General features: G+C 44.2%; 1 protein-coding gene across 4 annotated transcripts; it reads right to left on the bottom strand.

The window, feature by feature from the left end:
- Positions 1-16,709: 16,709 nt before the first annotated feature.
- On the bottom strand, positions 16,710-68,511 carry SYNGR1 (synaptogyrin 1). 4 transcript variants are annotated; one of them, XM_040359498.1, is made up of 4 exons: positions 67,931-67,979; positions 32,004-32,241; positions 28,715-28,860; positions 16,710-17,109 (listed from the first exon to the last, which is right to left on the bottom strand). In XM_040359498.1, exons 1-4 carry the CDS (start codon positions 67,940-67,942, stop codon positions 16,897-16,899), a joined length of 609 nt encoding a protein of 202 aa, XP_040215432.1. In that variant the 5' UTR covers positions 67,943-67,979; the 3' UTR covers positions 16,710-16,896. The 4 variants fall into 4 exon arrangements, with proteins under 4 accessions (XP_040215432.1, XP_040215431.1, XP_040215435.1 ...); XM_040359497.1 differs by lacking the exon at positions 67,931-67,979 and adding an exon at positions 67,761-67,817; XM_040359501.1 differs by lacking the exons at positions 16,710-17,109; positions 67,931-67,979 and adding exons at positions 20,838-21,347; positions 68,079-68,511.
- Between the last annotated feature and the right edge of the window lie 38,900 nt (positions 68,512-107,411).

Here is a 107,411-nt window from a genome sequence, read left to right as displayed (position 1 = left end):
TGTCTTTGTGGTCCTTTTTCTAGAAACCAGGTAAAACGTTAAACTGGTTTGGATGGATACTGTTTGTTTTTTTTGCAGATCCTACAAGTGAGAGCAACAGTGGGCAAATTTAACAGAAAAGGGGTTGGGTTATTGTAAATGTATATTCGATTATCACATAGTACCATGAGCTCATTAATTAGTAATTGTTTGCAAACAATGAAAAAATATTAAACAATAGTTAGACATTGATGGGTTATAGAGTTACAAGTGAGGTTACAAATGATTGTGATGAAGTACAGATGTTTGTTTTTGTTTTTCCCATTAACTAATTCTCTTCCAGATAGAAATGAGCGCTTACTCTTCTCAGGAGCAAAAAGTTGAGTGTTTGTCATTGTTTGATGGTGGTTGTCTTGCCGTGTTATTGTTGTGTTGATGGCCAGATTTAAAAAAAAAAAATCCATAATTTGTAGTATAATTTTTTTAATTTTGTAATTTTTTTCAATGTTCATTTTTTTTAATTATTATTATTATTATTTTATTCATTTTAATTTTTTTCTAATTTTTCATTTTTTTTATCATTTTTCATTTTTTATTATTTTTTTATTATTATAATTTTAATATTTTTATTATTTTATTAATTTTCATTTTTCAATTTTTTATTATTTTAAATTTTCATTTTTTATTTTCAATTTTTTTTATTATTATAATTTTAATATTTTTTTTATTATTATTATTTTATTAATTTTAATATTTTTTTTTCTCCTTCATTTGTTTGTTACTAGTGTTTCATCTATTTTATGTTTGTTTCATTCAGGTGGAAAGAATTCCAATATTTTGTGATTTATCCACCTGAAAGGGGGAGTAGTGCATAGATCTTAAAATACAGATAATGCATTGTTTTTTTTAGTGCTTAAAATTTAGAATTTTTGGGTAGCAACGTTCACATTCAGTTTTTTTATTATTTTAGATTTTTGCTTGTACCATGGGGATCCATTTTAGAATGGGTCATCCGAGAGGAGTCATAGTTGTGATAATTTGTTCAGAAGTCAGGAACACTAAATTACTGTGTTATGAGATATTATCGATAAGAATTTGATTCTGATTTTGATTTTTATGAATAAAGATCGTTTATTCGATAGTGTCCAAAGTATGGTTAGGAATCTGTAATATCGAAATGAATCTTCCTGTACTGCATTGTGATGATATCCTTGATGTATGAAATCTATTGTACTGTTTATATTTTTAAAATAAACTTAAACTTGATTGAAAAAAAAAAAAAAAAAAATCAATGGGTACAAGTTGCCTACAAGTCGCCTAGAAGTCGGATTGAAGTAGTACAGGAACCTTTTTTGAAGTCGGAGCGACTGCAGTAGTGTACATTAAGACGGCTCCATTCACTTCCATTCATTTTCTCATGCAGCGCGACTTGAGGCAACTAGGGGCGACTTGAAGTCGGATCCAAAGTCGTCCCTGTGTGAATGGGCTCTTATGGTGGCCACACAAAATATTGACACTTTGGGCCCAATTTGGACATTTTCACTTAGGGGTGTGCCAATTTTTTTGCCAGCGGTTTAGACATTAATGGCTGTGTGTTGAATTATTTTGAGGGGACAGCAAATTTACACTGTTATACAAGCTGTACACTTACTACTTTACATTGTAGCAAAGTGTCATTTCTTCAGTGTTGTCATATGAACAGATATAATAAAATAATTACAAAAAAAAAGAATTTGATTCTGCCCTTGTGTTTAATTCCAGAATCTGGTGGAGCGAAATTGGAGAGGATTCTGGAACAGAGATGAAGAATGTTCATCTGGTTGGCAATTTGCCTGTGCCATACCACACCGAAAATTTGTTCTGATAAACGTTCAGGAGAGGAAAGATTCAGATTACCTAATACTTGAAATATAAGGTTTATTTTTCTTAAAGCGGAGGTTCACCCTATAATACAACTTTCTACCATGCCATCCAGCATACTAGCGTCAGCTACAGTATGCCTTTATTTTTTGCGCTGTACTTACAGTTTAATCCATTAGTTTCGTTTCAGACTCCCCGTGGGGAGTAGGCGTTCCTATGAAGAGGGGAACATGATTGACGGCTGGCTATGGCGCGTCACGCTTCCCGAAAATAGCCGGAGTAGGACTCGGCTCTTCACGGCGATATACGGCGGCTGCGCACAGACTAGGAGCTGACTGCGCAGGCGCCGTGAAGAGCCCTATCTCGGCTATTTTCGGGAAGCGTGACGCGCTATAGCCGGCCGTCAATCATGTTCCCCTCTTCATAGGAACGCCTACTCCCCGCGGGAGTCTGAAACGGATTAAACTGTGAGTACAGTGGAAAAAAATAAATAAAGGCATACTGTAGCTGACGCTAGTATGCTGGATGGTATGGTAGACACATTTTTTTTAGGGTGAACCCCCGCTTTAAGGACAATTTTTGCACGAATACTGAATCTGAAAGACTTTGCCCAACAACAAGACGCGTGAAACATTTTGCCAAAGTCTCTCCTGTCATTTATGGATGCAAACAGACTTGAATATAAATGCAATGGGTTGGAGGTTGGGGAAGGAATATAACGTATCCAATCCTTCAGAACAAGAGATGTAAAATATGTTTTTTTTATTAGGAAAGAAGGAAAGAACGTCCTCGTAGGGGCGGTGTCTCAATCTTAGCAGTCCTATAGAGAAGCTCTTGGTTACTGGACATGTGGGAGATACACCTAATTGATGTCGTACCTGAGAGGTTGAAACCCTGCATAGGTAATGCCAGTGCAATAAACGCTGGCTACCAGGGTACAGTATGCCGTCGTCACATGGTGCTTCAGCATCTCGCAGTGGTTGATATAATCCTAGTACCCTATATGTGCTGAATATACTCTGAATCAAATGCGATATATTTGTGGCTTGCTCTCAGAGATGTGCAGACAGTGTGAGGTTCAGGGCACTTATCTCAGAGGAGTAACCAGAAGAGGAGGGATGTATTCAGCATTATATTGGGGGGAATGGGACCCAGTGTAAAGTGGCTCAAGATTTTGTCAACCAGGGTGAGAGGTTGGTAGAGTATCTTGTTGCATGTGTGGCTAAGTGACCCACATGTGGTCATAGAGTACGGAAGCTGGGGGCAGGTTTATAATTCCCTCTGTCGAAAGCATGACCATGATGTCCTCTGCATACCAGGTCAATACACTGTACCCTGTATTCTGGATGGAGAGATCATTGCTGGGAAGGAAGCACCTGGGTATTATTTAGGACATAGACAAGTTTTTCCTTGTCCTAAAGGATACCAATGTAACGTCAGTCATGAAACAAGGGTATTTCTTGAACCTAACAATAGGTAGAGGTGCGGGATATACCCTGGGCATGGTCGCTGGAATCCAGTCACAGGGATAGAATTGTGTGGGTTTTTGTTTATCATTCTTTGAGATTTATATGTGTTGTTAGACTCAAAACTTATATAGGAAGCTCTCCTGCTTATCTATGCAAGTTGAGGGACGAATTGACGGTGGGGTCTCTTCGTACAAATTAGAGACTCTGCTGCTAATTTAGATCCCTGAGGTACCGCAGACAGGCCAAGTTGCAGTAGGAAAAACCACTGTGAGCAAGACTGCATAATCTCGACCCGTATTTACAGTAAAAAGTTATAGAAGGTTGGGAGCGGGATATGTAATTTGATGGGTCATATGCATATATATATATATATATATATATATATATATATATATATATATAGATGTAATGGGTTGATTTATGTCATGGTGTAGTGTGACAACGGTGTATTTTAGGCTAGTAAAATGGGCAAGAAAGGCCCTCTTTGAGACTCTGTATCTGAAAGCTGGTTAATATACTGTTCTGAGTGTGTGCTGGTGAATGATGAGTGAATGGACACCCCTTGCCTTGCCTGTACTACACCCCTTTCATGAAGATGGAAGAAAGAAGAAGATACAGAATGGTGACAGGGAAGCTGTCATGGAAGAATGATGTTGGTGTGTCACCCAGTAGCAAAGCGGCATGTGTTGAGAAGCACAGCTCGTTAGGACTGTTATGGACTGTTCCATGGGAGCTGGTTCTGAAGCTTATGTTGAGAGGCGCAATACAGTAAAACTATTAAGGGCTGTTCCATAGATACTGGTCCGAAAAAAAAACAGGTTGGGAAGCCACATGCGTTAAGACATTTATGGACTGTTCCATAGGAGCTGTTTCACATGTTGAAGAATGAAAGACTGTTCCAGAGGTACTGGTTCGGAATCACATGTTGAAAGTTAGTTAGGGACTGTGCCATAGGAGCTGTTTCTGAGGCGCATGTTGAAGAACGCTACACATTGAAACAGTTGAGGACTGTTCGGACCATATGGACTGTTCAATAGAAGCCGTGGCTGAAGAAGGGTAATATGCGCCTTTCAGGCGCAAAGCGGCATATGTTGGAGAATGATAAATGGGCCCCAGGCAGTTTGCATAGCTGTGCTATAGACTTCAAAGAGTTTGATGACAATGGACTGCAATTTGTCCTCCCCCCATGGAGGAGAGAATGACTTGGTGTTATCTGATCGGACAGGCTGGGGGGGGGGTGGTCTTGAGTGAGGGGGTGTGATAGAAGGGCACACACAAGAGTACGTTTCTCTTTCTCTCTCCGCTTGATGCCAGCCACATGTTCATAATGGGAGCTCTAGGCTCACTGCTGACCAGCTGATTTTACAGATGTGACAAGTATCTTTGAATTTCTCTTGTATATATATATATATATATATATATATATATATATATATATATATTGTGACGTTTTAATGTGTGACATCGGACTATTCCTATTTCCTTGGGAATAAACACAGATGCACATTTTACCAGCAGCAGTGCGCGCGCGCGCGCGTGTGTCTTAATAGGCGTAGACCAATGAATCCATTTATGCAGTAGATAGAGGGAACCTGTGAATATCTCTTAAGCTCATTAGTTTAGATTATATTGAATAGCCTTGTAAAGTACAGCATTTTCTACAAACAGTTACTAAATATTTTTTTTTCAAGAGAATGTAAATGGCTTATTTAAAAAAAATAAAAAAACACTTGGTACAAAAATGACTGCATGTCCATAACCATCACCCCCTAAAAATGAAGAAACAAGACAAATCACAACCAAGTCAACCTTTAATATCTTTATTGAGATTACACACCATTAGAGTAACCAATCTCACATTGCACATGTAAGTATAGGCAGAATATACTCATATAGACTTTATTTACGTAAACATTATTATACATTGTATTTTCTTTATAGGTGAATAGAAATTTGTACTTTTTAAAAGGCAGTGAAATTAGGAAAACTCTGGCTTATAATACAGAAACATTACTTGAAGCTCATGTTTCTTTTTTTCTAATATATAAGCATCTAATATATATATTTATATTATTTAATATAGTGATGTAACAAAAATGAAAGGGCTGTATAGTATCACTAAAATGTAGTTAAAAAAAAATGAAACATGGAAAAAAATATAACCAAACTAATTGTATGTGTAAAGCGCTGCATAAATTGATGGCGCCATACAAGTACCTAAAATAAATAATTGTGAACTGCAAGTAATACAATTTTTTGAAAATATGCATCTGTAGTTTACAAGGCTCAGTGAAGCCTATGTGTGTTATACTTGCCAGTGAGATAACCAAGTCCATGACCAAAATATGATTTTTTTTTAATAAGAATTCCATCTCTAATTCTTTGCAGCTTTATACACTTCTTAACCCAACCGGACATCAGCTTCAACTAGCCTTTAGAAAAGACTAATGAAACCGGTATCTGATGGCTATGGGTAATATCACTTTTACTATTAAGAATATTCCTGGACAGCTTTTGATTTGTTTTTACTCCCAATTTAGTTCTTGTAGAGCAGATGCAAAATATTTTACTGCTGAAGCATATTTTCTTATCAGTTTGTGACTGAATTTCTTACCTACCAAAGTAATTGGCAGCAGATTCAGAAATCTGAAAGTTCTGAGAATCAAACAGCAATATCCTCATTTTTTTATTCAGTCCACCTTAAAGATTACACACTTTTAACTACAAACTGCCTCAGATGAGAATATTGCTGAATAAATGTATAATTAGATACAAAATAAAAAATATGGGTGTTGCTGGTCTGATGAAATGGGTTATTCCAAAAACACCCTATAAAATGTCAGGATTTCTCAACGGTGATATTGTGTGAACCTACAACACATGCAACAGCTTAAAAGCACATCTTGATCAAGGGAACAGTAAAAATGTATAAAAATTGAAGCACAATAGCAACAATGAAAGCAGTTTTTCAATGCCATGGCTCAGAAAAATAAAAGGGTTCTTTTTAATTCCTTTAAAATAAAGTTTTTCCTTTTTTTTTTTTACCTAAATCGCAACAGAACACAAGACTAAAGTGAGAAAAAAAGTGTGCTAAAAAATACAAAAATGGTTGAGGACTGTTTGGGGGCAAATTTCATTTTCCTTCCTTGTGCTTTGACTGGAATATACACTGGCAATGAAAGGCATAAAAGGTAAGACAAGGTTAAAGTTTCTATACACTAGGCAAAACTGTAGGGATTTACTCCATTTGTATTTAGCTATATACAAAGCAGCATGGATGTAGAGTGAGGTACAGTTAGGAGTTTGGATCTTTAAAAGCGATGCTGTATTCCAGATGGAGGATTCTAGCAACAGGCTGGGCAATACCAGTTTGGCTATAGACTCAGGCTGGGTTAACACCAGTGCGAATTGGATGTCCAATTCGCATGTCAGGAGATGGTGTGAACCGGCTTTACATTGAGCCGGTCACATCTCCAGAGCGGCTCCAATGCAAATTGCACAGGAGTCCTGTGCATCTTCTGATCTGTTTCAGGTCTGAATTCAGGAAAAAAATACGAACTAAAATAGAACCTGAGAAACGGTGAATGGCAACGCACCGGACCCCTGCTGTGAGTTGCTGCATTCCTCAGTGTGAACCCAGCCTTAAAGTCCACCTTTACCAAAAATCTGCAGGTAAGGGGGGGGCTGTAGATAAAAAAAAAAAAAAAAAAAAAGTGTGCAGCTTTAACTAAATCTGGATAATGCCCTTACCAGCCCTAAAAATTTACACTCGCCTGCTCACATTTTGTGTGTGGGCTGCCTGGGAGCAGGGTGGGCGAGCAAGGAGAGGAGAGTCACGGCGCTGCTGATGTCGCCGCCTGGTTGTTCAAAGCGCAGGGAAAAAACAGCTTTCCATTCAATAGCCGTGTTTCCCGCCGCGAGCCTCATATACAGCCCCTCCCCCTTGTCCGGGCACTTTGATAGACAGATCACCCATCCCAGGATTGGACGGGTGATCTGTCTATCAAAGTTTCCCGGACAAGGGCGGAGGGGGTGTATATGACGCTCACGGCGGGGAACACAGCTATTGAATGGAAAGCTGTTCCCGCACTTTGAACAACCAGGCGGCGGCTCCTCTATCTTACCCAGCACAGGTAGGCTGCGATATGGGGACATCTGGCTGCAATGTGGGGACATCTGGCTGCAATGTGGGGACATGGGCAGGCTGCATTTTTGGGCACGGATAAAGTTGTTAATATTTATTTTTATAACTTAATTCTGCATAAAAAAATTGTCATGGTGTCATTTCATGAGATAATTTATGAGGGCGTGTCTAGGGGCGGGACATGGTAGGGTTGGGTGGGGCAACTGGTGGCGAGTACGCCTTGAGGCCTGGCTAGTAGCTCAGGACTTGAAATTTTGAGCCCTGCCCTTACTATAGGTGTAGAGACCATTTACATAACTTTCCGAAGCCTGGCCACAAAACACCAATAGATGACATCATCCTGGTTGGTTGCTAGGACGTTGCCAGCCATTACTGTTCACACCCCACTATCACAGCAAAGGAGCTTTCAAACCCCCACAAATGTGCGACTCACTATTTCCTCCTTGCTGAACTCGTGCTACTGTGACAGGTACATGAGAAGGTGTTTGAATTGGCTAGGAATGTCTCAGGCCTCGTACACACGACAGAGTTTCTCGGCAGAATTTGGCGAGAAACTCGGTCAGAGCCGGATTCTGCCGAGAAACTCTGTCATGTGTACACTTTCGGCCCAATGGAGCCGCCGAGGAACTCATCGAGAAAATAGAGAACATGTTCTCTATTTTCTCGTTGTTCTATGGGAGCTCTCGGCCCGCCGAGCTCCTCGGCGGCTTCAGGGCTGAACTCGCCGAGGAACTTGACGTGTTTGGCACGTCGAGTTCCTCGGCCGTGTGTACGAGGCCTTAGATATAGCAACAAAGTAGGAAAGGATGATGCAATCTCTGGGAGTTTCTCAGTTAGGCTTGGGAGGTACGTAAATGGCTTACACCTATCGTAAGGGGGGTCATTTAACTTTGGTCAAAGCTGCACAGTTTGTATTTATCTACAGGCACCAATTGCATAGGCAGTTTTTAGTAAAAAGGTGATCTCGCCCTTTAAACGCTCTCCAAGATTTTCCAAGTGTCAACAAGGAAATGCAATCCCATCAATATGGTTTTGTGCACTATGAGGTTTCCACCGTGTCCCAAGGTGGCCAAAATAAAAAAAAACAGGATCACCACAAGTCTTACATTTAGCAATATTTAATGACTATGTTGGTCAATATAGAATAGAAACATGGAAATGGAACGGACATTTTCGTTGTTAAAGCTCAACATCTATGCAAAAATAAGGTATCTTTTTGATGACCAGGATTCTATCAGCGCCTATCAACTGTGTCACTACTATTATTTTATTATAATGTGTAAAATGGACATCACTTACACAAGTTTCTTTTGTAAAGGATATAGCTCACATTTTCTTTTACAGAGGAGTACTGTAAACACAATAGAAGGTAAAATTTGCGCAATAAGTAAAGTAAACCAAATTAACTTAGAGGTTTTCTTTGGCTAGAGTAATGTTATATTTCTAATTCATTAGATCTGCAGTAACAAGTGCCACCTTTTGATTACAAGGGTAATAAAATCTTCAACATCGAAAACAAGTTAAAATTAGCAATCTTGAACAGTCAGTGCAGATTACATTAAAAACTGCATAAATATTTAGTTTCAGACCTGGAACACCCAATGTATAAAACATGGCTTGTATAAGAGCCTCATATAAAAAATGATATGATAGTGGAGGACAGAACAAGCCTTCATGGACCTTATTTTTCGTGGGAGAATAATTAAGTTACATTGGGTAAAACAGCTACAACAGGAAAATACCTCATTGTAAACATATTACGTTACATACGTTAACAGGCAGCCTGGCACATTTCATTGTAAGGCTGGGTTCACACTTGTCCGACAAACGGTCCTACATTGGGAGCCTCATGTAGCATGACGTGTGAAAATCAATGTTTCCCTATGAGAGCTGTCTTAACTGGTCCTACACAAGTCGGTCCGACTTTGAAAATGCTCCCTGTACTACTTTTGGTCCTACATTGATCCTACTTCAACCCATTGAATATCATTGAAGTCGGACCAAAGTAGTATCCTGTTCATGAAAGTAGAATGGATGTAGGACCAATGTAGAAGAGCAAAGTAGGATGAAAGTAGTGTAATAGTGTGAACCCAGCCTAAAGCTGGGAACACCCTACAGTGTTTTGTTTTTTTTGTGCTATCCAGCGGGTTGCACGGAAAAAAACTGACAGCTCTGGTCGGAGCTGCTGTACTAACCATGCAAGGTTAGTCCAGTGATCTCTCCCGCTGAGCTGTTGTGTTTTGATAGGGGGGACACCCCCCCTCCCCCCGCCAGAACACTACAAATCAGCGCCCTTTGCCATTGGCCGAGTGCTAATTGGGAGTCGGTCGGCTGCTAGTATTCCAGCATGCACGTCTGACAGAAGCCCGCCGAGCGGCAGGCTTCTGTTGGACAGACTAACATACACACATGCCAATTGTGTTTTTTTTCTTTTTTTAAATAGCCCCTTGTTCCATATTTAGGTAACATAACCAGACTATACGTTGGGTTGTGGATGGACACCTTGATAGAACTGCCTTGAACATATTTTTACAAACCTAAAACATATTTAATGCTTTAGGTATAATGGTGTTACATATCCATAAACCTTAATAGATCATCTGCAGTGAAGTCTAAAGCCCTGTACACACGCTCGGTTTTCCCACAGAGAAAACCAGAGGGGAAAGCCAAAAACCCGGCAGGAAAACTGCCATGGAGCTTTGGCCAGGAATCCCGGCCATGTGTATGCTCCATCGGCACTGCCTCGCAGCGTTTCCCATAGGAAAGTAGATCTGGCGAAAAATAAATAAAAAACCCAGGGAATCCCGATGGGAAAATAGGGAACAGCTTCTCCATTTTCCCGATGGGATTCCCGGCTGACATTTAGCCTTTGCAGTGCTGGGAGAGCCCACTGCATGGATAATTTCCTTTCTCCCAGAGTTTAGCTTTTAAGGGGCAGTTTATGCAATAATAAAAATAAAAAAATTTCTCTGTTGGCCGACAAACCTTATTTTGCATATTTAACTGCAGACTATTTTAAAAGGATACCAAAAATGAGTGAAAAAATAAAAAATTAAATAAAAAACACTGAAGAGCTTAAAAGGGGTTGCAAAGGTTTGTTTTTTATTTTCTAAATAGGTTACTTTAAGCTAGTGCATTGTTGGTTCACTTATCTTTTCCTTCAATTTCCCTTTTAAACGTTTTTTTTTTTCTTTGTCTGAATTTCTCACTTACTGTTCCTCCTCAGTAAGGTGTTCAGTAAGCTGTTCTAAATGACTTTTCACCGCTCGGATGATGGTGGAAAGCTTACTGAGGAGAAAACAGGAAGTGAGAAATTCAAACAAAGAAAAAAAACATTTTAGAAGGGAAATCGAAGGGAAAAGGTAAGTGAACCAACAATGCATTAGCTTTAAGAAACCAATTTAGAGAATAAAAGACGAACCTTTACAACCCCTTTAAGCGAATTAAAAGTCCAGCAAAGAAAAAAAAAAAAAAAAGTGTTACCCCCTACTTGTTCAATTCAGCACAATCTCTCATTCCATTCCACAAGCTCTCATTCCCCGGTTTTGGAAACAGATCGTTTGCCCTTCACTACCTGATTGGAAGAGAGAGATGGGTAAGATTATGGAAGCGGAACGCTCGTGCACTCTGGTAAAAATTAGCAGGACAAATTTAGGGATTCATGGGCTGGCAGGATGTATTATTCCACTGAGATACCCAATGCCTAAATATATAGTTGCCATTGTGCAATCCTATTCCTAGTATTCCAGAGGACCAGTATTGAGGATCATTTGAACAGCACACTTACCCGAATTTACTCTTAGTTTAGGTTTTAGGATAAGTTTGTTCTGCTGCTTTACCTCTCCTAACAGAGTCACATTGCATTTGACACATTTCAAAACGATTACTGCAAAGGTCGCATTGCTGGCTTTCTTAGAATAGTCTTTATCTTTCTTATGTTATAACGTCACTGATCATTCTTGTCTACAAGTTGAATGCTCAGATAGCCTGCGTGTTGTTTATATGTGTATTATGTGTTATTGCAGTTGCTCATAACCTACCTTACATGCATGTGACAATATTTTTTGTTTCCCTTTTTTTCACTCTGTATTGCAAAAAATTAAAAAATCTGATTATATATAAAAGAAAAAACAGAAAAAGGCATCTGTTAAAGGGCTGAGACAAAACCATTTCCCATGGACATGAGTTCTTACAATTGTAGGTTTTTATTAAAATTTACATAAAACCGTTATCCCAAAAAAGGAGAAAGCTCTAGCTGCCTAAAAGGCGTTACCTGCAGTTCAGTTTTAAATGTCTAATCAATTTTTAAAGAAGCACAGCAGCAGGGAGCACAAGTTACTAGGATCAGAGGAAACACTTTATTAAACATAGCGCACTTACAAACTATTGACCAGACAGCAGCACCGAGAGGGAGCCAGGACCATTGGGACAACTCACCGGCAGCATCTACGGCTGCTAGTGGAGCAGCTCACTGACAGGCTGTGGAGTGACATCAGATCGTGGGCATGCTTTTTCACATGTACCAATGAGGGGGATCCATCCCAGATCTTTCTTCAGGAGCTGTGGGGGATTTTTGGACCTTTATGCAAGTCCTCTCTTTTCCTATATTTCCCCTATTTTCTGTGGACCCACATACCACACTTAAGAGAGCCGAGAAAGCCAAGTACACTGAGTTTTTGTAAAATGTAGGCCAATCTAAACTCAGCCCTCTTCCCAGACTGACAAAGCTGCTGTCCAAAAACGGGTCTCTGTTGGTCCTCCATTCAAAAAGTAGACACACCCTCAGACAGGAAATGCATTACTACCCAAATCACCAAGTAAAAACAAAAATTATTAGAATTCATTTTTGTATTTTGGGCTTAATACTTCTTAATATTCAAACCTGTTCCTTGGTTGTGAATATCCATTTTGTGTCAATAAATTGTAATTTTTTTTATTTATTTTTTTACACACACTTTGCAATTGTTGGTTCAATTTTACACTGCATGTTGAACATTTTTTTTTATAGCGTGTTCAGTTATAGCTCAAGATTTACCAAGGTGTGTCCTTTAAGTGCAAACCACATATCCAAGAGTGTTAAAATACAGTACTCCTCTAATTGAATTCTAGGCATAAAAATCTTCTTTTAATTAGTTCTAAAGTTATATATTTTTTTTATCTTAACACATTCTTTTTTTTATGCATAGAAACACCCCTTCTTGCGCAGCACCCCCCCCCCCCCCCCAATATTTACCTTAACCCCCATCTGGATCCAGCGATGTTGCACCAGAGACTAATGGCTGGGTCTTGCTCTGCTCACTGGCTGAGAGAGCAGCGGGGCGCCCTTAGTTCCCACTGCAGTCAATTAAAGTCAGTGAGCCAGGGGAGCTAGGGGGCAGGGATCCGAATGGAGACACAAAGCAGCGGCTCGGCTGGGGAGCCCCCATAGCAAGCTGCTTACTGTGGGGGCAGGAGGGAGGGGCCAGGAGTGCCAGCGAGGAATCCAAGAAGAGGAGGATCTGGGCTGCTCTGTGCAAAACCATGGCACAGAGAAGGGAAGTAGAACTTTTTTTTTTAAATAGCAAAGAAGGACTTAAGCATTAGGTAACCTGGCCAATACTAAACGCAATACTAGACAACTGGTCACAAGATCTCCGCTTAAAGTGATTATAATGGCTTGTTTTTTTTCTCCTATCAAAACAAGCAGCATGTCATACTTGCCTGCTCTGCGCAGGGGTTTTGCACAAAGCAGTCCAGGAACACCTCTTCTCAGGTCCCTGGCTGGAGCTTCTGGCCCCTTCCTCCTTTTGATTGCCCCCACAACCAACAGCTTGCTATGGGGGGACCCAAGCTGGGGGTATCCATGCCGATAGGGAGCTTCAGTTCGGCCCCTCCCCCCTCTCTGATTGGCTGAGTTTGATTGAGACACAGCAGCGGGTGCTAGGGAGAGTCCTAGATGGCCGTTTCACTCGTGGACATTGCTGGATAGAGATGGGGCTCAGGTAAGCATGGGGGGGGGGGGGGGGGCTGCTGCACACAGGCTTTTTATCAATGTATAGAATGCATCAAGATAAAAACTGACTTTACAATCACTTTAAGGGACTTTGAAATACTTATGTTCAAAGCACAGCCTGTTAAATTTTCAGGCAGAGTTAATGAGCATTTTCTCCTTGCACAATAACCATGTGACCCAAGCCTCTGCATTTGGCACATGATGTGTTACCAGATGGGAGAGTTCCTAGGATTCAAATTAGAAAATAGTATTTGACCCCACTATTTACTGTTCTGAAAATGGGGGTTTATTATATGCCAACAGGCCATCCTGTAGATCAAGCTGAAAATCCAGGTTAGATGCAAAATCATAGGCCAACTGTTCTGTGAGAACAAGGATTTCCCTATCACTTGCTGGTTCTGTTCTTTGTACAAAGTGATGGCCGTGGCAAAACCACAGCAAGTCCTGGAAAAAAGGGGTCCATTTTCCATAGTAAACAGATAGTGGTATGCTAATTTTTATACAAGGCTCATCCATTTTTGAGTAACATGAAAGTCTTCTAGTCTTTAGTTGCAATGACCATTTTAGAGATATTTATTTTCTCACATTTGTCCATGATAATGGGGTGCTAATAATATTAGGCAAAAAAATATCGTGCTCAGGAGGTTGTATCCTCTAAATCATTAGATATCAGACTCTACTTAAGGGCATCAAGCTATAATACCAACTGCACACAAGTCATAGCAACATGTTCTACCGAAGAAGGCTTTTTCACTTTCAGGAGCTTCATTATGTAACTTAACAATATTTTAAATCGAGAATGAAAAGCAATGATCAGTAACACATCCTCGTCAAAGCAGCAAAAAGCACCAGATTTGAATAGAGATCACCATACAGCTTTTTTTCCCCATTTTTAGTCAAATCCATTCCGAGTTTATCTACATAACACAGGATTACTATACAAGACTTTTAATGATAACATCTTCCCCTTCAGGTCTCCGTTCAACGAAGGAAGTGCTTCAGCCAAAGAACGTTTTATTTAACACTTAGAAAGATGAACAATGTCTGCTGAGCTGAAGCAAATGTACATTTTGCAAATGGCATTTCCAAAATGGCTGTCACAATCTACAGTCCCCACCAGCTGATGTGTTGCTCCTCATCTTTTGCAAGGTCCCATTTGGCTTTAGATTTCTTTTCATCTAGAGATGGAGCAATTTTAGAAAGAACAGTTTTGCCAGATTTAATCCAGGCCACTATATAAATTCCTCTGCGTCAAGATCTGGGACAGGTTTTTGTGGAACTTGGTTGAAATATTCTGATTTAAAAATAAAAATAATATGCCTGAAAGACATTAAGACATTCTATTCCTGCCATTTTCATATAAACGTGTCTGTAATCAGATTTAAGATCTGTTGTATTGGCTTTGTAGAAGTCCAAAAAAGTCAAAGGTGTTATTTTAATGACAAATGGGAGTCCAGCAGAGCCTTTATAGCCCTTATAGATTCCAGCAATAAAACACCCCCTACACCCACCTCCGAAACTCCCCTCCTCTTCCTGCGTCAACTCCTGTTATGTATACACACACACCGAACATAATGCAACTAGGATTTTTAATATTTTTGTCATAATATTAGGTCAACTCTTGCTTTGCTAAAGAAAGGAAAAGCAATAGGTTCACTCAACTGGCACCCTCTCCATCTGAACATATATTTCTATCACTCCCCCAACTGCAGCAGAGAAGCTGCAAGTTGCAGCACTGGGTGCCTGGTCAAAACTCACCAGTACTGATTAATAAGAGGAAGGGTAGCAAATCACATCCCCCCCATCCATACTTTTATGTACCAGGTATTTTCAGTTTCTTACCTCTCACCATCACAAGGGAGTGGAGAGCAAAGATGGCGCAGCCCAGCATCTAGGTGAACCTGTGGTTTTGCGCTACATGAGCAAAGCACAGGTTTTCTTTAAAACTACAGAATGGACTTTGCTTGCATTGATGCTTAAAGTAACCATTTTAAAAGGTGCAAAGTTTGCTTGTTGCCATTTTTGTACATTTAGTTCATAAAAAGTAGGCAGCCCTGAAGAAGTAGGCTGTGAAATAAAATGGCCAGTCATTTGTAAGCAAGTAGTAACCTGCACACCAGGAACTAGGAAATCCAAAATCTTTTACTCAATTACTGGAATATACCCATCTACCTAGGTACTCAAGGTCAACCTGCCACAAGCCTGGGCAATTCAGACTGGGAATAGGATTTATAAATGCTTAATGGCCCATACACACGATCCGAATATCGTACGATAATCGGATAGTTAGTACAGGGCTTCTGTGAGCCGATCATGACAGTTCATCAGATATTATTTTATCGGACATGCACAAAAATATTCCTTGTACGATACCAGATCGTACGTTTTTCGTTTAGTCAGTACAATTGTCATCCAAATACACAACACATGACATCACTTCCAATTTGTTTTATCTGTCATACGAGAATTTGTGACTTTAGTAACCTATTGAGTTTCTGCTTGCGCCTAGTAAAACGAAAAAGGTCGGACGATCTGTCGTCCGATTTTCTGATTGTGTGTACGTGGCATTAGTGTATCAATAAGATATCTCTGTGTGGATTCAAAGTTTGGCTATGTCCTATCCCAAAGGATTATATTGGCCCTTTAATGCGATCAGTAGTCTCATTGATCAATTTGAAGTCTTAGACGGCTGGAGGGACAAGGCCCATCTTCACAGAAAGTCAAGATTTTGATAGAATGTAAACGGTTAATCTCTCTAGATCTACTGTTTTGACTAAAAGGTAACCTTGGCTTAAATCTGAACTAAACCAACCTATTTAACTGTTTCTCAAAACCGTTAGTAATCATTTATGGCATGCCTTGAATATATCACATTTGCTTGTGTTCCAACAAATCTGTCAAACCATGAAATAGCTGGTGTCATAACTGATCACATGTGCAGCACCATGGCAACTGCAGTTAAAACAGAGGCAAAATTAAAGATGGCAGGTTCCAGTGCTGTAAAGGAGCGTTTAGTTTTGCTTTCAGCTCTATTTTATCGTAGGCTCAGTAAGGAGTCTCAGGTTTGTGCTGGCTTACCTTATTCACCTCTCAAAATTTATAAGCCAGGTATTGGCAGAATACAATTTGCTTTTCAATTTACAAATGACTGGAGAGGTAGTCGTTGCCTACAACTGCCACACATCAAATCAACAAAATGTAGATTGCAAGAACCCTAAAAGTAGCGTGGTATTAAAACTGGCAAAACTGCAAACAGCACAGAAAGAAAAGAAAAAATGACAAGACTGTATTAACAAACAAATGTAAAAATAAGGAGCAGATCCTTTAACAGTGTTATAAAAAATAAGGACATACTGTTTTACCTCTCTTTCACTATCAGAAAGGCCGCAACAAGTTGCAAGGAAAGGAGTTGCTGGCCTATCGGGCAATGAAAGGTTCTTCATGGAGAAGTTTTAATAATCCTGGGACTGATATCCCTGTGATCCAGCCTCATAAGCATCCATAGGAGGCTGTTGATAGCCAGCAGAAGGGTCTAGATCCTCATTGCTGGCATAAGGGGGATAAGGAGGCCCTTGATCTTGACTTGGGTCCATGTAGTCCTGAGAGAACAATGCCGAATCTGAGCCCAGAGTGTAGCGTCGGTAGGCCAGCACAGCTTGTCCCACCTTGGATCAATGACGAAGGAAACGTAAAGGGTTATGGGGTTAAAGAAAGGGAATATCGTAAGGTTTGGCCCAATAAAAAAAAAAAAAAAAAAAAAAGAAGAGGGGAAAAAAAAAAAAAAAAAAAAAGAAAAGGAAGAGGGAAAGATGGAAGGGACATAAAAGAAGGGGGGAGGGGGAGAAAAAAAGACAGACACCCATCACCATGGTTAGTAAGTGTTAAAAGCAGCAGTTTTTAGGATCCTATACTTTTACTGACTAAACCCCATTGCATTTGACACCACAAAAAACTTTAGCTATCAATTTCTAATGTAAAGCTCAAGATTTACACAGAATAACTTGAAAAAATCAGGCTACATAAACACTAAAATATTAAATAATAATAAAAAAAAAATAAAAAAATTATATATATATATATATATATATATATATATATATATATATATATATATATATATATATATATATATATATATATATATATATATTTTTAACTGTACTAGTGTGCAGCAGTAAGGTCTAAAATGCCCAGTACTGGCAGCATGCTGAAGATCAGGGCTGCTACTCAACCGAGTGCAGCAGTCCAAGTCTCTAGCAGCCCTCTTGATTTCAATGTTGTGCAGGTTGCATGTCGGACCATTGGAAACGCAGTCCACGCTATCCTGCGTTGGGCAACAGCCTGGATCTATAGCATGCTGCCAGCATTGGACATTTTATCCTCCACTGCAGCACAATATTACAAGGAAAAAAAAAATATGCATATTTATTTCCGTTTTTGCAGCCTGACTGTATTGCAATATTTAAAAAAAAAAAAAACCCACACAAGACTTTAATACCTCAAATCACATCTTAGCAGTTTAACAGAGCATTAAAAAGGCCCACAAATGAGAAATCAGACCCTTTTATTCAATGGTTCAGTTTAAATCAATGTAATGTTCTCCTATATCCCTGCATGTTGTAGTTTGGGTGTGCATAACATAGGGTGCATTAATAGTCCTTCAAAAAACATCTCCTTATTGCACTTAAACTACTTTGAAAGCCATGGGTCTTTTTACCTGCTGTTTTTCTGCAGAGATGTAAATGAGCCCTAAAACTTAATTTCTGTAAAGTAAAGCCAGTCCTTAAATTACACCAGTATTATACAGGTTAGTAAAGTTGAAAAACGAAAATCAAAACAAAATAGAAATATCTAAAGATTTTCAAATAGTTGTTTTACTATTAACATTTTTATTACAGTGTACTGACTTTTGGGTATAAACTTGCACAAGTATAAATAAGCAATTCAAAAAACAGTCATACCAGTAAATGATAAAACTGAAATGCTATTAGTAGGACAGATTAGTAAACGATACTCTGCAAAGAACACACCTATCCATGTCATATTAGTGACCTTTAAAGGCTTTGGCAAGCAGCAGACAGAGTTTGACAATAGGATCAGACTACATAGAAAGGCACATTAAGTTTGGTAGTTTGGCAACAAAGAAACTGGCACTACAAGGAAAAGGCTTGTTTACACATGCGATTCAGGCAGCTCTCTTCCTTAAAAAGGTAATCTAAAAGCCCCCAAAATATTATGCATGTAAACAAAGGTCTATTACTAGCAATAACAAAATTATCTGGTCATTTTCAGAAAAACTCAAACCACAACTTTTTATTTTCTGGATAGTGGGGAGAGGGCAGGAAAGTGTCTTTTTTTGGGTTTGGGAGACCAGTGAGGAAGTGAAGAGATCCTTCTCAGTTCCTGTCCCTATGAACAGTGTCAACAGGACAAGAAAGAGGAAATCTCTCCAATAGGAACAAAAATGTCAGGAAATTGTAACACCCGACCTACTTAATCTCCCCCCCTCCCCAAAAAAAAATTGTCTAGAATTTAGCTTGATTAAGAACCTGATATGAGAAATTACTTTGAAAATACTAATTTCCTGACAGCCATGCTGATCCCTCCGACATCATTACACTTCACATTACTGACCTGAACAAGTATGCAGATCAGCTCCGTTAAAGTTACTCATGTGCGTGTTTACTCCTAGGTGGACTGCTGGGGTGTTCCTGTTTTTTTCTAAGCCGTTGAAATGGAACTAAAACAAGTTGTCACTGCCATTACAGTAGCCAATTAAAAATAAATGGCCCAAACTAAACAGTAGTCACAGCATTACATTATTGTATTGTTTGCATTAATGCATTTATTAAAGTCTGTCTTTGGTTCCAGAATAAAGGGGAGAATAGAATAGGGGAGGTCGGATATTGAACTCCTTCAGATTAATAAGAGGACATGCCAAGGAGGTTTACCAGTATTCTTCAAGAAGTGGGAAATCAGTTAGATATAGATTATGCCTGCTTTGGAATACAGCTTTTTAAACATTATGAAAGAAAACCTGTGCTGAGACAAATATGTATAGTGCCAATGCTGGCCTCCATGAGAATGTTCGTTGACTTGCTCTGTCGGGATTTAGCACTTTCTAAGTCACAGATTTTAAATAGACTCATGGAAGAAGGAAAGTTTGGAGTCAAATTAGAGCCAACAATCTGCATATTTGTTCCAGGACGTCAAGCAATGAGGTTTATTTGAAACATAGGAATGGCACTAGTAACATCATTAAGACATCATTTAAAAAGTATAGTGCAATCAGCACATTGTGCTGTAGGCCAGAGCAGCACATGCTCTAAAAAAAGGAGCAAATGCAAAATGCATACAATTAGTTAAAGTAGAACTAAAAAGGCAAACAAGTTGTTTTTTCCCCCAATTTGAAAAGAATAAAAGGGAGAATTAGGACCAGTTTTTTGTTTTTGCCATCTGTGTCCCACGGGGGAGGTTGATCCCCCTTCACTTTTTGTCCCATACCCAAAAAAGTAGGAAGCGTGATGAAATCCTTTGTTGTCACCAGGGCAACCAAAACAAGTGTACCCATCGTAAGAGTTACCATCTAATCCTGTTCTTGTGATCCTCAAAATTTGGGATTTTCTTTCATCATCACTCTCAGTGATAATAGGAAACAGGACCAATAGGAAGGGTAAATAGCCCTAAAGGGGACACAGACGAGAAAAAAAACCTGAAGAGTGTGCTAATCTCTCTCTCTAATCCACCCAAAAAAAAAAAAAAAAAAAAGGATTAGGACCTGTCAGTTTCTCAGGTGGACCCGATCAGACACTCTATGGAGTGGCGGATGTCAACGGACATGTGTCTATTGACACCTGCCAACATCCGATCCTATCTACTGAAAACAGAGGGATGGGGGACATGCAATAGACGATAGCAGGCCGTGTCCACATCAGTGGCGCAGACACAGACCCGTCATCCACTGAGCAGGCAGGTCCACCCATCTGAAAGGGGCCCAAGGTATTCGAGGTGTGTCTAAAAATGTTGGTGAATGGTCCGATATCTCAATGGCAACATGGGCCAGGTGCACGTGCATACACATGGCTATTCACGGACACGTCAAGAAGCACCACGGTACATGTGACCGCCAGGGTAAACCCGCTACGGGCAGTCGAACGTAGTCAGTGCAGACAATTTTCTGCTACAAATTGGGGAAAACGGCAACAGAGACGCATTAAACGCTGCACAGGACTGGATAGTGAATGTTGCTGCACAATAACGCACCTGCGCACTGTGCGACCTTTGCACGCCAATTCTTGGCTTAGCACGGCATACCTAGTTTCGATCATCCACCGTACTCCCCTGATCTAGTGTCAGGACGTCTTTTTCCCTGCATGAAGCAGCATTAAAAAAAAAAAAAAAAAAAAAAAAAAGTGCACGTTTTGCAGATGTGGCGGCAATTCAAGAATGTTGCTAAAGAGGCCTTTGCTGACAATTCCCAGAAGCTTTATGAACATTGCCAAAAGGATGGCGATAATTTTGAAACCCAATAAAGAAAGTGTTTGCATCTTCGGTTTTGTTTTCCGATACCATTCACCAAACTTTTTAGGCACATCTCGTACATCAAAAAAATCCAAAATATGCTGAATGTGCTCACTAAAAATCCCACAAGTTTTCTTGTCTTTAGCACCTACATGTGTGAACAAACCTTAAGGCACCAAGCACAATGATGTTGACACAAATGACCCCAACTGTCTGAAAATACTGAATTACATTTGGACGGAGCAGTTTAAGGCACAATGAGCTTTAGTAGGTTAATGAAATGTTAAGGAAAGGGCTGGGGGTTAGGAGGGAAAAGTCTGCTGTATTCTTCCTGGAATGTAATTTCCTTCAGTTGCTGGAGCCTCAACACTGCTAGGATGGCCTGTAGAAGGGATAAAGTTATCATAATGTGAGATTCCTCTGTTTACCACACTCTCACACAACAGGGTCCCAACACTAAGTGGGAAATATGAACCAATGATCAGTCTAAGCACAGAAAGTTATACTTCTGTTGGATCACATTAACTATGACACTCTACAGTAAAATAGTGAAAGAACCATGCTAAATTGTCATCTCTTACAGTGCAGTCTCTCCAATAAATGTTTAGCTTATGCAAATAAATGCATAAAATAAATTGAGCCTTCTAGGGTACATCTAGTGGATATGTATAGAGCAAGCAGGATGACAATGGTTTTCTTTGATGGACATCAGTCCCAAAGCTCTGAAAAAACGGGACAGAAATACTGTAGCTGCCCTTTCCAACTTGCTTTTGGAGAATGCTCGTTTCTGGGCTGTAATTTTTCCTCTACTGAGCAAGTAATTGACCTAGAGCAAAAAGCTACACATGCAAGTTCAGAGAACAATAGTTTGAGTTTTCTTCTGCTTCACTCAGTTGTGTTGCGAGAGGTTGCACATGATGGGTGTCAGTTGTTTCAACCATTTAGCGTGGGGTTTGGTCATAAGCAATGTGGTTTGTAGGAATGTACCCAGCATAAATTAATGATTAGGGGCCATGTAGTCGTTTATAAACTGCAGCCTATGGAGTCTTTCAGTGTGTCCTCTGCATAGCACTACAGAGAATATTCTATGATAGGAGAGCTCAGTCATGTAAATCAGGCTCTCCTTGCGCCCATTTTTTCACGTTGACAATAATGGCTGAAGTCTTGACTACATCTTGAAGAGACAGTCCATTCACATTTGTGCGAAATAAAAATTGTGTGATTTTCATTGCAACTTTGAGTTATGCGATTATTTTGTTTGAGCTCTACAAAAGGTCGTTTGACATGTGCAGGGTGGAAACATTTGTTTAAGTTAATTTGTTTTTATTTTCTAATGAATTTAGGTCGCAAATTGATCGACCGATTTGAATTCTGTGTGAAGAATAACTGGCTGTTAAGGAGCGGGCTTGGCAAAGCCACCTGCTGCTTAACAACCGATGACCCCATCAGCTGTCAGCAGATTTCCCCACTGCCAGCTGAATGTAAACAAAAGAACACTGGCCAAAAAAAAAAAACCTCAAAACACCACCACCACACAGAATGGGGTCCCCGCCTCATCCATACCAGGACCTTCGGGTCTGGCATAGATTTTAAAGGTGAACTCCACCCCAAAATTAAAAATAAATAAAAAACAGCATAGGGTCCCTTCCCAAAATCCATACCAGACCCTTATCCGAGCATGTAGCCCCAGAAAAGGGGGGTGTTGTGAATAAGCAAGAGCCCCCAATTTTAAAGCTCGACATGTTAGGTATCCATTTACTCGGCATAACATCATTGGCATTGTACAGAAAAAAAAATTGTGCCAACTTTAGTGTTATTTTTTTAATTTCTGAAAGCGTTTCTCTCCCCCCCCCCAAAGAAATTGCATTTGAAAAATTGCTGCGCAAATACTGTGCGACATAAAAATTGAAACAACCACAATTTTCGCTAGGGTCTCTGCTAAAAAAAAAAAAAAAAAAACACAAACACAACAACACTATAGTATGTTTGGGGGTTCTGGGTAATTTAACAAAAAAAAATGTGAATTTTACATGTCAGAGAAAAGTGCCAGAATCGGCTTGGGCTGCAAGTGGTTGAATAAAGAACTTGTCAAAAACTGCATACGGTCATTGTTTATACTTTTTTGGGTGAATGAGTAGGGTACTATGTACCCTCTGCTCATTTATGTACTGCGAGGGAAAAAAAGTATTTAATCCCCTGCTAATTTTGTACGTTTGCCCACTGACAAAGAAATGATCAGTCTAATTTTTATGGTAAGTTTATTTTAACAGTGAAAGACAATATAACAACAATATCCAGAAAAAAAACACATTTCAAAAAAGTTATAAATTGGCACAGTTTAATGAGTGAAATAAGTATTTGACCCCTTCGCAAAATGGTACCGATTGGCAAGCAGAGGTTTGCCAATCGGAAAGGTGAGACGTATCTTTTAGTTGGCCACCAGGTTTGCACACATCTCAGGAGGGAAATACTAGTGTATGCGAGAAATTAGGAGTGATGGAAATAGCCACTATAACAGTATTAAAGTGCAATGTGCCACATTGTTAAAATATATCTTTAATATATAATAAATATCTTCAAGTGAATGTGGAATATATAGAAAAACTGTGAATCAATTAAAGTCCTTTTACACAAACTTCTTCAGTGCATGTTTTCTTTAATGTAAAGAGTAAGTACCCGTCACCAACTGTAAATCATACACCCAAAGTGCTCCATAAGTTTACTCTGCGTACCAGATGGATGTGACCACTTTACTTAAAAAGAAGAAGGTCAAACAGCGCTTTTAGCAAAGTAAAAAACTTGCTCAATACTGGAGACTTTGGTTTGCGGAGGAGGGACTCATATCAAGAACATGAGTGAGGTATAGGAAAGGGGGAACCAATAGTGTAATCCCATTTATTAAAAACATCCATAAAATACAAAAGCAAAATGCCCGCTTTCGTGTATATGTGCCTTAGCCCAGCACTGAGGCTGCTCACGTGTCGGCTGAATCAATGGCGCCTCTTGGCTCACGCTGGCTATTCGGCGTGCGTTCCACCATCTAGCACGATCAACCGAAGACCCAGATGTAATGTGACCTTTGTCCATCCTTGCATGGTGCACAGGGCAGGGAGTAGTATGAATCTCCCAGTCACACGGTGTGTCCGGACTCCGAGTACAGGCCACAACGACACATAGACAGGGATCGGTGTACATGAAGCTCACTTTGAGCTGATGTCAAAGAGCTTGATTTTGGTCTTATGTGACCACAACACTTTCTCCCAGTTGTCCTCTGAATCATCCAGATGTTAATTAGCAGACTTCGACAGGCCAGTACATGTGCTTTCTTGAGCAAGGGGACCTTGCAGGCGCTTACAAGATGTGAGTCCTTCACAGCGTAGTGCGTTAGCATTTGGTTTCTTGGCGACTATGGTCCCAGCTGCATTGAAATCATGGACAAGGTTCTCCCGAGTAGTACTGGGCTGATACCTCACCATTTTTATGATCTCTGAAACTCCACAAGGAGAGATTTTGCATTGAACCCCAGACTGAGGGAGATTGACAGTAATTTGTTGTTTCTTCCATTTGCAAATAATCGCACCAACTGTTGTCACCCTCTCACCAAGCTGCTTGTCAATGGTCTTGTTGCCCCCATTCCAGCCAGTGTAGGTCTCCCTTTGAGAGTGCTCCTAATTGCAGATCATAACCTGTATAGAAGACACCTGGGAGCCAGAAATCTTGATGATGGATAGGAGCTCAATTACTTGGTTTACACATTATAAAAAGCAATTTATAAAAAACTTTTTTGAAATGTGTTTTTCTAGATATTTTTGTTATTCTGTCTCTCACTGTCAAAATAAATCTACCATCAAAATTATAGACTGATCATTTCTTTGCCAGTGGGCAAACGTACAAAATCAGCAGGGGGATCAAAAGCTTCCCCCCTCACTGTAGGAGGGGGGGCCCCTTGTTAAAGTACGCTTCCAGGATTCCAATAAGCCTTCAGCCCACAGATCCCCAAAACCACCGGCCAGGGTTGTGGGGAAGAGGCCCTTGTCCCCAACAACATGGGGACAAGGCGCTTTGGTGTCCCATAGCACCCCCCTATGTTGAGGGCATGTGGGGTTCCCCTCAAAATCCATACTACACCTGAAGGGCCTGGTATGCATCGGGCCATTCTTTTCACAAGTCGTACCCAAATTGCCTCTATATCGTGACTTTTGAGGGTTTACATCGACCAGTCAGACAAAAGTAGTGCAGGAACTACTTTGAAATCACACAGACATGAACTGTTATCATAGGGAAATAAGGGATGTGACTTTGGGGGGTTGAAAGTCACATGACAAGTCACACAAGTGTGAATGGAGAATGCATGATCCAGCCACCCTGAGGGACACAGTGAGCTCTTAAAAACACCTAGCTTGGCTTAAGCCAGCTACATATGGATTTAATTTTGGCCAGTTCTGCAGGGACCAGCCAAATTTCAATCCATGCATGGGCACCATGGTTGTAAAGATTTCAATCTACTGATCGACTTCTATACAACCACGCTGTCAGGTTTTTGTGTCCTCCGAAGGCTCCCTGTCATCGCAACTCAATAGGGCAGCGGGAGCAATTTCTATATCCCCCTTGAATGTGTGGATGGGGGAAACCGGCACAAAAAAGTATGGCCTGCCTTTGCCTTTGTGTTTTTAGTCATTGCTGGGTTGGAGGGGGGTATGGAGTGACACTGGCAGACAAATGCAGTATCAATTATCTCAGGGAACAGTCATGGTCAGGATAGGCTCTCCAACCTGTCCCATCAATTATCCACCACAAGAACAGCTGGGTGGCAGAGATCGGACTATTCCCATAGACATGGGTGTGGTAACTAGATTAATGAAGATCAGAATTTCCTACAATGGGACGGTCATATATGATCTGGCCTAAAACCATAAACCTTCACCTACAGGTAACTCAAGACCAATTGTGTACATTCCAACATTATTAGGATTGGTTGCTCCATTATATCTACTATTTTTCCCTCAAAAGGCATGTTGTGTCCTGCGAGAGACACAAGACTCTGGTCTGGAACAATGGATGTTTATTTCAGTACAGGCTGTACACTGCAACATGCATCTCAGGACAGTACAGGTTATCTCTTCCTACATGTGCTCTCTATAAGATGGCTACTATGCCCCTTGACCCTTGTCATCACTGCTGGGTGGAGCCAGCCTTAATGTGCCAGTGCATGTGGAACCATTCAGGTATAACAAGGCATGCCTATGAAAGTACAATAACTCCTAGTAACCAGATTGAATGTAATTTCTAATAGAACTATAGTAAACAGAGGTCTGGCAGGGCTCTATGGGTTAAGCTGTCCATTGACCGTAAAAGATGGTCAAGCTAGTAGACAACATGATAAACACAAGAGCTTGGGTTGCCTGGGTGTTGAAGTGTACAACTTAGTACAGCAGAGGGGGAAAGGATAACTCGGAAAGACTACAAATCTGTCTAATATGTTTTTGCTCCAGATCTAGGATGCCAGTGTCTGCAGGTGCCTCAAACCATGAAATCAATGACAGGCTAGTAGAAAATGTATAAATCAGGCGAAGATAGTCGCAAATCAGTTTTATACTTACACTTTTGAAACATTCTGTAAGTAATTTCATCTACCATCATCAAGATGGCATATTGTAAAATGTTCTGCTTTTGACCATTGATTCCTTGGCAACTCAACATACAACAGATGTCTGATGTTCAGAGAATGACATAAGGGTTTGTGCACATGACAGTCTTTTACTTTAGCCCCCCCCCCCCCCCAATTTTTAACCACATAAGTACTGAATGGTGTTTCAGAAAGGCCACCAGGATGACACTTTGAATTCTGGCATCAGTTTGTGCAACAAATGTTGCAATTAGCGTCATAGTCGTGTACATGTTGGAAACAAGTACAGTACATGGAGCCATATAGGAGGAAGGCACTGAGGCCACAGTGTAAATATTGGACACTTGTGTCCTCAGAAAAGTTCAGCTCTGGCCTGCACCACAAGCGGCACTGGTTGCTAGAATGCCGTCAGCTACACATCCAATGAAGTCATAGCAACCAGTGACACATACCTCCCCCATACAGCTGCTGGCCAGAAGATACCCTTTCCCGACAGGTAAATGTATACAAAAAAGGCAGGGTTGCTGGCCGATGATATTGACCAAACTTGGCCATTACCATCGTACTCTATTTTTTTCCCCCAAACTTTACTCTTGGTCGTCTTTTTGTCACAGCAGTAGGTTGCGATCAGTGTACTGAGCTTCAACATGCTGCGTTGAAAAAATTACAGCATTTCCCACTTTTTTTCCAGCACACACCACTGTGTCTGAACTGAACTAATAGTCCAAAACATATAGTGAAGGCAATATGCTTTGTTCTATGTGGGCAAAGCTACCCAGGGCAGCCCAATGAATATGGTGTGAATGGGCTCTCAAAACAAATTCGGCATGTACATGACAGGAATAAATGTGAGTTAGGAACTCCTTATTTACTTTATCAACGTATCGCAATGTAAATGAACTTTGGCTGAATGTCTGCATTTGTAGACAAATCAATACCCTGTTAACCCCTGAAGGAGATGAAAACCAGCTCTGAAACGCATCGGGTGAAGGATCTCATACTGTTTTGTCATGTATATTTGTTATGTTGCCGTTCCAGTTGTTTAGATCTTTCCCCCCCCATTTTTCTATCAATAAAATAAATTTTATAATTATAATTATTTCACTGTACTACCATTGAGCGCCCTCAAAGTCCTACACCTAGGGGTTTCCTTGTTTTTCAAGGATACCAAAAACAAAACACTTTAGACAGAAGGATGAAAATTTTTATTTTCTTGCAGGCTTTCCTACTTTTGAGTGAATGAACATGTCCATGTGCACATACCCTTAGACAGACTTGAACCACACACAGATCCCAATATCCCTAGAGCAGGGGTGTCAAACTCAATTTTATCATGGGCGCATCAGCATTATGATTGCCCTCAAAAGGGCACGTTGTATCTGTAAGATTAGATGTCCAGCGCATCCACTCCCCTTACATTATATCAGAAATGGAGTCCCCCACTCTCACTTACATCACTGCTGGGAAGAAGCTGGATGCATTGCTTGAAATCAGAAAGTAAGGGTCTGGAGTAGGACCAAAGGAGGGCTGGAGCTCTCCTGCAGCTGCAGGAGAGGTGTGAGGGCCACGTGAAATGGCCTGGAGGGCTGGATTCGGCCCGCGGGCCTTGCGTTTGACACCTGTGCCCTAAAGGATAATTCAGGGCAAAAAAAAAGGTGGGGGGGGTGATGTCAGGTTTCACATTTTAAATTTATGTAAAACCTTAAAAGAATTCTATTGGTTGCCACTGCAAAAACTCCATCTATGTGCTCATTGTCTTTCCTCCAGTTTTTATGAATCTCCTGTACATGGGGTGCTCAAAGACATAAATGTACAGTAGCTTTACTAAGCTCTTCCTGCACAAGGGGGCCTGAGAAAAGCCTATGTGTAAAGATTGAGGCGACACAAGCTGTGATTTGCATTAGGCTTGCCGTTACTAGATGCTGTAACCAATGACAGTAATAGTAATGTTCATGAGTTAATCAAACAAGGAGCGGCATGATCATATAAAAAGGCCAGCTTCTTGAAGAAAACTTTAAACTCTCTTTAGCCAAATTAAAATTTTCACAATATATAATCAAAGATCCGCTGCTCATTCAGTAGCAAAGGAAATTTAGGAAGACATATTTAACAGTACTACTCACCCAGGTGAAGATGGAGAAGAAAGAGAAAGCAATGGCTGCACGTGCCGCATCTGCACCTTCATTCATTGGATTGTGCTCTTGTTTGGACACCTGCCACTGGTTGGCTAAAAAGCAGAAACCAACAAACCAGAAGAAGGCCCACAGACCTACAAGCAAGGAGAACACAGTTTGGGGTTGACAAAACTTTCACTTGTCACAAAAATGAATAACGGCCATTTGTAACAAGGAATGCATTATGACTAGTTTTCCAGTTAGAATATGTATTTTACATGGTCAAAGGAAAGCCTAAGACCCCTTTCACACAGGGGTGTTTTTCAGACACTTTTGAGCTAAAAATAGCACCTGTAAAAGCGGCTCCCCTGCATCCCCAGTGTAAAAGCCTGAGTGCTCTCAAACTGAGGCGATGCGTTAGCAGGACGTTAAAAACAAACAAAAAAAAAAAAAAACTCCTGCAAGCAGCATCTTTAGAGCGGTGTGTACACGGTCCCTACCCATTGAAATGAATGGGAAGCGCGGCCGCCGGCAAAGCGCCGCTGCAGTACGATGTACTCCTACCCAAGGGTACAAAAACAAGAGCCAGTTTTTGACAAGTCCTTTAATAGCTCTGAGCTGTCTTCTCCCGCCGTCGTCTTCTTCCCACCGCTGTTTGCGACCGTCTTGCATAGGTTATATAGCCATGGGGCGTGGCCATCAGATGACATCACCCCGGGAGCCCGCCCCCTGTGACGTCAAATGTTGGGCTCTCTGGGTGACTTCATCCGATAGCCACGCCCCATGGCTATACAAGAGATGCCAGACAGCGAGCGATAACACAAAACGGAGGAAGACCGCTACAGAACAGCACCTTTTACCTGGTAACCGGCGGCACGAGAGAAGACTGAGCTGGGAAGAAAATGGCTCAGAGCCATTATTAAAGCAATTGTCAAAAACCGGCTCCCGCCCCCTTTTTATGTATTTTTGGTGAATAGTTAGGGGTACAATACCTATATCGTACCCCTACCTATTTTGTTCAAGGGGGCTTCCAGGTTCCGATAAGCCCCCCCACCTGCAGACCCCGACATTCACTAGGGCCAGGGTTGTCGGGAAGAGGTTCTTGTCCTCATCAACATGGGGGCAAGGTGTTTTGGGGTGAGGGGCGCAGAGCCCACCCAATGGTATGATTCAGGAGGGGGAAGCGCTCACTCTTCCCCTCCCTTTCCTGACCTGCATGCTCAGAAGGGTCTGGTATTGATTTTTGAGGGGGGGGGCCCACATTTTTTTTCCTCAAAATTCTGGCAAAAATCGTGAAAACAAATCGAAAAAACAGCTTGGGTTCTACACCCAAGCTGTTTTTTCGATTTGTTTTCACGATTTTTGTCAGCAATTTATTTACATTCAGCTGTCAGCAAAAAAGCATGCCGACAGTTGATGACTCATTGGTTGTTAAGGATGCGGAGGCCGGTTTTTCCATCCCCCTCCTTAGCAACCAGCTATATACCGTGTTTGAAGTTCAGTTTAGTCAGTTTTTTTACACGAAAAAAAAAAAAAACGTTATGTCAATGGAAATTGACATGCGTTTCCGTTTTTGATCAGTCTTTTTACAAAAAAAAAAAAGTACCTGAACTGAACTAAAAAACAGAACGCCCGTGTGAAACAAGCCTTATGCCGCGTACACACCATCACTTTATGTGATGGAAAAAAATGACGTTTTCAAAAACGTCACTTTAATTGACCGTGTGTGGGGGAAAACGTCATTTTATGTCTTTTAAAAAACGACCAAAAAAAATTCAAGCATGCTTCAATTTTATGTGTCGTTTTTCAAAAGTGCACTTTTTACTTCACAGAAATTGACCGTGTGTAGCAAAAAAACGTCGTTTTCTAAGACGTTTTTTCATCCACGCATGCCCAGAAGCTACTTATGAAGCAAGCTTCAATGGTAAAACGTGGTGGAACGTAACCTCACTTTGCAAGATCATTGTGAGAAAACGATGGTGTGTAGGCAACTTCGTCTTTGAAAATTGAAGTTTCAAAAACGTCATTTTTTACTTCACAGAAAGTGTCGTTTTTTTTCATCACATAAAGTGATGGTGTGTATGCGGCATTAAAGTGTATGTATCGTCAGCTTTTTCTAGTTAGAATGAAGCAGGGAAAGGTTAAAACCACTGTCATGTGTTTTTTTTTTTGCTGCCTGTGTCTCATTATGGAGATTTCCATTCACTTGCTGCCCACAGGACACATCCCCAAATGTGATAGCAAATCTAAAAAATTGAATATCTTGCTTTTGGAAGAATAGGTGTTCCCATTGGGAGATTTCACCTCACCTCTTGCTCTGGAGAAAACTTTAAAATTGTGTATTTTACATTACTTTCTATTCTGGTGAAAGCTGCCACCAAAACAACAAAGGTTTAATCTCTCCAATAGAGACAGTAATACAAACTTGAATGGGATAATGCTGCTTTTTTGCAGATTACATTTTTTTAAGATGATTTTATATGGCATAATGGAAGATCTTTTTTTTCCCCCAGTTTATTCATTTTTCACACATTTCACTTATGCACAGTCCTTCACTCTCATAATTCTCTTAATTTTCTTATAAAACATTTATTTTTTCCTCTTGTCTCGCTTTGTCCCTTAGGCTAGCCATACATGATACAATTTTCTTGTTCAATTTATTTTAGCGTTACCTTGAACCATGTAGTGTAAGGGCCTGCCTGATTGAATACAAATTGAAACAAGTGGTTAGGTTTGACCTCATATTTGGTTTTGATAAATCAAAAAAAATAAAAAATAAAATAAAAGAAGGGAAATATTATATATATATATATATCCAGCCTAACTTTTCATCGTAACTTTTTCCCCCCCATCCACTTTAGAGGCAGCTTCCCTTTATTTCTCACTGCAATCACATGCACGTGTGTCACTCTTCACATCTGCTGTATAAATTCTGTTACTGTGCTCTCAGGCTCATTTCACACAGGCTATCCCGATCAGGTCCGCCTGTCAGTTTTTCGGGCAGACCTGACCAGACCATCCATAGCTCTCTATAGAGCGGTGGATGTCAGCAGATATGTGTGCCGACAGCTGCCAGCTTTTGATCGGACAGAGGCTTTCACATGTATACATCCATACTAGGAATGGTTATGGTGAGCAGCAGTTTCAAGCTGAAATGCGTTCAGATTATTTTCTTTAAGACATAACAAAAAATTTAATAATATTAATACATTTATTAATAATAATTTAATAAATGATAATAAATAAATGTAATCAATTATTATTACTACATTTTATAGCCAAAAGATTTTCTGCTCACCAGACACAGCAATATCAGATATCACGGTTTTCTTTCGATCTTTGACACTGCTTATTTGTGGAAAGTGAACATCAACTGCCAGATACAGCGTGCAGGTAAGGAACGCCAGCACCCCTACGGACACTCCATAAGTGCAGGCACTTCGGTTTCGGTTGAAAATGCAATGTTCCTCCTCCTCAGTTGCAAGATTAATATATCCCTCATTAACTATGCAACCAAAGACCACTATGGAGAAAACCTGCAAACAAACACAAAAGAAAAAAAATGTTGAAATGTAGAATCAGTTACGTAAAGTATTCTCGACATGGCATTTAATAAATATTTGTAGCTTCATAAGAAATTGAAGTTTAAAGCACAATTCAAGTCTAAGTTTAAAAGCAGCTAAATATTGGTTTGGCCATATGAATGTCCTTAAAATGTACATGCTGCCCAAATTGCTATATACTTTTCAAAAGGTTACAGTAGCGCCCCACTTGGGATTCTTTACTTATGTCAACACACTTATACGTAATTATAATCACAAAAAACCCAGGGATTCATCGCTTTATGTTTTTTCTGCCTAAAGGTGGGGTGGCTTTACCATAAAGCATCTTGCTTTCTCAGAGTCCTTGATTGGTACCATAGCCGGGACTCAAAATTATGGACGGTCCTAGGGAGGAAAAAAAAAGGGGGACCTCACGGTTCTACTATGGACCAACCCAAAAGACAGACCACATATGGAGGTCTTACCCCTCCTGGTGGTTTCTACTCTCCGGGATTGGGATGGGTTTACTAGCGTTAAGACCTAGCCCATAGCACCCCTTTTTAAGACTCTTGCATTACCTCCTACTCTTTATCAATCTTGCTTTCTTATTTGAAATATAAAAAAAAAAAAAAGAAGGGCACACGTTCCCAATGTCACAACTGCTAGGGTCTGGTCATAACCAGGCCAGGGCTTGGATGAAATATTCTCAACTCCGCCATTACCTTTCCCTCAATATACCTATAACTGCTCTAACCAGACCACCAAGGCCGTGTACAGACGACCAAACATGTACGATGAAACCGTTTTCACCGTACATGTCTGCCCGGGGATTTCTGTATGGTGGCTGTACTCACCATCATACAGAAATCCGCGCGTAAACAATACGCGGGGCGTGGCGGCGACGATGACGCGGCAACGTGGGCGGCCCTGCCAGTTCAATGCTTCCACGCATGCGTCAAAGTCATTCGACGCATGCGAGGGATAGCGGGCGCTCGGACATGTACGGTAGGTAGGTCTGTACAGATGACCGAACATGTCCGAGCGGACAGGATTTCAGCGGGCTGTTTTAAAACAAGTCCAGAAATATTTGCCCGCTGGAAAAAGGCCCGGCGGGCAAATGTATGCTGGAATCCTGTCCGCTCGGGCCTACACACGACCGAACATGTCTGCTGAAACTGGTCCGCAGACCAGTTTCAGCAGACATGTTCGGTCGTGTGTACGGCCCATTACTGATTTCAAAAGCAGTCTGACACCCCTTATAAGTTTTGCTGAACAGCGCCTTACCACATGGCCCACAATTCATTGCTAAATGGGAACAGGAACTTAATATCCCAAGTATTTACTTATAGGACTTCCATATCTTCTAGGAGCACAAGAGTGCAATTATAAGATCCTCACCAGGTGGTATCGCTGCCCTATTACTTTACATAAAATAGACCCGTCCATTCCTCCACAAGACTGAGACTGCACAGGTGCAGAGGCAGCTTCGAAGCACAGCCACAGAGAGGAATAAAAAAAGGTTTCAAATTCAAACATTGGTTAATATTGCTTGGATGCATGCCTGGCGCCTCATATTTAACTCTTAACAACCGCAGCAGCAGCACCACGTGCTCTTGGATAGGCCGATAGCACTAAATTACCACAGCAGCCTGTGGTCCCAGCATAAAGGAATGGATGTTGGGGTTCAGTCCCCTTTTCAGTGGGCATACCCATTACTAGGGATGTCCCGATACCGATACTAGTATCGGTACCGATACTGAGCATTTCCCCGAGTACTTGTACTCGGGGGAAATGCTCCGATGCCTCACCCGATACTTGGGCAGGCAGGGAAATTGGTAGTCTTCATGCTGTCTTTTCCCCGTCCGTGCAGCTCTAAACCCCCCCTGTCCGTGCCGCTCTCCGCCCCTCCATTCGTGCAGCTCTCCCCCTCCTTGCCGTCTTCTCCGTCCATCCGTGCCGCTCTCCCCCGTCCATCCGTGCCGCTCTCCCCCGTCCATCCGTGCCGCTCTCCCCCGTCCATCCGTGCCGCTCTCCCCCGTCCATCCGTGCCGCTCTCCCCCCCCGATTATCCGTGCCGCTCTCCCCCCCGATTATCCGTGCCGCTCTCCCCCCGATTATCCATGCCGCTCTCCCCCGATTATCTGTGCCGCTCTCCCCCCGATTATCCGTGCCGCTCTCCCCCGGCCCCGTCCATCTGTGCCACTCTCCCCCCTGTCCGTCAATGCAGCTCTCACCCCTCCGTGCCATGTTCTCCATCCATCGGTGCAGCTCTCCCCCCGTCCGTCCGTGCCGCTCTCCCCCCCGTTTGTCCGTGCCGCTCTCCCCCCCGTTTGTCCATGCCGCTCTCCCCCCCGTTTGTCCATGCCGCTCTCCCCCCCGTTTGTCCATGCCGCTCTCCCCCCCGTTTGTCCATGCCGCTCTCCCCCCCGTTTGTCCGTGCCGCTCTCCGTCCTCCGTGCAGTCTTCTCCGTCTGTCCGTGCCGCTCTCCCCCCCGTCTGTCCGTGCAGCTCTCCGTCCTCCGTGCAGTCTTCTCCGTCTGTCCGTGCCGCTCTCCCCCCTCAATCTGTCAGGGGGGAGAGCGGAGGTAGGAGCCGCTAAACCTGGCTCCTACCTTTTTCCGAATGGACAGAGTCAGTGATCACTGACTCTGTCCATTCACATAACTGAGCATCGTAACCGGTGATTACGATGCTGCAGTTTATGAATGGAGAGGAGCTTCCCTCTATTCATTTCAGCTGATGCTGCCAAGAAAGGGACTGGGGAATTGTTTCCCTAGTCCCTTTCTCTGTCTTAAAGGGGAGATGTCAGAGGTCTGTTAAGACCCCTGATATCTCACCAAAGCCCCCCAACAGGGCTGATTAAACAAAAAAAAAAAATTGCAATAAATATTTTTTTTTGAAATAAATAAAAATAAAATGTAAATACAAAAAACACACTGACAATCCACCTTCCCCCCAAAAAACTAAAAAAAATCACTGTAAAAAAAAAAAAAAAAATTATAAAATACCGTCACATGACATTAAAAAAAGTATCGGTATTCGGTATCGGCGAGTACTTGAAAAAAAGTATCGGTACTTGTACTCGGTCTCAAAAAAGTGGTATCGGGACAACCCTACCCATTACGGAATGTTCAGGGACAGGGTTCCACTGGCACAAGGACCCCATCTTGCATCCTCTTCTTGGAAGCGTCTAAGTACAGCCCCCAAGGGAGTAAATTGATCTGGAAGGCTGTACAGTGGAAGTTGCAAATATATATATATATATATATATATATATATATATATATATATATATATATATATATATATATATATATATATATATATATCACACACACACACACACACACACACACACACACGCTTGCTGGGAGAGGGAGAGGTCATGCCAAGGCTGCCATTAAAGCTTGGTTTGCCAGTGTCCAATCACATGAAGGTAGCTGCTGGAGCTGCACGGTTCTGGGAAAAATGAGAATCACGATTCTTTTGCTTAGAATGAAGATCACGATTCTCAAAAACTTTGACTGTGGTAATATTCATAATATATATTATAAGGGACAGTGGTTGCCGGTATTTAAAGTCCACTCCTTACATGCCCCCCTTTAATAGCCTGATACTCCAGTTTCCTCTAACTCCAAGAGCATGCTGGCAGGTTAGCTTCTGTCTACATTGGACATATGTGTATGTGAGTTTGGGACTTAGAGTGTAAGCTCCATGAGATCAGGGACTGATGAGAAATGTACTGTATGCTAATTGTTGGTGCTGTATAAATAATAATAATAATAATAATAATAATAATAATAATAATAATATCTAGCAATTGGGGCACATGGAAATGACAATTGAAGGTTTTAAAGGGGGGGGGGGGCGGTGTATTCGACATATGGGAGTACATACCAGTGGGGATCAAAAGTTTGGGCACCCCAGGTAAAAATTTGTATTAATGTGCATAACAAAGCCAAGGAAAGATGGAAAAATCTCCAAAAGGCATCAAATTACAGATTAGACATTCTTATAATAGGTCAAAAAAAGTTATATTTTATTTCCATCATTTACACACTTTCAAAATTACAGAAAAAAATATGGCGTCTGCAAAAGTTTGGGCACCCTGCAGAATTTATAGCATGCACTGCCCCCTTTGCAAAGCTGAGACCTGCCAGTGTCATGGATTGTTCTCAACCAGAACCATGGGTTCTTCTAAGCAGTTGTCTAGAAAACTGAAACTGAAAATAGTTGGCCCTCACAAAGCTGGAGAAGGCTATAAGAAGATAGCAAAGCGTTTTCAGATGTCAATATCCTCTGTTCGGAATGCAATTAAGAAATAGCAGTCATCAGGAACAGTGGAAGTTAAAGCAAGATCTGGAAGACCAAGAAAAATATCAGACAGAACAGCTCGCAGGATTGTGAGAAAAGCAATTCAAAACCCACGTTTGACTGCACGATCCCTCCAGAAAGATCTGGCAGACACTGGAGTTGTGGTACACTATTGCACTATAAAGAGATACTTGTACAAATATGGTCTTCATGGAAGAGTCATCAGAAGAAAACCTCTTCTACGTCCTCACCAATGATGTTAAAATAGAACTTTTTGGCCGGAATGAGCAAAGGTACGTTTGGAGAAGAAAGGGCACAGAATTTAATGAAAATAACGTCTGTCCAACTGTTAAGCATGGGGGTGGATCAATCATGCTTTGGGGTTGTATTTCAGCCAATGGCACAGGGAACATTTCACGAGTAGAAGGAAAAATGGATTCAATACAATTTCAGCAAATTTTGGATGGTAACTTGATGCCATCTGTGAAAAAGCTGAAGTTAAAGAGAGGATGGCTTCTACAAATGGATAATGATCCTAAACACACCTCAAAATCCACGGGGGATTACATCAAGAGGCATAAACTGAAGGTTTTGCCATGGCCCTCACAATCTCCTGACCTCAACATAATTGAAAATCTATGGATAGACCTTAAAAGAGCAGTGCGTGACGGACAGCCCAGAAATCTCAAAGAACTGGAAGACTTTTGTAAGGAAGAATGGGCAAATATACCTAAAACAAGAATTGAAAGACTCTTGGCTGGCTACAAAACGTGTTTACAAGCTGTGATACTTGCCAAAGGGGGCAGTACAAGATATTAACTCGGCAGGGTGCCCAAACTTTTGCAGACGCCATTTTTTTGTTTTCTGTAATTTTAAAAAGTGTAAATGATGGAAATAAAATCTAAACTTTTTTTTGACATATTATAAGAATGTCTAATCTGTAATTTGATGCCTTTTGGAGATTTTTCCATCTTTCCTTGGCTTTGTTATGCACATTAATACAAATTTTTACCTGGTGTGCCCAAAGTTCCCCATGCAGGCTGTGTAATGAGGAATGGATATAGAAGGCTTGTATTTCCCATATACACTCAGCACTGCAGATTCGGGGACCAGAGTATGGGATTACAGATATGGGGGGGGGGGTCTCTCTATCAGTGGCTGGTGTGATGTGAAGTTTGGGGCCGGTGACACAGGAAGGGTTGTAACCCTCAGGGGGGGGGGGGGGGGGGGGGAGGATGACAGGGGTCACCTAGCTGGGGGGGGTCACAAGACATCCCGGGTGACATTGCAGGAGATGCGGACACCCAAAGGCAGTACACGGCTCTTACCATCCAGAGCAGCGCCTTCAGCACCTCCGACAGCAGATTTTTCCCACTGGTCGAGAAGTGTGGTGGTACCGCCCACGCCCAGGCATTACGCCGCATCTCTGATAACTGACGTCAGTTCCTTTATCTGCCATTTGCGTTCCACGCTGGTTACGTGGAACCGGCGGTGACGCAGAAGAATCGCGGGTCATCCCGCGGGGAGAATCGAGATCGCGATACTCTCCACGATTAATCGTGCAGCTCTAGTAGCTGCATAACTCATGGTCTAAGACTAAGATCCTGTAATATATGATTAATTGTATGTATACAATAGGATAGAACAAAGAATTCCACTAGTGCTAAAAGTCTGCCTATTATAAAGCACATGTAGGCTGCACAAGTCTAGCACCCAAAAGGGCTGGTATCAGATGATGCGAGAAAAAAAAAAAAAAAACCCCAGGCATTGAATGTCTTCAAACAACAGTGTAAAATATTAAATTCACTCGTATCTAATTTAAATACAGGATAGTGTACACAATGAAAAATATGCCCATTAGTAATGACCAATTAACATGTCACATACCTTCAACGCAAGATGGGCGGAGGCTGCGAGATAAAGAGAGCCTGGGACCGAGAGTAGCAGGGTGGCGGGGCGCGCACGTGACATCACGCCCTCTACTCGCGGCCCGTGAGTGCGAGCTAGTCAACTCCAAGACCTGTGGTGCGCTCGCAGCGTCACTGGTTGCTGGGGAAACCTGCAGCAAACCAACGCTGACATTTAAAATTATACTGACGGCATGGTGGTCTGGACAGAAGCGTCACTCGGGCCGGACTCGGACCGCAAGCAGCCATTTAGCGACGGCTGATATAGCAGATGTTCGAGACAGTATGACATCAGAGGCACTGCCATTTGGAAAAAATACATTGCATTCATACAGTCTCCCATCTCCTACTTTACTGTCAATGGCTGTGAGGAGGCGGGACAGGCGGGCAGAAAACGAATCAAGTTGGATGGGTGTGCCCTCATGCCTAGTGCGATCGGTTTTAAATAAAAAAAGCAGGGGGACTGGCAGGACCATCAGGTGTTCACAATAAGGAAAGCATACAAAAAGAGAACAGGATTGTTTTGAACACAAGCACATAGTACAACAGACACGTATCAGGAATATAAAAATGTTGGGATTACACATTGACGCCTTTCAAAGGCGCCTGAAAACTGCCTCCCAAGCCCCCTCAGAATGTGGAAGCCCAAGTGCCTTCACACTGGGGCAGTGGTGCGCTTGCGGGACGTTAGAAAAAGTCCGGCAGTCAGCATCTTTGGGGCGGTTTTGGAGCGCTGTAATGAATGCACTGCAACATGGGCGTTTTAACCCCCTTCTTTGGGTGCTAGCGGGAGGTTTAAAAGCACAATGCTAGTGGCCAAAAAGCACCGCTAAAACTAGCATCACTTTACTGCTAAAGCACGGGTAGCCCCAGTGTGAAAGGGGCCGTAAAGCACAGTTCCAGCCCTTGTTTAAAAAAAAAAAAAAAAAAAAGAAGAAGAGGGGGGGGGGGGGGGGGGGGGTTTAAAAGCGGTCAACCTTTAATAAAAAAAACACTTACCTGTCCAGGGTTCTGGCGATGTCAGCACCCCAAGCCTAACCGTTCATTGGCTTTAGGTGCAGGCACCGACATTGCTAGCAAGGGACACACATAGGACCCAGAAGGCAATGGGGGGGGGGGGGGGGGGTGACCCGATGCAATGGAAGGTTATGACAGAGTATGTAAAACAGAACTGCAATTTCTTTGAGTTGTGAAGGTGCTAGAGAGTCTATCAGGCAGGGAGCCCAGGCATGTTCATATAACTGATCAGAACTCATATTGATCTACTTAAACAGGAATTTACTCCCAAAATTTAGGATAAAAGTCGCCCTTCTAAAAACAAAGCAGTTAATAATCCTGAGTGATGCATACAGTATTAGCAGCTCTGCAGGTCAGGCCAAACTCACAATCCTCAGGCTAATTAGGAGTAAGACAAGAAATATTTGTCCCAGAAGTAAAGAACTCCTGAGTGTCACAAGGCACTGGTCACATTGACTGCCGTAATTTAATTGGGGGGGGGGGGGGGGGCTGCATTAGTTTGGCATGTGACCTTGCACACAGGAAATGATGGAACACGAGGCCTATCTCCAGCATAATATGACCGTTTTAAAATAACTTAAAAGATACCGGTAATCGTATCGATCCGTTTGCAATATCCTAGCATTTAAAGCGGTAGCAAACCACAGTCCTCCCCCCCCCCCTTTTTAATACTGCAAGGCAATGCATCACATACTAGCACATTATGTGAAACCTGCCTTAAGGTTAAGCCATTCAGCGACGCGCTGTCACCGCTGAAGGCACTTCCATCCTCGCCCAGTCTTCCTTCTGGGTTAGCGGACTATAGCTGTTAGTCGCTGGAGCCGCAATGACATCAGTGCACAGCAGTCTGAAGGAACACGCAAGCACCGTGACGTCAACGGCTGCATTAAAGAACTAAATATCTCCTTAACAATGTAAGTTTAGGAGATATTTACTGTGCCTATAGGTAAGCCTTACATATAGGTAAAAGTCATGCACGGGAGTTTGCTCCCACTTAGGCTCCTTTCACACTTATACGACATCAAAGTCATGAGATTTTGCCGCGATTTTGCGGCCGCGATTTGGGATCAGTACAACTTCAACTTTGCCATTAACCAATAAAAACATACATGGTGTGAGGCAATTCCTTTTCCTGCCACTGCAGTTGTCATTGCTGCTGCAGCAGTAGCAGTGCACGGGGAATAAGAGGAGGAGAAGTGGAAGGCGGAGAAGACGTTGATATTGGGAACATCCCATCATTGCCAATCGTGAAGATAGGGGTCAATTTTGGGTCCTCTATAATGAAGAATGAGAAGAATGCTCCTAACATTGGTGGTCAGTGGGAAGAATGTCCCCTTCATTGGTGGTCAGTGGGAAGAATGTCCCCTTCATTGGTGGTCAGTAGGATATTGTCTTTGTAGTTTGTCTTTGTAGTTATCTTGTCTTTGTAGTTTGGGTCACACAAATCATAAATAGCTGGGCACTGACAGATAAATCGAATAATTTGCTCATTATCGAGGACGTCTTTTTTTTTTTTACCTGTTTGGAGCACATTGTTCCTGAGGGAATAACCAGGAAGTGAATGTGTGGTGGAAAAATGTGCTTGAGAGGAGCTACAATGCTGAAAGGATTGGGTGGGACAAGGGTTAAAAAGCTGCTATAGCACCCCTTTAAATAATGGTTGGCAATAGTGTGTGTCCCTTTAACCACTTCAATACTGAGCACTTTTACGCATGCGCGGGAGTGACGTCATCATGGCTCTGGCCAATAACAGCGCCGGAGATGCGATACCCGGAAGTCCACATCATTCATTCACACAGCTGTGTGTGAGAATGAACTACAAGCCCAGACATCCTTTGCAGCTGACGGCTTGCAGTGTTCAATGAACTACCATAGCATCGTGGAGCGCCGTGGTGGTTCATTGATTCTTACTGTGGACAGGATTGGCTCAGATATCGGCGGATGTCGGCAGACTGAACGGACAGGTCCTGTGAAAGCACATGAACATATTAGCCAGCACACCACGGATCGTATACAACGTCCAAAAGTTTTAAATGCACAGAAAACATCACAACGTTTCAAGGCCACGCAGGACCTCTCCGTCAGGCAATAAGAACATGTGAAACAAATTGCATCATCCCTCCTCCTCCCCTCTCTCCCCGTGACGTCACATAGTGTCAGCACTCAGTCCAGATGATAAATGAGTAAATCACTAAACCTAGGAAAAACACTCACCTAGGGGAAATCAGCATGTCCACAGTGACAGAATGTGTCATCGTCTGTCCGCATGGACACCGTGCGGGTGCAGTGGCTAATAACCATTATACCATAACCCCCACCGTAGCGCTGTGTCAATATTACATTTCCAACACTCTGTCTTGTCCAATGGCCCAGCGCTGACCAATCACGGCATGCCACGTGTCCCGTGCATGTGCCCGGGACACTGTAGGGGATCGTGGAGGACGCCAACATGATTGCCGCCGCCGTCACAACAACCAGTGACGTACAGGCGCAGCATTAGGCGAATCAAAAGAATAAGGAAGTGTGGCAGCGAGGCTTGAACAGCAAGCTGCCAACCAGGAAGAGAGAGAGAGAAAAAAAGAAAGAAAAAAGGAAAGAAAAAAAGAAAGAAAAAAAAGAAAGAAAAAAAAGAAAGAAAAAAAAAAAAAAAGAAAAAAAAAAAAAAGAAAGAAAAAAAAAAAAAAAAAAGAAAAAGAAAAAGAAAGAAGAGAAAGAAAAAGAAAGAAAGAAAAAAGAGAAAGAAAAAAAAGAAAGAAAAAAAGAAAGAAAAAAAAAAAAGAAAAAAAAAAAAAAAGAAAGAAAAAAAGAAAGAAAAAAAGAAATAAAGAAAAAAAGAAAGAAAAAAAGAAAGAGAGAAAGAGAGAAAGAAAGAAAGAGAGAAAGAAAGAAAGAGAGAAAGAAAAAAAGAAAGAAAAAAAGAAAGAAAAAAAGAAAAAAAGAAAAAAGAAAAAAAGAAAAAAAAAGAAAGAAAAAAGAAAGAAAAAAGAAAGAAAAAAGAAAGAAAAAAGAAAGAAAAAAAAAAAAAAAAAAAAGAAATTCTGATCGTGTGTGTACGTGGCTTAAGACTAACCTATCTAGCCCTGTAAAGAAGAAATCGCTATACATACTTTTTTTTTTTTTTGGGCCACTCCAGTCTGGTCTCCATGAGCTCTGTGACGGAGACAGCCGATAATGCCTGGGAAATGACGTCACCATTAGAGTTACTGCAGGACAGGGATATGCAATTAGCAGACCTCCAGCTGTTGCCAAACTACAAGTCCCATGAGGCAAAGCAAGACTCTGACTGCATCAAGCATGACACCCAGAGGCATAGGCATGATGGGACTTGTAGTTTGGCAACAGCTGGAGGTCCGCTAATAGCATATCCCTGCTATAGGACTTCTGCTGCCTCCTCTGCAAAGCCGCAGCTGACAGCTCAGCGTGGGACCAGACCAGCTTCAGAAAAAAGGTATGTATAGCGATTTCTTTTTTACAATGCTAAATTAGTTAGTCTGTAGATTTACAGATTTTAGTGTTAGTGTGAACTTCTACTTTAAAACATATCATGACAAACACAGCGAAAGTACATAGTAAACACAAGCTTACAATAAAACTTTGTTGCCTTGGCATTTTTTTTTTTTTTTTTTTAAGTCCTTCTCTTTCTGTAAAGCATTCAGAATCCTTGAGAGTTCAGAAGTCTTTCATCATTTCATCCCTAACCAATTTCGTGCAAGCTGGACATAACACTTGTTGCATTGTGTAGCAACTGTTAGATCCCATTTTTACTGGTTCCATTAGTGCTGGTCTGCGCGAGGTCTGATTAATCAACTCCACATTCACATGGTTTGTACTTTGTCAGGCAATGGTTATTGACCATGGCACTTCCTTTGGTAAAGGAGGAGAGTGTCTAAACTGCATTTGTGGCCAGCAGTAAGTGGTCATTTTGGTGAGTCTTTGGTCTGTAATTAAGGTCAATTCCATTCTGACCTTTGGTATATAGTGAATATCATGGACATGCAGTCATATCACGATTAGTTTTAATTACATTTAGCCTTTCTACACTATAGGTTTGTGTAGCTAAATTGTAGGCACGCTAGGCGACATACTCACCAACAACAATTTTTCTATAGCACAAATGCTTGAAAAGTCCAGGATTTGACCAGGAGCCGTTACTGTGCTTGGCCAACCATATACTACATTAGGGGTCAAGTCCTGGGGAAAAAAGTGTGGGAACTCCCACCCAAGATCCACTCCCCCACCAAAAAAAAAAAGTCCTTTCTAAATCCCGCGATAACTTGCGGCAGACCTCCGCAATGTCTCCTGGGAACAATGACAAAAGCTCCCAGGAGACATTGCGGCATCGAGAAAGTGACGCAATACCCGATGAATCCATATAAAGGAAGCGGCCAGTAACATAAAGGATTACTAGGGTTCGCCTGCCCCTGACAGTGACTCGAGCTGGGCATCGCCGCTTTAAGGATTGGCTCGGGCGGCTCGGCTTCTCTAGTCCTGCAAAGGGAACTGCGTTCCTGCTGTGAAAAAAGTGCAGGAACTCCGTTCCCACGCGTTCCTGCAGGACTAGAGCCCTGTACATGCAGATGGCCTACTAATGACTGATAGGAGCGGTGGGGGGGGGGGGTCAACAATCCTGGCATCACAGGCAATCATCACTGCCCACATCCTACTACTACAGCAAGAGATACATATTGCATCTGTTCAAACAGTTTTGGTTTACCTTTGAGGATTACTTTGCTCAAGGGCATTGACTAGACAGATTACACTCCTATAAAAGGCCTTTCCTGGCCAGAGACCATCTATCTGGATTTCCTTAAAAAGTTACCATTACTACTACCATAGCCCTGCTGTAAAGAGGCTGCAAGAGACCAGCAGCACTGAGATACAACAAAGGAACAACAAAGGAATAACAAGGAGGTGAAAAATAGTGGGCATGTATATACAGTGGCAACAAAAAGTATGTGAACCCCTTGGAATTAACTGGTTTTCTGAAGTAATTTGCCATAAAATCTGATCCTCAGTCACAATAATAGACAAACAATGCGCCCAAGCTGGTAACAGATAGAATTTTTTAAACACACACCCAATAAACATTCACAGCGTTGGAGGAAAGAATTAACCCTATGAGTTCATAGCTGGTTGAACCTCCTTTGGCAGCAATTGCAAGCAAGGGCTTTCCGTAGCTCTGGACCAGACCTGCACAACATTCAATTTTAGATCATTCCTCCAAACAAAACTGCTTCAGCTCAGACACATGTCTATGTGTGGTGTGAGTGGCTCTCTTGAGGTCATGTCACAGCATCTCTATGGGGTTCAAGGCCTGGGCCACTCCAAAAAGCACATTTTTTTCGGAAGCCAGTTGTGGTGGATTACTTGGAAGTAGGGGTGCAACAGATCAAAAAACTCACGGTTCGGATCGTTCCTCAGATCAGGAGTCACGGATCGGATCATTTTTCGGATCGGCAAAAAAATAAATAAAAAAAAGATTCTCCCCCACTGTAATATCCACATCTCTCTCCCCCCCCCCCACTGTAATATCCACATACCCTCAGGCAAGACAGCCCCCCCCCTCAGGCAAGACAAAACCCCCCCCCTCAGGTAGTACAGAGTCACTTCCAGCGGTGTGTCCGATTGCGGGCTCCTCCTCATCTGTGGGTGTAAACAGAGGAGGAGGGCTGCTGCCGGGTGTACCAAGACAGAGCTAGGCCGAAGCCGTGGCCTTTCCTAACGTTATAGCCATGGCTCCGGAGGTAGGCCGAAGCCGTGGCCATAACGTTAGGAAAGGCCGCGGCTTCGGCCTAGCTCCGGAGCCGCGGACATAACATTAGGAAAGGCCGCGGCTTCGGCCTAGCTCCGGAGCCACGGCAATCCGCGGATCACAGTGTGTGCCGATCCGAAGGGGGTGACCCGTTCGGATCACCTGTGATCCGTTGCAGCCCTACTTGGAAGTAAACCCTGCTATCCTTTTCAGCCAAGGAAGCTGCTATCTTGGCCTCTGTGTAATCTACAACTTCAATAATTCTGCACATGTGATCAGTTATGACACCAGCCATTGGATGGTTTGACAGTTTGGTCAAGAGCACAACTAATGGGAACATTACATTTCCAGCAAATGCCGGAATTGGAACAGTTTTTGAAACTGTTAAATGGATGCGTTTACTTCCGCTTTAGGCTCGTACACACACTATAAGAAAGTCGGGCGAACATTTTCATCCAAAGAATTTTCGTACGACTTTCGTGTAGTGTGTACACAATTGTCGACAGCAGATTCCGAATTTTCAGAAGAAAATTCACGAAGGGACAAACTTCAAAATTATACTCGTACAGGAACAGAACGAACGATTTTCATTTGAGGTCTACAGTTTTCATACAAGAAAAATCAAAAAAGAACGAGCGGACCAACATTCACCCCATTTTCTTGTAGTGTGTACCCCACTTTAGGGTCATTGTCCTGTTGCATCACCCAACTTCTACTAGGCTTCAGTTGGGAAATTTTGTAAACGTGAGAGCTAACATTTTCCCCCTCGCTGATGGCACGTGGTCCAGGGCCAGAGGTAGCAAAGCAAGCCCAAATCATGATGTTCCATTCACCATACCTCACCCTTTTTTGTGCCATACTTTGGGCCGAGTATCCTTCCTGAACAGCCAAAATTTTGTTTCCACAAATTATTTTCCCAGTAGCATTGCCGTTTGCCAAGGTTGTGCTTTAGCAAACTTCAGGCATACAACTTTTTTTTTTTTTCTTTTGTGTGAGCAGCAGCTTCCACCATGGTATTCTGTCATGGACACCCTCTGTCTGCTCAAAGGCCGCTGGCCATAAACGTGTTCCAACAATATTTCATTCAACAATCGCAAGCTGCTTGCTGTGGAGGCAATCGGCAGGAAGAAGGGGCCAAGAGCGCCGGCGAGGGTCTCGAGAAAAGGAGAATCTGGGCTGCTCGGTGCAAGACCACTGCACAGAGCAGGCAAGTATAACACGTTTGTTATTTTTTAGAGAAAGACAAGACTTTAATATCACTTTAACCACCTCAATACAGGGAACTTTCTCCCCCTTCCTGCCCAAGCCGTTTCAGCGCTGTCGCAATTTGAATGACAATTGCGCGGTCATGCAACGCTGTACCCAAAAATGAAATTTTTATAAATCTCCCCCCCCCCCCCCCAAATAGAGCTTTCTTTTGGTGGCATTTGATCACCTCTGCGGTTTTTAATTTTTTGCGCTATAAACAAAAGAAGAGTAACAAGTTTGGGAAAACAAAAAAAAACACACACCACACAAACAATTAAGCAATAAGCATATATTGATTGGTTTTCGCAAAAGTTAAAGACCCAGATTCTCGTAGATGGGCGTAAAACTGCGGCGGCGTAACGTATGTCATTTACGTAACGCCACCGCAAGTTTTAGAGGCAAGTGCTTTACTCACAAAGCACTTGCCTGTAAAGTTGCGGCGGCGTAGCGTAAATCACCCGGCGCAAGCCCGCCTAATTCAAATTAGGCGGGTAGGGGGCGTATAGCATTTAAATTAAGCGCGTTCCCGTGCCGAACGTAATGCGCCGTCCCTAAAATTTCCCGACGTGCATTGCGCTAAATGATGTCGCAAGGGCATCATTGGTTTCGACGTGAACGTAAATGACGTTCAGCCCCATTCACGGACGCCTTGCGCAAACAACATACATTTTTAAATTTCGACGCGGGAACGACGCCCATACTTAACATTTGTTGCCCCTCATATAGCAGGGGCAACTTTACGCGTCGCAAATCTAACGTAAACGTCGTAACTTCACTGCTTCGATCGCGCGTATGTTCGGGAATTCGCGTATTTTGCTAATTTGCATACTCGACGGGGAAAAAACGACAGAGGCGACACCAAGCGGCAAAAAAAAAAAAAAAAATTGCATTTAAGATCTTGCGCCTTACGGATCTAATGGATATCTATGCGTAACTGATTCTAAGAATCAGTCGCATAGATACGACGGCCCAGATTAGGACTTACGACAGCGTACATTGCGTTGCGCCGTCGTAAGCCCTTCGAGAATCTGGGCCATAGTGTCTACAAAATAGGGGATAGGTTTATAGCATTTTTTTTTACGTAATGACGGCAATCTGCAATTTTTATTGTGACTGCGGTATTGCGGCGGACGTATCGGGCACTTTTGACACATTTTTGGGACCATTCACATTTATACAGCTAAAAAAAATAAATGCATAGATTACTGTATAAATTAGGGTTGTCCCGATACCGATACTAGTATCGGTATCGGGACCGATTCCGAGTATTTGCGGGAGTACTCGTACTCCCGCAAATACCCCCGATACCCAAATAGAATACTTCCCCCCCCCCCCCCCCCCGCCGCCGCGACGCCGCATCCCGCCGCCATTCGCCGCATCCCCGCTGCCGCCGACTGTGTCATACGCCGGGAACATTACAGCTTTGAATAGCTGTAATGATTGGCGCCGCGCATAGACACTCCCCCTCGCTCGGGTGAACTGTCCAATCCCGAGCGAGGGGGAGTGTCTATACGCAGCGCCAATCATTACAGCGATTCAAAGTTGTAATGTTCCCGGCGTATGACACAGTCGGCGGCAGCGGGGATGCAGGTAAGTGGGACATGGCTGCATGGGGGGAGACGCTGGATACATGGGGGGGGGAGACGCTGGATGGGGGGAGACGCTGGATACATGGGGGGGGAGACGCTGGATACATGGGGGGGGAGACGCTGGATGGGGGAGACGCTGGATACATGGGGGGGAGACGCTGGATACATGGGGGGGGAGAGGCTGGATACATGGGGGGAGACGTTGGATACATGGGGGGAGACGCTGGATACATGGGGGGGAGACGCTGGCTGCATGGGGGGAGACGCTGGATGGGGGGAGACGCTGGATGGGGGGAGACGCTGGATGGGGGGAGACGCTGGATGGGGGGAGACGCTGGATGGGGGGGGTGACAATGGCTGCATGGGGGGTGACAATGGCTGCATGGGGGGTGACAATGGCTGCATGGGGGGTGACAATGGCTGCATGGGGGGAGACAATGGCTGCATGGGGGGAGACAATGGCTGCATGGGGGGAGACAATGGCTGCATGGGGGGAGACAATGGCTGCATGGGGGGTGACAATGGCTGCATGGGGGGAGACAATGGCTGCATGGGGGGAGACAATGGCTGCATGGGGGGAGACAATGGCTGCATGGGGGGAGACAATGGCTGCATGGGGGGAGACAATGGCTGCATGGGGGGAGACAATGGCTGCATGGGGGGAGACAATGGCTGCATGGGGGGAGACAATGGCTGCATGGGGGGAGACAATGGCTGCATGGGGGGAGACAATGGCTGCATGGGGGGAGACAATGGCTGCATGGGGGGAGACATGGCTGCATGGGGGGAGACATGGCTGCATGGGGGGAGACATGGCTGCATGGGGGGAGACATGGCTGCATGGGGGGGTGACAATGGCTGCATGGGGGGTGACAATGGCTGCATGGGGGGTGACAATGGCTGCATGGGGGGTGACAATGGCTGCATGGGGGGTGACAATGGCTGCATGGGGGGTGACAATGGCTGCATGGGGGGTGACAATGGCTGCATGGGGGGTGACAATGGCTGCATGGGGGAATACAATGGCTGCATGGGGGAATACAATGGCTGCATGGGGGGTGACAATGGCTGCATGGGGGGTGACAATGGCTGCATGGGGGGTGACAATGGCTGCATGGGGGGTGACAATGGCTGCATGGGGGGTGACAATGGCTGCATGGGGGGTGACAATGGCTGCATGGGGGGGTGACAATGGCTGCATGGGGGGAGACAATGGCTGCATGGGGGGAGACAATGGCTGCATATGTGGGGGGACATGGCTGCATTTGGGGACACATTTAAAAAAAAAAGTATCGGTATTCGGTATCGGCGACTACTTGAAAAAAAGTATCGGTACTCGTACTCGGTCCTAAAAAAGTGGTATCGGGACAACCCTAGTATAAATGTGACTGGCAGGGAAGGGGTTAACACTAGGAGGCGATCAAGGGGTAAAGAATGTTACCTAGGGAGCGATTCGAACTGTAGGGGGGAGGGGACTCACAAGGGGAGGAGACCGATCGGTCTCCTCTCACCTAAAAGGACGTGGATCTGTGCACACACACACACACGGTCCTGCTCCGTTACTGGGCAATCGCAGATGCCCGGAGGTCCCCAGTGATGCGGCACGCACACGCCCCCTAGTGGCCCGGGAAAGCAAGGATATCATATGACGCCCGCCCATGACAATAGCCGCACCTACCAGCTGTCATTTGACGGGCAGCAAGTGGTTAAGAAAAAAAGCAATGCAAGCTAAAAATATGTATGTTCATATGCATGTATTCGCGTGTACCATTGCAAAATACCCACCAGGAAAGCACCCTTTTTTTTTTTAACTCAAGCGCTGCCCAAACTATTGGCGCTATATAAAACCTAAATAATAATAATGCAGCGCTTGTTTACACACCTGTGTGTACAGGCTCATTGTAAATTTTGGATACTCATTTTTTTCTTTACAGGGATAGAGAGGTTAGTGTCTATAGATGCAGGGATTTTAGTTTTTGCATGGATTTCCACTTTAATAACCCAGAGAACAGACTAACAAGACTCATGCATAGAAAACATTCTCCCATAACAGCATTTGACCAAGATGATTTGTGATCTTTTTTATGAAAACTACCATTTTTCTCAGAGTCCTTTCTTAAACACTTTATCCATGAAACGCTAGAATAAATCTAAGAGGATTCCTGGATGGTGAAGCCTCAAAAAACACACAGGCTTCCAAGAAAAGACTTCTAAACTAAAACCTTGCGTAGCCAAGAATCCTAGGAAATACCAACCCGCGTGTCGGCCGCAGGCTGGCGAGAGGGACAGATGGACTCCACTCTGCTGTGCTAATCCCTCCTTCTCATTACCCTTTTGTCTTAATCTCCATTCTGTTCTTCATCTGACATCTCTAGGATTCTCTGACCACGCTGTATTAGAAGATCAAAAGTCTAGCAATATATAAATATTGATGGCGAGGTCATAAAGCACATGTAATCCACACTGTGGAAGATTTATTTAAATATATAAAAATAAAGCCTACTGTGGAAAATTAAACTCCAGCCTAATCTAAATGTTGTTGTTTAGAAATGAGAAGCTGGTCAGGTCATTAAACCTTACCAATTAACATTTTAGCTACTTTTACTGCCATTTAGGCCTCATGCACACTGAATATTACAAGTGCTGCGCTTTGGCACATGGACTAATGAACCGTTACTGTTATTATAGACAGACATCGCCTGTTGAATTTATAAAGGTAGACTTTTGTTTTGCTGCGCTTTGGGGTGTCTGGGTTTTTTTTTTTTTGCCTCGAAAAACTAGGGTTGTCACGATACCACTTTTAACGCTTTTAATACACTCACCTGCTCCACGTTCCAGTGACGCGCCGGCCGGGGCTCGGCTCCTCTCCCCCACCCCCCCTCTCCGGCCGGCGTCTTCATTCTAAGTGTGGGCATCCGGCCGTGACAGCTTTCGGCTTCACGGCCGGGCATCCACTGCGCATGTGCGAGCGGCGCTGCGCCATACGATTGGACAGGCGATCGTCTGGGACCTGTCACGTGTCCCAGGCGATCGCCTACAGGGAGGGGCTGCCAAAAGGCGATATGACGTATCGCCTTAGCAGCCTCTCGGCGGAAGGAGGAAGTGGGACAGGAAGTCCCACTCCTCCTGAAGCCCCCACTCCCCCCCCCAAAAAAAATGACATGCCAAATGTGGCATGTAAGGGGAAGAGAAGTGGATCAAGTGGAAGTTTCACTTTTGGGTGGAACTCTGCTTTAATTAACAACCATGCAAGTTGCTAAATGTTGTATCTTCAGTAAATGCAACCATATTGCTACACTTAGAGGCTCCTCTCATTTTTATACTCTGTAGCTCCTGCTGGATTTTTCTTCTAATCCCATTGTGGTGGCAGCCATTTGTGAAAAGACATTTTATGGTTACACAACTTATCACATTGCTATAATCTTTTTATATGTACTATAAACTGAAGGACTTAGAAATGGTTGTGAAACGAATCATTTGAGCTTCCATTATTTCTTATGTGGAAACTTGCTTTGATATACAAAGTGCTTTGGAAGCATATTTCCGGAACAAAATTTGCTCGCAATCCAAGGTTTTACTGTACAAGGGATTAAAGGGTCACTATAGGAATTATTTATTTCCCCTTTAAAATAACAAACATGTTATACTTCACTCCACTGTGCAGTTCATTTTGCACAGAGTGCCCCCGAACCACGTCTTTGGGGGTCCCTCTGCGGCTGTCTCTGGTCCTCCCCGCAAGTACTCACCACATTCATGCGAGAGCTAGGCCCCGCCCCTCTGCACGCTGCGTCATTGGATGTGATTGACAGCAGCGCCAGCCAATGGATGTGATTGCTCTCAATCCATCCGCTCTAGCCAATCAGCGGCCAGGCTGAGCGGTGAAAATCAGGGCAAAATCATGGGTGCGCGGTACACGCCGATACCCGCGCCGAGTTTGAATACTGCGCCGACATATACCGAGCACAGTACACTCGGGTATAGTCGGGCAGTCTCGGCTCCTTCCGCGCTCACGTCCTGGGACGTACAGGACGTCAGCGCGAGAGTTGCCAAAGCCTGCCCGACAATACACGAGTGTACTGCGCTCTGTATATGTCGGCGCAGTATTCAAACTCGGCGCGGGAAACAAGCGGGGAGGACGCCGCAGAAGGACGCCGGACCCGACGAAGAGGACACCCGAAGCCGCAGACGGACGCCAGACCCGACGAGGCCGCCGATAGACACCGCGCAAGACACCAAAACTGTAAGTACAAAAAAAAAAACTTTTTTTCCACAGGATTCGGGGCAACTTTAGGGGCGCGCGGTAAACGCGGGAGCGCGTTATACCGCGATAAATACGGTAAGTTGAACATTTTTTTCGTTTACAACTCCTTTAACCACTTAAGCCCCGGACCAATATGCAGCCTAAAGACCCAAGGTGTTTTTACAGTTCGGGACTGCGTCGCTTTAACAGACAATTGCGCGGTCGTGCGACGTGGCTCCCAAACAAAATTGGCGTCCTTTTTTCCCCACAAATAGAGCTTTCTTTTGGTGGTATTTGATCACATCTGCGGTTTTTAGTTTTTGCGCTATAAACAAAAATAGAGCGACAATTTTGAAAAAAAAGCAATATTTTTTACTTTTTGCTGTAATAAATATCCCCCAAAAACATATATAAAAACATTTTTTTTCCTCAGTTTAGGCCGATACGTATTCTTCTACCTATTTTTAGTAAAAAAAAAAATCGCAATAAGCGTTTATCGATTGGTTTGCGCAAAATTTATAGTGTTTACAAAATAGGGGATAGTTTTATTGCATTTTTATTTTTATTTTATTTTTTACTACTAATGGCGGCGATCAGCAATTTTTTTCGTGACTGCGACATTATGGCGGACACTTCGGACAATTTTGACACATTTTTGGGACCATTGTCATTTTCACAGCAAAAAATGCATTTAAATTGCATTCTTTATTGTGAAAATGACAGTTGCAGTTTGGGAGTTAACCACAGGGGGCGCTGTAGGAGTTAGGGTGCACCTAGTATGTGTTTACAACTGTTTGGGGGTGTGGCTGTAGGAATGACGTCATCGATCGTGTCTTCCCTATAAAGGGAATGACGCGATCGATGCGCCGCCATAGTGAAGGACGGGGAAGCCGTGTTTACACACGGCTCTCCTCGTTCTTCAGCTCCGGGGAGCGATCGCGACGGAGCGGCTATAAACAAATAGCCGCGCCGTGGTCCCGGATCGCTCCCCGAGCGGACCCGACCTCCGCATGTAGCGGGGGGGGTCCCGATCGGACCCCCCACCCGCTAATAGGCGAGGACGTACGTGTACGCCCATGTGCCTGTACGTGCCATATTGTGGACGTATATGTACATGCGGGGGTCGGGAACTGGTTAAGGATGTTAGAAGTTTGGAGCTTTGAATGGAGCCCTAGAGATTTCCCCTGACTTCCTGTCCAGGCTATAGATACACTTTAGGGCCAGTTCACACCAGAATGTGATGCGTTCTGTGCACCGCCTTTGACATGGACTTCAGTTGCGATCTGCAGTGGGCGTCAACGTTAACTTGACATTAAGGCTCCATGCACACTGAAGCTGATAAACTGCAGTTTATTGGCATTTTGGCTTTTTTTTTAAAGCTCATAAACTGAACTCTATGTTAGCCTATGTGCCCATGCACACCTGGGCGTTTAGTGTTCATGAGCTTTGGAGTTTATTGGCTTTTTTCTGAACGCCTGAAATTTGCGTTCAAAGTGCCGTTTTTTGTCAGGAAAAAAAAAAAAAAAACGCAAAACGCTGAAAAACGTATAAAAACACTCAAAAACGCCAGTGCCAGCGTTTTTTAATCCATTGGAAAAAAAAAAAAAGCTACACTGAAAAACGCTGATTAAAGCTATTGCAAAAACGCTAAAAAAAACATTGAAAGGCTCCCTGCAAAGCTACTGGCGTTTTTGTATAGCTTTTATCAGCTTCAGTGTGCATGGAGCCTATTGGTGCAAGTCCGCACTTGCCTCCATCAGATCACACGGTATAGTAGCACCATGTGATCCGGTCCCTGTGAGAAGTAGTGTATGCACTACTTTTGGTGCAGTCCCGCTCAAATTCAGCCCATTCAAATGAATGGGCCAAAATTTCACTGCATGTTAATCACACGGAACGTTGCTGTGCAATTCATGTTGTGAACTTGCCCCTTTAAAGTATTACAATCAGTTATTTCCACAATAAAAAATAAAAAACACCCACAAATATACAGTCTTTTTCCACTCTGCTGTCATGTCATCAGAATTTGACAGTTTTTAAAGTCTTAGAAGAGACTGGACATGTAACCATTGCTGTGTACGGCATGTGCCGGCTGCAGGTGCTGCGTCACCAACCTCTTGAAGAAAATAAATCCTAGAAGTGCTGAAAACTTAAAAGCACTTCAGTGTCACTGGATGTACAGAACAGCCAAGGCCTGAAAGATATAAAAACACCTCTCTGTTCACTTCCGCACCATTGAGCTGCATTGGTCAGTGCTGCCCATCGCAGGTCCAATGCGAGAACAAGACAATTTCCCTCATGGCCATGGCGCCGGACATGGCTGGAATATGTGGGGGGGACATGGCTGGAATATGTGGGGGGGGACACATTTTAAAAAAGTATCGGTATTCGGTATCGGCGAGTACATAAAAAAAAAGTACCGGTACTCGTACTCAGTCCTAAAAAAGTGGTATCGGGACAACCCTAATTAGGACATGTTCAATTTTGCAGAGTGCGGACCGACATGCTCCAATTGCAGTGCAATGCATAGAAATACATGCAGTGCCTTGAAAAAGTATTTATACGCCTTAATTTTCCATATTTTGTCATGTTACAACCAAAAACGTAAATGAAGTGGAATAAAAACGATAAATGTTTTACAAATAAATATCTGAAAAGTGTGGCGAGCATTTGTATTCAGCATCAACCCCCCCAGTCAATACTTTGTAGAACCACCTTTCAATCCAAGTCTTTTTGGGGATGTCTTCACCAGCTTTGCACATCTAGGAGAAAGACATTTTTGCCAATTCTTCTTTGTAAAATAGCGCAAGCTCTGTCAAGATTGGATAGAGTGTCTGAACAGCAATTTTCAAGTCTTGCCCCAGATTCTCAATTGGATTTAGGTCTGGACTTTGACTGGGCCATTCCAACACATGAATAGGCTTTGATCTAAAGGATTCCATTGTAGCTCTGACTGTATGTTTAGGGGTCGGTGTCGTCCTGTCTCAAGTCTGCAGCCTTTAGCCTCATACACACAATTGGATTTTCCGACGGGAATTGCGTGCCGACAGCCTGTTGGCGGAAAATCCAACCGTTTGTATGCTCCATCGGACAATTGTTGTCGGATTTTCTGGAGAGAAATGTTGGATGGCAGGCTTTAAAATGTTCTGTGTACAACAGTTTGTTGTCAGATTTTCCCCATCATGTGTACGCAAGTCCGTCAGACAAAAGTCCAAAGTACAAAACACGAATGCTCGGAATCAATGCTCACTAAACACATTAGCAGAAGGTGCACCAAGGGTGGCGCTAAAGAACTGAAAAACCACGTAGTACATAACTGCGTTCGTGTTTATTGGCAGACAATTCTTTTCCATTTGTATGCAAGACATACAGTATTCCCGGGCAGCGCCCTTCAGACAAAAGTCCTACGCTTTGTCTGCGTAAAATCCGATCGTGTATTAGTATGAGGCTTAAAAAGGTTTTCTTCTAAGATTGCCTTGTATTTGGCTCCATCCATCAACCACAGCTCAAGGAACCCATAGCAAGCTCTGGCAGAACCTGAGGATTACACAGAACCCAGGTTGGGAATGGGCGCTTTAATGTAATGATTTTATAAATATTTTTCCATGGTTCTCATATGTGAGCAATCAGCATGCGCACCAACTTGTTTTGCATTCAAGGAATTCATCCATAAGAGTGCAAAAACAAGTTCCTGTGTTTATATCTATAGAGTAGTCTGCAATACAGGTCTATAGGAGTAGTCTGCAATACAGGTCTATAGGAGTAGTCTGCAATACAGGTCTATAGGAGTAGTCTGCAATACAGGTCTATAGGAGTAGTCTGCAATACAGGTCTATAGGAGTAGTCTGCAATACAGGTCTATAGGAGTAGTCTGCAATACAGGTCCATAGGAGTAGTCTGCAATACAGGTCCATAGGAGTAGTCTGCAATACAGGTCCATAGGAGTAGTCTGCAATACAGGTCCATAGGAGTAGTCTGCAATACAGGTCTATAGGAGTAGTCTGCAATACAGGTCTATAGGAGTAGTCTGCAATACAGGTCTATAGGAGTAGTCTGCAATACAGGTCTATAGGAGTAGTCTGCAATACAGGTCTATAGGAGTAGTCTGCAATACAGGTCTATAAGAGTAGTCTGCAATACAGGTCCATAGGAGTAGTCTGCAATACAGGTCCATAGGAGTAGTCTGCAATACAGGTTGTATAGATTGTACGCTCCAACGAGCAGGGCCCTCTGATCCTTCCTGTATTGTAACTGTAATGTCTTCCCTGATGTTGTATTTTGTATGGCCATGTAACTTTACATAATTTTTTTTTTTTAAATGATGTATGATGGGGTACACGCAAAAAAAAAAAAAGTGGGTGAATAAACCCCAAAAACATCCACTTCAATTTATAGGGGGGTCTACATATAACCAAGGAACAGGAACAAAAATGAATAAAAGTCTCAAATCTTAGTGCCAAAAAAAAAAGATGATAATGGCCCAGATTCTCAATGGCGTAACGACGGCGCAACACCATTTGCGCCATCGTAAGTCCTAATCTGGCCCCGGGTATCTATGCGACTGATTCTTAGAATCAGTTACGCATAGATACCCATTAGATCTGACAGGCGTAAGGCTCTTACGCTGTCCGATCTTAAATGCAATTTTTTTTCCCTCCGCTAGGTGTCGCATCGTCGTTTTCCCCGTCGTCTACGCAAATTAGGTAATTACGCGAGATTCCCGAAACATACGCGCGGTCGACGCTGAGAATTTACGACGTTTCCGTAGCTTAAGCGACGCGTAAAGTTGCCCCTGCTATTATGAGGGGCAACCAATGTTAAAGCGGGGGTTCACCCTATATATATAAAAAAAAAAAAAAAAAAAAAAAAATTTCCCTCTAGCATTAAATCCGGCATAGTAGCGCGAGCTACACTATGCCAGTCTTAATTTTTTTTTCCCCGTACTCACTGTTATAGCGTACATAGAAGATTCCGGGGAATGGGCGTTCCTATGGACAGGGAAGGTGATTGACGGCCGGCCGTGGCACGTCAGGCTTCTCCGGAAATAGCCGAAATAGGCTTAGCTCTTCACGGCGCCTGCGCATAGCCTGTGCGCAGGCGCCGTGAAGAGCCGAGACCTACTCCGGCTGTCTTCGGGGAGCGTGACGTGCCAGAGCCGGCCGTCAATCACCCTCCCTCTTGCTAGGAACGCCCATTCCCCGCGGCAGACGGAATCGTCAATGCACGATATAACCGTGAGTACCGGGATAAAAAAATTAAGACCGGCATAGTGTAGCTCGCGCTACTATGCCGGATTTTATGCTGCATTGTTCTTAAGGAGGGTGAACTACCGCTTTAAGTATGGCCGTCGTTCCCGCGTCGTTTGCGTAAGACGTCCGTGAATGGCGCTGAACGCTATTTACGTTAACGTCTAAGCAAATGACGTCGGGGGCGACGTCATTTAGCGCAATGCACGTCGGGCAATTTACCCGACGGAGCATGCGCAGTACGCTCGGCGCGGGAGCGCGCCCAATTTAAATGGTGCCCGCCCCATTTGAATTGGGCAGGCTTGCGCCGAGCGCTTTTACGATACCTGTAAACTTGCGGCGGGGTAAGTGTTCTGAGAATCAGGCACTAACGCTGTAAACCTGCGGCGGTGTAACGTAAATCACATACGTTACGCTGCCCAGGAGCAACGTAATTGTATGAGAAGCTGGGCCATTGTTGGTTAACAAAGGTGTAACTCAGGATACCGTGGTTGCTGGCAGTGCACTAGACATGCATAGGATATGAAGAGAAGAATGGATAGCTGCACTCCGATGACCATTAAGGTTGTCTTTTATTCAAACGAACAGCAGGTACATCACATCACAGGGGTACAGCAATGGGGTTGCTGTACCCATGTGATGTGATGTACCTGTTGTTCGTTTGAATAAAAGACAACCTTAATGGTCATCGGAGTGCAGCTATCCATTCTTCTCTTCATATCCTATGCATGTCTAGTGCACTGCCAGCAACCACGGTATCCTGAGTTAGTCTATTACTACATAGTTGACCAACCTGGAGCGGTGATCCCTCTCTTTATGCCAACCATGGTGCTGTAATGATTGAAGCGCCAACAGCAGAACACCAGCTATTGCCCCGATAAATTGACCGCGAAAAAACGCTAACCCCCTGCATGTGCAGACATCCCCCCCTCGCCGGGCCTTGGCACAATTTTCTTCCATGCAGCCGGTCCCCGGTGCCAAAAAGGTTGGGGACCACTGATCTAATTCACTCGCCAACATTAGCGGCTGGTAAAGGAAAACCAGCAAACACGCTTTTTCCTTAACAGGATGCAATATTCTGGGTTTTAAATCATAAGCGGTAGAGGATATTCTGGTGGCCAGCTTCTTGGCCCGCTCCTAGGCAACTGGCTAAAAATGCAAGTACTGTGATAGATAGATATAGATAAAAAAAAAATTTGCTGCAATTTGTGTTTATATGCAAAACACTACATGAAAAAAAAGTCCCTGACCCTTTCCAAAAACGCAGAAGTACAAAAATGATGTGCTGGTAAAGAGTTTGGTCATATGACAGCTGTAAATTAATTAGGAAAAAAAGGTTGATTTTTGTTATTATTAAAAAAATTACCGTGCCATCATCGACATACAGAAAGAGAAGAGACTATGTAAATTAAAAAGTGATACGCCGTCGTAAGTCCGAATCTGCGCCGTCGTATCTTTAAGCGTATGCTCAAATTGAGATACGCTTCTCTGTTGCCAAGTCTCCTACGCCGTCGTATCTTATTTACGCTGGCCGTTAGGGGCATGTACGGCGATTTACGCAGAGAATATGCAAATGAGCAAGATACGCCTATTCACAAACGTACGCGCGCCCGTCGCAGTAAGATATGCCTTTTACGTAAGGCGTTTTCAGGCGTAAAGATAAACCACCAAAAAGATGGCGCAGCCAATGTTAAGTATGGACGTCGGGACAGCCGTCGAATTTCACGTCATTTGCGTAATCCGATTCAGAATGGGGATGGGCGTAGGTTACGTTCACGTCGAAAGCATTGACTATTTGCAACGTGATTTTGAGCATGCGTACTGGAATATGTTCACGGACGGTGCATGCGCCGTTCGTTAGGCGCGTCATTTACGTGAGGTCACAATTCATTAGCATACAACACGCCCACTACAGCCTACTTTGAATTTCGCACGCTTACGCCGGCCCATTTACACTACGCCGCCGTAACTTAGGACGCAAGTTTTGTGAATACTGTACTTGCCGGGAGTTCACCCATAACAAAATTTTTTACCCTTAGATTGATGGTCATTTTGTCAAAGGGAATCGGCTAGTTGTTTTAAAATCGAAGCTGTACTTACCGTTTTAGAGAGCGATCTTCTCCGCCGCTTCCGGGTATGGGTCTTGGGGACTGGGCATTCCTATTTTGATTGACAGTCTTCCGACAGGCTTCCGACGGTCGCATCCATCACATCACGAGTAGCCGAAAGAAGTCGAACGTCGGTGCGGCTCTATACTGCGCACCGACGTTCGGCTACTTTCGGAAAATCGTGACGCGATGTATGCGACCGTCGGAAGCCTGTCAATCAAAATAGGAACGCCCAGTCCCGCAGCCCATACCCGGTAGTGGCGGAGAAGATCGCTCTCTAAAACGGTAAGTACTGCTTAGATTTAAAAAAAACTAGCCGATTCCCCTTCACAAAATGAGTATCAATCTAATGTTAACCACTTGAGATCCGCGCTATGGTCGAAAGACGTCCACAGCGCGGCTCTCAAGTGCCGGATGGACGTCCTGTTGTTGTTCCCTGTGTGTGGGAGCCGATGCGAGTGCCTGGCGGCCGTGATGTCCGCCAGACACACGCGATCGTTGGTGACACAGCAGGACGTGGAGCTCTGTGTGTAAACACAGAGCTCCACGTGCTGTCAGGGAGAGGAGACCGATCTGTGTCCCTTTACATAGGGACACAGCATCGGTCACCTCCCCCAGTCAGTCCCCTCCCCCCACACAGTAAGAACACAATGAGGGAATACATTTAACCCTTTCCTCACCCCCTAGTGTTAACCCCTTCACTGCCAGTCACATTTATACAGTAATTAGTGCATTTTTATAGCACTGATCGCTGTATAAATGTGAATGGTCCCAAAACTGTGTCGAAAGTGTCCGATACGTCCGCCGCAATATCGCAGCCCTGACAAAAGATAAAAAATAAATCGCAAATGGCCGCCATTACAAGTAAAAAAAAAAAAAAAAAAAAAATCATAAATCTATCCCCCATTTTGTAGGCGCTATAACTTTTGCGCAAACCAGTCGCTTATTGCGATTTTTTTTTTTTACAAAAATACGTCGAAAAATACGTATCGGCCTTAACTGAGAAAAAAAAAGTTTTTGTTTAAAAAAAAAAAAATGGGATATTTATTATAGCAACAAGTGAAAAATATATATACATTTTTTTAAATTGTCGCTCTTTTTTTGTTTATAGCGCAAAAAATAAAAACTGCAGAGGTGATCAAATACCACCAAAATAAAGCTCTATTTGTGGGGAAAAAAGGACACCAATTTTGTTTGGGAGCCACGTCGCACGACCGCGCAAATGTCAGTTAAAGCGACGCAGTGCCAGAAGCTGAAATTTCGCCTGGGCACGAAGGGGGTTTATGTGCCAAGTAAGCAAGTGGTTAAAAAATGTTAATGTAATTTGAATGCAATAATATAAATGGCTGCATAAATTGTCAGCACTATATGAAATAAAAAAATAAATAAAAAAAAAATGTTGAAAGGAGTGGAATTCGAAGCATCAGCAATATTTGATATAAAGAAGCACATCTCCTATCCAGTCTAATGCTTTTCTCATTGGACATGACCTTGACTTCTCACTACATGTCATTACAATAACGTTCTCTGCCGATATTCCTTCCAGCCATGTGCAAGAAGCAAGTCATCTCTCTTAACATCATCTCCTTTTCTGCCAGACAAATGCAGGCTGGTAAGGTCATCCACATTAGCTGGAACCTGAAAAGCAGGTAAGCAGCCAACAAAGCCGCTATGGATTCACAGATGAGACCTACATTTTTTACTAATGACTGTCATTTGCAGATGTAAAAAATACACGTGCTTGGCTGTACAACAGTAAAACCTAGCAAAATAAGAGAGTGTGTGTGTGATTTTTTTATATAATAAATAATAAAAAAAAAAAAAAAAAAAAAAAAAACACAAAACCAACACTTCCAATTTTGAATTAATGATGTACAATTTTCTGAGCCAATTAAATATTAATAAAGCATAGCTAATTAGATTTTTTTTTTTTTTATGAAAAAAAATAAAAAAAGCATGCTTCCTCAATCGGAGGGTTAACTCAAACATAAACGACCAATGTTTGAGTATTCTGTTCCAATAAAAACCAGTGCTATAGGAAATGGTAACCAGCAGTAATGCCAGCAGGAATTAGCGACATGGCATGCATTAGTGATTAGCGTCACAGCACACAGTCTATTGGTCATATGAGAATGTATTTTTGTTCCGCTGGAATAACAGGCTTCATTTAACAGATCACATGATTTGCCAATTACACATGGCTGCACAGGACCAAAACGAATTCCAAGATGTAGCTAACAAAGATGGAATCCAGCAATAGGGGGGGGGGGGGGGGGAGACAAACAAGCGTGGCATTTACACATACACTACAGGTATTTCCTTCTATAGGATAAGCAAGGGTTTGTTGCGTTATTGCTTGCTGGGAAAATCTGCCCCATTTGCCTTAAAGGAACACTAAAGGGTCGTTTTTTATTAGATCAATTGATTGCTGTAAGCTAGAGCATTTAAATATCACTTGCCTCGTTTTTCCTTTTGACCTCCAAAATACAGTAATCCAGGTTTGAAAATGCCATTTCCTGTCTCTCCTCTTCTTGCTTTCCACCAGCATCTGAGCCATTTTGCATGGTGGAAAGCAGAATGTGCTCACCCCCTCCCTATGACTACCACCCTGCGTGAAGATGCTCTCTTATCCCTCACAGGCATGGGGGCTAAGCCTAATGGGAACTGTAGTTCCCATTAGGCCGTGATGTAGCAAGAATGAATGCGCACCGCAAACCAGGAAATCAGTGAGAATAATGATTCAGGAGTGACGGAGGTGAATAAAACAGCTCGATTTCAACAGGTATCAAACTAGTTATAATGCAAAACATTACTTTTTGCTTTATCAGCTACTGTCAGACTTTAATTTAAGAGGAAAATATTTGTGTTCACAACCCCTTTAATGATCATTGTTGAAAATCTGACCTGTCACAGCAACAAAAATACTGTATAGAGGAAATAGTCCAATAGTGACAGATGTTCCAGTCACAACTGTCAAAGAGAAGTTTCAGCTTACTTTGTAGAGATTCCCTCTTGCCTCCTGTAATGTCTGGGGACAAGAACTTAAAGCGGAGGTTCACCCTTTAAAACATTTTTTGACACTACACAAAGTCGCGCCATCCTACCGACACAAGGCAGGTGTTTTTTGTTTTTTTTTGTCAGCACATACCTGTTAATCCCGATTTTCACCTCACGGCGATCCCGCGGGAGTGGGCGTTCCCAAGCACTGCCTGTGATTGACAGGCTTCCGAACGGCGCATACTGCGCGTCACAGGTTGCCGGAAAAACCCGAACGTCGGGATTAACAGGTATGTGCTGACAAAAAAAAAAAAAAAACGGCCTTGTGTCGGTAGGATGGCGCGACTTTGTGTAGTGTCAAAAAATGTTTTAAAGGGTGAACCTCCGCTTTAAGAAAAAATTTGATAAAAAAAATTTGATAAAAAAAAAAAATTTGATAAAAAAAAAAGCCGGCCTTGAATACATTTAAATTTCAATACTTTATTATTGCAATTGCATTCTACTTTGCCATATATTCCAAAACATAAATGTGTATTTTTAATACTACTTTTCTTTTAGACCACATGGCTCTGCCCCCTTCCAGGTATCTGAACACCTCATACACACATCCAGCTTTCCTGGGACCGGTTTTGGGCATCTCTGAGCACTATGTCTTCTCAATGACTTTAGGCTGAACACGGCCTTAAAGGGTTACTAAAGGAATTTTTTTATTTTTTTAAAACAACATGTCATACTTACCTCCACTGTGCAGTTCGTTTTGCACAGAGTGGCCCCGATCCAGGTCTTCTGGGGTCCCTCGGTGGCTGTCTCCGGTCCTCCCCGCAATTAGTCACCATAGTCATGCGAGAGCTCGCATAGTGGTCACTAAATGCAGGCGCGCTCCCGTGATACAGCGAGTGGCCATAGCCGCTCACTGTATCACTCGGCCCCGCCCCTCGGCGCGCCGCGTCACTGGATGTGATTGACAGCAGTGCCAGCCAATGGCTGCGCTGCTCTCAATCCATCCGCTCTAGCCAATCAGCGGCCAGGCTGAGCAGCGAAGAGGGGGGGGGGCGGCAGCAGCAGATGTTTTTTCACCTTAATGCATAGAAAAACATTTTTCTTTAAAGGAGTTGTAAATGAAAGAAAAATGTCACCTTAATGCAATCTATGCATTAAGGTGAAAAAACATCTGGTGTTGCCCCCCCCGAGCCCCCGTTTTACTTACCTGACCCGTCGAAAGTCCTGTGCAGTCCCGATATCCTTTTCGCCGCTCAGCCTGGCCGCCGATTGGCTAGAGCGGATGGATTGAGAGCAGCGCAGCCATTGGCTGGCGCTGCTGTCAATCACATCCAGTGACACGGCGCGCCGAGGGGCGGGGCCGAGTGATACAGTGAGCGGCTACAGCCGCTCCCTGTATCACGGGAGCGCTCCCACAATTGCTGACCATGCAAAATCTCGCATGACTGTGGTGAGTAATTGAGGGGAGGACCAGAGACAGCCGCAGAGGGACCCCAGAAGACCTGGATCGGGGGCACTCTGTGCAAAACGAACTGCACAGTGGAGGCAACTATAACATGTTTGTTATTTTAAAAGGAACATTTTTTTTTTCCTTTACAACCGCTTTAAAACACAAACCACATTACAAGTTACAGACAGGATCATTATTCCACTCACAATGTACAAAACAAATTAGGTTTACTGCATTATTCGTCACCCCAGAAGATGAACAACATATAAAAAAAAAAAAAAAAAAGAAAATAAATAAGATACCACCGAGTAGATAAATCCATACCTTCCACATGTATACTTAAAGCGGAGGTTCACCCTAAAAAACAACTTTGTACCATGCCATCCAGCATACTAGCGTCAGCTACAGTATGCCTTTATTTTTATTTTTTTCGCTGTCCTCACAGTTTAATCCATTAGTTTCGTTTCAGACTCCCCGCGGGGAAAGGCGTTCCTATGAAGAGGGGAACATGATTGACGGCCGGCTATGGCGCGTCACGCGTTCCGAAAATAGCCGGAGTAGGACTCGGCGCTATACGGCGCCTGCGCACAGACTAGGAGCTGACTGCGCAGGCGCCGTGAAGAGCCAAGTCCTATTTCGGCTATTTTCGGAACGCGTGACGCGCCATAGCCACCGTCAATCATGTTCCCCTCTTCATTGGAACGCCTACTCCCCGCGGGAGTCTGAAACTAATCTAATGGATTAAACTGTGAGTACAGCGATAAAAATAAAATAAAGGCATACTGTAGCTGACGCTAGTATGCTGGATAGCATGGTAGACAAAGAATTTTTTTTTTTAGGGTGAACCCCCGCTTTAAATAGAAAAGCCAAACCAGTTCAGGAACATACTTTACTAAAGGACTCGAAGGTAAACTCTGAAAGAACACATATGTACAGGATGTATATTTTTGGAGTATAGAAGAACCCTTACCAGTGTATGTTGCTGTCGCGTGTACAATTGGGGAAACTTTCCCTAACTTCCTGTCCCAGAGACATGACAGGAAGTTAGACAGAAATTCCTCTTGCTTAGGGAGATTGCCACCAAGGTCAAAGTCTCTGAAAAGCAATCCAAAGATTGTTTTTCAGAGTGCCGAACTACAATGTACAAAGCGACTAATGTGCCACGTGAATGACCGAGTTTGACAGGCCATGCCAACTGTCAACTTGACATGGCATATTAAATTTGCTGTGGCTGCCAGCCATTTTGTAGATTTTAAGTTGGCAGTTGGGAAGTGGGGGGGGGATTGTCTGTAAAACTCTGTGATGGGGACCCAAGAATTGTACCCAGCAATTTCCCCACAGCTTTGTTATGGGAAACTCTGAAATGTTAGATTTCCCCGGTTTCTTTTCTTGGTGATAAAAGACATAAATCTCACCAATAGGAACTCTGCCAGCAACAAAATCCTGACAGAGCGTCTAACCCTTCCCCACGCTATCCAAAACTAAAATGGAGGCACACTTTAGAAGGGACGACATAGGATGAGACTTGAAGGCTGGGGAAGTAATGCTAGCTATAGATGGATTGAAATTCAGCTGGTTCAGCAGGGACTGACTGGCTCGCTGGATTTCAGCCCATCTATGGCCATTGGAGAAGTGTTAATCTAATCCTCTAGAATGGGACCGCTGGTATATTTTCATATGATGAGCTGCAGCGCTTATTAGTGTATTCTGACAGCGGGAGGAGCCCTGCTGTCAGAATACAATAGTGGGGAGGATTCCCCCCATCCACCTTGATTGAGCGGATGGGGGAATCCATTTGTTGTTGTTTTTTTGATCAGCTGGCAATAAAAAAAAAATACAAATACAAAGTCTTCTATTTCCCCTTTCGTGTGTCCTGAAGAAGCGGATCAGCGAAACACGTTGACGCACAGGGGCTCACTCATTTGACATCATGTAACCTATCCAAAACATTAGGCCTTTGTTGGCCATATTTTGTATATATACGTATACACGTTTTTAAAGGCATGTTTCATAAATAAAATTAGAATTTTATTCAATCATTGTGGTCCCATCTGCCTCTAAGATCTGGCCCCTGGATTTCTCCATAAACAGGGAAGGGAAATCCATCTATAGACAGCTACCATTACAGTATGGGGATATAGCTCCGTATCCACCAAATCCTGAAATCATCGCACCCTGCACTCACATGGATCCAAGTCACTTCAAAGTTAAAAACAAAAAAAACAAAACACACCACACACACACTGAAATGGTACGGGTATTCAAAGTGTGAAGAGAGACCTATTCCTCCAAAACGTGAGCCGACAGCATTTTTATTAGTGATTTTAGATCTAAAAGAAACACTTTTAGCCTCTTTTTTTCCTTGATCTAGTAAATGTAAATGAATGAATGAATGAATGAATGAATGAATGAATGAATGGGAAATCACTGAGGGAGGATTTACCAAGTTGTGCATGGCAACCAATCAGATCTTAGCAGTCATTTTCAAAGCTTAACTGAACAAGCTGAAGCTTGATGGGTTACTATGCACAGCTGCTTTAAAGTTTTGGCATTTGATGGCAGAGGCACATCATCATTGACATGAGTGCCCGCTGTCAGCCATCCTGACTACACGCAGGACCATGGGGGGGTCAGCCATCCTGACTACACGCAGGACCATGGGGGGGGGGGGTCATGCAGGATGATAGGGGTCAGCCAACCTTCCTACGTGCAGGACGATGGGGGGGGGGGGGGGGGGGTCAGCCAACCTTCCTACATGCAGGACGATGGGGGGGGGGGGGGCTCAGCCAACCTTCCTACATGCAGGACGATGGGGGGGGGGGGGGTCAGCCAACCTTCCTACATGCAGGACGATTGGGGGGTCAGCCAACCTTCCTACATGCAGGACGATGGGGGGGGGGGGGGGGGTCAGCCAACCTTTCTACATGCAGGAGGATGGGGGGGGGGGGGTCAGCCAACCTTTCTACATGCAGGAAGATGGGGGGGGGGTCAGCCAACCTTCCTACATGCAGGACGATGGGGGGGGGGGGTCAGCCAACCTTTCTACATGCAGGACGATGGGGGGGGGGGTCAGCCAACCTTCCTACATGCAGGACGATGGGGGGGGGGGGGGGGGGTCAGCCAACCTTTCTACATGCAGGACGATGGGGGGGGGGGGTCAGCCAACCTTTCTACATGCAGGACGATGGGGGGGGGGTCAGCCAACCTTTCTACATGCAGGACGATGGGGGGGGGGGGTCAGCCAACCTTTCTACATGCAGGACGATGGGGGGGGGGGGGTCAGCCAACCTTCCTACATGCAGGACGATGGGGGGGGGGGGGGGGGGGGGGGAGGTCAGCCAACCTTCCTACATGCAGGGTGATGGGGGGAGGTCAGCCAACCTTCCTACATGCAGGATGATGGGGGGGGGTGGTCAGCCAACCTTCCTACATGCAGGATGATGGGGGGGGGGTGGTCAGCCAACCTTCCTACATGCAGGGAGATGGGGGGGGTCAGCCAACCTTCCTACATGCAGGGAGATGGGGGGGGGGGGGGTCAGCCAACCTTCCTACATACAAGACGATAGGGGGGAGGCACAGGGGTGACAGGAGGAGGATAGGAAGGAGCGAGTCCTGGAAGACTGATGAAGGATCGGTGGGACTTACCCAGGACACCATCCTCAGGACAGTGTGAGATTGTCTGATAAACGTCTGGGGGTCATGCAGGATGATGGGGGGGGCACAGGGATTATGGGGGGGGGGGGGCACAGGGGTGACAGGAGGAGGATAGGAAGGAGTGAGTCCTGGAAGACTGATGAGGGATCGGTAGGACTTACCCAGGACACCATCCTCAGGACAGTGTGAGGTTGTCTGATAAACGTCTGGGGGTCATGCAGGATGATGGGGGGGGGGGCACAGGGGTGACAGGAGGAGGATAGGAAGGAGTGAGTCCTGGAAGACTGATGAGGGATCGGTGGGACTTACCCAGGACACCATCCTCAGGACAGTGTGAGGTTGTCTGATAAACGTCTGGGGGTCAAAGGCTCCTCCAGCCTTACCGGCTCCATAAGCACCTCCCTCCATTCCGAAGCCGTTCTCTTCCCAGCACGAATGTCCTTGTAGTGATGCCGATGGAGGAGCAGAGATCAGATAATGGCTTCACCGCTCAAGGACAGTCTCTCTGCAGGTGAACAGTGACAGCGATGACCGATCACTACAACAGGCAATGACAGATCGGACGATGGAGATCCGAGGGTGACAGCCCGGGATGCTGTGGGATCAGCTGATGTGATAAGAAAATGCAGCCAAACCCTCCCTCGATCAGAGCCAGTGCGACAGCTACAGGCAAGTGCCGAGTCTGTAGCAGAGCCCCGCGCATGCGCCCTCCGCCCTCCTTCCCAGCTGCCTCAAATAGAAGCATGTGATCCCACTCCCATCCACCACTGCCATCTTGGTCAGAGTCGGCTACTTATCTCCATGGCAACAATAGGAGGAAAAAAGATGGTGGACCCATGTATATAACAACTAGAAAAACGTGTGCTACACTTGTTTTACGAAAGACATACATTTACAATCAATAAAATAACACATACTGTAAAGAGAGGAATCTGTATTCACATGAGAAATCTTCTCAGTTGTAGCTGAGGTGACTCCATGGATCAGTGTCAGGACAAGGTCATCTAGAGTCCAGGGCGAACATGCTAAACTGCGCCACCCCATATGTATTAGCATTATGTGTCAGCAAAACCCCCCCACAAAAACACAGCACTAATCTGCATGCTCACCCCCTAAGCATAAATTAGCCCTCTTCCCAGTACAATCCCCCCTCCCCCCAAATGAAACCCCCCATCTCAGCACAAATCTTTGACCCCCCATCCTCAAAATCCCCCCCAGCTGAAATGCCCCCACACCACCAAAAAAAAAAAAATTCACCCCTAGCATAAATCCACTACCCCTAAAATGTCCTCTCCTGGTACATATCTTCTTCCCCTCACTTCAAATTTCCCAGTCCCAGCACATGTTCCCCCAAATCCCCCCTCCAAGCACAAATCTTCTTCCCCCATCCCCCCTCCCAACACAAATCCATCTAAGAGCCCTTTCACGCTTCCAAAACTAGCGGCGCCTTACCAGCATTTTTTGGGCGCTAGCGGGTCATTTTTAACCCCTGCTAGCAGCTGAATAAAGGGTTAAAAGAGCAGAGGCGCTTCGGTGGCGCTGTCCATTGGTTTCAATGGGAAGGGCGCTTTAGGAGCAGTGTATACACCGCTCCTAAAGCGCCTCGAAGAAGCTGCTTGCATGACTCTTTTTTTTACGTCCTACCAGCGCAGTGCCCCAGTGTGAAAGCACTTGGTCAAAGCACTTGGGCTTTCACACTGGGATTGCAGATGAGGCTTTTTTCAGGCGCTATGTTTAGCGCTAAAAATGCATCCAATGTGAAAGGGGTCTAAATCACTACTCTTAGCACCCCCCCCCCCCCCAGAACAATACTTAACCCCTGTCACCCCCCCAAATTCCCCCCTTCCAACACAAATCCCCTCCCCTAATCTCCTTATGGCGCCACCCACTGTACAGTGCCTAGGGCAGCTTTTCCTCCTGCCCACCCCTTACTCTGGCCCTGCCATGGATTGTCCTTCCATCAGTGCCCTGTATGTAGTACCCTGCACAGTGGCCATGTACTGTGACTGGGAGAAACCTTCTCTGCTTGTTCTGTGAGCAGCAAAAAGGCTAAACTAGTCATTCTGGTCGTGAAGAGGGATTAGAGCCCATGTCAGGATTTTATTGCCGTCGGTAGGGACATTCACAATCTCTATTGGTTCTGTTTACCATTATCGTTGAAAGTAAAAGAAAATCCCAAATTTTCATTTTCCACCAGAACAGAAATAGAAGGGCAACACTCCATGGGCAACACTCCATGGGCAACACTAGATCTGGTGACACCCTGGGATTCCCTCACTCTGGAGGGATTTCCTCTCACTTCCTGTTTTGGCTATGGGATAGGAAGTGAAGAGAAATCTCCTTAAAGGGACACAGGCCGGGTTCACACTAGTGTGATGTCAGACATCGCATGCGATTCGCAAAGTATTGCTGTGTAGATCACATGCGATGTCTGTGCAATGCAAATTCAGCAAACTGTATGGCTGAAATCGTATCGCATTTGCACCAAAATGGGGGAGAACCCTTTTTTTTGGTCTGCACTGCAATCAAATCGCATGGGTGCACTACAATCTGAAAACCGTTTCGGGGGTGTCATTAACTTTACATTGACACCCGCAGCGGTTTTCGCAGAGAGCAGTGTGAACTGCCTGCGAGTGAGATGCGATGCGGGAACCCGCACTGGAATTGCGCTGGTTCCCGCATTGCACAAGTGTGAACCGAGACACAGATGAAAACAAATAAAGAAATTGACGGGATTATAACCCTCACTTATTCTAGAAAATGACAAAAAATCTGTCTTTAGTTTTAATTTAGCTGGGTACACAGGCCCAGATTCTCAAAGGGCTTACAACGGCGCAACGCAATGTACGCCGTCGTAAGTCCTAATCTGGGCCGTCGTATCTATGCGACTGATTCTTAGAATCAGTTACGCATAGATATCCATTAGATCCGACAGGCGTAAGGCTCTTACGCTGTTGGATCTTAAATGCAATTTTTTTTTTTGCCGCTAGATGTCGCCTCCGTCGTTTTCCCCGTCGAGTATGCAAATTAGCTAAATACGCGAATTCCCGAACGTACACGCGGTCGACGCAGTGAAGTAACAACGTTTACGTTAGTTTTGCGCGGCGTAAAGTTGCCCCTGCTATATGAGGGGCCACCAATGTTAAGTATGGCCGTCGTTCCCGCGTCAAAATTTAAAAATTTACGTTGTTTGCGTAAGTCGTCCGTGAATGGGGCTGGATGCCATTTACGTTCACGTCGAAACCAGTGACGTCCTTGCGACGTAATTTGGAGCAATGCACCCTGGGATATTTTCCGGACGGCGCATGCGCAGTACGTTCGGCGCGGGAACACGCTTAATTTAAATGCTCCACGCCCCCTACCCGGCTAATTTGAATTAGGCGGGCTTGCGCCAGGTGATTTACGCTACGCCGCCGCAACTTTACAGGCAAGTTCTTTGTGAATAAAGCACTTGCCTGTAAAACTTGCGGCAGCGTAATGTAAGTCAGATACGTTACGCCCACACAGTTTTACGCCCATATGCGAGAATCTGGGCCACACTATACAAGTTTGGCCTGTTTGTGAGGAACCAGAAATAGGTTCCTAGAGAATTTCACTGTCGGACAGAAAATTGTTGGTCAAACAGCGGCTGCATCCAATCAAATGACGCAGTCATTGTTTGGGTATTGCAAATACAATAACAGAAACAGGAGATTCCTCCAGTAATGCTTTATAACATGGATGGGGAAATCTATTAAGCTCTGTACACACGATCGGTTTGTCTGATAAAAACAGAACGATGGACCGTTTTCATCGGACAAACCGATCGTGTGTGGGCCCCATCGGTTTGTTTTCCATCGGTGAAAAAAAATAGAACATGTTTTAAATTTTTCCTATGGACAAAAAAACGATCGAAAAAAAAACGATCGTCTGTGTGGAAGTCCATCGGTCAAAAATCCACGCATGCTCAGAATCAAGTCGACGCATGCTCGGAAGCATTGAACTTAATTTTTCTCAGCACGTCGTTGTGTTTTACGTCACTGCGTTGGACACGATCGGATTTTTGACTGATGCTGTATAGGCAAGACTGATGAAAGTCAGCTTCATCGGATATCCATGGGATTAGATTCCATCAGATATCCAATCGTGTGTACAGGGCTTTAGTCTTCTTTCAGACTTACAGTACTGCCCTCTGAAAATGTATTACTTTGCAAAAGGTGGCATAGCAGCAGTTGACAGGAATCCAGGAGGCACTACTGCTACCTGTTTATTTGTTTTTCCCTTGTATTTAACTACTTGCTTACTGGGCACTTAAACCCCACTCCTGCCCAGACCAATGTTCAGCTTTCAGCGCTGATGCACTTTGAATGACAATTGCGCGGTCATAAAACACTGTACCCAAATTACATTTTTATAAAAAAAATTCACACAAATTGAGCCTTCTTTTGGTGGTATTTAATCAACACTGGTAGGCTGCACTGGTGGGCACTGATAAGGCGGCACTTATAGACACAGATAAGGCGGCACTGATGAGGACAGATAAGGCAGTACTGATTGGCACAGATAAGGTGGCACTGATGACCACTGATAAGATGGCACTGATGGGCCCTGAAGGGTGGCACTGATGAGCACTGATAGGTGTTACTGATAGGTACCACTGATGGGCACTGGTAGGTGACACTGATGGGCACTTGTAGGTGACACTGATGGGTAGCACTGTTGATGAGGGACTGATTGGTGACATTGATAGGTGGCACTGTGGGCACTGATGAGTGGCACTGTGGGCACTGATGGGTGGCACTGTGGGCACTGATAGATGGCACTATGGGCACTGATGGGTGGCACTGTTGTGCACTGGCAGGTGGCACTGAGAGGTGGCACAAGTGGGCACAGATGAGCTGGCGGCAGCTCTCCCTGGTCAGGACTGATGTCCCTCTGACAGCCACCGGTGATCAGCTTTTTTTTTTCTTCTCACGCTATCAGCGTGAGGAGAAAAAATAGCCAATTACCGACTCTGTTTACATCACATGATCAGCTGTCATTGGCTGACAGCTGATCACGTGGTATGGGGTCAGGATAGACCCCTTACTCCGATGTGTGATCCAGTGAGTCTCATAGACTCGCTGATCACAGAGCGAGACGCGCGCGCCTTGCAGGGGGCACGCGGGCCGCTTGAGCACGGGAGGATGTCTATTGACGCCCTCCTGACGCCCTCTAGGTCCGCGCTGTAGCCGTCATTCGTCTATAGCGTTGATCTGAATCGGTTAAATGGTCAAATGGCAATGTTACATTGAGGGACCGTGACGCATTTGTGAGCCAAGTGTTCGGCTTGCAGTTACTGTGCTGCACTTTTGGACGCAAAGGATAACTTTGACAGGCAGCACTGTCTGCACCTCAAGGTAAAAATGCTGCAGTCGTGAAACAAAGCATGTGTCCAACCTTGTCCAGCTGTACTGTTATAATTAGGGTGGGTGGCTGAGGGGCTGTATATCCACGGCGTAACTGCCTATTTTTACTGCCCCTTGGATGCCCATTTGAAAGAGCTCTTATGCCACATACACACGATAATTTTTCGGCATGAAAAAAATTTAGGGGCAGATCCAAAAAAAAATTACGCCGGCGCATCTATTGATACGCCGCGTAATTTAAAAATTTGCGCGTCGTATCTTTGTTTTGTATCCTCAAAACAAGATACGACGGCATCTCGGCTAGATCCGACAGGCGTACGTCTTAGTACGCCGTCGGATCTAAGCTGCAATTTTTTTGGTGGCCGCTAGGTGGCGTTTCCGTTGAATTCCGCGTCGAGTATGCAAATTAGCTCGTTACGGCGATCCACGAACATACGTCCGGCAGGCGCATTTTTTTACGTCGTTTGCGTTCGGCTTTTTCCGGCGTATAGTTAAAGCTGCTGTTATGAGGCGTACTCAATGTTAAGTATGGCCGGCGTTCCCGCCTACAATTTTGAATTTTTTACATCGTTTGCGTAAGTCGTTCGCGAATAGGGATTTGCGTAGAATGACGTCACCGTCGTGAGCATTGGCTTGTTCCGGGTTAATTTCGAGAATGCGCACTGGGATACCCCCACGGACGGCGCATGCGCAGTTAAAAAAAATTGTCGTTAACATCGGGTCACTACGTATTAGCATAAAACACGCCCCCATCAGAGAGATTTGAATGGCGCGCCCTTACGCCGCCAAAGATACACTACGCCGCCGTAACTTACGGCGCAAATTCTTTGAGGATTCGAAAAAAAAAAAAGTTGCGGCGGCGTAGTGTATCTTATATACGCTGCGCCCAGCGTATTAATGCGCTGAGGTACGTGAATCTACCACTTAGTTTTTAAAAAATGTCATTTAAAATGATCGTGTGTGTTCGGACTCTCCCAGTTCGGGTCCCCGCTTTTTATTTACGGTCGCTCCAGAACAGATTGCTCTCTTTTATCTGGGCATATAAACACCCTAGGGTTTCTCGTTCTACCCTATATGCTCATAGATTGCAGGGCGGGCTGGGCGTTCCAGACGTTGCAAAGTATTATCGGGCGGCTCAAATTTCCCAACTTACTATGCTCCATGCAACGTCCGATGTTCCCCTTTGGGTTCTGCTGGAGGTGCCCAATTGTGCACCGGTTCCTATTTCGGCTTTGTTATGGCTACCCCCTAAACTGCGTCCTCCTTCTGTTAGCCCGCTTATGCTTCACAGTCTGAAATTATGGGATTCGATTCGGTACTCGGGCAAACTTATGTCTCCATTCCTGCCTCTACTTCCCCTCCTGAATAATCCTATGTTCCCGCCTGGCTCAGAACAACCCCATGTTTTTTCTTGGTGGCCTGCTCATGGGTTCTCATTGGTTCACCACTTTCTTCGCACCCGAGCCTTTCCCCTGTGGTCATCGATTCATGAGACCCATGATGCTCCGTCTACCGAATGTTTCCGCTATATTCAGTTGCGACACTGGATAACTTCCCTTCGGCGCCTAGGCTCCTTCCCGTATCATATCACTGCCTTTGAACGCATCTGTCAGCGTTGCCCGGGTGCTCGCGGCACCATTTCTACGATTTATTCTTTACTTGCTTCCAGTAGCTCTTCTACTACCCTTTCTTATGTGCTTAAATGGGAGCGTGATCTATCCCCTATTGATCTCGCAGACTGGAGTAGGGCCTGGTCCAGCATAGCAAAATGCTCCTTCAACACTGCCACTTTGGAGGCGGCCTATAAGGTCCTTCTACGTTGGTACTGGGTCCCAGCTCGCATTGCCAAGTCGAACCCTGCGTGTACTGACGGGTGCTTTCGGGGTTGTGGTCAACGAGGGGATGAGCTGCATATATGGTGGTCCTGTCCCCGTTTAGTTAGATTCTGGTCAAGGGTCTTTGGCCTATTATCCTCCCTATTCCATGTCCCCTTCCGTAAGGACGCTAGATATGCATTACTCCATTGCCCAATTCCAGGCCTCTTCTCTCACCAACAGAAGTTAGCTACATACTTATTTATCGCTGCCAAGCGGACAATAGCGAGGGCCTGGAAAAAACCTTCTGTTCCATTCCCAGAGGTCAAGAATACCCTGACGACTCTTATGATCCAGGAAAAGATGTCTAGCGTCCTCCATGACTCTCATGCTAAATTTCTCAAGGTATGGGCCCCGTGGTGGTCCTATACATCCCCTAGTTTACACCTGTCTAGTCTGGGGCTCTAAATTTAACTTGTCCTTTTTTCCAGCCTGAGGCTTCTTTCTTTCTCTCTGTGTTTCCGAGCTTTTGCTCGCTGTTCTACCTTTTTCTTCCTTTCCTTTTTCCTCTACTGTGCAAGGGGTGTTTTTTTTTTTTTTTTTTTTTCTTTTTTTTTTTTTTTTTTTTTTTTGTTTTTTTTTTTTTTTTTTTTTTTTCTTTGTTTTTCTTTCTCCCCCGTTTTGCGGATAACTCCGTTCCCTCTCCCTTTTATCTGCCTTGGCCCCTGGGCCTTTTGGCTCAGGCATATCGCACTGCCCCCCGGCCCCGGCTGGGGTGACGGTGGTAACTTGTGATTAGTTTCTTTAATAGTATGTTTTCTATTATGTGCTTTATGTATACCTTTGTTTTTGCATCCCCTGCGTGGGAATTTGTCGATTTGTCTAAAATACTTTAATAAAAAATATTGTACCAGAAAATGATCGTGTGTGGGCTTCACATCATTTTCCGGGTTCTAAAAAACGACAAAAAAAATTCGAACATGCTGCATTTTTTAACAACGTTTTAAGCAATGTCGTTTTTCGGGTTGTAAAAAATGACCGTGTGTGGGCTAAAACGACGTTAAAAACCCGCGCATGCTCAGAAGCAAGTTATGAGACGGGAGCGCTCGTTCTGGTAAAACTACCATTCGTAATGGAGTAAGCACATTCATCACGCTGTAACAGACAGAAAAGCGCGAATCGTCTTTTACTAACACGGAATCAGCTAAAGCAGCCTAAGGGTGGCGTCATCCGAATGGAACTTCCCCTTTATAGTGCCGTCGTACGTGTTGTACGTCACCGCGCTTTGGTAGAGCGTTTTTAAAAAACAATGGTGTGTGGGCAACGTCGTTTTAATGATGAAGTTGGAAAAACTTCGTTTTTTCTACATGCCGAAAAACTTAGTTTTTTTTTCATGCTGGAAAATGATCGTGTGTACGCGGCATTAGATTCTTTTCATTCAGGCTACAGGTTGCACACAAATAATCTACAGTATGTTTGTACAGTATACTTAGCTTTGCCCTTCTCACCTGCTTCCCTGTGTGATATACAAATCTCCTGTGATTGCTCCATACATAGATGTAAGGGCTTGTTCACCCACATGGCTAAACTGGAAGCTATTTACAGCACAGCCTCAGGGCATTGACAAGGCTATGTGTCTTGTTTCCAGTGGTGTCAGTTCACTCTACAGCATTGCTGTGCTTGTAGGGTGGTTGCCTACTTTAAAGGGGTGTTCCAGTCATTTTTTATGTTTATTAAAAGTCAGCAGCTACAAAAAGTGTAGCTGCTGGCTTTTAATAAACATACACTCACCTGCTCCACGTTTCAGCGACTCGCCGGCCGGGGCTCAGCTCCCCTCCCCCCCTCTCCAGCCGGCGTCTTTATTCCAAGTGTGGGCACCTGGCCGTGACAGCTTTCGGCTTTACGGCCGGGCACCCACTGCGCATGCGCGAGCGTCACTGCGCATGCGCGAGCGGTGCTGCGCCATCCAATTGGACAGGCGATAGCTTGAGACCTTTCACGTGTCCCAGGCGATCGCCTACAGGGAGGGGCTGCAGAAAGGCGATTAGACTATTCACCTTAGCAGTCCCTCGGCGGAAGGAGGAAGTGGGGACGGGAAGTCCCACTCCTCCTGAAGCCCCCACTCACCCCCCCCCCCCCAAAAATGACATGCCAAATGTAGCATGTAAGGGGGCGAGGAGTGGATTAAGCGGAAGTTCTACTTTTGGGTGGAACTCCGCTTTAAATTAATACGTTTTGGCTGGTCGGTCGGTTCAGGAGGGCACAATACTGGGAACAGGACAAGTTCTGGGATGCTTCCCAGGACAAAGCCATCCCAGGACAGTTTAGTCAAAAAAACATGACTGTCCCGGCAAATCTGGGATGGCTGGTAAGTTTGATGCAATGAAAGATTATCATGGGCCCCCATGCACCTGGGGCCCCTGGGCTGTGTCCAGCGGTACCCATGCATCAAAGTGGTTGTATAGTCATTTTTTATAACTTTTACCTACAGGTAAGCCTATGATAAACCTGTATGGTTTAGGAGATATTCCCCCTGCAATGAGCCGCTGACTTCAGCGGCGCATTGGGAATTCTCGGCTCTTGACGGTGCATACTATCTCATTATGCCTTTTGCCTTACAGGTATACGAAAAAATAAGTGTCAGCCCGCCATAGGGTCCTCAAGGAATTTGGGAAAACGCTGCCAGTATGTTGGGAGGCTGCTGGGACTTGCAATCCACTCCAAGGAACCCCAACTTGTCAGGATACCATTGCTATGGAATACTGCCTTTCTTGACCTGCCATTGCGGAGTCTTCCTGTGTAGGTATACCGGGGCAGCCACAGTTAGGGTTAGTCAGGAGAGAGACTTTTATCTGTTATGCCGCGTACACACAACCATTTTAATGGTCTAGAAAAAACAACGTTTTTTTCAAGCCGATTATTGTTAAAACGGCCTTGCCTACACACGATCGTGAAAAAAAAAATGCTCTAGCAAAGCGCAGTGACGTACAACACGTACGACGGCACTATAAAGGGGAAGTTACATTCAGATGGCGCCACCCTTGGGGCTGATTTTGCTGATTTTGTGTTAGTAAAAGATGATTCGCGCTTTTCAGTCTGTTACAGCGTGATGAATGTGCTTACTCCATTACAAACGCTAGTTTTACCAGAACGAGCGCTCCCGTCTCATAACTTGCTTCTGAGCATGCGCGTTTTTTTCACGTCGTTAAAGCCCACACACAACCATTTTTTACAACGTTAAAAACAACGTGAAAATTTAGAGCATGTTCTAAATTTTTAATGCCCGTATTTTACGTCATTTTATACATCCCGAAAAACGGTTGTGTGTACGCGGCATTATTCTGTTATGAATGTGAAACTCTGGTTAAAGGTAGTATACGCGCCCCTTTACCTTCTCAAACCACCACTGCGCACAGGAAAAATAAATGCAAATATATAGGCCCAGATTCTCAAAGACTTACGACGTTGTATCTCCAGATACGCCGTCGTAAATCCAAATGGCCGCCGTCGTATCTATGCGCCTGATTCATAGTAAGTCTCCTACGCCGTCGTATCTTGGGGTGCATATTTACGCTGGGCGCTAGGTGGCACTTCCGTTGATTTCCGCGTTGAATATGTAAATGAGCAAGATACGCCGATTCACGAATGTACGTACGTCCGTCGCAATTAGTTACGCCGTTTACATAATACATACGCTGGCATAAAGATAAAGCTGGTCTCTAGGTGGCCAATGCAAGGTATGGACATCGGAACAAGCGCATCTTTTTGCGTCGTTTACGTAAGTCGGACGTGAATGGGGCTGTGCGTAGGTTATGTTCACGTCACAGGCATTGAGCCGGCGTATCTTTTGGCGTAAATACGACGTGATACTGAGCATGCGCGTGCATGCGCCGTTCGTTCGGCCATGCATCTACATGGGGTCACGCTTAATTTAAATTCAACACGCCCACGACCTGCCTACTTTGAATTACGCACGCTTACGCCGGCCGATTTACGCTCAGCCGCCGTAACTTAGGACGCAAGTGCTTTGTGAATACAGCACTTGCCTCTCTAAGTAGCGGCGGCGTAGCGTAAATAAGATACGCTACAACCGCACAACGTAAAGCCGCCCTATGTGAATCTAGGCCATATACTCAAAATATATATATGCCTACAGCTGCTACTTGAAAGGTATGAAATATATGCAAAAATGTCAATGAAAAATTTGTAGCACTGTGTTCATAAATCATATAAACATATTTAAAACATGTAAATAATATAAACTAAATCACCACGTGAAAAAGGGTCAAAAATGTATTAAACATGAGAATAAAAAGAAAATGTAGAAAATATATACTGAAAATTATATATTATCTCTAAACAAGTGGTCATCCAAAACCCACACCTAAAGTGTGGAAAGATTCAAAAAAATCTAAATTTTTCACATGGCTGCAGCTCCTGCCTGGTCCCAGGCATTGATGAGCATGCTCCACGTGAACATGTACCCCCACAGGCAGGGCGAGTAGACACTGCCAACGTGCTGTTCAGTGAAAAAAATAATACTACATGCAGTGAATAGAACTGAATTAAAATGTCAGTTATGACATTTCAATAATGTTCTGTGAAATCCTGCCGTTGTCATTCACACTGGCACTAGTAGCAAATGTAGCCTTCTAGACGCTATACAAGGGGACTGTCTTGCAGAAGACAGTACTCCTAAGGGCTTGTTCCCACCAGCGAGCCACACTGAATGCATGCCACTGGTGTGGATTGGGAGGCACAGTGTCAATGCGCCAAGCTCAGCACATCACATTGTTTACTTTTATTTTCACAGAACATTATTGAAATGTCATAACTGACATTTCAATTCAGTTCTATTCACTGCATGTAGTATTATTTTTTTCACTCATCAGCACATTGGCAGTGTCTACTCGCCCTGCCTGTGGGGGTACATGTTCAGAATCTTCAGACCTGGGAGTGACTAGCTGCGGCCACCGAGCCCTGTACACTTCAATGACAGGTCGGCTACTGCTTTCCAAGGATCTCTGCCTAGCAACTAATTACCAGCAGCGATCACGTACGTAATCGCTGAACAGGTATACAGCCATGGATAGGTGGCAGAAACAACAGGAATCAGTAAATTCCCCCAAACAAAAAATCCTTGCAGATAGCACCACACTAGAGTGCATATACTGTAGATGTGCAAATCACTCATTGAAGGTCATCATGGGCATAGGAGCAAGATAGTCCTCCTGTATGGTCTTTCTAGGGTGACTAAAAACACTCATCAAAACCTTCCATATGGCAGAATTCAACAGATGCAAAATCCCTCCACCACAAAAAAATGAAGGCTTACCAGATAACAAGCTTAATGCGCCTGCGACCAATTACCCAGCCAGGGCCTTATCCTCCAATTCAGACCAGGCAGCAACTCGCATCCAGAAATCCCAATTGAAGCCAAGCAGGATACTGAACTTATAGGCAGAACTCGGGAGAAGCAATCCTAGTCAGAGGTGATGGTCTCCATGTCCCAAGAAACCCAAGGAAAAAAGCAAACTCGCCAGAGTGTAAAAACCAATGGATCCAATTTATTATAAAAGTAGAGCACACTTACTCAAAGAGCTAAAAAAACAGCATGTATTATAAACCCGGCCAGCTAAGCACAAACACCCATCCCTGCGGGTTCACAACAGTACAGTGACGTCATCATGTCCCTCATTCCGACGCGTTTCGTCACAAGTTGATGTTGCCCTGGGGCACGGGCGGCGTGCTGAATCACTGCTTAAATGTACAAACAATTAGGACCAAGCCTCGGTTTGAACTTCAGGTGGACAAACACAGCCGTCCATCTTGGAAGCAGGAAAATGACAATCATCCATCATAAAGGCTGGAAAAAACTCATATAAACAAAAACAAATGGAAAGAAAGAAAAAAGGGGAGAAAAAACAACAAAACTATAAACCTAATTATATTTTAAAGGAACAGGCAAGGGAAATACACTTAAGGGATCAAATTTAAAGTGTTTGTTAAGCCTTTTTTTTTAAAGACTGCCACCTGCTCTATTAGAGGCTGGCACACAACACTGTGTAAATCCTATCTAAAAACGAGCCGTGTAAATAGCTATTTAGAGCTGTCTTCAGGCCGGTCACGTGACTTGGGGCCACTTTTCAGCTCCGATACACTGCTACTGCAGGGGGGACCGTGATCTCAATCTAACGTAAGCCAGGGAGATCACATTGCTGCTCCTCCCACAGAAGCCCTGCCTTGGAGCTGTAAAGCGTGCGCGAGTCATGTGACCGGCCTGAAGAGAGCTCTAAATAGCTATTTACACTGCTCGTTTTTAGAAAGGATTTACACAGTGTTGTGTGCCAGCCTCTAATACAGATAGGCAGGAAGGAGGGGGGTGAGGGGGGAGAGAGGAGAGCAGGGCAGCATATGATGGAGGGACACACTTTGACCATGGTGATCAAGACTGAGTAGCCCTGGTTATCGTGGTCAGTTTAGAGAGGGCATACAGGAAGTGGCAGATTCAGGGAGTTTTTTTTTTTACAGTTTAGAGGGGGGCACAAGCACTGTGCTGTTTAATCTGCTTTAAAGGACCAGGATCTGTATTTTTTTTTGGGGGGGGGATGGTGGGGGGTTAACAAACACTTTAAGGAGGCAAATGCACTAAACTGCATAGTTACTGCCACCTATGGTCAAACTAAGAATGATTGTTAGATACAAAAATTAGAAATAGACCGCCACTGGAGGAAACTAAAAAAAATATTAAAAATTGAAAATTAACTCATGAAAGGGCTGTCAGCACCAATCAAAAAAATGTAACTAATTAAATTTGGGGGCTCATGAGCCCACTCAAATTGTGGGTAATCCCTGCTTGAGGGAAGTAATAGCCCCAAAATCTGAAATATACAGTAAATTACTCAAACCCAGGGGAGATTTAATGAAAGTCCAAATACCCAACCAACTTTGCTGGGAATAATGAGTAACTGAACAGCCACCCAAGGTTCACACCAAGTTTTTTTTAGCTCTTTGACTAAGTGTGGTCTATTTTTATAATAAATTGGATCCATTGGTTTTTACACTATGGTGGGTCTGCTTTTTTCCTTGGGTTTCTTGGGACATGGAGACCACCACCTGTGAATAGGATTGCTTCTCCCGAGTTCCACCGATAAGTTCAGTATCGACCATACAGGACTTGCCCCTATGCTGATGACCTTCAATGAGTGATTTGCACATCTATATGCACTCTAGTGTGGTGCTATCTTCAAAGACTTTTGGTTTGGGGATTTTTTACTGTTTACTCTTAGTGAGTCACATTTATATTGTTTATTTTATAATATTTATATTGTTTCTTTTTTACAAACAATACATTTTTTGAGTCACTCAATCATTCACTTTCCCTTGAAAAACGATTTTTATGCTCTGAAGAGTGATTCACACATATCTTATCATCACATTTTTTTCTTTGAGGCTTAGGCCTTGTACACACGAGAGGATTTCCGCTGGAAACGGTCCGCTGTACACACCATCAGATCAAAATCCCCGCGGAATACATCGGCTGTGACGTGGCCGCGCCGTCGCCGCGACGATGACGCGGCGACGTGCGCGACCCTGGAAGGTAAATACTTCCACGCATGCGTGGAATCATTACGACGCATGCGAGGGATGGGATCGGACGGACTTATCCGGTGAGTCTGTACAGACGACCGGATAAGTCCGGCGGACAGGATTCCAGCGGATAGATTTCTTAGCATGCTAAGAAATTTTTATCCGCTGAAAATCCGTCGGCTGGATTTTTATCCGCCTGAAAATGTCCGCTAGGCCGTACACACGACCGGATCTATCTGCTGGAACTGATCCGCGGATCAATCCCAGCGGATCGATCCGGTCATGTGTATGGGGCCTTAAAGCGGGGGTTCACCCTATCGACAAAAAAAAAATTTTTTTTTTCTTTTACTATAAAATCAGGCATTGTAGCGCGAGCTACAGTATGCCTGTCCCGAATTTTTTACCCCCGTACTCACCTTGTACGCGTAGATCGAAGATACCGGGGAATGGGCGTGCCTATGGAGACGGAGGATGATTGACGGCCGGCTCTGGCGCGTCACGCTTCTCCGGAAATAGCCGAAATAGGCTTGGTCTTCACGACGCGTGCGCATAGCCTGTGCGCAGGCGCCGAGAAGAGCCGAGACCTACTCCGGCTGTCTTCGGGGAGAGTGACGTGCCAGGGCCGGCCGTCAATCATCCTCCCTCTCCATAGGCACGCCCATTCCCCGCGGGAGCCGAAAAATACGATCTCCGATTACAAGGTGAGTCCGGGGTTAAAAAAATCGGGACAGGCATACTGTAGCTCGCGCTACAATGCCTGTCTCGATGGTAAAATCGTGTCGGGGGGGGTTAACTACTGCTTTAAGGTTTAAAAGCCACTTATACTTTTACACATTCCTCTGAAGAGTGATTCCCACGCTCCATAGAGTGATTTTTACACACTTACAGTGCCTTTCGAAAGTATTCGGCCCCCTTGAACTTTGCGACCTTTTGCCACATTTCAGGCTTCAAACATAAAGATATAAAACTGTAATTTTTTTTGAAGAATCAACAACAAGTGGGACACAATCATGAAGTGGAACGAAATTTATTGGATATTTCAAACTTTTTTAACAAATAAAAAACTGAAAAATTGGGCAAAATTATTCAGCCCCCTTAAAGGATCACTAAAGGATTTTTTTTTTTAGCTAAATAGCTTCCTTTACCTTACTGCAGTACTGGTTTCATGTCCTTATTGTTCGTTTTTGCTTTGAAGTAGCTGTAATTCTGCTGTGATCTCCATACTTACTGCTTGTCTGGCTCCTTATGAAAAAACTCATGGGAGCTTCTCACTGTGGTCTAAGCTGTGTGTCTAAAACTCCTCAGAACCAATCAGATTCATTTTAAAAACAAAACACTGCCCTGGATTTGTTTGTTTTTGTTCTGTGTGTCTCTTTACTTCACATAAACATGAAACCAATTTAAAACTGAAAGTGAAACTAGAGGCACATTATATGATAGAATTTAATCTATTTTTAATCATTTTTAAAAGAAATCAGTTAACTTTTATGTCTCTATACCCTGTAAACAGTCATTTCAGCAAAAAAAAAAAATTTCCTTTAGTGATCCTTTAAGTTAATACTTTGTAGCGCCACTTTTTGCTGCGATTACAGCTGTAAGTCGCTTGGGGTATGTCTCTATCAGTTTTGCACATCGAGAGACTGAAATTTTTGCCCATTCCTCCTTGCAAAACAGCTCGAGCTCAGTGAGGTTGGATGGAGAGCGTTTGTGAACAGCAGTTTTCAGTTCTTTCCACAGATTCTCGATTGGATTCAGGTCTGGACTTTGACTTGGCCATTCTAACACCTGGATATGTTTATTTGTGAACCATTCCATTGTAGATTTTGCTTTATGTTGTGGATCATTGTCTTGTTGGAAGACAAATCTCTGTCCCAGTCTCAGGTCTTTTGCAGACTCCATCAGGTTTTCTTCAAGTGGGTTAATATAATCCATGTGTGAAAAAATCAACAATACGTTTTGGACGAAATACAAGATTTTTTATGAATTATTCTATATTAATTTATCTATAGTGAGACTTTCACTTTTTGTTTACTTTTCATCAGTGTTTATGCTTATACTTGTTATACTTGTAAATCAACATGTCTACACAGACTTTTATTTCAACACTCACATTTTCAATTGTTTTCATTATTTGCAATGGTTCCATTCCTCCTGACCATGCACGCATGTGGTCCAAATCATTAATTTTCTAATTGGATGTGATCTACCATTTGCTATTTTGATCACATGATTTTTAGGTAAAGGTATATATTTGAAGTGCATTTTTTATGAATGTACTAAGCATTAGTGTGAAACGCGTCAGCTGTGTGTCCTATTTTTGCTATGGCTTGTAGTGCTTTTTATCCTATTTTTACCAATAAAGGCAACTAAAAGTTTTTTTCGGAAGTGCGGCTGTCCAAATACTTCTTTCCATTTCAGGTGTCCTCCAGCAACCAGAAGATCCCAGTAATTAGGTTTCAGCCAAGGCTGTCTGCTTGAAAGGTATATAATCCCTCCCTTGATTTTGCTGCAGTGTTTTGCCTGTTAGCCATGTACTTGCTTGTGGATTTATCCCAAATTCCTGCTGTGATCCTGCTCCTGCCCCAAACCTGCTTCCTGTACCCTGTTACATCATATCTGCCACTGAACCCAGTCCTAGTTTCCCCTTCCCGACTGTTCCATGCACTTCTGGTCTTACAATGTTTAACTAGCTTCCCTTTTGTAAATATTATATTATAGTTAGTCTGCTAGTAAGGTTTTCTGTCACTGAGGAGCTGGTGTAGAAAGAAAGAGTTTGGGTTTCTGGAGAACTGAGACGATTTCTCAGTCGGTTACCATCTCTTTAGGGAAGAGCAGATCGGCTGGGAAAGAAAATGGCCGACAAGTTAGAGGGGCTTTTAAACTAGGGAGGGAGGGTCCAGAGGTAGGGATAGTCAGCGCGATTTTTTTTCCCAGAGGGTAGTATTGGAGGCAGGATAGTGGTAGGTTGACTAAAGCACCTATAGCCGAGGTAAGTACAGTTACACCGCCGCAAGTTTTCAGCGTAAGTGCCTGATTCTCAAAGCACTTACCTGTAAACTTGCGGCGGTGTAACGTAAACCCGTCCGGCGCAAGCCCGCCCAATTCAAATGGGGTGTGTACCATTTAAATTACGTTCTGCGCATGCTCCGTTCGCAAGTTTCCCAACGTGCTTTGCGCAAAATTACGGCGGCCCGACGTGTTTGTGAATCGCGACGTGCGTAACGTACTTACGCCGGGAAAAAAAAATTCAAAAGCGACGCGGGAACGACGGCCGTACTTTAACATGGCTGGTGTAAAGTTAAGCAATGAAAAACATTGCTTAACTTTGCGACGGGAAAAAAATACTTGCGACGAGGTAACGAACGCGAAAACCTTCGTGGATCACCGTAAACCCTCATTTGCATACCCGACGCTGGAATACGACGCAAACTCCCCCCAGCGGCGGCCGAAGTACTGCATCCTAAGATCCGACGGTGTAAGTGAATTACACCTGTCGGATCTTAGGGCTATCTATGCGGAACTGATTCTATGAATCAGTTGCATAGATACGACAAGAGATACGACGGTGTATCAGGAGATACGCCGTCGTATCTGTTCCGTGAATCTGGCCCATAGTATGTGTCCGGACTAAAACTACATGGCATGTTTACCAATGCCAGGAGTCTGTCTGACAAGATGCGAGAACTACATACCCAAGCCCACTTACCCCGGTCCTGAGAAATCCTAAGTTTCAGATAGGGCTTGCAGATCCATATTTTAACATTGTAAGACGACTAGGATGGAGTAGATTAATACACCTTGATGGTGATAACCATAGCACGAAGGGAGGAGAAAGGGAAGAGGTCCTGAGAAAAGAATTGGACCTAATGAGACAAATCCAACTAAAAGCTGCTATTAGAGCGATGAACCCAAAAGGGGGACCGTTTAGAGACCTTTCAGGATTTGAGGAAATATGTTTGAAGGGAGAAGAGATGAGACATGGTCTTTCTTTAACCACTTGCTTACTGGGCACATATACCCCCCTCCTGCCCAGGTGAAATTTCAGCTTTCGGCACTGCGTCGCTTTAACTAACAATTGCGCGGTCGTGCGACGTGGCTCCCAAACAAAATTGGCGTCCTTTTTTCCCCACAAATAGAGCTTTCTTTTGGTGGTATTTGATCGCCTCTGCGGTTTGAATTTTTTGCGCTATAAACAAAAAAGAGCGACAATTTTGAAAAAAATACAATATTTTTTACTTGTTGCTATAATAAATATCCCAATTTAAAAAAAAATAAAACACATTTTTTTTCTCAGTTTAGGCCGATACGTATTCTTCTACATATTTTTGTTTAAAAAAAAAATCGCAATAAGCGACTGGTTTGCGCAAAAGTTATAGCGCATACAAAATAGGGGACAGAATTATTATTTTTTATTATTTTTTTTTTTTTTACTAGAAATGGCGGCGATCTGCGATTTTTATTGGGACTGCGACGTTATGGCGGACACATCGGACACTTTTGACACATTTTTGGCGCCATTCACATTTATACTGCGATCAGTGCTATAAATATGCACTAATTACTGTATAAATGTGACTGGCATTGAAGGGGTTAACACTAGGGGGTGAGGAAGGGGTTAAATGTGTGTCCTATATAGTGTTCTAACTGTAGGTGGAGGGGGGGTGACTGGGGGGGGTGACCGATCTATGTCCCTATGTACAAGGGACACAGATCGGTCTCCTCTCCAGAGACAGCACCGCTGTCTCTGTGTAAAACGGCAATGAGAGATGATCTCATATGTTTACATATGAGATCATCTCTCATTGGCCGCACAGATCGCATCGCAAACGGCCACTCTGATTGGCCGTTCGCGGCGAACTGTAATTGGCTGTGTCCAAGGGACACGGCCAGCACAGAAGTTCCCCGCTGCGCGCTCTGGAGCGCGACCGGGGAACGCGCAAAGGGGCGGACGTCAATTGACGTCCACTTGGCTTTTCAGGTCCACGCTGTAGCCGTCATTCGACTATAGCGCGGACCCCTAGTGGTTAATGTACAGTCTATGGGTGGACTCGGAAGCCCCGAAGGAATTACCATTCATACAAGCTTGGGAAAGAGAGTTGGAGGTTGAATTCTCAGAGACTCAGAAAACAAACATGTTTAACTATACACATAAAGCCTCTTTAGCTACCAGATATCAGGAAGGAGGATATAAGATCTTAACTAGATGGTACAAAACCCCTGCCGCATTAAATCGGATATTTCCTGAAGTATCGGATCGGTGCTGGCGGTGTGGAGAAGAGGAGGGTACTATGCTACACGTATTCTGGACATGTCCAAAGCTAAATGAATTTTGGAAAATGGTCACGGACACGGTAAAAGAAATTATAGACGTGGAACTAGGAGGAAATCCCGCCACCTATTTACTACTTGATATCCCAATCTCCACGGCTAAGTTTAAATCCTTGCTCAGACACTTACTGACCGCTGCAAGGGCATGTATTCCAATTCTGTGGAAAAGCACAACTATCCCTACTAGACAACAATGGCTAGGCAGAATATCAGAAATCCAACAGATGGAGAAGCTGACCATGGGAATAAGAGAACAAGAGGAGAAGTATAGATTGACTTGGACCCCATACACAAGATATAGAGACGGGGATCTTTGAGGGGGGAGGAGGGAGGAGAGGAGAGGGGGACCCCGGGGAAGGGTTTTTTTTTTTGTTTTTTTGGGAGAAGGGGTGGGGGGAGGCTGGGGAGGATAGGGAGGGTACTGGAAATTGGAAGAAGAGGTATATTGTTTTTTAGATAATAAGACATCGTCAAGTTATGTAGTAGTATATAGAAGCCATATATATCTATAAATGTAGCAATTAAGTATGGATATAAATGAAAGGAAAAATTTATAAAATAAAGAATTAAAAAAAAAAAAGATGCGAGAACTAGAGCTACTGTTGTACGAGGAGGATTTAGATTTTGTCAGAAATTCAGAGACTTGGTTCAACGGCTCTCATGATTTCCTGGCGGCTATTCAAGGGTATTCCCTATGTCGCAGGGATAGAGAGGGTAAAAAAGAGGGAGAGCTATGCCTGTATATAAACAATGATGTACAAGTGAATGTGAGGGATGACAACACTAATGGGAGAAGGTGGAATCCTTATGGGTAGAGCTACAAAGGGGGGGGGGGTGAAGTAATACTGGGAGTATGCTATATGCCCCCTAATCAGAGGGAAGAAGGGAAGGCAGAGATTCTATCACAGTTTGGATTAGCGGCAAGGATGGGAAGTGTCAATTATAATGGGGGATTTTAATTATCCAGACATAGACTGGGCGGAAAGGAACCACACATTCATCTAAAGCTCGCCATTGCCTAGAGGGCAATACAGCAGGACTGACAGAAATATGATATACTAAAAAGGCTTGTTGTGTGTGGTTACAAGGGGGTCTAAATGCAGTGTAAAAGTGCACACAGAAGAGAAATTGGTCCCTTTTTGTCTCTCTGCTTGCTTGCCTGCCTGATGGTTCTCTGAGCCTCATGTCTCTCTGTTACCATCTTGAGCCCAGATGATGAGACAATATCTAGAGGACAGCCTTTGCAATAAGTATCTTTGATGTTCTTTTCTTATATGCTCTATAGTATTTTCATGTTAGAATTTTACTATTTTCTTGGGAAAAAAATAGGATGTTTTATTAAGCGTTGTGTTAGTTTTCATAGTTAACCTTATATTATTGTGCTATCAACAGTAACATCATCAGAGTTTTAATAGACTAGCTAACTATAGAAATATACAAATTAATACATATATGAAATAAATAGAGGGAATCCGTAACCACCCTCAGATAATATTTATTTTAGAATTTATTACAAAAGTAAAGGAGAAGGCCTTCAAAAAATACAAGGCTAAGAGGTCATCATCAGCATTCCAACTGATGTAAGGGTGCAATCACGGTGGCTAAGATAAAACACAAAAGGCACATAGCAGAGGAGAGTAGAAAAAATCCCCAGAAATTCTTTAAGTACATAAATAGTAAGAAAGGGAAGTCAGATCATATTGGTCCCATAAAGATTGATTAAGGGAATCTTGTTACATAGGTCGGAGAGATGGCAAAGGAATTGAATTCATTCTTCTCCTCAATCTTCATGGGAGAATCGGGGGGCTTCAGTAACAAAAGCTGCAATGTTTATCCTCATGACATGTCACAGGAAGCACCCACATGGCTAACAGAGAACGGCCGACAATAATAGAATGGTGTGCAATCTGCACACCGCTCTCTTTATAGATGAGAGGCAGGTGCAGGGAGAAACAGCCGTGATTCACGGCGCACCTCCGCGTTCCACGGTGGAACGCACGCAGCGCCGGGCGATAACGTCATCGTGCGAGCGCGTATGCGTTCCAGTGTGGAACGCAATACGGCGCTGAGAGCGCCCGTTACATAAACCTCATGTGCCATGTAGTTGCCCACCTCATTAATTTGTTCAGATCTTCTTGCAAGGTTTCAACATCCTGCTGAGAAGTTATTACCCTGCTTAGCTTAGCGTCGTCCGCAAATATAGAGATTGAGCTGTTACCCCATCCTCCAGGTCATTTATGAACAAATTAAACAGGATTGGTTCCAGCACAGAACCCTGGGGGACCCCACTTCCCACCCCTGTCCATTCCGAGTATTCCCTATTTATCACCACCCTCTGAACTCGCCCTTGTAGCCAGTTTTCAATCCATGTACTCACCCTATGGTCCATGTCAATGGACCTTACGTTGTACAGTAAACGTTTATGGGAAACTGTCAAATGCTTTTGAAAAATCCAGGTACATCACGTCTACGAGCCTTCCTTCATCTAGATGACAGCTCACCTCCTCATAGAGGGCTAATAGATTGGTTTGATAAGAACAATTCTTCATGAATCCATGCTGATTACTGCTAATGATACAGTTTTCATTACTAAAATCTTGTATATAGTCCCTTATCATCCCCTCCAAGAGCTTGCATACTATTGATGTTAGGCTAACTGGTCTGTAATTCCCAGGGATGTATTTTGTCCCTTTCTTAAATATTGGTGCTACATTGGCTTTTCTCCAATCAGTTGATTCCAGTCCAATCAGTAGACTGTCAGTTAAAATTAAGAACAATGGTCTGGCAATCACTTGACTGAGTTCCCTAAGTACCCTCGGGTGCAAGCCATCTGCTCCCGCTGATTTATGATTGTTACGTTTTCCAAGTCTATTTCTAATTCTGTCCTCTGTTAGCCATGAGGATGCTTTCTGTGATGTGTCATGAGGACAAACACTGCCATTTTGGTTACTGAAACCCCCTGATTCCCTTCTGAAGACTGAGGAAAATAATAAATTAAATACCTTTGCCATCTCCCCATCCTTTATAACCAGATGTCCTTCCTCATTCTTTATGGGGCCAATATGGCCTGTCCTCCCTTTTTTACTGTTTATATACTTAACACATTTTTGGGGATTTTTTTTGCTCTCCTCCACCCTAATTGCACCCTTACATATCTTGTTGCATTCTTTGAAAAAGTCTGAATGACGATGATGATCCCACAGTCTTGTATTTTTGAAGGCCTACTCCTTTTCTTTTATATGCATTTTTACATTGGGGTCAAGCCATCCAGGACTTTTGTTCGCTCTTTAAATTTAAATCTTTGCTGCTAATACAAATTGTGATAGGAGATGCCCCTCCCCCTTGCATTTGGTATGTTACATACTGCTGATCCCTGCACTGTTACACTAACCTCTGCATTTTATATTCCTATTTTTACAATACATTCATTGCCCCAATATTTGGTGGTTGCTATGAGTCGCTCCTTTTTTTTATATTTGTTCAATAATTGCAAAAAATACCATTTGATCTTGTCAGAAATTCAAAGCTGTCCTGTGTCCTATGCACAATTTCTGTGTCATCTCAAGAAGTCTTATCAACCCTGCCAGTTCTTATCTTGGATTACTTTGGCAAAAGACAACTTGGCAGGGTTTACATCATTTTCTTTGTAAATTACAGTCCATAAAATGCTGTATGCTGTTAGCCCTCAACAGGAAATTAAAAGCTATGTGCATTTTGGTAGAGCAATAGATGTTTTATGTACATGCAGAGTATTGACAAAACATGGACAAATGTTGCAAAGATGTACTGAATCTATTTATTTATTTAGTTAGTTAGTTATTTCGTTATGTATTTATTTATTTGCTCTGACATAAACTTTAAAACGGTTGTAAACCCTTGTGTGACCAACTGTGACCGCCCCCCCCCCCCCCGTTTTACTTACATGAGCCCTGAATTTCTGTCAGTGGAGACGCTCTTGTCCTCTCTCCACAGGCACCCAGCTCTTAATTTGATAGATTGATAGCGGCGCAGCCATTGGCTCCCGCTGCTGTCAATCAAATCCAATGACACGAATTCGGCATTCGTCTCTATAGACGCAAATGCTGGACTCGAAAGCCCGCCCCGCAAGGTAACCCCCCATGAGAGCACCTCTCCTAGGGGGGTTATCTGATAAGAGGAGGAGCCGCGAGAGCCGCCGAGGGACCCCAGAAGAGGAGGCTCGTGGCCACTCTGTGCAAAACGAGCTGCACAATGGAGGTAAGTATCATATGTTTGTTATTTTAAAAACAAAAAACCTAACCCTTACAATCACTTTAAAGTAGGCCCTGGCAAAATTTTAGCTCTATATTCTGTGTGCAGAAAAAATTGGAAGAGTTCCATTTAAAACAAAAAATATTGTGCTGAGGTTTTTAACCACTTTAAAGGACTGGCAGATTTTCCTACTTAATGACCAGGCCATTTTTTGGGATACAGCACTGCGTCGCTTTAATTGACAATTGTGCAGTAGTGCGATGCTGTGCACACACAAAATTGACATCCTTTTTTCCCACAAATAGAACTTTCTTTTTGTGGTATTTGCTCACGTCTGCGGTTTTAATTTTTTGCGCTATAAACCAAAAAAGAGAGAACATTTTGAAAAAATATATATATATATTTTTTACTTTTTGCTATAGTAAATATCCCCAAAAATATTTAAAAAAAACACATTTCTTCATCAGTTTAGGCCAATCTATATTCTTCTACATATTTTTGGTAAACAAATTGTAATAAGCATATATTGATTGGTTTGCGCAAAAGTTATAGCGTCTACAAACTATGGAAAGATTTATGGCATTTTTATAATTTTTTTTTACTAGTAAAGGAGGTGATCTGCGATTTTTAGCAGTACTGCGACATTGCGACGGACAGATTGGACACTTTTAACACATTTTTTTGCACCATTGACATTTATACAGCGAACAGTGCTATAAAAACGCACTGATTACTGTATAAATGTCACTGGCGGGGAAGGGGTTAACACTAGGGGGCGATCAAGGGGTTAAATGTGTTCCCTAAGTGTGTTTCTAACTGTGAGGGGATGGGATTGACTAGAGGAGGAGCAAGATTGTTGTTCCTACTCAGTAGGAACAGACGATCTGTATCTCCCCCTCTGTCACAACAGGGATTTGTGTGTTTTTTTTTTCTCAAACAAAGGTTTTTATTGAGCATATGTAAAAAAGAAAACGGTTTACAATTTCCAGAGCCTTGTCACATTTAAATTCCCATGGGAGAATACATTTATAGCAAAACAGTGCACTTCAATCACATCCCCGCAACATAGTGGGTTTCCCTGCAACCACCCGCCTCCCTCCCCCCTCCAGGGCGTGCTCAAGTGTTCCCAATCCGGCTGGGCGCAAACCTAGAATATCCTGTCGTACACTAGATCTATCGGGGCAAGCCCCGGAACATCAAGCCACTGGGCCCATAACTTCTCATATTTGCCGCTTGTCCCCCATCTCTGATACACCACCTTTTCCAACCTCAGAGTGACCCCCATTTGTTTAATCCATTCCTGCACTGTAGGTGGTTCAGTGTCCTTCCAGTGTCTCAGTATCACCAGGCGAGCTTGGAACAGGGCCCTGCCTATAGCCTGTCTGGGAACTTCCTCCAGCAGGAGACCCTCAGTGATCCCCAGGAGACACGCCTTGGGCTCCAAGGGAACCTGGGTCTGAAAGGCCCTGTTAATCGGGTCAACCACCCCCGTCCAATATAGATGGAGCTTCGGGCACCGCCACAGAAGGTGGATAAGATCTCCGTGATCCCTGCAGCACCTGGTGCAGCAGGGGTTACCCCCAGTCCCATCCGTGCCAGCCTGGCTGGCGTGTAATGAACCCGTAAGAGGATGTAAAGTTGCGAGAGTCTTTGTGCCACATTCAGGGAGCATGCGGGAATCGCCTGCAAGGCCTCTTCCCACTGCTCATCCTCGAACGCTCCTACATCCTGTTCCCACCGCGCCACCGCCCTGAGAGGGGCACCCGGCAGGAAGAGGTTTAACAGCATAGCATAACAACTGGATATGAACCCTTTGTAGGTGGACACTTCGAACAAGTAGTTAAAGAGCGGCGCCGCGTCCATGGACCATATATCATCCTCCCTCTGAGCATCAAATGCATGTTTGAGTTGAAGGTAGTAAAAGTGCATGGACGCTGGAAGTTGAAAGTCAGCCCTGAGCTCAGCAAAGGACCTCAACCGGCCCGCTTTAACTATGTGCGATAAGAGGGACACCCCATATTGTTTCCACTTCAGACCATACGGTAGTTTTGCTATTTCTCGGTAGTATAAGTTGTCCCATATGGGGCTGTATTTAGTGAATCCTGTCACCCCCTGCATCATCCTGACCTTGTTCCAAACCTTTTGCATAAGTGCATATGTGGGGAACCGTTTGTTGGATTTTGCGTACTGCAAGGCCTCTAGTCCCTCCATCACTTCCCCCCCGGTCGTGAATCTGAGCAGCCGAGCCGAGGAATCCCTCAGGTTCAGCTGGAGATCCTGTTGGGGGCCTACCACCCTCGCAATGTGTTGCGCCTGGGAGGCCAAATAATAGAGCCAGGGGTTGGGCAATGCCAATCCGCCGGCCTCCTTTGGGCACTGCAGTTGCTCAAGTTTAATCCTGGGGGGTTTCGTCAGCCAAATCAGAGAGCGGAAAATAGAATTAATAATTCTAAACTTTTTCAGAGGGATAACTATCGGGGAGTTATGTAGTATGTACAATAATTGAGGCATGAGAATCATCTTTATCAAGTTTACCCTCCCTACTGGTGACAATTTAAGCTTGCTCCACACCTTTACCCGGTCCCTACTGCGATTAATCAAGGGGGTGAGGTTTATTCTAACATAATCTAGCGGGCATGCGGTAACTTGAATACCAAGGTATCGAAAGGCTTCGGATACTGGGATGTCTTGTATAGTGCTTAAGGGCGGAAGTGGCCGTCGATCAAGCAGAAGCAGAGAGGATTTAGTCCAGTTGATGGTCAGACCCGAGTATACACCGAACCGTCGGACCACATTCATGGCCTCTGTCAGCGACGCAGCCGTGTCCCCGAGAAGCAACATGGTGTCGTCCGCGTACAACATAATTTTCTCGTGCAGGTCTCCAAAGTGGAATCCCTGGATCAGAGGATCCGTCCGAATCAAGGCCGCGAGGGGCTCAATGGCCAGGGCAAAGAGGAGGGGCGACAGTGGGCACCCCTGCCTCGTGCCCCTGTGTAAATTAAACGTGCGCGACACTCTGCCACCCTCCCTGATCACCGCCACCGGGGACGAGTATAGGAGCTGGACCCAAGAAATGAATCCCTCTCCAAACCCAAATTTTCGCATCACTGCCCAGAGATACTCCCATTCGACGCTGTCAAACGCCTTGTGTGCGTCGAGAGACAGCAGAGCTCTGTCCCCCATGTTGTCCGCCTATGATTGCATGTTGAGAAAGAGTCTCCTCAAGTTTATAGCCGTCGATTTCTGCGGCATAAACCCCGATTGGTCAGAATGAATGATGGTGGAAATGGCCCCATTCAGCCTGACCGCTAGGACCTTGGCGAGAATCTTTACATCATTCTGCAGCAGGGAGATTGGTCTGTAGGATCCCGGGTCAAGCGGGTCTTTGTCTGGTTTCAAGATCAGGACAATATTCGCCCTGGTCATAGATGTAGGAAGAGTACCCGCCTCCCTTGCGGCATTAAACACCTTCAAGAGATGTGGCAGTATCAGTTCCCTATACTGTTTGTATATTTCCGCAGGCAGACCGTCGTCTCCAGGGGCTTTCGAATTAGGAAACAGGCTAGTTGCTGCTTGCAATTCGCCCAGTGTCAGGGGGGCCTCTAGCATCTCCCTATTGGCGGCCGACAGTTGTGGCAGTTGAACTGGGTCCAGATATTCCCCCAGTGAGTCCAGAGAGTATGTACCCCTGGAGTCATAGAGGGAAGAGTAAAACCCGACCAACTCGGCCAAGACCTGGTCAGGGGAATTCGTCACTCCTCCGCCAGAGGCGCGCAGCGCCCCTATGGAGGGAGACAACTGCTGAGCGTGGGCAATGGTGGCCAACATGCGGCCCGTATGTTCACCCTCCTCATAGAAAGCTGCCCTCTGAAAAAATCGTTTCCTCTCTGCCCCCGAAGTCGTGACCCGGTACAGAGCATCCTGCGCCGACAGCCACGCCTCCCTATTTGTGTCTGAGGGGTCAGCAATGAATGTGGCCTCAAGGTTCTCCGCCATCCTCTCTACCCCCTCTCTTTGTGCATTTGTCCTTCCCTTAATGGCCTGGATCTCCGTAATAAACAAGCCCCTCAGGACGGCCTTAAAGGCCTCCCAAGTGACCGCTATATTGTCGGTGTCATTGTGTATACGCCAGTATTCCTCGATGCGGGCCTCAATGTGCTCATGTGTCGGAAAAAGGCTCAACCAGAAGGCATTCATCTTCCACCGGGCCTTGGCCACCGCAGAAGGGGGACGCACCTCCAAGGATACTATGAGCGGGGAATGATCCGAGACACTTCTCAGACCATACACCACCTCTGAAACATACCTCTCGGCAGCATGTGAACATAGACATAGGTCTATCCTAGACAGGGATGAATGGCTTTTGGAAAAACATGAAAATTGTTTGTCCCCGGGGTGTCTAGCCCTCCAAGGGTCCCTCCACCCCACCTCCTCCGCCAACTTTCTGAGGGCCGTTCGTCGTGTCCCCCTCCCAACCCCACTCGGCGGATGTTTATCCACCAGAGGGTCCATGTAGCAGTTGAAGTCCCCGAAGGCAAAAAGTGGCACCTCCGGGAACCGCACCTGAAACTGAACCAACGCCCTTAGTACCTGGTTGTTGTAAGGGGGTGGCACATAAACAAAAGCAAGGATACATTTAAAGGCAGACAGCTTGCATAAAAGAAAAACATATCTCCCTTCAACATCTATATCAGCATGTATTTCTTCATAATCCAGTGAACTATGCACCATCACACTCACACCCCTCGAGTACGAGGTGTGAGTGGAATGATACGCCTTACCCACCCACCGATACCCCAGACAAGAAACAGAGTCAGGGATCAAATGAGTTTCCTGGAGGGCACATATAGCAGGCAACTGCTTTCTCATCAAAGACGATACCATAGTTCTCTTCAGCGGGTCCTGCAGTCCTCTAACATTCCATGATAACACAGTGACCGCCGCCATCAGGGAGGTTGTTGCACATCACTGGACCGGGAAAAAACTCCTCCACCCCACCCACCCGCCACCCCCTCAATAGAAGAAGCTGGGACAGGCATCTGGGCTCGTACTAGGTATAGTTTAATCGTCCAAGTGCCAAGGCAAAAACGTGATTTCCCATGAGAAAAAAAAGAAAAAAAGGGCAAAGAAAAGTAAAAAAAAGCTCTGGAGTAAATTGAAATTAGGTAATGAACTGAGATACACAGCCGTGCATCAATACGACCCGCACCTCTCTGTCGGTGCAGGCCAACCGCCTGTAGGGGGTGTGCACCCTTCTGCCCGCAGGCCCTTTGTAAGCTCAAACTGTGGGGCACCAACTGGCAACCCCAGAAACCGTGGGACAACAGGTCCCTGCATTCTTCCAGGTGATCAGCACCTATGGCTTCAGCCACAGCACTCCTCATTGCTGGGTGTGGCAATAACAGCATTTCCGAATTCGCATTGTAGAGCAAAAAGAAGAAGGATGTTGTGTGTTTCCGGCAGGTCCCTCATCCGAGGGGCAACATAGGCAGGGTATACACTGTTGAACCAGAATGTCAGTCCTCCTCCACCCGGGGTCTTCTAACCTGGCGTAGTGCCCCTTCATTAGCATCCAACCAGTCAGAGGCGTCAGCAGGGTGTTCAAAAAAGTGGGCCTGGCCATTCAAAATGACTCGAAGTCTTGCAGGGTACAGCATGGCATATGGGGCCTGCACCTTCTGTAGGCGTTTCTTAATTTCTGTAAAACGGGCACGGCTCTTCTGTACTGCAGCAGAGAAATACGGATAGAATGAGACCCGGGTACCATTGAACTGGACATTTCTCTTTTCCCTGGCCAGCCGCAGTATTATTTCTCTGTCCCTATAATTCAGGAGTCGGGCCAGGATCGGGCGGGGGGGTTGCCCGGCGGGAGAGGCCTAGTTGGCACTCTGTGGGCCCTCTCGACCACGTATAAGTGTGTAAAAGCGTCCTTGCCGAACACCTCGGTCATCCACTGCTCCACAAACTGTGTGGGGTCCCGGCCCTCCACCTTTTCTGGTAGTCCAACAATGCGGACATTATTGCGTCTAAGGCGGTTCTCAAAATCCTCTGCACGCATATCAACCGCTCTGGCAAGCCTTGAGGTGCTCTGGGTTTCTCTAATCAAGGGGGGCAACTTATCCTCCAGGTCACTAATCCTCCCCTCCGCTGCCGTGGTCCTCTCCCTCATTTTCTGTATGTCATGTCTGATCAGGCCCACCTCCTCCTCCAAACTTCCAAATCTGAGCCGTAGGCCGTTGACAGAAGCTGTAAATTTATTGACAGCCTTTAATATAACAGCAAGCGTGGGCTGATCTCCCTCCTCTGCTTCAGGCTCCTCTGTATCCCACTGCAGGCTGGAGCTGCTCTCAGCATGTTCCAAGGTGGCCCCTGCTCCCTGGACATTCTCCCCCTCCTCCATCTCAGTGTCACTGTGGGGGGCACAATCGTCTATGGGCTGCGCATTCGTTCCCGGGGGTTTCCCTGCCAATTTCTGGGCATAGTATCTCATATCTTTGGGGGGGTCCCCAGAGCCCTCCTTGTCCCTTTTCGGGGGTTTACTCACTGTCTGCTTTGTTCTGTCCCCTCCGCGCGCCTTCTGAGCTGATGGCGGGGCGGCGCCATCTTGGATTTCCATCCTCGGGCCTTCTTGTCTCTGTCCCCGGGTCATCATGCCCTCCAGGAGTGAACCGATCAGCGCAGGGTGGTGGGAGAACGTTCCCCTGCCCTCCAGGGCGAAAAAATCCGGGTGAAATAGGTGCCGGAAACCGGATAGTGACAGGATCAGTGCGGAGCTCTGTGAACCTGCGTCTGTTCACATGCCGTGCTGGCCACGCCCCCTGGGATTTGTGTGTTTACACACACACATACCCATTCCTGCTCTTGTGCCCGCAATCGCAGGTGGCGCGCATCTGCTATGGGTCTTAAAGGGAAAGACGTACCCATACGGCAATTCCCGGGAACGTACCACTTTGCCGACATATATTGGCATGAGCCGATCAACACGTGTTTAACGTGATTGTAAAGTCCCGTTTTTTTTTTCTATGAAAACAACAAACATGTTATACTTACCTGCTCTGCACAGTGGATTTGCACATAGCAGCCCCAATCCTCCTCTTCTCTGGTCCCTCTTCTGTGCTCCTGACCCCTCCCTCCTGTTGATTGCCCCCACAGAAAGCAGCTTGCTATGGGGGAACCCGAGCCAAGTCATAGCTCTGTGTGTCCACTCAGACACAGAGCTGCAGCCTGGCCCCGCACCCTCGTAGTAGTACATTCAGCCAGCCTAGATGTTGCGGAATATCTCTTGATTATTCTTAACAATGAAAACCCATATCTCTGCCCCATTACCTTGTCTACTTCTCGCCTCCATTCTTGTAGTGTGGGGCAATGGGTTTGTTTACAAAATTTTGGTATAAAGCTTTTAGCCACATTTAAATGGTGTGGGGTAATGCTATATTTATATGACTTGAGAGAGGATGGGGTGTCATGGAATAAGTAATGTAGGGGGTGAACTGGATAGGTTTAAGTATAGTGTTTTGGATCCACGGTGATATTTACCTTCAATTTTTTTATTTATTTTTTTCATTTTGGGGTAATACCTTCTTTGCGAAAATGCCTTCTTTGCGACAATTTCTGCACTTGGGAAAATCTTAGCAAGTAGTGAAGGTGTTTTGTACTAGCGAGAAAGGAACTTAAATCAAGATTCTTGAGTCTTATGCCCTGTACACACGATCGGTTTGTCTGATGAAAACAGACCGATGGACCGGTTTCATTGGATAAACCGATCATGTGTGGGCCCTATCGACTTGTTTTCCATCGGTAAACTTTTTTTTTAACATGTTTTAAAATTTTCCTGTGGATAAAAAAACTGTAGAAACGATCGTCTGTGTGGAAGTCCATTGGTCAAAAATCCATGGATGCTCAGAATCAAGTCGACGCATGCTTGGAAGCATTGAACTTCATTTTTCTCAGCACGTCGTAGTGTTTTACGTCACCGCGTTTTACACGGTCGGATTTTTGACCGATGGTGTGTAGGCAAGACTGATGAAAGTCAGCTTCATCGGATATCCGACTAAAAAATCTATCGGTTTAGATTCCATCAGATATCCGATCGTGTGTACAGGGCATTAGAGCTTATTGAGGACACATGGAAAAATTCAATAATTTTTTGCAACCAGTATGGAGTTAGGTCTAATCCTAGCTCTATTTATTCAGATTCACTCTGTCTGGAGAGATATGGATGGTGGATCTTGTTACATTTACTGGCTCTGGCCTTAACACTGTTGGAGCTCTACTGGCCCCCTACAATTAAAGTGGACTTTACACAGAAACAGCCATATTGGGCTTCCCCTTTCCATGTGTATGGTACTAGTGCCTGGTTCAAAGTTCCTTAAAGGGGTTGTAAAGGAAAAAAAATGTTTTCCCTAAATAGCTTCCTTTACCTTAGTGCAGTCCTCCTTCACTTACCTCATCCTTCGATTTTGCTTTTAAATGTCCTTATTTCTTCTGAGAAATCCTCACTTCCTGTTCTTCTGTCTAACTCCACACAGTAATGCAAGGCTTTCTCCCTGGTGTCGAGAAAGCCTCTTGAGGGGGAGGGGGCGAGCAGGAGTGTCAGGACGCCCACTAACACACAGCTCTTTTCTCTATCTGCAAAGTAGAGAGTATCCTGACTTGCCTGCTCTCCCCCTCCCCCCTCAAGCGGCTTTATCCACACCAGGGAGAAAGCCTTGCATCACTGTGTGGAGTTACAGACAGAAGAACAAGAAGTGAGGATTTCTCAGAAGAAATAAGGACATTTAAAAGCAAAATCGAAGGATGAGGTAAGTGAAGGAGGACTGCACTAAGGTAAAGGAAGCTATTTAGGGAAAAAAAAAATCCTTTACAACCCCTTTAATTTGGCTATTGATGATATGGTTATTACCCCCATCCCACACAAGTTATAAGGATCTTTCGAGCTCTATATTGCTTAAGGCACAAGAAACTGCTGATTGGTGGATGATCCCGCCAGGTGTGCCTGCGTATATTGTTTCGTATACTATGCACCATTCCTGAAGAAGCACTTAAGGGCGCGTAACATGTGGAGTTTTCTTAACTACGTCTCTACCACCAACCAGCTGCTCCTTCCATTAGACACCATCTCATTTTGAATCATTATTGATCGATCTGTTCCACTGTGGTAATAGTTGGTTGTGTTAGGTGGTGTGATCGTTGTTTAGACCAAACATCATGTTTTGTTTTTAACATGTCATGTCAATAATGTGAATTTTAAAGATTAATAAAAGTACATTTTGTATTTCAACGCTACATATGTGCCTCTAAAGTCCATGGGGCCAGATTCACAAAGAGATACAACGGTGTATCTACAGATACACCATCGTATCTCTATGACGTAAACTGGTCCTATCTATGCGCCTGATTCATAGAATCAGATACGCATAGATAGGGCTAAGATCTGACAGGTGTAACTGTGTTACACTGTCGGATCTTTTTTTCAATTTAAAAATGGCGCCGGGGGCGTTCCCGCTGATTTACGATAAATAATATGTAAATCAGCGAGATACACAAATTCACGAACGTACGCGGACCCGACGCAGTCTTCTTACGACGTTTCCGTAGCGGCGTACCCGTCGTATACTTACCCCTGCTTTCATCAGACGCAGCCAATGTTAAGTATAGCCGACGTTCCCACGTCGAATTTTAATTTTTTAACGTCGTTTGCGTAAGTCGTTCTAGAATACGGATGGACGTCGTTTACGTAAGCGTCGAAACCACTGACGTCCTAGCGACGTCAGTGGGAGCAATGCACGCCGGGAAATTTCCCGGACGGCGCATGCGCATTTAAATCGTCGTGGGAACACGCCTGATTTAAATAGTACACTCCCCTAGCCGCGGAATTTGAATTCCGCCGGAATTTAAATTCCGCCTGGATTTAGGATTTAGGATCCGCCGTCGCAAGTTTGGAGGTAAGTGGTTTGTGAATTAGCCACTTGCCTCCTAAACTTGCGGGAGCGGATCTTAATTCACGTAGATCGAGCGGATCTATAGATCCGCTGCGCTACGTGAATCTGGCCCTATGTTTCCTTCTTTTGAATACATTTTGCAATATATTTTGGACGTTGACATACTCATACCTATCTGTATCCACAACGCCATCTTGTGGTGATACATTTAAATAAAAAATTTAATCCCAGCTCTAGTTCCCATTCCCATGCAAAGTAGGGGATCCTCTAGGAGTGGTTAACAAGTAGGTGTCTGTATATTTGTGATAGTACATGTCAAGAGTCCCTAGTGGACAGATTCAAATGGTGTTAATGTGTTATTAGAGTGTAGTTTGGGAGTTCGTTTCTGTAAGAAATCACTCAATTGAATGGCGTCCATGGAAAATCTGCCATATATTTGTCCTTTTAAGGTCCGATGGTGTCTATTGCATGTTTTGAAGAATGTGACAGACCGGGTGCTTTTAAAAACTGGTTAACCTATTTTTATTTATTGTATTAAAAAATGTTTTTTACACTTTTGTTTTATTTTACTTTATGTCTATCATAAGGGAGTTAACAAGTCCCACGTGTGCTAGTTTTGGGCACATAACAGATACTTTTTATGTATAAATCAGGAGGCAAATAAACCCCAAATGTCTCCCCTGCCCTCCTGAGCAGCAAACAGATCATTACAGTTACAGCCAGGCAGAGCAGGCTCTAGGCTTTGTGAGGCCTTAGGCAAAACTTGACATGGGGCCTCACTCACACCCATGATGGGAAAAATAATTCAAGGACAAGACCCCTTTTCCCCACAACCCTGGCCGGTGGTTGTGGGGGTCTGCGGGCAGGGGGCTTATCAGAATTTAAAAGCCCCCTTTAACAAGGTGGCCTCCAGATCCTGCTCTTTAATAACTAAGGGCCGGTGATGTGACCTGGTGAACCTGCCCCCTTGTGACTTCATTGACTGAGGGCATGCTGGGTCATTGACGTCACAAGGGGTGGGGTCACCGATATTCACTGGTTGTTAGGGATGTTGGTGGCTCCGATCCTGAGTCAGGGCTCTTAACGCTGCCTGAGCACAGCAGCGTTAAGGTCCCCTGTCCCTCAAAACTGGGGTAATGCATTGGGTAAGTTTGGAGGCCGTGAGGCCCCTGTGAGTGAGAGGGCTTAGGCGACTGCCTAATTTACCTAATTAAAGAGCCGCCTCTGCAGCCAGGGAATGACAGCTCTGAAACTAGAACTGACAAAATCATCATCGCTGTCTTCATTAGTTGCAGCGATGATGTTGGAACTGATGTTCCTCCTTGACCCCTGTGTGAAGCCATTTCAGCTTTTTACTGCAGTCCTTGGCTCCCCAGAGGAATGGAAAAGCCCTAAAACCACCACCGGTGGTGGCGTGAGGGAGGGGGCCCTTTTTAGAATTGTAAAATTGATCAGGCAGCTGTAGAGCCGCCCAGGTCACTTTTAATTGACAGCCAATTGGAAGCTAGAAATAAATCATAACAAGATCATGGCTGCAGCTGCAGCCATGAACTTGGTATAACTTGTTGACAGGTTGTATATATGGTGGACAGCAAGTGGTTATAAAATATTTTTTTCCCAGCAACTTCAAGTATTCACACTTCTGAGGGTTGTAATCTCTGCTCCCCCACCACCCGTTGGTTTGTACCTCACTACAGGATAATTGAGCCAATTGGAAGAACCACGTTGGTAAGCAAGTATTTAACCCATCTGATGGGTCGCATACTTGCAGAGGACAAAGATCAATGAAGTAATAGCTTTTAAAAAATGAGCTATCAAATAGACAAGTATGTGCAATCGTCTTTTAGAAGACATGTTAAATATAAGGCCGCGTACACACGGTCGATCCATCCGATGAGAATGGTCCGACGGACCGTTTTCATCGGTTCACCGCTGAAGCAGACTGATGGTCTGATGTGTGTACACACCATCGTTTCAAAAACCGATCGGGTCAGAACGCGGTGCCGTAAAACACACGACGTGCTGAAAAAAACGAAGTTCAATGCTTCCAAGCATGCGTCGACTTGATTCTGAGCATGCGCGGGTTTTGAACCAATGCTTTTGTGTACTAACCATCGGTTTGGACCTATAGGTCAGCGGTCCATCGGTTCGATTTTAAAGCAAGTTCTCTAACTTTTGTCCAAAGGACAAAAGACCGATGGGGCGTACACACGGACGGTTTGGACCGATGAAACTGCGGTCCGTTTTCATCGGTTTGGACCGATGGTGTGTACGCGGCCTAAAAGTGATACTGTGGTGACATGGTAATTTTAAACATGGGCCTGCAACATTATGGCCCCACAATAGATGTATTCAGAAGTGTAAGGGGAGTAGGGGGTAAAGCAGGTTCTCTATAGTCTTCACACATTTCTATTAAAACCGTCATACTTTTTGAAACATCCTATAATATATACAGAAAGAAAGGATAATATTACTTCCTTTCATTTCAAATTTAAAAAGACTTGAAGCGCCCCAGAACATAATATGAACTCTGAACTTTTATACAGGGATATAGAACAGAGCTAGTGCCTTGAAGTTGTTTAAACGAGAGTTAAAAGTTTTGCGTTATAAGTTAAACGGTAGCCTTTTCAAAGCCTTGTACTAAAATATTTTAAATAGAGAAATGAAAAACCATCAACTACAATTTTCAATAGTAATTGCTCACTTTCAGATCAGGTTCAAATAATCTAAAATAGATTTTAATACTTGTTAAATATTACATAAAATATCTTAAAGCAAACCAGTCACAACTAAGTTCATGTAAGAACCTGAATATTCAGTCCTAAAGCCTAATGCCCCGTACACACCATCACTTTAAATGACCGTGTGTGGGGGAAAACGTAGTTTTATGTCTTGTAAAAAACGACAAAAAAAAATTGAAGCATGCTTCAATTTTATGTGTCGTTTTTCAAAACGTCATTTTTTACTTCACAGAAATTGACAGTGTGTAGCAAAAAAACGTCGTTTAAAACGAAGTTTTTTCACCCGCGCATGCCCAGAAGCTAGTTATGAAGCAAGCTTCAATGGAAAAAATGTGGTGAACGTAACCTCGCTTTGCTAGAACATTGTGAGAAAAACGATGTTGTGTGGGCAACTTCGTCTTTGAAAATTGAAGTTTCAAAAACTTAATTTTTTACTTCACAGAAAATGTCGTTTTTTTTCATCACATAAAGTGATGGTGTGTACGGGGCATAACTCCTGCTTTCATTTTACTCTTACCCCTTAAAGGGGTTGTAAAGGTTCGTCTTTTATTTTCTAAATTGGTTCCTTTAAGCTAGTGCATTGTTGGTTTACCTTTTCCTTCGATTTACCTTCTAAGGGGCAGATTCACAAACAATTGGATGGGCGCAGCGTATGTGAGATACGCTACGCCGCCGTAACTTACCCAGCTTCGGTTCGAATCCATAAAGATTTTGCGCCGTAAGTTACGGCGGCGTAGTCTATCTCTGGCGGCGTAACGGCGCGTAATTCAAATTGGCGAGTAGGGGGCGTGTTTCATTTAAATGAAGCGCGTCCCCGCGCCGAACGAACTGCGCATGCTCCATATCTAAATTTCCCGCCGTGCATTGCGCTAAATGACGTCGCAAGGACGTCATTTTTTTGACTTGGACGTGAATTACGTCCATCCCGATTCACGGACGACTTACGCAAACAAAATAAAAAAAAAAAATTATATGCGGGAACGACGGCCATACTTTTTTTTTTTTTTTTAAAGTGTATTTTGTGCGTGTACTCGAGAGAGGAGCCGGACTGCAGGAGTTGGGAGTAGGCAGGCCTCCCCCAGAGGCAATCTGCCACCTTTCTTCATGCCCCGGGTGGCAATGGTGGGTGTGTGAGGGGGTCCTCCCACACATCCCGCCCTACCTGCTCCGCTTTGAAGCCCAACGGGGCAGAGGGACTCCCTATAAGGGAGTGAGAGGATTTGCCTGCTCAACCAGCCCCGTTAGTCCTTCGCCTCTCTTTTTAGAGACAGCGTGGTCAAAGTGCGTGCATGTTAACCCAATTTCGAGTGCGTGTAAGTGTGGTGATTTTTGTGGGAGGGGGGTGGGCGTACTAAGCGCAGGCTTACCTCGCATAGCACACCCACCAGGAGCCAGGCTGAGACCACCAAACTCAATTCACATGTAGCTGAGACCGGGATCCGAACCCCTAGCTGCAGAGGTGAATGGCTTGTCAGCGCAGTGCCAATCGCGTTGAGCCACCGCAGCTCCTACGACGGCCATACTTAACATTGCGTACGCCACCAAATAGCAGGTTTAACTATACGCCGAAAAAAGGCGAATAGAGACGATGTAAAAAAATGCGACGGGCGCTCGTACGTTTGTGGATCGTCGGAAATAGCTAATTTGCATACTCAACGCGGAAAACGAGGGGAACGCCACCCAGCGGACGCCGAAGTATTGCATCTAAGATCCGAAGGCGTACGAAGACGTACTCCTGTCGGATCTAACCCAGATGCCGTTGTATCTTGTTTTGAGGATTCAAAACAAAGATACGATGCGGGAAATTTGAAAGTACGCCGGCGTATCACTAGATACGCCGGCGTACTCTCTCTGTGGATCTGCCCCTAAATGTTTATTTTCTTTGTTTGAATTTCTCACTTCCTGTTTCTCCTCAGTAAGCTTTCCATCATCATCCGAGCGGTGGAAAGTCATTTAGAACAGCTTACTGAGGAGGAACAGGAAGTGAGAAATTCAGACAAAGAAAACAAAGAAAAAAAAACATTTAAAAGGGAAATTGAAGGAAAAGGTAAGTGAACCAACAATGCACTAGCTTAACCTCCCTGGCGGTATGATTATTTCAGATTTTAGGTGCTGAAAGCGGTACCATTATTTGCAAGGAAATTTGGCGTTTTACATTGTAGGCCTGTAATTTTTAGGAATAACTCACTTAAATCTGACCAAACAAGAGTCTAGTAGGCATCCCGGGTATGACATTTTTTTAAAAACAAAATTATAAATTATAATATAATAAATAATTATAAATAATTATAACAAATAATAATATAATTATAATAAAAATTATTCAATAATCAACTCAAAATCACTGAAATTTGCTCAGTTGCAGAATTGTCGCTGTCATTACTTTTATTTTTTTATGACAAATTTCCCAACAAATCGCTATCGCACAATTCTGCAAGTGATTATAATTTATTATCGCTGTTTTCTAGCTGCTCTAAAACCATTTTTGACATAAAGGGACACTTTTGGTTGCTATGGACAATCTACAGTTTGCAGGCAGAAAGAACAGTTTTTATTATTTATTCAAATGAGGATGAGGGGGCGTGTTTTATGTTAATGGGGGGTGACCCGG

The sequence above is a fragment of the Rana temporaria genome, chromosome 7, assembly GCF_905171775.1.
Source record: "Rana temporaria chromosome 7, aRanTem1.1, whole genome shotgun sequence".
Lineage (NCBI taxonomy): Eukaryota > Metazoa > Chordata > Amphibia > Anura > Ranidae > Rana > Rana temporaria.
Note: the sequence above shows the minus strand (reverse complement) of the source record. Positions and strands in the feature narration are given on the sequence as shown.

Coding starts and splice junctions, on each gene's coding strand:
- SYNGR1 (XM_040359498.1), bottom strand. Junction 28,861..32,003: donor ATCTGATATTGCTGTGTCTG/GTGAGCAGAAAA, acceptor CCTTGCTTGTAG/GTCTGTGGGCCTTCTTCTGG. Junction 17,110..28,714: donor TCTTCTCCATCTTCACCTGG/GTGAGTAGTACT, acceptor CATTGATCCAAG/GTGGGACAAGCTGTGCTGGC.